The sequence below is a fragment of the Equus przewalskii genome, chromosome 10 (assembly GCF_037783145.1).
Source record: "Equus przewalskii isolate Varuska chromosome 10, EquPr2, whole genome shotgun sequence".
Lineage (NCBI taxonomy): Eukaryota > Metazoa > Chordata > Mammalia > Perissodactyla > Equidae > Equus > Equus przewalskii.
This window is the reverse complement of record NC_091840.1, coordinates 24,739,564-24,881,997: the sequence shown is the minus strand read 5'-3', so window position 1 is coordinate 24,881,997 and position 142,434 is coordinate 24,739,564. Positions and strand designations below refer to the sequence as shown.

The 142,434-nt window shown below is 46.0% G+C and overlaps 3 protein-coding genes and 2 long non-coding RNA genes across 32 annotated transcripts in view; 1 reads left to right on the top strand and 4 right to left on the bottom strand.

The window, feature by feature from the left end:
- Positions 1 to 67, bottom strand: part of ATP5MC1 (ATP synthase membrane subunit c locus 1) — a 3,310-nt gene extending 3,243 nt beyond the window's left edge. The window contains exon 1 of the mRNA XM_008532835.2: positions 1 to 67. This exon is cut by the window's left edge and continues 237 nt beyond it. The gene's annotated coding sequence lies outside the window, so the exon portion shown is untranslated.
- Positions 68 to 43,772: 43,705 nt separating this feature from the next.
- On the bottom strand, positions 43,773 to 67,396 carry CALCOCO2 (calcium binding and coiled-coil domain 2). Of its 12 annotated transcripts, none has more exons than XR_011523072.1 (16): positions 66,314 to 66,870; positions 63,781 to 63,890; positions 61,636 to 61,825; positions 57,253 to 57,355; positions 56,961 to 57,094; positions 55,804 to 55,929; positions 52,142 to 52,230; positions 51,680 to 51,749; positions 50,963 to 51,085; positions 50,546 to 50,632; positions 49,227 to 49,295; positions 48,512 to 48,591; positions 47,670 to 47,765; positions 46,435 to 46,570; positions 45,350 to 45,378; positions 43,773 to 44,831 (listed from the first exon to the last, which is right to left on the bottom strand). XR_011523072.1 is itself a non-coding variant. In XM_070560606.1 (14 exons), the coding sequence occupies exons 3-14, from the start codon at positions 61,813 to 61,815 to the stop codon at positions 44,655 to 44,657; spliced, it is 1,350 nt and encodes a 449-aa protein (XP_070416707.1). In that variant the 5' UTR covers positions 61,816 to 61,825; positions 63,781 to 63,890; positions 66,314 to 66,350; the 3' UTR covers positions 43,773 to 44,654. The 12 variants fall into 12 exon arrangements, 3 of the variants coding, with proteins under 3 accessions (XP_070416707.1, XP_008531053.1, XP_070416706.1); XR_011523067.1 differs by having other exon boundaries at positions 49,137 to 49,295; positions 66,314 to 66,865; XR_011523068.1 differs by having other exon boundaries at positions 49,137 to 49,295; positions 66,609 to 66,762.
- Positions 67,397 to 75,617: 8,221 nt separating this feature from the next.
- Positions 75,618 to 123,025, top strand: TTLL6 (tubulin tyrosine ligase like 6). Of its 11 annotated transcripts, none has more exons than XM_070560599.1 (16): positions 75,690 to 75,856; positions 83,654 to 83,876; positions 84,752 to 84,792; positions 86,270 to 86,388; positions 86,512 to 86,642; positions 88,121 to 88,277; positions 89,069 to 89,212; positions 89,832 to 89,917; positions 95,060 to 95,285; positions 96,416 to 96,591; positions 99,234 to 99,422; positions 100,281 to 100,458; positions 101,432 to 101,707; positions 113,105 to 113,468; positions 113,938 to 114,206; positions 121,780 to 123,025. In XM_070560599.1, the coding sequence occupies exons 4-15, from the start codon at positions 86,374 to 86,376 to the stop codon at positions 114,204 to 114,206; spliced, it is 2,211 nt and encodes a 736-aa protein (XP_070416700.1). In that variant the 5' UTR covers positions 75,690 to 75,856; positions 83,654 to 83,876; positions 84,752 to 84,792; positions 86,270 to 86,373; the 3' UTR covers positions 121,780 to 123,025. The 11 variants fall into 11 exon arrangements, 10 of the variants coding, with proteins under 10 accessions (XP_070416695.1, XP_070416699.1, XP_070416700.1 ...); XM_008532830.2 differs by lacking the exon at positions 121,780 to 123,025 and adding an exon at positions 117,875 to 118,596; XM_070560594.1 differs by lacking the exons at positions 83,654 to 83,876; positions 121,780 to 123,025 and adding an exon at positions 117,875 to 118,596 and having other exon boundaries at positions 75,618 to 75,856.
- LOC103559306 (uncharacterized) lies at positions 112,516 to 124,008 on the bottom strand. 7 transcript variants are annotated; one of them, XR_011523058.1, is made up of 6 exons: positions 123,786 to 123,983; positions 123,123 to 123,204; positions 119,012 to 119,132; positions 118,459 to 118,534; positions 118,172 to 118,302; positions 112,516 to 114,134 (listed from the first exon to the last, which is right to left on the bottom strand). It is a non-coding gene; the product is annotated as an uncharacterized lncRNA (long non-coding RNA). The 7 variants fall into 7 exon arrangements; XR_011523060.1 differs by having other exon boundaries at positions 123,641 to 123,934; XR_011523062.1 differs by lacking the exon at positions 123,123 to 123,204 and having other exon boundaries at positions 123,641 to 124,005.
- A 6,402-nt stretch (positions 124,009 to 130,410) lies between these two features.
- Positions 130,411 to 131,436, bottom strand: LOC139073907 (uncharacterized). The gene is made up of 3 exons (XR_011523064.1): positions 131,312 to 131,436; positions 130,816 to 130,931; positions 130,411 to 130,541 (listed from the first exon to the last, which is right to left on the bottom strand). It is a non-coding gene; the product is annotated as an uncharacterized lncRNA (long non-coding RNA).
- Between the last annotated feature and the right edge of the window lie 10,998 nt (positions 131,437 to 142,434).

Genomic DNA, 142,434 nt, shown 5'->3' with positions numbered 1-142,434 from the left:
GATCTCTGAAATGCTCGACCATAGAGTCGGTGGGACTCAGAGGTTCCATAAACTCCCGCACAAAATGGCGGCCAAGGTGGCAGCCGCAGAAAAGGCGGGGGAGAGATGACCGGACGGCTTACGCAGACAGACACATGACCTTGGCCCTGAGCCTTCATTCGGGCGCTCGGACCTTGAGGCGCTTTGCATGTTGGGATTTGTAGTCCGGTCGGAAGCCCCAAGGACGGCTGAGATCCCGCGAGACGTTCCTCCTCGGGCTGGGAGAGCCAACGCCTTTGCAGCAATTCCCGCCCTGGTGATTTGTGGAAAGCTTGCTTCCGCCGTGGAGCGTAAAGGCGGCCCGCTGGCCTTGAAAGTTCGCTAGTGGGCGAGCGCGCCTTTGTGGGTCTCTGCCGGTGTTCAGCAGTACTGGACCACCGACCGGATGCTTTCTAAAGTATTTCTTATATTGTGAAAACAACATTCTAAGGATAAAACACTTCCTACCTCGATAGAAAAACGGGCAAAGGATAGGAACAAGCAATTCATTAAAGAAAAAATATAAATTAAAGACTGTTTCATTAATCAAAGAACTAGAAGTTTAAACGCAACATTTCGCACTTATCGAAAGAGCAGTTTTTATTTATTTATTTATTTATGTGAGCCAGGCACTCCCCTAACCTGCTGGTCAGAGTATGAATTAGAAAGCCTTTCTTGAAAGCAATTGACGTTTATTTATTGAAAGGCCCAGAAGTTCTTGGGAAATTGAGAGCCTTTAAACTACATCCTCTTGGACCCACGAACATCACTTCTTCAGGAATCTATCCTGAATTAAAAGTCAGAAATGTAAAGATTCTCTTCAAAAGATGTACGTTGCAGAGTTTGTAGACATTGGAAACAAGTAAATGGTAAATGGTTAAATAAATTATATCTTCACTTGATGAAATAAGCTGATATTTAAAATCATGTTTCTGGCAAGTGTTTTACAGTGAGAAATTTTCATGATGAAAGGCATGAAAAATGCAAAACTGTATACCACTGTGAAAAAAATATGGAAAAAAGATTGGAAGAAAATTAAGTTTTAATAGTTCTGGACCATGTAACAAGGTTCATTTATATTTTTGTGAGGATGTATTAAATTTATAACAAAAATATTAAAAATTACACTAATCTGGGAAATCGGAACTCTGGACTCTTAGAAAAATATTTTAAGATTGAGGCCTAAGATAGCCTGCCAGCATAGTGTAATGGAACTAATGGAGTTTTGAAATCACACAGATTTGAGTTCCTATCATGGCTCTGCCATGTAAATGGATATGTGTATCTCTGAGCAGATTACAGAATCTCTCGTGGCTTTACTATTAGAAGCTATTGTTTATTGAGTCCTCCCCAGGTGGCAAAGCATTGTGTCAGGTGCTTTCACCTGTTATGTAATTTAATCCTTACAACAACCCTTTAAGCAGGAATTATTATCCCTGTTTTACAGATTTCCCCATTTTACAGAACATCTTTCTCCCGTTTGGCATATTTGGTAAGAGGTAAAGTCAATATTTGAACCCAGGTCTGTCTGGGTCCAAAGCACAAGCTCTTAACCATTAGCTCGTGGGCCTCCCTAAAATTGAAGAACCTGCAAAACAGGGTTAATGCTGTTTCCCTTACAGCAATCTGAGACAAAATAAATGTCAGGCCTAGGTTGTTGGTTGGTGAATATTCCCTTTCTGTGAGTGCTCTAGGACGACTTATATTTTCGTGTGGATCATCCCTGACTTTGGCTATATTTCTTAATTTTGTTTTCACATACAGATTTGTCACATAGCTGTACTCATAGCACACATTCAAAGTTGTCAAGTTTTTTCCTGTGACCTCCTGGAAATCAGGCAGTTAGGTGTCAGGTTTAGAACACAAATTTTGGAGTTTAGCAAGCTGGATTCAAGTCCTGGCGGTGCCACCTACTGCTGGATGATTTGGAGCACTGCTGGATGATTTGGAGCAAGTCTGTCTCTCTTTTTTTTCCTTTTTGAGGAAGATTAGCCCTGAGCCAACATCTGCTGCCAATCCTCCTCTGAGGAAGACTGGCCCTGAGCTAACATCCGTGCCCATCTTCCTCTACTTTATACGTGGGATGCCTGCCACAGCTTGAGGTGCCATGTCCGCACCTGGGATCCCAACCAGTGAACCCCGGGCCGCTGAAGCAGAACGTGCGCACTTAACCACTGCACCACTGGGGCGGCCCCTGGGGGGCAAGGCTCTTAACCTGTCTAAGACTCTGTCTTCATCTATAAAAGGGAGATACTCCTTTTTCAACAGGATTGTTATAAGGAGTAAGTGAGATAGTATATGTGGAGGTGATCTTTTAATTACTGAAGTAAAAAGTCCTGGTGAACCAGAAAGGCTGGGTGAAGTGGAAGGTAGTTGGGAAACCTCAAATCCAGAGCTGACATCTTGGGAGTTATACCAGCTGGCTTGGAGGAGGCCAGAAAACTTCTGTGGGAACTCCGAGAGAATTCCCGAGTTGGCAGAAATGCTTTTGATGAAGGCGGCAAAGGGCAAACTTGTGGATTATAAACCAGCAGCTTCCTCTTCCCAAGGTATTTCTGACTCTTCAAAACCCACCTCTTCCAGCTGGAGTCTCATCTCAGATCTTCTCTCTTCCTTCAAGCCCAGTCGTCACTCTCACTTTAGGAATTCAGTTCAGCAAACATTTTTGAGCACTTAACAGTTCCAAGCATGGCACTTGGTGCTGGGAATACACGGATAAATAGGGCCAGTTTCCACCCTAAAGAAACTCAGAATTAGCAGGAAAATAAATATGGAAATAATTAATTAAAACTGTTGTCTTAATGAGCACCACAAGAAAACTACCTGCAAAATACACAGAAGGGAGGGACGAACCCCATGTGGAGAGAACCAAGGAAGGTCTTTTAGGGAAAAAACATTTCTGGGCTGAGTTTTGAAGATAAATATAAGTTAGCTAGATATGTGAAGGGAGAGGGTGAGAATGGATGAGGCTGTTCCAGGCAGAGTGGACCACATGTATGAAAGCCCAGGAGAGTTGGCATATCCAGTCTTAGACCAATCAGCCGCGCCCAGGGGACAGCTCAAATATGATGCTGCACCTCCATTTCCGGCAATATGGCTGGACTAAATATTCTGAAAAGCCTCCTGCCACAACAGCTAAAAATGCTGCATAAAATATCACAAATATATTTTTAAATGCATAGCCTTTAATGCATAGCTGTTTTTGACAGCTAAAAGAAAATGTATTCTATATTATATCCAAATTACCAATTTCCCACAGTCCGAAAAAAGACTTCCTCTGCCAAATGACCCAACTGGTGATGATATATTCTGTAGCAACAATGGTAACACATATAAAAGGAGGGTTTTTTGGTGGGGGAAGGGCTGGCGGGAAGGGAAGAGATGATTCATGATGATAAATGCTAGCTTTTAAATGCATAGCTGAGCTCATAAGAAATAAGGAAAGTCCTTAGGGTCCCCAAACAGAGAGAGAACATATAACCAGAGCAGTAAACATGTAGCATTAAACTGGAGCCAGCATGGCTGGGAATACAGTGGGATAGAGAAAGGGCTGTTAGTCACAGAAATTGAAGTGGCTTGAGTTTTAATCCCTCATGGAGACAGAAGGGTTTGAGCCCTGTGTAAGATAGGGAGTTGGAATTGAAATTTCCAAATAAAGCTAAGATCTTCAAAAGGCTATAGGGCCAGCCCAGTGGCCTAGTGGTTAAGTTCGCACACTCCGCTTCGGCAGCCCAGGGTTCACAGGTTCACATCCTGGGTGGAGACCTAGCACCACTCATCAAGCCGTGCTGTGGCAGCGTCCCACATGAAATAGAGGGAGGTTGGCACAGATGTTAGCTCAGTGACAATCTTCCTCACACACACACACAAGGCTATACCCTTTGAAGGGTGGACTTAAAATAATCCATCCACAGGGAGGTAACAAGGAAGCTTGTCTGCCTATTCCAGGCTCTGGGTGGAAAAAACTTTCCCAAGAGTTTATAACTACAAGACTATACTTTATGTTGGCTTTGGATTCAAATCTATACCCTGTGGTCCAGGAATGTCCAGGCAAAGGAAGTGGCAATAAAAGTGATTCAGGGGGCTGGCCCCGAGGCTGAGTGGTTAAGTTCGCGTCCTCCGCTTCGGCAGCCAGGGGTTTTGCCAGTTCAGGTCCTGGGCACCGACATGGCACTGCTCATCAGGCCATGCTGAGGTGGCGTCCCACATGCCACAACTAGAAGGACCCACAACTAAAAATACACAACTATGTACTGGGGGGGCTTTGGGGAGAAAAAGGAAAAATAAAATCTTAAAAAAAAAAGTGATTCAGGACAGGGGATGTTCCTGGGCTGAAACAATGTAAAATGCCTCGGGACTGCCTAGACTCTAGTCCAGATGCTCGACTTACTATCCAGGCGATCTTGGGCGAGTCGATTAACTTCTCTCTGTCTCCATTTCCTTCTATAGGGTTGTTGTGAGGATGAAGTGAATTAATATTTATAAAGTACCTAGAACAGTGCTTGGCACATGGTGTCACAGATGTGTTTGTTATTACTTGAAAATAAGTATGTTTACAATGATCAAGGACATAAGGAATAAAAAACAAAAAAAAGAGAGAGATCAAGATGGTATAAAAAGGAACTTACAGATTTGAAAAAGGAATAAATGGAACTTCTAAAAATGAAAAATATAGGGCCGGCCCGGTGGCACAGCAGTTAAGTGTGCACATTCCGCTTTGGCAGCCTGGGGTTCACCAGTTCGGATCCCGGGTGTGGACATAGCACTGCTTGGCACGCCATGCTGTGGTAGGCATCCCACATATAAAGTAGAGGAAGATGGGCACGGATGTGAGCTCAGGGCCAGTCTTCCTCAGCAAAGAGAGGAGAAGTGGCAGGAAATGTTAGCTCAGGGCTAATCTTCCTCAAAAAAAAAAAAAACGAAAGGATGAAAGAAAGAAAAATATAGTAATTGAAATTAAGAAAAACCTTAATGGATAGGTTAAACAAGAGATTAATGACAGCTGAAGGAAAATTTAGCAAAATGGAAAATAGGTCTGAGGAAATTATTCAGAATGTAGCACAGAGAAACAAAAGATCAAAAATATAAAAAGGAGGGGCCAGCCCTGTGGGCGAGTAGTTAAGTTTGCAGGCTCTGCTTCAGTGGCCCAGGGTTTTGCCGGTTTGGATCCTGGGCACAGACATGGCACTGCTTGTCAGGCCATACTGAGGCGGTGTCCCATGTGTCACAACTAGAAGGATCCACAACTAAAATATACAATGTACTGGGGGGCTTTGGGGAGAAAAAGGAAAAATAAAATATTTAAAAAATATATAGAAAGGAGGTCAAGAGACACAGAGGGCAGAATGAGAGCTAACATCCATCTAATTAGACTATTTGAAGGAAGGAATAGAGAGAAAGGGAACGAGGCAATATTTGAAATTATAATGGCTTAGAAATTTCCAGACTGATGAAAGACATGAATCCTCTCCTTTAGGAATCTCAACAAATCCCAAATAAGACAACTATGAAAAAGAAAAATCAACACCTGTTCTCATTTTAGCAAAACTACAGATTGCTCTGCAAAGAAAAGATATTAAAAGCTACCACAGAGAAAAAACAATTTATGTACAATGGAAAATTTCACTGAGAAGGTAACATTTGAACAAAGACTTGAAGGAGGGGGAATAAGGAATGAGGCTATCTGGGGAGAAAGTGTTTCAGGCAGAAAGAACAGCAAGTGCAAAGGCCCTGTGGCAGAAGCATGATTAACACATTCTAGAAATGGCAAGGAGCCAGTTTGAATAGAGAGAAGGGAGCAAGAGAGAGAGTCATTAGAGATGAAGTTGGAGAGATGATGGTGGTGGTAGTGGGGTGGGAGAGGAGGCATTGTAAATGTTGACCTTATAAGAATTTTGGCTTTTACTCTGAGTGAAAAGGTGACCCCTTAGAGGGTTTTGAGTAGAGGAGCAACATAGTCTAACTTACGTTTTAAAAGGATAACTCAGAATAGAATATTGAGTTGGACATGGGGAGGCAAGGGAACAAGCAGGAACACCCGCTGGAGATTATTGTAATAATCTAGATAAGAGATGATGTGGCTTGGACCAAGATGGTATCAGTGGAAGCGGTAAGAAGTGATATGAGTCTGGTTTTATTTTAAAGGTAGAGGCCATAGAAATGCTATTAATGGATTATGAGGTTGAGAAAATGAGAGGAGTTAGAGATGACTCCAAGGTTTCTAGCCTGAACAACTGGAATAATAGAGTTCCCATTAACTGAGATAAGGTTTGATTGTGATTAGAGCAGGGTTGTTTTTGGAAAGTGGGGTTAAGACTGCAATCTTACCATATTAAGTTTGAGGTGACTGTTAGACATTCAAGAGAAGATGATAGTAGGCATTTGAATACATGAGTACAGGGTCCAGGAGGAGTCTGGGTTTGAAATCTATATTGGGGAGTCATCAGTAAATAGTTGGCATTTAACATTCTGAGACTGGATGAGATTATCAAAGAAAGAGTGTATCATACCTAGACCCATCATAGCCAAACTGTCAAAAGACAAAAGCAAAGAGAGAATCTTGAAAAGAGCAAGAGGGAAGTGACTCATCATGGACAAAGGATCCTCAATAAGATTAACCGCTGATTTCCAACCAGATACTATGGAAGCCAGAAAGCAGTGGGATGACATATTCAAGTGCCAAAAGAAAAGGATTGTCAGCCAAGAACTCCATATCTAGCAAACTATCCTTCAAAAATGATATGAGAAATTAAGACACTCCCAGACAAAAACTGAAAAAGTTGATCACTAGCAGAACTGTCCTACAAGAAATACTAAAGGGAGTCCTTCAGGTTGAAATGATAGGATATTAGACAACAAGTAGAGGCCACATGAAGAAATAAAGAGCACTAGCAAATGTAAATATATAGGTAAATATAAAAGGCAATATAAATGCTTTTTTATTTTTTGGTGAGGAAGATGAGCCCTGAGCCAACATCTGTTGCCAATTCTCCCCCTTTTGCTTGAGGAAGATTGTCGCTGAGCTAACATCTGTGCCAATTTTCCTCCACTTTGCATGTGGGATGCCACCACAGCATGGTTTGACGAGCGGTGAGTAGGTCTGCACTCGGGATCTGAACCCACGAACTCCAGGCTGAACTCAAAAAATACAGTAAAAGAAACGACAAGAGGAGGAGTGATGTCAGCATTATGGCAGAGTGAGTTGTTCCCTTAGTCTCTCCCCACTAAGTTACAACCAAATGGACATTCATTAACCAACAGTGGATTCCCTACAAAGCACAATAGGACATCTGAGAGATCCACACAGCCATACATCTGAAGGTGGGGGGTACTGGGTCCCCAGGAAGCAGTGGAAGGAGGAGAGCAGATCCTCTCCCCCTCCCCAGCAGCAGTGTCCTAGGTCATAGGTTGTCACATAGCAGCCTGTGCATGACTGTATGAGGAGGTGTGGGTGGCAGGCAAGCTTGCGCAAATGCTTTTACTTTCAGAATTACAGCCCAGCCCAGAGGAACACTCCATACCGAGTGGTGCAGCTCAGCCACTGCGTGGACGCCCCCACCAAACAAAGCAGCCCAGGCAAACCACTTGTGAGCACCGAGCAAGCTGGCATGTGCAAAATAAAGTGCCTTCTCCCTATGCCTAGTGCACCAGCTTGTCTGGTCCCTGGCCAAGGCAGCAGTTCCACACCAGAGTCCTGCTTGTGTGTGTGTGAACCACCAATTGGCTGTGGCCAGTGGGCAAATGCAGATGAGCCCTATGAGCACAAATTCCAGCAGATGCTGCAGGTTCAGACGCCGTCTCCAGAGGTGGCAGGTGGAATCTATGACCTGATACTACTACAAATGCCTCAGCAAAGGATAAGTTCATCACACACCATGAAAGCCTAAAGTAACACTTCAGAGCAGAAGGAAAATGACAAGTCTCCAGAAACCAATCCTGAAGTCACAGAAATTTAAATTGAAATGACAGAGACTTCAAAATAAATAGTTGTCATAAAGAAACTCAATGAGTTACAAGAAAACTCAGAAAAACAGTTCAATGAACTCAGGAATAAAAGTAATGATCAGAAGGAATACTTCACCAGAGATTGAAACTCTAAAACAAACAAACAAACAAACAAACAAACAAACAAACAAACAAAAACCCCAAAAACAGAAACTGTGGAGATGAAGAACACAATGAATGAGATAGAAAACAACCTAGAAACCTTAAAAAACAGATATGACATTATGGAGGACAGGATTAGTGATTAAGAGGACAGAAAAATAGAAATTCACCAGGTGGAAGAGGAGACAGAACTAAGACATAGAAAAATGAAGAAATTCTTTGAGAAATATTTGACTCAATTAGGAAATTCAATGTAAGGATTATAGGTGTTCCAGAGGGAGAAGAGGGGAGAAAGGAACAAAGAGCTTGTTCAAACAAATCGTAGCTGAGAACTTCCCAAACCTGGGAAAGAACTGGACTTACAAATATATGAAGCCAATAGAATTCCTACTTAGATCAATACAAAAAGACCTTTTTCAAGGCATATAATACTAAAATTGGCAAAAGCCAATGACAAAGAAAAATTATTAAGGGCATCAAGGCAGAGAGAATGATTTAAAAGGGAATCTTATCAGTCTTTCAGTGGATTTCTCAGAAGAAACCTTACAGGCTAGGAGACATTGGAGTGATATATTCAAAATACTAAAGACAAAAACTTTCAGCCAAGAATACTCTATCCAGTGAAACTATCCTTCAGATATGATGGAGAAAGAAAAGCTTTCACAAATAAACAAAAGCTGAGGGAGTTCATTGCCACTAGACTTCTCTTACAAGAAATGAGCAAGGATGCCCTCATACCTGAAACAAAAAGGCAAAGGTTTACAAAGCCTTGAGCAAAGAGATAAATAGATAGACAAAATCTGAAAATTGCAGCTCTCTATCAGAACAGGTTAGCAAACAATTATAACATAAAAGATAAAGGGAAGGAAAGCATCAAAAATAACTATAAATACTTCAATTTACTCACAAACTCAAAACACAAAACAGAATAATTTGTGACAACAATAACTTAGAAGTGGAAGAGGAAAAGGATGGAACTTGGTTAGGCTAATGGAGATAGGAGGCTATCAGAAAGTGGACTGTCTCATCTACAAGATCTTTTATACAAACCTCACAGTAACCATTAAACAAAAAATCAGAGCAGAGACACAAATCATAAAGAGAAAACCATCACAGAATACCACCAAACTGAAATGGCAGCCAGAAACACAAGGGAAGAGAAAAAATGGAAATATAGAACAACCAGAAAACAAGAGATAAAATGGCAGTATTAAGCCCTCATATATCAATAAACACTCTAAATGTAAATGGATTGAATTCTCCAATCAAAAGACACAGAGTGGCTGGATGGATTAAAAAACAAAACCCAGGGGCTGGCCCCAAGGCTGAGTGGTTGAGTTCATGTGCTCCACTTCGGTGGCCCAGGGTTGTGCCACTTCAGATGCTGGGCACGGATGTGTCGCTGCTCATCAAGCCATGCTGAGGTGGTGTCTCACATAGCACAACCAGAAGGACCTACAACTAGAATATACAACTATGTACTGGAGGGCTTTGAGGAGAAGAAGAAGAAAAAAATAACATTGGCAACAGATTTTAGCTCAGGTACCAATCTTTAAAAAAAAAACAAATCCAACAATATGCTCCCTTGAGGAAACACATCTCAGCTCTAAAGACAAACACAGACTCAGAGTGAGGGGATGGAAGATGATACTCTGAGCAAATGGCAAGCAAAAGAAAGCGGGTGTTGCCATACTTATATTAGACACAGGAGACTTCAAAAAAAAAAAAAGACAATGAGAGACAAAGGGGGGCCATATATAATGATAAAAGGGACATTCCACCAAGAAGACATAACACTTATGAACATATATGCACCTAACACAGGAGCACCAAAGTGTATAAAGCAAATATTAACAGACGTAAAGGGAGAAATTAACAGCAACACAATAATAGTGGGGAACCTCAACACCCCACTTACATCAATGGATAGATCATCCAGACAGAAAGTCAACAAAGAAATAGTGGACTTAAATGAAAAGCTAGACCAGATGGACTTAATAGATATATATAGAGAACATTCCATTCAAAAACAGCAGAATACGCATTCTTCTCAAGTGCGTATGGAACATTCTCAAAGATAGACCATGTGCTGGGAAACAAGACAAGCCTCAATAAATTTAAGAAGATTGAAATCACATCAAGCTTCTTTTCTGACCACAATGCTATGAAACTAGAAGTCAACTATAAGAAAAAGGCTGAGAAAGTCACAAATATGTGGAGACTAAACAACATGCTCCTGAACAACCATTGGATCAATGAAGAAATCAAAGGAGAAATTAAAAAATACCTGGAGACAAATGAAAATGAAAACACATCATGCCAACTCTTATGGGATCAGCAAAAGCAGTTCTAAGAGGGAAATTTATAGCAATACAGGGCCATCTCCACAAAGAAGAAAACTCTCCAACAAGTAATCTTAAACTATACGTAACAGAACTAGAAACATAATTTTTAAAAGCCCAAAGTCAGCATAAGGAGAGAAATAATAAAAAGTAGAGCAGACATGAATGAAATAGAGACTAAAAATACAGTAGAATTGATCAATGAAACTAAGAGCTGGTTCTTTGAGAAGATAAACAAAATTGACAAACCTTTAGCCAGACTCACCAAGAAAAAAAGAGAGAAGGCTCAAATAAAGAAAATTAGAAATGAAAGGGGAGAAATCACAACGGATACTACAGAAACACAAAGGATTATAAGAGAATACTATGAAAAACTGTATGCCAACAAATTGGATAACCTAGAAGAAGTGGATAAATTCTTAGACTCATACAACCTCCAAAAACTGAATCAATAAAAAATAGAGAATCTGAATAGATCAATCACAAGTAAAGAGATGTAAACAGTAATAAAAAAAAACTTCCCAAAAACAAAAGTCTAGGACCAGATGGCTTCTCTGGAGAATTCTACCAAACATTCAAAAAAGATTTAATACCCATCCTTCTCAAACTATTCCAAAACATTGAAGAGGATGGAACACTTCCTAATTCATTCTATGAGGCCAACATCACCCTGATACCAAAACTGGACAAGAACAACACAAAGAAGGAAAATTACAGGCCAGTATTGCTGGTGAACATAGATACAAAAATCCCCAACAAAATATTGGCAAACTGAATACAGCAATACATTAAAAGGATCATACACCATGATCAAGTGGGATTTATACCAAGAACACAGGAATGGTTCAACATCTGCAAATCAATTAATGCGATACACCACATTAACAAAATGAGGAATAAAAATCACACGATCACCTCAATATGTGCAGAGAAAGCATTTGACAAGATCCGGCACCCATTTATGACAAAAACTCTCAATAAAATGGATATAGAAGGAAAGTACCTCAACATAGTCAAGGCCACATATGACAAACCCACAGCCAACATCAAACTCAATGGTGAAAAATTGAAAGCCATCCCTCTGAGAACAGGAAGAAGACAAGGGTGCTCACTCTTACCACTCTTATTCAACATAGTGCTAGAGGTTTTGGCCAGAGCAATGAGGCAAGAAAAAGAAATAAAAGGCATCCAAATTGGCAAGGAAGAGCGAAACTCTTGCTGTTTGTGGACAACATGATCCTATATAAAGAAAGCCCTAAAGAATCCAGAAATCAGAAAACTATTAGAAATAATCAACAGCTACAGCACAGTTGCAGGGTACAAAATCAACTTACAAAAATCAGTTGCATTTCAGGGCTGGCCCCATGGCCGAGTGGTTAAGTTTGCATGCTCTGCTTCGGCAGCCCAGGGGTTCGCCTATTTGAATCCTGGGCGTGGACATGGTACCACTCATCAAGCCATGCTGAGGTGGCATCCCACATGCCACAACTAGAAGGACCCACAACTAAAACATACAACTATGTACCGGGGGGCTTTGGGAGAAGAAGCAAAAATAAAATCTTTAAAAAAAAATCAGTTGCATTTCTATACACTAGTAATGAACTAGCAGAAAGAGAAGTCAAGAATACATGGGGCCAGCCTGGCAGCATAGTGGTTAATTTCATGTCCTCCGCTTCAGCGGCCTGGCATTTGTGGGTTCAGATCCCGACACAGATCTAGCACCACTCGTCAAGCCATGCTATGGTGGCATTCCACCTAAAACGGAGGAAGATTGGCACAGATGTTAGCTCAGCAACAACCTTTCCCAAGCAGTAAGAGGAAGATTGGCAACAGATGCTAGTTCAGGGCCAATCTTCCTCACACACACACACACACACAAAAGAATACAAGCCCATTTACAATCCCAACAAAAAGAATAAAATGTCTAGGAATAAATTTAACCAAGGAGGTGAAAGACCTATACACTGAACACTATCAGACATTATTGAAAGAAATTGGAGATGACATAAAGAAATGGAAAGATATTCCATGCTTGTAGATTGGAAGAATAGACATAGTTAAAATGTCCATATCACCTAAAGCAATCTATAGATGCAATGCAATCCCAATCAGAATCCCAATGCCATTCTTCATGGAAACAGAACAAAGAATTCTAAAATTTATATGGAACAACAAAAGACCCCAAATAGCTAAAGCAATCCTGAGAAAAAAGAACACAGCTGGAGGCATTACAATCCCAGACTTCAAAATATACTACAAAGCTATAGTAATCAAATCAGTATTGTACTGACCCAAAGACGACACACAGATCAATGGAACAATTGAAAGCCCAGAAACAAAAACCATACATCTATGGACAGCTAATATTTGACAAAGGAGCCAGGAACATATAATGAAGAAAGGAAAGTCTCTTCAATAAATGGTGTTGGGAAAACTGGACAGCCCCATGCAAAAGAATGAAAGTAGACCTGTATCTTATACTATACACAAAAATTAACTCAAAATGGATTAAAGACTTGAACGTAAGACCTGAAACCATGAAACTTCCAGAAGGAAACATAGGTATTACCCTCTTTGACATCTGTCTTAGCAGCATCTTTTCAAATACATGTCTATTCAGGCATGGGAAACAAAAGAAAAAAATAAACAAATGGGACTACATCAGACTAAAGAGCTTCTGCAAGGCAAAGGAAACCAGGAACAAAATGAAAAGACAACCCACCAACTGGGAGAAAATATTTTCAAATCATATATCTGAGAAGGGGTTAATTTCCAAAAAATATCAAGAACTCATACAACTCAACAACAAAAAGCAAACCACCACCAAAAAATGGGCAGGTGGGGGCTGGCCCCATGGCTGAGTGGTTAAGTTCTTACACCCAGGGTTTCACCAATTCAAATCCTGGGCGTGGACATGGCATCACTCCTCAAGCCATGCTGAGGTGGTGTCCCACATGGCACAACCAGAGGGACGTACAACTAAAATACACAACTATGTACTGGGGGGCTTTGGGGAAAGGAAGAAGAAGAAAAAAAACGGAGATTAGCAACAGGTGTTAGCTCAGGTCCCAATCTTAAAAAAAATGGGCAGAGGATAGGAACAGACATTTTTCCAAAGATGATTTACAGATGGCCAACAGGCACATGAACAGATGTTAAACATCACTAATTATTAGGGAAATGCAAATCAAAACTGCAATGAGATATCACCTTATACCTGACAGAATGGCTATAATTACCAAGACAAAACTAACAAATTTTGGAGAGGATGTGGGAAAGAAAAAGAGGATGTGGGAGAGAAAAGGGAACTCTCATACACTGCTGGTGGGAATGCAAACTGGTGCAGCACATGGAAAATAGTATGGAGATTTCTCAAAAAATTAAAAATAGAGATAACATATGATCCACTACAAAGTATTTATCCAAAGAACTTAAAATCAACAATTCAAAGAGATTTATGCACCTCTATGTTCACTGCAGCATTATTCACAATAGTCAAGACATGGAAGCAACCCAAGTGCCCATCAACTGGTGAATGGATAAAGAAGATGTGGTACATGTATACAATGGAATACTACTCAGCCATAAAAAATAAAAATCATCCCATTTGCAACAACATGGATGGATCTTGAGGGTATTATGTTAAGTAAAATAAGCCAGACAGAGAAAAACAAACACTGCATGAGTTCACTGTTATGTGGAAGATAAACACAAGGATAAGGAGAACAGATTAGTCATTACCAGAGGAGAAGGGCGTTGGGGGTGGGTGATAGGTATAAAGGGGCACATATATATGGTGACAGATAAAAATTAGAATGAATGAAAATGAAAACACAATGTACCAAACCTTATAGGATGCAGCTAAAGCTGTTCTTAGAGGTAAATTTATAGCTGTAGAACACCTATATTAAGAAAGAAGGAGGGGGGCTGGCCCCGTGGCCGAGTGGTTAAGTTCACGTGCTCTGCTGCAGGCGGCCCAGTGTTTCGTTGGTTCGAATCCTGGGCGCGGACATGGCACTGCTCATCAAACCATGCTGAGGTGGCATCCCACATGCCGCAACTAGAAGGACCGACAACGAAGAATATACAACTATGTACCGGGGGGCTTTGGGGAGAAAAAGGAAAAAAATAACATCTTAAAAAAAAAAAAAAAGAAAGAAGGAGGGGCCAGCCCCATGACCGAGTGGTTAAGTTTGCATGCTCTGCTTCAGCAGCCCAGGGTTTTACTGGTTTGGATCCTGGGCATGGACATGGCAGCACTCATCAGGTCATGCTGAGGTGGCGTCCCACATAGCACAACCAGAAGGACCTGCAACTAGAATATACAACTATGTACTGGGGAGCTTTGGGGAGAAAAAGAAAAAGAAGAAGAAAAAAAGATAGGCAACAGATGTTAGCTCAGGTGCCAATCTTTTTTTTTCTGCTTTTTCTCCCCAAGTCTGCCCAGTACATAGTTGTGTATTTTTTAGTTTGGGTCCTTCTAGTTGTGGCATGTGGGATGCTCCTTCAGCATGACCTGGTGAGCAGTGCCATGTCTGCATCCAGTATGTGAACCAGCGAAACCCTGGGCCGCCAAAGTGGAGCATGTGAACTTAACCACTCGGCCACGGGGCCAGCCCCTAAGGTGCCAATCTTTAAAAAAAAACGAAGAAGGAAGATCTGAAATCAACAACCCTTCCACTTTAAGAAATCAACAATCTTCCACCTTAAGAAACTAGAAAGAGGGACTGCCCCGTGGGTGAGTGGTTAAGTTCGCATGCTCTGCTGCGGTGGCCCAGGGTTTTGCTGGTTCGGATCCTGGGTGTGGACATGGCACCGCTCATCAGGCCATGCTGAGGCAGTGTCCCACATGCCACAACTGGAAGGACCCACAACTAAAATATACAACTATGTACTGGAGGGATTTGGGGAGAAAAAGTAGAAAGAAAAAAAAAGAAACTAGAAAGAGAAGAGAAAACCGAACCCAGAACAAGCAGAAGTAAGGAAATAATAAAGATAGCATGGAAATAAATGAAATAGAGAATAGATCATAGAGAAAATCGACAAAACTAGAAGTTGATTCTTTGAAAAAATTAACAATATTGACAAATCTTGGTAGACTAACCAAGAAAAACAGAGAGAAGACTCAAATTAGTAAAATCAGGAGTGAAAGAGGAAATGTCACTAATGACCTTACAGAAATAAAATGAATTATAAGGGAATACTATGAACAAGTATATGCCAACAAATCAGATAATTAGATGACATGGAAAAATTCCTAGAAAGACACAAACTGTAGAAACTGACTCAAGAAGAACTAGAAAATCTCAACAGACCTATAAGAAGTAAAAAGACTGAATTAGTTGCAAAAAAAAAAATTCCAGAAAGAAAAGCCCAGGCCCAGATGGCTTCACCAGTGAATTCTTCCAAACATTTTTTTCTTTTTTTTTAAGATTGGCACCTGAGCTAGCATCTGTTGCCAATCTTTTCTTTTTTTTTCCTTCTTTTTCTTCTCCCCAAAGCACCCAGGTGCATAGTTGTATATTCTAGTTGTAGGTCCCTCTGGTTGTGCTGTGTAGGACGCTGCCTCAGCATGGCTTGATGAGTGGTACTAGGTCTGGGCCCAGGATCCGAACTGGCGAAACCCTGGGCAACCAAAGTGGAGTGCACCAGCTCCACCACTCGGCCACGGGGCTGGCCCCACTTCCAAACATTTAAAGAAGAATTAACATCAATCCTTCACAAACTCTTACAAAAGATAAAAGAGGAGGGAACACTTCTCACTCATTCTATGAGACCTGTATTACCCTGATACCAAAACCAGATAACAACATCACCAGAAAAGAAAATTACAGATCAATATCTGTTATGAATATGGATGCAAGGGCCCTCAGCAAAATACTAGCAAACCAAATCCAGCAACATATAAAGAAGATCATATGACATGACTGAATGGGATTTATTCCAGGCGTGCAAGGTTTGTCTAACATAAAAAAAATAATGCAGTGAAGCATATTAACAGAATGAAGAACAAAAACCACATGACCATCTCAACAGATACAGAAAAAGCATTTGACAAAACCCAACATCCTTTCATGATAAAAAGATTTGATAAACTAGGAATAGAAGGGAATTTTCTCAACTCGATAAATGCTATCTATGAAAAACCCGCAGCTAATATCATACTTAATGGTGAAAGACTGGACGCTTTCCCCTAAGGTCAGGAACAAGACAAAGATTTCTGCTCTCATCACTTCTATTCAACATTGTATGGGAGAGTTTAGCCAGGGAAATTAGGAATAAAAAAGAAATAAAAGACACTCGCATCAGAAAAGAAGCGGGGCCGGCCCGGTGCCTCAGTGGTTAAGTGCTCACTTTCCACTTTGGTGGCCTGGGGTCCGCCGGTTCGGATCCCAGGTGCGCACCTATGCGCTGCTTGGCAAGCCATGCTGTGGTAGGCATCCCACATATAAAGTAGAGGAAGATGGGCATGGATGTGAGCTCAGGGCCAATCTTCCTCAGCAAAAAGGGGAGGATTGGCGGCAGATGTTGGCTCAGGGCTAATCTTCCTCAAAAAAAAAAAAAAAGAAGTAAAACTATCTGTGTGTGCAGATGACATGATCTTGTATATGGAAATTCTTAAGGAATCCCCCAAACTCTCTTAGAACTAATAAACAGGCCAGCCAAGTGGTGTAGTGGTTAAGTTCGCACACTGTGCTTCGGTGGCTCAGGGTTGCCGGTTCTGATCCCAGGTGCGGACATGGCATTGCTTATTAAGCCATTCTGTGGCAGGTGTCCCACATATAAAGTAGAGGAAGATAGGCACAGATGTTAGCTCAGGGCTAATTTTCCTTAAAAGAAAAAAAAAAAAAAGAACTGATAAACAAGTTCAGCAATGTGGCAGAATACAAGATCAATATACAAAAATCAATTGTATTTCCATACACTAGCAATGAACAACCCAAAAATGAAATTAAGAAAACAATTCCAATTACAATAGCATTAAAAATAATAAAATTATCAGGAATAAATTCAACAAAATAATTATAAGATTTGTACACTGAAAAGTACAGAAAATATTGAAAAAAATTAAAGAAGACAAATAATAGAAAGACATCCCAGGTTCGAGGATTGGAAGACTTAGCAGTGTTAAGACGACAAGACTCCCGAAGTTGATCAATAGATGCAAAGCAATCCCTGCCAGAATCCCAGCTGGATTCTTTGCAGAAATTGAAGAGCTGATGCTAAAATTCATATGAACAGCAAAAACGATCTTGAAAGAGAAAGACAAAGTTGAAGGACTCACACTTCCCAGTTTCAAAACTTGCTACAAACTACAGTAATCAAGACAGTATTAGCGTAAGGATAGACGATAGACCAATGTAATAGAATTAAGCATCCAGAAATAAATCCTTAAATTTACAGCCAGTTCATTTTCAACAAGGGTTCTAAGACAACTCAATGTGGGGAAAGAATACCAGTATCAACAAATGGTGCTGGGAAAACTGAATGTCCACACGCAAAAGGATGAAGCTGGACCCCTATCTCACACCACATACAAAAGTCAATTCAAAAAGGAGGACAGACCTAACTGTGAGAGCTAAAACTATAACACTCTTAGAAGAAAAATAGATGTAAATCTTCATGACCCTGCATTAGGCTATATTTTCTTAGATATGATACCAAAAGCGCAAGTAACCAAAGAAAAAAATAGATATATTGGACATAATCAACATTAAAAACTTGTGTTTCAAAGGTTACCATCAAGAAAGTGAGAGGACTTATGAACCCAATAAAAAAAAAAAAGAAAGTGAGAGGACAACCCACAGAAGGCAAGAAAATTTTTCAAATCATGTATTTGATAAGGGACTCATATCTAGAATATATGAAGAACTCTTACAACTCATCAATAAAAAACAATCCAACTTAAAAATGGACAAAAGATCTGAAGAGACGTTTCTCCAAAAAGATATACAAATGGCCAATAAGCACATGGGAAGGTGCTCAGTCATTAGCCCTCAGGGAAATGTAAACCGAAACTGCAATGAGATAGCACTCCATACCCACTAGGATGGCCATGCTCAAAAAGACAGACAACAACAAGTGTGGGTGAAATGTAGGGAAATAGAACCCTCATGCACTGCCGGTAGGAATATAAAATGGTGCAGCCACTTTGGAAAATAATTTGACAGTTTCGCAAAATGTTAAACATAGAATTACCGTATGACCTAGCAATTCCACTTTAGGTATGTATCCAGAAAGAGACATGAAATGTATGTCCCTAGAAAAACTCGTACACAAATGTTCCTATCAGTTTTATTCATAATAGCCAAAAAATGGAAACAACCCAAGTTTCCATCAACTGATGAATGGATAGAATGTGGCATATCCATACAATGGACTATGATTTGGTCATAAAAAAAGAATGAAGTAAATTCTACAACATAGATGGAACTTGAAAAAATTATGCTTAGTGACAGAAGCCAGACACAAAAAGTCATATATTTTGTGATTCCATTTATCTGGAGTTTCTCCAGAATATGCAAATCTAGTCAGAAAATAGATTAGTGGTTGCCAGGGGCTGGGGGGAAGAGGGAGTGACTGCTAATGGGTATGGGGTTTCTTTTCTTTTCTTTTTTTTTTTTTTGAGGAAGATTAGCCCTGAGCTAACATATCCTGTCAATCCTCCTCTTTTTGCTGAGGAAGCCTGGCCCTGAGCATCCATGCCCATCTTCCTCTACTTTATATGTGGGACGCCTGCCACAGCATGGCTTGACAAGTGGTGTGTGGGTCCACACCTAGGATCCCAGCCTGAGAACCCTGGGGCCGCCAAAGCGGAACCTTTGAACTTAACTGCTGTGCTACCGGGCCACCAGGCGGGCCCTAGCAGCATGATTTTATGCTGATTGGAATAAACCAACAAAGATGGAAAAAATTGATGATAAAGGAGAGAAAGAGAGGACTTCCGGAGCAATGCTCTTAAGTAGCCAAGAGGAGCTGGCTTTCAATAACTGTATTAATATCAGGCACAATGTCCTTTAAAGCAAAAAGCACTACTACAGAAAAGAGGATCATGTATACATTAATAAAGGGTTCAATTCATGAAGAGAATATAATAATTCTAAGCTGTATGCGTTTAATTGACATTGACAGAAGTATAAGGAGAAATTTCAGAAATTCTCCATCATTGGTGAGAGATTTAACACATCTCTGCCGGTAATTAACAGATCCAGCAGACCGATAATTACCCAGAATGTAGAGGATTTGAACGACACAATTAACTACCTTCATTGATTGAACTTATACAGAACTCTGCACTCAGCAATCAGAGAGTATACATTCTTTTCAAGCACACATGGAACACTTATAAAAATTGACCACTTAGTAAGCCACAAAGCAAGCTTCAATAAATACCAAAGAATCAATATCACGCAGACTGTGTTCTCTGACCGCAATATAATCAAATAAGAAATCAAAACATTAAAAACCATGCATTTAGATATAAACAAAGGAAAAGCTTTCAAATGTAACTGTTGGAGTCCATACCAAGAATTGAGGCATGGTATCTAGCGTGGTGGAAGTGAAGGCTCATAGCCAGGCAGACACCCAAGAGGGCTCCACTACGTTGTAGGCCATGTTGCCTAGCACATGTGCGCATGCACACTGTACACATCCCTTCTCCCGATATAGTCTAAGATGACTCCACCAAGCATGACCCAACCGCCTCAACGACAACCACAACTCATCTTCTTCCCAAAGCTAAAAATCATCCATGTCCAGCTAGTATCCAGAAGCAACTTAACGAGGCAGCCGTTTGTGAAGTACATAGGATCCCACTGATGTCTAGCCTTCTAGTTCAGGCTCGATCTGGCCTTGGTGTGACTCCACATCTTCCTGTCATCTATGAACCAAACAATGAATATATTGCTCCCCCCTAGGCTCACTTGGGCTTCCTTCCATGCAGCAAAGTTCTCAGACGGTGCAAGGATCAGGACAGACTCATGGGCACTTGGTTCATTTACGCAGGTGTAGTGCCAAGACCTTTTTGACCACCTGGGTTTATTGTATTTCATTTTATCCACAACTTAGACCTTCAGCCTAAGGGTCTCAGTCACTATCTTTGCACAAAGTTCTTCCAAGTTCCAGCCTAATTCCTCCCTCTCTCTCTTATGATTTAAGAAATAAATGGTACCATCTATTTTTTAAATCAATTTTGCATCTCCCAGCATTTTGCTGATCAAGACATGTTCATCTAACTTTTTTCGAAAATTTTCTATTGTGTTAAAGTACACATAACATAAAATTGACCATCTTAATCATTTTTAAGTGTACAGTTCAGTGTATTAAATACCTTCACATTGTTGCACAGCCGTCATCAGTGTTCATCTAATTTTGTTGAATTTTTCCTGACACAAAATATTCCTAACTACCCGTGCTCCTGTTAGCATCAATTATAAGGTATATTTCCTTGTATATTACTGACCATAACAAAATCCCAACTTTAGTTCTGATTAGCAGTACCTACCGTTAATCACTACTTGTATATGATAGTGGGAAACGAAAAAAGAAAAAAAGGACAATTATAACACCTACCCTTAAGAAAAAGGTTTAACGGGGAGCCTCCATGAAAGCACCATACTTGGCCATTGGTCCAGAGGCTGTGCTGTATCTTGCTGAACAAGTCTGTGCAGGTACATGACAGAACCAGCAAATCTCATGGGCATCACTGTGTAACTCGCTCTCTAGGCAGTGGCTTGAGTTCCTCGGTCCCTAGGCTCTACCTGCTTGGAGGACCTCCCTTGCATATCCAGCATCCTTCAGGACTGCTCCACTCCTGTAGGGAGCTGTGCAGGTTGGCCATCGGCTTCCTACGGTTGCTGGTCTCCTTTTTATGTGGTCCGGACTGAGTCGTCCAGCAACATTGCTTGAAGAAAATCTCAGGCCTCTGTTCTCCACCATTACATATTTTTTTTCTGGTGCTACAATTCCCATAAAACCTTGATGGCCTGAGAATTTCATCTGGGGATCTCTGCTGTACAGCCCAAACCAGGAATCTTGTCTTTCTTGGATGATTCCCAGGCCTGGTAAAGATTCAGATCTGGGCATGCCTAGGGCGCTCTGCTCGTCTATATCAATTCCTCTCCAATTAAGGGTCTTAGCTGCAGGGTACGGATGGGGAATAATCAGGGTGTAGGTGTCTGATGGGAGCCTTTCCCCTCTAATCTGCCTTGGGAGGTTAACCCTGCACTCACCTTCCACCACTATCTGGAAGGTGTTTAAAAAGGGGAGGCAATTTCATATCTGTCCAGCAGAGGGGGCTCAATGGAAGATATTTTGGGGAGACCTAAGGTTTGGTGTTTGTTCTTTTTTTAAACAAAGCTGGCTTCTCTTACAGCCTACATTCAACCAGGAAATCATGCTGGTTCTGCCTTCAAACTCCATCCAGGATCTGACCACTTCTCTACACCTCCAGTGCTCTGGTCTAGCCCGAGCCTCCTTCATTTTCTCGTCTGGGTTACTGCAGAGACCTCCTGACACTTGCCCTGCATTCACTTGCTTCTTTGTCATTTGTCCCCATCCAACCAGCAGCCAGAGAGATCCTTTTAAGATATAAGAACACTACATCACTCCTCTGCTGAAAGTCCTGCAGTGGCTTCCCATTTCTCTCAGGGTAAAAACCGACCCCCCGAAACCCCGTCCCACTTGGTTCCCCACTCTCTGTCTGACCCCTCCTACAGCTCCCCCACACGCTCCCCTCCTGCCCCACGGCCTTTTGGCTGTTGCTTGAACGCCCAGGCATGTTCTTGCCCTTCCCCTTTAAGTCCACATAGCTCAATCCCTAGTTTTTCCATGTTTTTGCTCAAATCTTGCCTTTTGCATGAGGCCTGCCCTGACCTCGCTATTTAAAATCGCAACCACCACTTCCCTACTCTCTCCAAACTTCTTACCCTGCTCTATTATTTCCTCCATGGTATTTAGCACCTTCTAACATACCATTCTATTGTGCCTTTCACAAACAATTACTCTCACTGAAAAACAGTCACGGGGCCGGCCCAGTGGTGCAGCGCTTAAGTTCCCACGTTCCGCTTTTCGGCAGCCCAGGGTTCGCTGGTTCGGATCCTGGTGTGGACATGACACCACTTGGCACGCCATGCTGTGGTAGGCGTCCCACATATAAAGTAGAGGCAGATGGGCACGGATGTTAGCTCAGGGCCAGTCTTCCTCAACAAAAAGAGGAGGACTGGCAGTAGTTAGCTGAGGGCTAATCTTCCTCAAAAAAAAAAAAAAGCAGTCACAAAAAATGTAACTGTTTGTTACCTTTACTATTTATCATCTTTCTCTCTCCTACAATTTGAGCTCCCTGAGGTCAGGGATCTTCATCTGCTTTGCTCACTGTGCTGGAACAGTACCTGGCCCGGAGGAAGTGCTCCGTGACTATCTGTCCAATGGATGACTCGCCGCCCTCATTCCAGCAGCGAAGATCTTACGTTTTCTGATCAACGCTCTAACTTCCTTCTTGGCTGTGCGGAGGTGTAGAGAATCAGAGACGCCGACGCCGCAGTCCCGCAGGATTCAAGGCTGGTGCTTCATCTGACTGCAGCAATCTCAGTTAGTTCGCCCTGGGCGTCACCATCTTTTGTTAAAGTGGGCCGTTGCTGGACAGCAGCTTGTCTCTGGCTGCCCGTTACTGAAGTCCACAGACAACGACCAGCACGCTCTGTTGTGCTATCAAGTCACCTGAGGCCCTGGTCTTGGTGGACTTACGGGCTGAGTGCCATAAGACAACAGCAAAGAGCTGAACCAACCACTTCACTGCCATGTAGCAAGGACTGCTGGCTTCCCTTTTTGTGGTCACATATTCCTCCTTGCACCCCTCCGCCCGACTCAGCTGAGTCCAGTTTCTCTCAAGCTTTATTACATGAACTCTGCTCTGAATGCTCATTTCTACGTCAGTCAGGACTCTTTGGTTGCAAGTAACAGAATCCAAGTCAAGTTAGTTTATTGAAAAATTGGGAGGATTTATTATAAAGATACAGGGGCATTTTACAGGGGGCAAAAACTGGGGTTTTTGTTGTAAAGTCCCAAACTTTGCTCCTTATACAATGAGTGGCCCACAGGTGACGGGATTACTTCTTTCCCTCCCCCGAGAGTGTTACTTGCTACAGCGCCTCTGTTTGATTGGTTGCCCTATCAATAATCCTGTCTTTCTCTCCTTTTTCTTTCTTAGTCGTCCACTGGTTTGGGCCGGGTGTTCCTTCTCCACAGTGTCATATGTGTCAGCAGAAGGGCACTCCATCCTAGCTCCAGGGGCAGTACCTGAGGTGAATCATGGCAATTCCATTTCCCTTGCTGTCGCCTGGTTTAGCAACGGTCAGTGTCTTAGGTTAGGTTCACGGCCTGAGCCAGGGGTCCTTGTGCAAGTGGCTGATGGACAGGCTGCCTTCAGGAGAAGGCAGTGAGGAAAGCAGGGAAAAGGAAAGCAAGGCTGTGGTCTCGCTTGGTGATTAGCTTCAATCGGAGGCCCTGGGGGCTCCGGAGCATGAATTGCTCTGCACAGTTGCTCCCGCCTTGGAATGAGGGGCCAATCTTCTGTAGCCCGCTGTGAGTCAATCACTGGCTACAGGCTCCCCTGAGGAGGTGCAGGCCTGGCGGCGCCGTAGCCACCATAGCGAGGTGGCTCCGGTTCAGCTGAAGGCCACTCTTTGGAGTTGAAGACAGTTGTGAGTCATTAGTAGTCAACCCTCAGAGAAATCCCCAGCCCAGCAAGGGTGATGTGAGCAGGACACCAATGGTAGCCACTCCAGCATAGGACGAGTGTGACCAACTGGCCCAGTTTGTCTGGGACTGTCTGGTTTTAGCATGAAAGTCCTCCATCCAAGAAAACCCCTCAGTTCCAGGCAAGGCTGGATGGTTGGTCCCTCTATGTGAACATGTTTGACCGATGATATATGAGGGCAAGTCTGCCAGGGGGTTCCTAAGAAAGAGGTACAAGATGGATAAATTATCCTTTTTCAAGGGCCGGCCCGGTGGCGCAGCGGTTAAGTGTGCACATTCTGCTTTGGTGGCCCGGGGTTCACCGGCCTGGATCCCAGGTGCGGATATGGCACTGCTTGGCAAGCCATGCTGTGGCAGTTGTCCCACCTATAAAGTAGGGGAAGACGGGCACGGATGTTAGCTCAGGGCCAGTCTTCCTCAGAGAAAAAAGGAGGATTGGTAACAGTTAGCTCAGGGCTGATCTTCCTTAAAAAAAAAAAAAAGAGTTATCCTTTTTCTCACTCTGGACATTGTGGTCTGGATTTACGCCAGGAACTGCTGCGCTTGCCTAGCGGCCGTGACAGAAGAGAGTCCTCAGACAAAGCTGACACCATGAGGGGTGACTAGCAGTTACTGAAATACAGGTGGAGGGTAAACTGATGGCTTCCAGGCTATTGCAACAGAAGACCCTATAAAATGATGGGCCTGTCTTTCCTTCACCAAACACAAACGAGGCAACAATGAATGAAGGAGCTCAAAAGAGCAGTAGAGTATGGAGAAAAAAAGGCAGTAATTTTATCTTACAAGTCCCTTCAAACCGTACAAGGGGAGGGACTTCCCCTCCGGGGCCTCAGAAAGGAGGATGCTTAATGTGGATGCTCCCTCTCACCAGCTTTCTCTCTCCTCTCAATCGTCTCCATATAGCACATCCCAGCCCCTTCTGGGGAAACTTCACCCCTCGACAGAAGAAAAGGAGATTCAGTTCCTTTCAGGCCTCTGGCAGACGACGTCAGTGTCCCTCCTGTATGCCTTTGGCGTTCGTGGTTCCCCCGTTATGTCCCTTCCCTGAAGAGACGGCTGGTTCTCCACATCAAGCACCTGCGACTCTCCACCGGAGGCATGCTCTGCTGGGGCCAGCCAGCCCCAGGGCGGCTGTCAGGAGTTCACACTGGGGGTAGCCTTCCAGCAATGGTGGGGAGGAGTCGGTGGATAAATATCCTGGCTTTCTCACTCTCGGTTGGGACACTCCGAGGTGGGCTCCACACAGGATTGAGCCCACAGCAGTCATCTGCTCATTAACATACCACCGTGTTGGCTTCCTTCCTTCACTTCCTCTTTCCCCTCCCAGCCCATACTTCCTGGGATTGTCACCCAGTAGCACTGTTTGTCCTCAAAAACTGACCCAGGGTCTGCTTCTGGGGGAAGCCAAGTTAAGTCCGTTATTTTGTCCTAAAAACTCGAGCATCTCAGGATTTGGTCAGATAATTGCCAGTAAGATCCTCCTTTGTGCAGTCTTGGCTGAAATCAGAGGGATAGAAGGCATTCTGACAACACGAGTGGGAACAGGGCCGGGTTCTCCAATCCCCTTCACACCTCCGTAACTTCTACTACTGCTAGTATGAGTCTCCTGTTTGCAATTTTCCATTTATCGTTTTTCACAGCGAAGAACATTTTTTTCCAGTTAAAGTAACATGTGTACATAATTAAAAAGCAAATGGTACTAAAAGGTTGCGATGGAAAATATCAATTCCCTGCCTGACCCTTCCCCACCTCCAGTCCCACACTCCAGAGGCAACCACGTTTCCTCTGGCATTACCACCGTATTTGTAAATAATATGCTTATACTGTTAAATCCTAATTTCTCAACATTAGACATTATCTATTTTACTTATCATCATGGTAGATGAGCGTAGAGCTCCCTTCATTGCCACCCAACTTCTCCTCTTGCACACCTCCACACTCCACGTATCATAACTTCGTAACTTTCGGTTAATTCAATGTTAATGGCTACATTTTGTGACTATATAACTATGACCCCCAGCTGAGCCACATAGTGTACTATTATTACATTCCTTTCTTAAGCAAGTTTTTGGCTTGCCTGGAATTAATTGCCTCATTTTTTCATTGTTTAGTTTTCTTTGTAGCCACTTGTAATTCTTTCCTCTCCCTCCAATGGCTTTTCCATGTTTCTCCACAAGGTCAAGCCTGTCCTCCAAGAGCCCTTCATCCCCCTGCTCCATCTGGACTGGTCGCTCTCTAAGCCTGCAGTTCAGCTGTCATCGTCACATTCCCCTTTGTCACTCTCCTGTGTTGAATGCCCTGTTTCCCTTAATCACATTTGTGGTTGAGAATATTTCTCTTACACGAAAGGTAGCACTCTACACCTATACTCTTTTGTACCTTGCTTTTTTTTAGGAAGATTAGCCCTGAGCTAACTACTGCCAATCCTCCTCTTTTTGCTGAGGAAGACTGGCCCTGAGCTAACATCCGTGCCCATCTTCCTCCACTTTGTATGTGGGATGCCTACCACAGCATGGCTTTTGCCAAGCGGTGCTATGTCCACACCCGGGATCTGAACCGGTGAACCCCGGGCCGCAGAGAAGCAGAACAAGTGTGCTTAACCGCTGCTGCACCACCAGGCCGGCCCCTGTACCTTGCTTTTTTTTAGATTTTTTTTTTATTTTTCCTTTTTCTCCCCAAACCCCACGGGTACATAGTTGTGTATTTTTAGTTGTGGGTCCTTCTAGTTGTGGTATGTGGGACGCCGCCTCAGCATGGCTTAGATGAGCAGTGCCATGTCCGCGCCCAGGATCCGAACCCGGGAAACCCTGGGCCACCCAAGCGGAGTGCGCAAACTTAACCACTTGGCCATGGGGCCGGCCCCCTGTACCTTGCTTTTTTCACTTAACAATATATCCTGACCATGACTGTATATCAATTCAAAGCTAACTTCCTCATTCTTTTTTTTTTACATATATGTATAGCTGCATAATACTCCACTCCATGGATGTACCATAATTCCTTTAGCCAATCTTCTAGGTTTGGGCATTTAAGTTATTTCTAATACTTTGCTATTACAAATAATGCTGAAAAACTGTGTGTACACTTTTTCATATTGTTGGGAGGGTTATATTCAGAGTAAATTCTAGAACTGGGACTGCCAGATCAAAGGGTAAATGCCTACCTTGTTTGTTGGAGATTGCCAAACCCTCCTCCATAGGGGACACACGGTTTTGTACTCCCACCAGCTAAAGGAAAACTCTGTTTCTTTTCCTCACACCAACAACACTTCTGACGCCAAATGTGCGGGGTTTTTTCCCACACCAGCCAATTCTCCAACTCTCTAGACATCAACTGGGTGTCCTGCAATTCAATTAAATTCTGAAGCTAACCACCCAGCTGGTGCAGACACCACAGGATAAAGGCTCAGAAACTGCCCAGAAAACTGTCCCCCACTTCAAACGCCAGTCACGAGTCCAGGCCTCCCATCCTGACCAACCAGCTATAAATGCAGGGTTCCTATGACCTGGTCCCAGGATTTGATAATTTCCTAGAATGGCTCACAGGACTCAGGGAAACACATGACATTATTTCTAGTTTATTATGAAGGATACAAGTCAGGAATAGTCAAACAGAGGAGATGCATAGAGCAAGGTGTGTGGGGAGGATGGCAGAACTTCCACGCCTTCTCCAGGTGCTCAACCCACCCAGCACCCTCATGTGTTCACCCACCCGGAGGCTCCTGGAACCCCTTCCTTAGGAGTTTTTATGGAGATTCCATTATGCAGCCATGATTGATTGAATCATTGGCCATTGGTGATTAACTTAATCCCCAGACCTGCCCTCCCCAAAGGTGGGGTCATCGTGAGGATGGTTGGGGAGTGGGGCTGAAAGCGCCAACCCTCTGATGGTGGTTGGTTCCTCTGGCAACCAGCCCCATCCTCCACGAGTCATCTCATTAGCATAAGCTCAGGTAAGATTGGGAGGGGTTTATTGTGAATAACAAAATATGCTCCTCTCACCCCTACACTCAGGAAATCCCGAGGGTTTTAGGAGCTCTGTGTCGACAAAGATGACAATGATGCGGGGGGTTGGGGTGTGGGGGGTGGCAGAGATCCCAGGTTAATGTTTCTTCTTGTGTCACACCAACAGCACACCAGCAAATGAAAGTGCTTATTTCCCACACAGCCTCGCCAATGGAGTATGGTCAAGACTTTGAATTTCTGCCAATCTGATAAATGAGAAATAGTATTACAGTGTGGTTTTCATTTGCATTTCTCTTCTTTGTGAGTGAAATTGAGCATATTTTCATATATATAAAGGTCATTTGTACATCTTTTCTGTGTGTGAGTAAACTATCTCCTCATGCCTTTTGCCCACTTTTCTAACAGGGAAGGATTATTTTAGAAAAAGGTGCTGCATTCATCAAAGACACGCACTAAACTGCTGTAACAAAGGGCCCCGGAATCCTGTGGCTTAGGTAAGACAGACCGTTTCTGTCTCATGGAGCAGTGAGGGGTGTGTAGCCTGGGGTTTTCAGCATGTCTCTGCCATCTCAACATGTGGCTGCCGTCTCTGTGTCTAGGCCACTTCTCAGTCAGCAGGAAGGGGAACTGTGAAGAGCAAGCAACTTTTTTCCTTCTAAGGTGGGACCCAGAAGTTGCACACTTCACTACTGCTCATGTCCCATTGGCCAGAACGAAGCCACGTGGTCACAGCTCGCTGCAAGGAGGGCGATGAAATCTGGTCTCTGGCTGGGCCACCACTTACCTGCCAAGGCTTAAGGGTGGGGTTTCTATTTCTAACAGGAATAAAGGGAGAACGGGTAGAATGGGGTACTTCCGGGAATAATTGTACTTAATAGTACTCACCCGCCAAGACCTGCGTGAGTCACAATAGAGAGCACGTACTGAGTGGTTATTAGGTGGACGCGGCTACAAACACTCGGCATGTGTGAAGCTTTTAATCTGCACAATAATGTACGAAATGGGTACTATGCTATTATTACAGGAAAGGAAACTGGGGCAGAGAGAGGTCACCTAATTTGCCTAGAATCTCATAAGCAATAGGTCATGGAGCCAGGACAGTCTGAGTCCAGAACCCATACTCTTAGTCACTATTGTATTCCGTTTCTGAACCATATTTAGGTATTTTGAGATATCTGTGCTCTCTGGGACCAGACTTTCTTTCCTCTAACACATAAGCCAATTGCTCAACTTTCAGACATCACACTCTCATCCACTTTTGTAGGAATGTGTAATGTGTGCCACTGAAGGACTGCTTTCCCTGCAGCGGCCTTACAGCTCTGTGGACCGCTCAGTCACCTTCTGGTCACCCCATGGCCGGGCTGTTTGGTGGCTGAGACTCCTGTCCTCCTGACTTCCCCACGTGGCCTCATAACAAACCCCCGTTACATAAGTAACTTCAGCGTGGTTCAAGTCCTCGCTACTTGAAAGAGCCCCACACTCACCCCCTTGTATGTGAGACTGAGAGTCTGGCCTTTGTCTCGTGCACGTTGACTTGCCAATGAAGAGGTTTACGTACAGACAAGTCAGGAGCAGCCCCATGATTTAGAAACATCCTTAGGTAGCGATGTGGAAGACAGGTAGGAGGTGGAAGGGAGGAGAAACAAGGAGCCCAGTGCAAGACCTTAACCCAAGCCGGGGCAGTGGGAATGGAGAGAGGTTCCTCCCTCTTGTTTGGCACAGGGTCCTGGACAGTGCATCGCGTCCTTGTTTTTCCAATGGGAGCTTCCTCACTGTCTGGCCCCACCTGGCTCTCTGGATGGGTCTTGCACTATTCCATACTATGCACGCTCCAGCTCTATCACGCCTCTCACTGGTCCCCCAACAAGCCTGCACTTCTACTGTGCGCTCATTGCCTTTGCTCATGTGGTTCCCTCTGCCCAGAATGTCTTTCCTCCCCAGTTCTGCCTGTCAAACTCTTATTCATCCTTCAAGGCCCAAGTTAAATATCACCTCCCCTGTGATGCCTTCCTCTACTGCCCCAGACTGATTCCCATTCCCTCTGTGATCCCGTAGAATTTGATACACGCATCTATTACAGGGGTTACTGCACTGAATTGTAATCGTATGTTTACATGTTTGCAGTCGCCGCTACAAAATGGTGACCTCCCGGACGACAGGGATGAGCTTTACTCCTCTTTGTATTATCTTTTCTTCCCAGAACACGTACATGGAGCCTGGTATAGATCGGCGCTCAATAAATGTCACCGAGCTGGCGGTTGGGTTGACAGCCTAATACAAGGGGCTTCCCCCTGCACCTTCCTGGAGCAACCTCTAGAGGGCAGTCTCATACCACGAGCTGCCGCTCTAACCTCCACCCGTAAGCGCTTTTTCTACCCTAGGTAACTCGATAGATTAGATAGATGATAGATAGATAGATAGATGGATGGATGATAGGTATATAGATAGATGATAGATAGATGATTGGTAGATAGATGATAGATAGATCGGTCTGGTGGGCGTGGTCCAGATGGGGCTCTGGAGTTGACAAGCGCTGGGACCCCAGAATCTAACCAAGCCCGTTTCAGCACTGGAGGCACTGCCGGCCCATCCCTTAGACAGAGGCCTAGGGTCTACGGACTATGGTTGAAACATGGAAAAAAGTTATTGGTTTCAAAATGAAAAAAGAAAATTGCAAAATGGAAATTCATAAATATTTAAATAAATGGCTATAAAACAAAACGTCAACCAATCGCTGCACCTCCACTTGTACGTGGTTTACGTATACGTTACATTTCCTGTGGGTGTGAGCGCATCTTACTATTTTTGACATGATGTGAGCATGCCCCAATGGATGCCCTTGAAAAGGCCCTGGGAGGGAGAAAGCGGATGGAGCGTTAAGAGGACCCCAGACTCCCTGCCAGAGGGCTCAGGGCACTGCTCATTAGCTCAGCCTCCGCCTGAGGCAGAGGCTGCGGTGGTCCAGGTCCCCCTCTTCCTGCTGAGGGCTCTGGAGCCTAAGCCCACGAAGATAACAGCCGGTAACAAAGGCTACCCTCAACCACCATCTTCCTTGATCTCAAGGTAAGAGGGGAGAGGAGCGGTACTGCACTCACCTCAGTGCCTACACTGGGAACATATCGAATAGGAAGAGGCCTGTCCCCTGGGTCTTCTGGTTCAAGGGGTGGGGTGGACAGGAGACAAGAACAGAGTCTGTGACTCTGAATTCAAGTCAGAAGCGCTCAGGGACTCAAAAGCACTGGGTGGGACTCAGGAAGGCTTCTGGAAGACCTAGCATCTTGAGTGGGCTTGACAGGTGAGTCAGGGTCGCACGCGCAGTAGGTGGTGCAGCCCAAAAGAGCAGGAGACAGGCAGAGGGAACTACACGGCGCGTCCTTCAGGCCTTACAGAATTCCTGGGGTGCTGTTGTCTCCAGTTTACACAGGAAGGGACTGACGTTCAGGGAGTTAATCACAGTAGTAACAAGGGCCGCTTACTGAGCGCTTATTTCCGGCCAGACCCTGTGCTAAGCCCGTCGAGTATACTGTCTCATTTAATCCTCTCAATAGCCCTAATGAGAGGTGGATTCATTAGGTTCGGTTCACAGATAGGGAAACCGAGGTCAGAGAGGTTAAGTAAGTTGTCTAAAGTCAGGATCGGAGGGCAAGGCCGTCTGACTTCAAACCCGGTGCTCTTCATCACTCTGCCGTACCTCGTTCAAAGTGGCCTGCCCCGTTCCACGGGGCTGTTCACTGAGTGGCAGAGTGCAACATTTATTGAGCACTCACAGTCAGTGTGTCAGACACTGCTCTAAATGCTTTACACATTTTATCTCATCTAGCTGAAGTAGGGACTATAATTATCATTGTCATTTTGTTACCGAACCCAAAGTGGGCTTGCCTCCTGGCGAGCTAAATCAGACTCTCCACCAGAAGGAGTCGTCTCACAAAGTAAGGTAGATTTGCAACAAATAGGAGGCCACGAGGAATCATTTCCAGAGTCCTGGCGTCCCCCAACAAAGGAAGCAGGCACATTTATTTCGGATGGGGAATGAATATTCAAAAGGGGGAGGTGGGTATTCGTTTTTGCAGGCTCAGCTGGAAAGCACGCTTCCACATACACTGCAGTTTACGGCAATAAGGCCTGAGCTCCTCCGGGAGAGATCTTAGCATGAAAAATAAGGCAAAGGTCCTAGGTGGAGCTCTTGAGGGGAGGCTCGGTCTGGTTCACGGTGGTTGGTGATTGCGTCTCCTTAACATAACAAAAGGATAAAACAATTTGGAACAACAGTTAAATGCTTCCAAACCCGTCCTTGAGTTCCTTGGGGGCAACTAGTGGGTGACAATTTTACAAATGGGGAAACCAAGGCCAAAAGAGGCTGAGTAACTTGCCTAACGTTGCTGCCAGGCTGTCTGGTTCTGGAATCTGGGCTCCTTACCATGATGCTCTACTAGTCTGCCTACTCTGGAGGCGCAGCTACGGGGCTGTCAAAACCTGGGGCCAGTCACAGGCCCCGTGGGGTAGAGAATGGGAGGGGGGATGCAGTGGTGCATGAGGTACGCGAGGCGGGTGGGAGGAAGGGGAACCCAGCCACAGAAGACGGGAGATGTTCACAGTGTTTTTCTCTGCTGCTTCCTCAGGAGGAATTCAATGCTGAGTTCCTATCAAAACTACTGAGAACATAATGCCTCCCCAAATATCTGTCCCTGAAATGAATTTTGTTGAAGTGGTTTTTAATGAGCAAATACAGCTGCTTTGCAAATAGGGGTTCCTTTCTCCCTTGTGACCAGGGCCACTGGTCTGCCCGAGCTTTCCTGAATGCTAGTGCAGTCCTCCAGTCAGGGTTCAGAGAACTTTGTTGAGAAGGCTCTGAGCGAGACGGGGCTATATACGTGTAAAGGCCGGTGTGGACATGGTCAGGGTTTGAAATAAGTGATGGAAAGGAAAGCTTCCATGGCTCTGTCTCTAACCTAAGTCTACTCAGGGTCTTTGGGACCAGTTCTGGGTTTCCCGACTCAAAGGGAAATAATAAGGACAGGTTTATGGAAGTGAAATGATCCCATTTGGAGAAAAGAAAACTGTAGGGAGACACAGAGCTTAATTAATAATTAAGCACATGGGCTCTGAAGTTGAACCCCAACTCTGTTACTGTATGACCTTGGGTAATTTACTCAACGTCTCTAAGTCGCCGTGTCCCATCTCTAAAATGGGTATATTAATGATACCTTTTGATGTGGGCTTGGTGAGTCGAGGAGTCGAAAGAAAGATGTCTTGGTCTCTCAAGGTCCGGCAGTGGTGCTCTTTTATTCAGAGAATAGCATGGAGTAGCATGAGAACAGGACCCAGGGGCAGTGAGAGCTGCAGACATGGGGACAGGACCCGGGGGCAGTGAGAGCTGCAGGCATGGGGACAGGACCCAGGGGCAGTGAGAGCTGCAGGCATGGGGACAGGACCCAGGGGCAGTGAGAGCTGCAGGCATGGGGACAGGACCCAGGGGCAGTGAGAGCTGCAGGCATGGGGACAGGACCCAGGGGCAGTGAGAGCTGCAGGCATGGGGACAGGACCCAGGGGCAGTGAGAGCTGCAATGTGTTGAGGGTTAGAGCTAAACTTATAAAGCACAGGTATGTGAGTTATTTCTTTATAAGACAAAGGAAAGATCATGAAAAAAGTCATTAAAATGGTCTCAGTGCAGGTGGGGTCTGGTTATTGGGTGGTCCTGTAACTTTAGACAGGAATCAGATGTGATCAGGCCGGGCCGTCCTGTGCTTCCCAAGGACGGCATAGATCAGCACTAGGGAGGAGCCTTGGGCTTCTCCCTGGGGCAGGGGCAGCCTGGATCCTCATCACCTTTCACCATTAATTGTTCACGTGTTAATAATTAACAGTTTGTTGTGAGATTAAAATGGCCAAATACAAACAAAACGCTCGCCACTGTGCTTACCACACAAGCACACAATGCCTATTATTTTATCCAGATTAAAAGGAGATGTGATATAGCATACGGGGAACAGGAGAAAGAATCCTGTTCAGGATGTATTCACAGCGACTGAAGTTGGCTACAGGAAGACTCTCCTAACAACACAGGGTGTGAAGCCTGAGCACATTGTAAAAGCTCCCCCTCAGTTTCTTCCCAAGTGGGTGGTCATTCCTGGAGGCGGGGGCCTGGAGGAGACGCCTCGGTGATGGGCGGGTCTGTTTGGCTTCCTGAATCCATGACAGTTGATAACCAGATGTCTGTCTAGCATTGCCTGGGGTTTATAACCAGGAGATGGGGTGCCTGCATTGCCAAGACGCCCGTTTGTAGCTGTTTCCCAGACCGGAGTAAATTTGTGGGGGTTTTTTTGGTGAGGAAGATTTGCCCTGAACTAACACATGTGCCAATCTTCCTCTATTTTTTCTGTCTGGGATGCCTCCACAGCTTGGCTGACGAGTGGAGTAGGTCCGCGCTGGGGATCTGGCCGCGAACCTGGGCCTGGAACCCGGGCTGCAGAAGCAGAGGGCATGGAAGTAGAACCACTCGCCCACGGGGCCGGCCCCATAAATTTCTGTTTTCAAAGTACCTCTGGGCCCTTCCTAAATCTCCCCGCTGCTCACATCAACAATTGCTTCTCTTTGGCTGAGCAGGAGCTGAGCTGCAAAAACTCCCTGGAGGAAGAAGGAAGAAAGGGAGGAAGGGTGTGGTTGAGGGGGCGGCAGAGATGGGTCCCCGATGGGGGCTGGGCCTGGATGGGGGCCTGGCTGTCACTAGAGCCTCCTGAGGAGGATTTGTCCTGACTTGAAGGTAAGCTGAAAAGCCTGGCTATTTGCAAAGAGTTACTGCGTGTCCGCGGAGAGGATAGCAAGTGGTGAGGGAGGCGCTGGCAAGCAGTTCTCATCCTCGGGAAAGTTTCAGAGTCATTGTCACTTGCAGGGAATTTCCTGGACTCTGAACTTTATTGCAGAGACGACAGAATGGCTGGGTGAGAGGAAGCCAGCCTCAGGCTCCACACCCACCCCTCCCATTCCCCCTGCAGCAGGATTTACTGTTTCCCCCAAGAGTACAGTGTACAAACCCTGGTCCGGCCCAGCCTCCTGTGGCTGTGCAACCTTCCTCAAGGCCTTGCCTCTCTGAGCCTTGGCTCCTTTCTCTATAAAAGGGGATGGCAACAGCTCTTAAACACTCAACATATGCTGGATATGAATCATAGAATAAGTGATGGCTCCTGGGGTCAGAGATTCGACCTGAGGGGAAGGAATAGAGAAAAAAGTCTGTCCCTGTTCTTGGGAGCTGATCAGAGGAACAAAATAGGCATAAAGCAAAAGAAATGCAATTGGAAAATGCCTTTTCCAGATAATGGTGGGGAGCAAAAGCGCAAACATTGGTAACAATTTCTTGTTACTCTGCGGTATATTTTCTGACATTTCTGCATGGGTTTTCTCTTTCCTGTCTATTTTGAGATGCTGGTCAAATGAAGGTGTGTCCCCAGCGCTCCCACAGGCTGACAGCAGGAAGCGCAGCTGGCAATCCGGACGTGTGGTCAGAGCGTGCTCTGGGCCTCCTGGCAGACACAGGGGAAGTGACCATTTACATACAAACGCACAGAGGGGACCGGCAGGGACTGAAGATTAGGCAGGGCCACTGAATTCAACCTGAGGCAACAGCATTTACCCGGCACCTGTGTGTTTAGTAATCAGGGAAGGCTTCCAGATGGAGGGGGCTTCTCCCTGTAATTTGAGGGAGATTATTGGCTCTGGCAAAGTTTAGAGGATTTAAAAAGGAAAAGAGAATCAACACCAAGAAGCGCTGAGCTGGGGAAAGCACCTTGGCCCTGGGTGCGGGCAGAGAGCCTGTTTTGGAGGGAGAGACCATGAGGGGTCAGAGGTGTTAGGGCAGAGAGCAACCACACAGGGAGCAGATGTTGAAGATGGATTAGATTCTGGCAAGAGATGTGAAATATTGACCCAGGGAAGAGTGCCCGGTGTTTGTCCAGGCCAAACGGTGCAGGACGGGGCCCCAGGTCTGGAGGTCCGCATCCAGCACACTGTCCTGTGGCCCTCACCAAGGTCCAGAACTGTCTCCCTAGGTGGGGACAAATCCCCCAGGAGGGTTTGGAGAAGGATGCTTATGTTGGAAATCAAGGCAGACACCCACATGCATACGTGCACACACACAACAATAAATGGTCTTTTTTTTTTTTGAGGAAGATTAGCTCTGAGCTAACTGCTGCCAGTCCTCCTCTTTTTGCTGAGGAAGACTGGCCCTGAGCTAACATCCATGCCCATCTTCCTCTATTTATATGTGGGATGCCTACCACAGCATGGTGTGCCAAGCGGTGCCATGTCTGCACCCGGGATCCGAACCGGTGAACCCCGGGCTGCCGAGAAGCTGAATGTGAGAAGTTAACCACTGCACCACCAGGCCGGCCCTAAACAGTCTTGTTTTTTTAAAGCTCCTCTATGCATAGAAAAAATTGGATGGAAATGGTAATAGCAGTTGTGTTTGGTTGATGGAACTATGCTTGACTTTAATTTTCTTTCAATTTCAAATGTTCTTTGATGAGGATATAGTGGTTTTTAAAGAGAAAACAAACATCTGAACATCAACGTTAAGTTCCTAAAATCAAAGGTTTCTTCCCGGCCCTGCCCTACCAGTACTGACACTACTGAGCGAGCTCATCTTCAGAAGATGTTTTCTCGCTTGGCTTTTAGGCTGCCACTTCTCTCCTGGCTTTTCTTTTCTTCTCGGATGGCTTCCGGTCCTCTGCCTAACTGCTAAAGTTGATGTTACTCGAGCCTGTCCTCAAGTCACCCTTCCTATGTACTCTCTCCGGGTGAGCTCCTTCACTCCTGTGGCTTCAGCTATAGGGCCCGATGTCAATAACAGTTTGTGCTGCCAACCCAGCTCTTTGCTGAAACCTTTATCCAATCGCCTACTGACCAACCCTACAAGTTCTTCAATATGCTTGAAACTTAAACGCCCTCCCTGAGAGCTCTCTTCCTTCTGTAGTGTCTGCTTTGGCGGCCTGGGTCAGAGTCCGAGTAATCAGCTGTTCTTCCCCACCTCTCTGTAGGGGGTTGATGGTGACCCCCTAAAAAGACGTCCAGAACCTGTAAATATTACCTTATATGGCTAAAGAGTACTGCCTTACGTGACAAAAGATGTGATGAAGGATGTTGAGAGGAGTTTATTTTGGATTATCCAGGTGGGTCCTAAACCCACTGACAAGTGTCCTTAGGAGACACACAAATGAGAAGAGGAGGCATTGTGACCCTGGAGGCAGAGACTGGAGTGATGCCACAAGTCAAGAAATGCCAAAAGCCGCTGAAAGAACGGACTGTCCCATTAGCCTCGGGAGGGAATGCAGCCCTGCCAACACCTTGGTTTTGAACTTTTAAGAGCCGCCAGAATTCAGAACTGTGAGAGAATAACTTTCTGTTGCTTTAAGGCACCCAGTTTGTGGGCATTTGTTACGGCGGCCCTAGGAAACTCATACACCCTGATTCCTTGGCAGCTAATTGATCACAGAAATCCTGTTGATTTTAACTCCTAAATAGCTTGGGTTTTCCTCCCTTGTACATCTCCGCTGTCTGGTCCAGGCCCTTGCTGCTCTCTCTTGGACTCCTGCAATGGTCTCTAACCGGCCCCCCTTCCTCCAGGCTTCCGCTTCTGACCGCTAATTCATTCTCCATGGTGCTTCCACAACCTAGAAACAAGGGATCATTCTAGAATATAAATTTGATTATATCACTCCCCTAGTAAAAAAATCTCAAAAGCTCTCTATTACCTATAATAGGACCGAGTCCAGATTATTCCTCAGAATGGTACACAAGGCCCTTCCCAGACTGGCTTTAACCTTCTTTCCAGCCTTCTCTCACTGTGCCCACTAGGAACACTGCGCCCTGATCACACGGATGGCTGCGATTCCCGCATCTTGACATGCTCTTTGAAGCTCCTCTCTTTTAAATGAAACTTTTAATTTTGAGTTAATTATAGATTCACAGGCAGTTGTAAGCAATAGTACAGAGAGCTCCTCTGTACCCTCCAGGCATTTTGCCCCAATGGTAACATCTTGCAAAACTTTAGTGCAATATCACAACCAGGAGGTCAACAGTGATACAATCCACCAATCTAACTCAGATTTCCCATTTTACTGGTTCTCATTGTGTGTATTTAGTTCTCTGCAATTGTATCACATGTAGGTTGTCTATCCACCACCAGAGTCAGGATACAGAACAGTTCTGTCACCACCTAGCATAGTCCTTTAGACCACACCCACCTGCCTTCTCCCTCCCCTTGCCTCCACCTAACCCCTGGCAATCGCTAATCTATGTAATTTAAAATGCCTTTACAATTTAGCATCATTCCCTGGAGAATTCAGTCAAGTTATCACATGCACCAGGTTTGTTCCTTTTTATTGCTGAGTGGGATTCCATCCTGCGCCTTTTTACTCTGCCCTCCCCAATTTTCTCCACCTAAGGCCCATTCGTCTTTTAATATCAGATTCAAATCCCACGTTCCCACCCCCTGCATTTGGTAGATTTTTTTTTTTAGATCATAATAGTTTACATCGATGTGAGATTTCAGTTGTACATTATTTCTTGACTGTCACCACATAAGTGCTCCCCTTCACCCACTGTGCCCACCCCCCACCCCCCACCCCTCTTCCCCTGGTAACCACTGAAGTATTTTCTTTGTGCATGTATTTGTTTATATTCCACATATGAGTAAAATCATCTGGTGTTTGTCTTAGACTGGCTTATTTCACTTAATATAATACCCCCCAGGTCCTTTCATGTTATTGCAAATGGGATGAATTTGTCTTTTTTCTGGCTGAGTAGTATTCCATTGTATATACATATACCACATCTTCTTTATCCAATCATCAGTTGATGGGCATTTGGATTGTTTCCATGTCTTGGCTATTGTGAATAGTGCTGCAATGAACATAGGGGTGCAAATGTTACTTTGGATTGTTGATTTCAAATTGTTTGGGTAGATACCCAGTAGTGGGATAGCCAGGTCACATGGCAGTTCTATTTTCAGTTTTTTAAGGAATCTCCATACCGTTTTCCATAGTGGCTGCACCAGTTTGCACTCCCACCAGCATTGCGTAAGGGTGCATTTGTTACATATTATTGCAGTCATTCATTCTGTGCTCAGCTCGCACCTGTTCTCTGGTATCTTCCTTTCCCCATACCCAACCCTCCCCATCCTCACGGCAACTGGGAGCAGCCGTGTTGGTGCAAGGGGACCACACCCTCTGGCCACAGTTGATTGAACAAGGAGTGAGCACTGCACTGGTTCCCCCTAGCAGGGCCCCTGAGTCCCTCCCTCGGGGAAATAGAATTGGGCTAAAAGATTCCCATCCTTTCAAAACCTGTTTTGTTGTTATTGTTTGTTTAGCAGAGTAGCTTAAAAACCCAGAGCTATTGGCAGCAACCATTTTTTACATCATGTGGTCCAGGAGGCAGAGTCAGCTTAGAGTGAAAGAAGCTTTGAATCAGAGGCAGAGAAGCAGGATGAGATGGCAAGGGCTGATATCTGTGTTACCTGGAGCTCCGAGTGCTCAGAGTCCTGAAGCCTGGGACTCTGAGATGCTCCTGTACCCTAGAACCACCATCCTTCCCCACCCCCATTCCTGTCCCTTCTGAGCTCAGAGGAGCTTGTGTTAGGTGTGATTCAATTAGATTGTAGTGTCTTTCAGGACGGAAACCAGTTTCTTTTTTATATGCTAGTACTTCTGCTTAAAAGTCCTTTGCATTCTAGGCCAGCTTCTCCTTCTTCACTTCTCCCCCCGACTTTGTGGAGACCCTCAGGATATTCCCCATTTCTGTCTGCCATTTCTGTCCCCCACCCTCTTCCAAAGCAGACTGTCATAAAGACATCGTTATCTCAGGCTTTGGTCACACCTTAATTAACACTCAGGTCCCACAGCCCTTATGTCCTCAGTTTGCAAGATGACTTCCCTTAATAATCTTTGTGTCCTTAAATTGCTTTTGTGGGTGGTTCTCTCTTTCCCCGTCAGAGGAAGACCCTGGAAACCTGAGACTCTGTGCCCCCGCAGTTGAGAGCTCCCTGAAGGGGGGAGAATGTCTTCATTAATCTCGTCCATCTAAGGGAAGAGCTTGTCTTCTGTTTTTTTCAGTCCTGGCCCTACACTAGTTCTACACACTGTGGGTGCTCAATAAATGTTGATTGACCGAGTAAACAATAGACTTACTCCCCTTGAGTGTCGTATTCTTTTTACCCAGAGGGAGAAAGTAATAACATTAGACAGAGCAGGCTGGCTCCCTTAATATGATTACCTGGGAGTGTGGGCTCGTGACTTTTTCCCCCAACTTTATTGGGTACATTCATCTCCACAGAATAGATATTCCCAGAGATGACTAATGCTGCCGGCCAAATGGTGGGCTACCATTAATTGCCTGGACCCTTTTAATCACAACTGAAGCTGCTGCCTCCAGGCCAAGGTAGGGGGAGAACCCACAACTGTTGTGGCAGTGGGTTGTGCTCAGATAAGTGTACTCTAAGCAAGGTCAACACTGCTGAACGTGCTCTCTGTAAGACACGCTACAATGGATGACTGCAGCAAATTATTTTTTAATCTTTTATAGCAACTTGAGATATAATTCACATAGCATATCATTCACCCATTCTAAGTGTGTAATTCAATGGCTTTTAGTATATTCATAGAGTTGTGTGACTATCTCCACAATAAGTTTTAGAACATTTTCTTTACCCCAAAAAGAACCTCCATACCCCTTAGCAGTCCATGTCCCCCGACGTCCAGCCCCAGGAAAACACTAATCCACTTGTTTCTATAGAATATTTGCCTATTCTGGACATTTCATACAAATGGAATCATACAATATGTGGTCTTTGGTGACTGGCTTCTTTCACTCAGCATGTGTTCAAAGTTCATCCATATTGTGATGAGTATCGGGAGTTCGTTCCTTTTTATTGCCAAATATCCCATTGTATGGATAACCATCTTTTATTTACCCATTCTTCAATTGCTGGGCATCTAGGTTGCTTCTACTTTTAGCAGGTTATTTCTTCATGTTTTAATTTTCACATCTATAAAAATGGGAGTTAGGGGCTGGCCCGGTGGCTGAGTGGTTAAGTTCGCGCGCTCTGCTTCAGCAGCCCAGGGTTTCTCCAGTTTGGATCCTGGCTGCAGACATGGCACTGCTCATCACGCCATATTGAGGCGGCCGCCCCACATGCCACAACTAGAAGGACCCACAACTAAAAAAAATATACAGCTGTGTACTGGGGGAATTTGGGGATAAAAAGGAAAAACAAAAGAATGCCAACAGTTGTTAGCTCAGGTGCCAATCTTTAAAAAACAAAGGGGGAGTTAATCGACCAATGATTGGATAAAGAAGATGTGGTATATATATACAATGAAATACTCAGCCATAAAAAAAGCAAAATCGTTCCATTTGCAACCGTGGATGGACCTTGAGGGTATTATGTTAAGTGAAATAAGCCAGACTGAGAAAGACAAACACCATATGATTTCACTTATTTGTGGAACATAAACAAACTTACGGATAAAGAGAACAGTTGAATGGTTACCAGGGGGAAGGGGGTGGGGGATGGGCACAAAGGGTGAAGGGACACACATACGGTGTTTGACAAATAATAATGTACAACTGAAAATTTCACAAGGCTACAAACTATTATGACCACAATAAAAAAATAAATTAAATAAGTAAATAAAATAAAAATGGGAGTTAGCTGTCTGTTTCAAAGGATTGCTGAAAGTACACATGGAATATGTGAATATAGTTCTACTCTAAACTACAAAGCACTACATGCATGTAAAGACGTTATTTTAGTATTTGTATGAGATCAGCTAAGGAGAGCACTGGGCTAGCATCATTTCCCTGAGCTTGAGCGGCCTATTGTTGGTTAACTCAGGGGAATTAGATGAGTATCTCTTTGGGTTTGATCTCCGTGTTTAGTCCCATTTTGCTGTTTTCCTAGGTAATGGACTGCATCCCTCAAGCCCAGCCTGCCGTCTCATTAACGTTTGTTGCTAGGAGACCAGGTTGGAGTATGCTTAGCTCAGTGCAACCCATGGCCACTGTAGAAAACCACTCGAATCATAGGAGAATGATATTTAAACATCAAGGCAGCTTCATTTCATCCCAATTTTTAGGAAAACCTGGGAAAACAGCTGAAGCTACAGGTGTTCTTAGGGGGCCTAGGTTTACAATTTCTTGCCAACTCTCCCTTTGCTGATTTTAGGTAGCTTTCCTTCACCACTCGCACTCGCATGTGCCAGGGTGACTTCGCCACTGCTCATCAAGTCAGTGTGCTAAGGTAATGCAAAAATATTTTAATATTAGACCAAGAGAAAATGAATTAGGAAGGAAAACTTGTTGCCATAATAAGTACAAAGATTCTAAAATCCAATTTAGATACAAACACTATTTGCTCCCCTATCTTCCTGCTGGTTTTGCAGGTAGTTTACAGCTATAAAATGTGTGGGTGCAAGGGGTGTAAAGGGAAAGGCTGGGGTGAGGAGTGGATTATATAAGAATGATTGTTTCCTTTAGCACTAGTAGCCGCCTGGAGCATAATTTCCCCTTCAAAGCCTTGGTAAGAGCAGCTGGGGATAATGAACAGTGGTTAAAGATGCTTTGTTTTACATCCAGCAAAAAGGATCATTAACACCTCCGCTGTTTTTTTACCAAGCCTGTTGGAAGGGCTCCTGCTGCTGTTGATAATCGTGGTAACCCTCGGGGTAGCAGGGGCAAAGGGGCTGGTAATTCACCAGAAAATGGTATTCACTCATTTGCATTATGCGCACCCCTCCATTCATGTGCTTAATTAAGAGCTGACTAGTACAAAAAAATGGAACTGCAATGCTTCACTGGACCTATCTGGGGAGCAAGAGATTTCACAGGGAGGAAGGGTATCTGCCAGAACGCTGCTTTACCATCTCCCTGTTATATCCTATCCCAGAGTTACTCTCAATGTCACAGGGGCAAAAGGCTTATGAGTCCGAGAGACCTTTTACTGAAATGTGATAGAGGAGGAGGAGCCGTATAGTTTCATCTTTATTTTACCAAAGGAGAACTGAAGGCAAGAAGCTGTGACCAGGGCACTGTAGTCTGTCTAAGGACAACTCCAATGGCACCAGAGAAAATCCCAGCAGGAAGGCAGAGCCATCGTTGGCTCAACCTTATCCACGACGCCATGTTTCACATCATTCAAAAGTTTTTGTAAAAGTCTTTATAGGGGCCAGCTGGTTGACCGCCTGGGAGCCATTTCCATTTGTTCAGTCCCTTGGAGGGACAGAAAATGGAATTGCTTTCTCATAGTTCAATTAGGCAAACCTGGATGGAGAGAACTGAACTTAGTTAACAAAGGGCGCCTAAATCCACACTGCCCCCTTTCAAAAATGCAGGGAAAGTCAGAGCAGGAAGTCAGGGCTCCAATTTCTCAAACAAATGCTTCATCACCTCTCTCTCCACCTCAAGAAAACTACCAGGACATTTTCTTGACTAGTTAAGACAGGTGAAGAGAAATCACTGGTGGGACCTATAATTCCCACAATCCTTTTGATTACACTTTTCCCATAAGCTTAAAAATAAAAGACCATAAACTCAAGGTTTATTTTAAATTACCAAAGTCCCTGAAATAGAGGACTAGTTTATTTTTAGTATTAAAGAAGATTAACAATCGTTTTCATTCTTCTGACATCCATATTCAAACTCACCTGCTCAAAAGTTGCAAACCCATACAGTTTCTAACTCCTCCTACTAACCATTAAGAAAGGACTTACAACAATAAAAGTTATGTGCATAGGAAAGATCAAAGAGTAGAAAATGCCAATCAGTGGTATCCAGAGAGAAAGAAGGCTTTCTGTGATTGAAATAATATTTCGTGTCCATGGTTCAGGAATAAGCTGCTTCTATCGGGAGGTGAGAAATCAAGATGAGAAACCTTTGGTATCCAAGTTAGATTTCTGAGTTCTCTGTTGTGCCATTTTTGGCTAGTATAATGCAAGCAATTGGAGAAAGAGGCCTGAGGAGGAGGAAGAGGAAGGAATTCTCAACCTCCAGTCAATGTCCAGCTCTGGGGTTAGGCCTGACGTCTGAGAACAAATACGCTCCAAGCCCGATCTTGAAAGGCAGTGGAACAACTTGGAAACTTATTCACTTAGTACTCGGAGTCAGGCTTGTGAAGAGTCAGGTCAGTTCCATCCCAGGGCTCCTGTATTGGAGATCCTTAGAAGAAAGGGCACCACAGGTGACAGGCTGACACAGCTAGAGTTATGTGACTTAAAAGGTAGTAACTCACAAGGATGGAAGTAACAGCCCTTAACACTATCCTTCAGGTAACAAACATGACTCCATCTTTAGGGCAGTAGGACTGAGCGCCTCCCTAATAATTTCAGGTTAGGCAGGATCTTGGGTCATAACTCATAGTAGAAGCTACAGGTTCTACTCTATAAACTCTAGGTATAGTATCGATACAAGAGGCTGGGACACTTATAGAGTGTGGCAGAACACATGGTCTTCAAAGATCTGCTTCTCCTTTGCTGGGAAGACCTTGTCACAAATTGGACAATTCAGACAAAGGGACTGCATGTGCTGCTGCTCCAAGGTGGGATCAAAAATGTCATCAGCCAAGTCTGAATTGCAGGTGGGGCACTTCTTGATGGAGAGCTGGGAGGAAGAGCGAAGAGGTCAGCACAAATGTGAGCTACAGGTGGCACAGACCATGTCTATCTTATTTTCCACTACATCCTCAGCACCTACGACAACGCTTGGCACATGGTGAAAAATGTGAATAAATTCACATTTGGAGATAAACACTGGGGCTTTCTCTAACCCCAGGATTGAAAGGGCCTAATATCGCTGAAGCAGTTAAACAGCTTCCGGCCGGGAAGGGGCACTGGCCAGACCTTGCTTGGCTAGCTGCCTAGTTCCCATCTCCTCCCTGGTCCTGCCACCGAACTCCTCTCCCAGTGGCCATCTTGAGCAGAACGCTGGCGGATGAACTGTGCTTTCCTCTGCCACCCTCAGCGGGCTCGCTCAGCCTTGGGGACTGACCAAACTGATCCAGCTGACTTCCGGAGTTACCAAAATGGACCAGTCTCCCTACGCTTCTCCCATGGACTGGAGCAGGAAGGGGCATTTTCTCAAGGATCTGACGAGGGCAATCTCATGAATCCAATACTTACCTGGCCGGGGGCCGAACTTTCCTGGATACCTGAGGGTAATGAAAAAGATGTCATTCAATGAAAAAATATCATTGCTAGATTCTCCAGCAATTGGAGAAGCTGTAAACAGGTTACAGCTGTTTCATGTAACCGTCATTGTTCCCTTTCTCCCCACTGCCTCTGACTCTCTCTCTCATCTGTACCATTTACTTCTGCTGGAGGGGATCTAAGTCAACGATAAAGGACAAAGAGGACAAAATAAGAAAGTCGCATTTTCCACAGCCATGTATACGTTATATAACCAAAAAACCCCAATAAACCTATTTTAAGTGTGGGGAAAATGAGCTTTTACTAAAAACAGTAACAATTTACCAAGAAATAGTCTGAGAATAGATTTTAAGACTGAATCCAAGCAGTTGTTTCCCAAATGCTTAAAAATATTTTTAAAGAAAAAAACAAACTTGCATCCCTGCCGGTTACAAAGATCCGATTCAGCTTCTTAAGAGAACATGCCTGCTTTTAAACTGTCCAAAAAAAAGCACATGAGGTTTCAGACTGCTTTTGGAGACAAAAGAGGAAAGAGCATTGTTTGACGAGGACATCCGACCACCAGTCCTTGAGAGCTAAGACTGGTGTTTACCCCCACTTTCTGGCCTCCTAGCCACCCAGGGCTCTCTGTGGAGCACACGCCTGCTACCCTTGGGCAGGCCATCAGGGTGGCTGCTGGAACTGCCCATTCCGGGGCGGCATGACCCGCCTCCCGTGCTTCCATTTCCAAAACCTAATTAGCTTTCTCAGCTTTGGATGTGTATATCTTCTACATAGAGACATTTCTCTGATTTATCTATTTGGAATATAGCCACGGGACTCAATTTGTGTCTGCTGCCTCTAGGCGAATGATCTGATTTGCGTCTTCCAGATTCAGATTTATTTCTCAATTAACACTTCTTGCCTGGCAATCTTTCTATTGGGTCCTCAGCTTCTGCCCAGCAAGTCTTAACAATGGGACTGGTCTTAATTAGCATCTCAGACACACACACAAAACTTGTGAGGGGAAAAGGGATGCAGGCAGGGGCCTTCCAGCTCGAACGGCAAAGCTGTCTTACCAGAATATGGATTTCCATAGACAAGTCTGGGGTTTTGTCCTGCACCTCCTTGATCTGAAGTAGGCGCTTGATACGGCAAAGAGTCAAAATCCAGACCCATGTAACTCAGCAATCTGCTGTTCTCCCTCTTCAAAAGCTAAGGACAGAATATTTATAGAGATGTTGAAAGGTAACAGCAACGAACGGCCACGAGGAACTGGCTAGGGGATGCACATTGCAGGTACTTTTCAATTAACTGTGGCACTGGAGAGGCCCAAGAAAAGAGAAACCATAATTCCTCAAGAGGGGAAGCAGCAGCCTCAACTCCAAAGATCTAACTTCTTAATAACTGAATTTAAATATATACTGAGTTTTGTTTAGATTAATGCAAAAAATAATTTTAAATCTCTAAATATATTCCAACTGAAGGGAGGGGCACAAAAGTTGTGTGGCTATATGAGGGTGGCAGGAGCTATATTAAGGTTGGAACTGTTGTACATTATTGAGAGCAGAATGCTTCTTTTAGTCTCCTGCCTAGAACACCTTCTTTTTTAAAGATTTTATTTTTCCTTTTTCTCCCCAAAGCCCCCCAGTACATAGTTGTGTATTTTTAGTTGTGGGTCCTTCTAGTTGTGGCATGTGGGATGCCACCTCAGCATGGCTTGATGAGCAGCGCCATGTCCGCGCTCAGGATTCGAACCAGCAAAACCCTGGGCCACCGAAGCAGAGCATGCAGAAAAGAAATACTGGTTGGATGAATGAATGAATGAATGGATGGATGGATGGACTGAGGAATAAGTCAATGCATAGCATGTATTTAGGGGCCTACCATGGGTCCAGCACTGGTACAGACTACCACTTCTGCTCCTGGGTTGGCAGCAGAGAAAAAGGAAAAAGTTGGCTGAAGAAAAGGGTTCCTCAGCTAGCATAAAAGTGATGTAGGATATTACTTCCCAAAGACAGTACTTACAATGGCTGTGAAATTAAAAGCAAAAATACTAAGTCAGATTTTCATCAAAGCTCTTCCTTTCAAGTTGACTACTGCCATGCCAAACAAGTTTTAGGTAAAGAACAAAGAGAGGGATTTGCGGTAGATTAGGAAACCAGATTAAATTTACTCTTTGTTTAAGAGCAACTGTCTCACCCACTGTCCCAGAAAGAGCTCTTTTGTTTCTCTTTTTATCACCACATCTCTGGGTCACCCTGCTCCTTCCCCTTAAAACCTTGGGGTTTTCTACCCTCTTTTACACACTTACATCATTTTCTCTTTCCATGTTCTCCTTCTCTCTCTGCAGAACATCATATATAATCTTGTTTTCACTCAGTCTTTTTGACAGGTCAAAGTTCTGGTCCTGTCAATAATAAAAGAATTCAGATTAGGATCACATATTGTAATCTGGATCCAAGGTGGGGTAAAACGCGGGGATCAGAGCAGAGCTGGCTTTCCAAAGTGGTGGGACTGAGGTGGGGAGAAGGCACTGGGGCAGCGAGGAGCGGCAGATGCTGCCTTGCAGAAAAGTGACTTAACAAAATGCCTGAAGGCCTGAGCTGGCATCAAGATGCCAGTTTCTTTTGGTTTAGCTGGGAGTTTAAGCAACCCAAGAGAGAACAAGTAAGTTTGGGGGAAACCTCAAGACTGCCTTATCAGAATTAGGGATGTTGCCTTGTTTAACCTCACCCAAAAATGGAAAGAATCGTCTTTGTCTTGAATAAACATCTCACCCAACACAGCATGAAGCACTCAGGGTTAGTTGGTTTGACTCCCCCCATGTGAGGACAGGCACCTGGATTCAAGTTACACTGAGGAAGAAGGAAGCCTGGAAGGCATTTATCCAAGGCTACAAGGAACCCGGAAGGGGTCTTGGGCTTCCCAGTAGGATGGGCTGACCTGATTAGTTTCATGAACACAAAACTCACAGGCAGGCTTCACTGCTTCCGTCTCCTACCTACATACATACACGTGCGCATACCTCACGAAAACACTTAAGCTAATCCTACTAGTTGTGGTTTTTTTCCAAGGTTTTTTATTTGAATGCTGGTGCTCAAACTGCTGTGCGCTTCTAGCCGACCCTGAGGTAGTAATGCAAGAGGGGGCTACCCGATGACAGTGCTGACTGCAGGCTCCTGGCTCCCCATCCCCATTGGCTCCTGCTGGGTCTTCTGGTCCTGCTTCACTTCCTCAAAAGGCAGAAATAAGAAAGGACTATCTGAGTCTGCACAGAAACCTGCTCAATGGTTACCAAAACCTTCCCCGGGACCCATGGCTGAGCTGGGGCCCATATTCTCAGGGATTCCCCAGGCTGGTTTCTGGCCGCACACTCCATCCCTCCTCTTTTTATTTTTTTAATTTTTAATTTTTTTTTTTGAGGAAGATTAGCCCTGAGCTAACATCTGCCGCCAATCCTCCTCTTTTTGCTGAGGAAGACTGGCCCTGAGCTAACATCCGTGCCCATCTTCCTCCACTTTATATGTGGGACACCTACCACAGCATGGCTTGCCAAGTGGTGTCATGTCCACACCCGGGATCCGAACCAGCGAACCCTGGGCCACCGAAGTGGAACATGCGGACTTAACCACTGAGCCACCAGGCCAGCCCCACATCCCTCCTCTTTTTAGCAGAGAGATAAACTTCTCTCCTTAACAAGGGTGTACAGTGCTGTGGTCTTGGTCAGGACCATAAACCTTCCTAGCCCTTGCTTCTGGGCCCCTCATCTGTCACCTACCAGCGCAGCAGCCCTGAGCTGCCTGATCTGTTTGTGGAGCCGTTGACACTCTTTGTACTTCTCTAAGAAACAGGCTTTCCCGGTCTCTACCTTTGCCTTTAGGCGTTCCACCTCTTGTACTAACTGCTCTTCCACTGCTGTTTTCTTGTTCCTAGGCTCCTGAAGTATAAGATACATAGTCCTCATTGTTAGGGGCCTTTCAGATGCATGAGGAATGAAGACTTGCTATCGGAAAGCTGGGGAGCCCCGGGGTCTTGAAAAGACATTCCATGAAAACCAAAGAAACCCATACCTGCTATAAGGAGGCTCAACCCTTTGAATGGCTCTAGATTATTTAAATCCATAATTTCTTTGCTACATCAGAGGTCATAAACTCAAATGTGCTAATAGGGGCCAGGGAAGTAATGCAATTGAATGAAGGAGTTGACTGCAATGAAACAGCGAAGACTGCAGCCAAATGGAGTGAACAGGACCCGTCTAAAGGCTGCAGCAGCTCCTCAGCCCCAGCCCCAGCTCCAGCTGCTGGGGACATGCGGGCTCCAGGCTGCCAGAGCCGCTAAGTTGTCAAGAAGCTGGAAATACAAAATTCTTTAATGGGAAATGTTCCCATATTTAGTTGCTGGTAAACAATTCAATTTTTTAAAAAAACACCTAGGCCAAATAAAACATTTCTGTGGGCTAAACTTAACCCATGAGCTGTGGATTTTCAAACTTTGTTCTACTCTTTACTATATCATGCTAAAACATACAGTATCTTTATATAGTAGTATAGTACTGTATCTTATATATCCCATATATATGGATATGATATGAGTTCCAATCTCAATAGTTTGATATCCTCTAGACATCAGATTTCTCATGTCCTTGCATCAACTCAGAAAATGGGGCTTCTAGGCACCTATCATCACCATGAGGCCTCTTTTCCAACAATATAGTATGGAAAATTATTAGTCAATTAGCCTTTCATTAGTATATTACTATAGCTCAGAAGAATTTATAATGATGATAATGGCTATTATTAATTATAACAAAATTTGTTTTGACCACTGTAGTATCTTCCAATTGTAGAACTCAACATTATAACCATTAATTTGTCTGCCCCCACGATAACTCTTTAAGGAGGCAGGGGCTATTCTGTGTGAGTCCGAGCCCAAGGCTCTGTTTGCTACAACTTATCATAAACTTCAACTTTCAATATTCCTTTATCACTCATCACACCTTAGAAATGCCCACCTCTCCTAAACATTTGGTAAATGGCAGATTCTCTGTCCTTTTGGGTAGAGAGCAAAATGTCCAGAGGTAAATGCTATCTAATCTATCTTATTTACCCTTTCCATCACCTGAAAGTAGACCCTATCCCTTCCTTTCTTTCGGCTCCCTCCCACATAGCCATCCAAAGACAGACATGCCATTAACTCCTGTTGTTTCTTCATTGCAGTAGTTTCTTTCTGCTTCATCTCCTCCACTGTCTGCTGGAGCTTCTTCTGGTGCTCCTTCTGCACAAAAACAGATTATCAGTACCACTGCTGGGAAAACACATGCACACATACACACACATGCACACGTGCACACGCACGCACGCACACATGCACACGCACACACTGGGCAAGAGCCTGCTGAGCTAATGAGCAAGCAGGATGAGGAGAGAGAAGCGAGTCTTCTCTTATTAGTTTCTGAGAAAGCCATGAGATACCTCATTTCAGATGGCTTCCTCTGAGACCTTTCCCAGAGCCAGTGATATCCAGGTATATGACAGAGTAAAGAAAGAACAACGTATATGTTTTCTTGCAAATACCTAAAAGTGTTGATTTCTTCCATGACTCTACCTGTTCAGTTAAACTGAGAAAGAGCTGGCCATTTTCCTTTTTCAGATGCTCCAACTGCTCTGTCTTATCTTGATCTCCCTGAACAAGCTTCTCCATTTCTTTCTCTTGAGTTGATAGTTGGGCCTAAAGCAGAAATAGTGAATATAACCAAGATATGAAAGAAGGAAAACTAAACAGGAACAATGCGTTTTAGTGTACAGCAACATAAAGAGATGTGTGTTCCCAGCACCTCCCAGCTGCCAAATACCCCTTAGAACTTCCTTACTTTTCTGCTTCTGGACCTTACACTAAGAATCTGAGACTCAACCAAGTAAAATGCAACAAATCACTCTTTAAAGCACAGCTTCCTAAAAATGACAGCGCTTCTGCAGCTCTCTGCTTTACGTTCCAGGTTTTTGAGTAAGATTTTGCTCGAAAAGATTTTGTAGTTAAAAGAAAAAAGTTCAAAAATCTTGGTACAGATGACAGTCATCCCTCTTGAGAGCTCATGATAAATAAAAACTGAACATATTATTCACTTCCTTGTGGACTGTGACTATAAAAAAAAAAAGGGTGTGGAGGGTCAAGAATAGAAAACACAGGCTCTGAAACTTTAGCCCGATGCTTTGAAAGGTTCACAGTTAGGCATCACAACAATGAAACACAACTTTTCAGGCCACCAGAGAAGAGTGGTGGCAAGACTAAGAAAACACTTTGGCGAAGGGTGGCGTTACCTACCTGAAGCTGATCCACTCTGACTCCCATCTTCTCATTTTCTGAGGCCATCTTCTGGTTTTGTTCTTTCAGTCTGCGGACGTGGAGACGACTATGTGAAAAACATGCTGATTCCAGGTCAGCCCCCCCAGGCCTTCAATGATTTAAGGCTGCCTTGACCCTAAGCCTACGGAGTTATTTAAAAGTCCACTACCCTCTTCTTCAGTCCTGTTTTGGCTTCCTGACTTCAAACTACAAGTATTCAATACTTAATGTTAATACTTGAATTTACCTCATTTCTTCTCATCATTCTGATACTAATTCTCTAACCTAGAATCAAAGAGCTCATGATTCAAAGGGGGAGAATCATATCTATCATTGTCATAACAGGAAGACTGTTTTCTAACAAATTCTAGCAATCTAACCTGACCCCATCTAAGGGCGTCCGTAACACAGCAGCGCCTCCCATCGGAGAATTACACTCACTGAAGCAGTTCTGTCTCCCAATGGTCCTTCTGCTCCTTCACTTTCTCTTCCAACTTCTTATTGATGCTCTTTAGGGTTTCTAGCTCCTCCTGTAGATTGAAACATCAAAGGCACAGATCACTTCTAAGACAGTTTTTAGTATCTCAGGCATCCAAACATTTATTCAACATTTATTTAATTATAAGTCAAGCAGAGTATGACACAGCAGTGAATGAAATATCCAAGTAAAGGGACTTCCATATAAAATGTTCTTAATATGTCCTTTCCATATTAAAAATGCATCTACCTTAATCTCTCCTCCACTGGAGCTTATATTGGTCCATTAATTCATTAAACAAATATTTAACGAGTGCCTATTACACACCAGACACTGTTCTGGCACTATAAACACAGCAGTGGACAAAATAAAGTTGCTTTTCTCCTAGAAAAGTGCTATCCGATAAATTCACGAAAGCCACATATATAATTAAAAAATTTTAGTAGCTACATTAAAAAAAAGTAAAAAGAAACAGATGAAATTAAGTTCACTAAGAGCATATATTTAACCCAATATACCTAAAATATCTTTTCAATATGTAAACAATGAAAAGGAAATATTTTACATTTTTTTCATACTAAGTCTTCAAAATCCAGTATACATTTTTTTCTGCTTCTTCTCCCCAAATCCCCCCAGTATATAGTTGCATATTTTATTTTATTTTATTTTTTATTTGTTTATTGAGGAAGATTAGCCCTGAGCTAACATCTGCCGCCAATCCTCCTCTTTTTGCTGAGGAAGACTGGCCCTGAGCTAACATCCGTGCCCATCTTCCTCTACTTTATATGTGGGACACCTACCACAGCATGGCTTGCCAAGCGGTGCCATGTCCCCACCCAGGATCCGAACTGGCGAACCCTGGGCCGCCGAAGCAGAATGTGCGCACTTAACCGCTGCGCCACCGGGCCGGCCCCAACAGTTGCATATTTTAGTTGTGGGTCCTTCTACTTGTGGCATGTAGGATGCCACCTCAGCAGGGCCTGATGATAGGTGCCATGTCTACACCCAGGATTCGAACCAGTGAAACCCTGGGTTGCTAAAGAGGAGCACGCGAACTTAACCACTCGGCCAGGGGGCTGGCCCCCCGGGTATACATTTTATGCTACAGTATATCACAATACACCACATTTCAAATGTTCAATAGCCACATGTGGTTAGTGGCCACCATACTGGTCTTCGATATTTGTTTCTCCTTCCCCAATTTCATTCTGCACAGAAGCCAATTTTGTGCATCAATAACAATTCCCTGCTTTTGGCTCTAAGATTTAAAAATTTTTAGTTTAGGGACTGGCCCTATGGCCGAGTGGTTAAATTTGCACACTATGCTTCAGTGGCCGGGGTTTTCACCGGTTCAGATCCTGGGCGCAGACATGGCACTGCTCATCAGGCTGTGCTGAGGTGGCATCCCACATAGCACAACCAGAGGCACACACAACTAGAATATACAACTATGTACTGGGGGGTTTTAGGGAGAAGAGGAAGAAAAAAAAGATTGGCAATAGATGTTAGCTCAGGTGCCAATTTTTTTTAAAAAAAATTTTAGTTTATAGTCTTTTTTAAATCATTTTTTATTTTTAAAAAATTATAGTAAAACATACATAACATAAAATTTATCACCTTAACCACTTTTAAGCATACACTTCAGTGGCATTATGTATATTCACATCGTTGGGCAACCGCCACCATATCCACCCACAGGACTCTTTTTCACCTTGCAGAACGGAAGCTCTGCACCTATTCAACACTAACGCCCCAGCCCCCACCCCCAGCTCCTGACAACCACCCTTTTAGTTTCTGTCTCTATGAAGGTGACTATTCTAGGTACCTCATGTAAGTGGAAGCACATGGCATTTGTCACTCTGTCTGACCCATTTTACCCAGCATAATGTCCTCAAGGTTCATCTGTGTGGCAGTATGTGTCAGAATTTCCTTTCCTTTTAAAACTGAACGATATTTCATTGTATGCCCGCACCACACCATGTCTATGGATCCATCCGTCACTGGACACCTGGGCTGCCTCTCCCCTTTGGCCATGGTGAGAAATGCTGCCACGGACATGAGTGTACTAGTATCTCTTTGAGGAAACAGGTATTATCAATCCCCTTTCTACAGAAAGGGAAACTGAGGCTCAAAGATGCTAAGAAATTTCTCTCAGTTCATCAAATAAATGGGAGAGCCAGTCTGCGTGACTCCAAAGACAAGGTCCCTAACCACCGTATGATCTGGCCTCTAAAAAGCATGGATTTTTTTTTTAAAGGTTTTATATTTTTTTCCTTTTTCTCCCCAAAGCCCCCAGGTACGTAGTTGTACATTCTTCGTTGTGGGTCCTTCTAGTTGTGGCATGTGGGATGCTGCCTCAGCGTGGTTTGATGAGCAGTGCCATGTCCGCGCCCAGGATTCGAACCAACGAAACACTGGGCCGCCTGCAGCGGAGCGCGCGAACTTAACCACTTGGCCACGGGGCCAGCCCCCAAAAGCATGGATTTTAACAACAAAATACCAGAGTTCAAATCCCAGCTTGTTCCAAAGCCACGAAGTGACTATGGAATTGAACAAGTTACTTAAACTCTGAGCTGCAGGGCTGTTGTAAGGATTAAGTGAAGAGATGTGCTTCATTAGAGTGCCTGGCACATAGTAGGTACTGAATAAACAGTGACTTTTGTTATCATTATAATAACTGGTAGCAAGTATGTGGGAGAGCTAACCCGAGAACTCAGACCCTCTGATTCCTTGGCTGGAACCTGGCAGGTGGGCTGTAGGGCTCCTGACCACACACTGGTTCTTGACAGCCAGATTGTGAGTTACGCCTATGCCACCTTTGTTATCTCACTGCCTGGGACAGGCCAGGTCTGCAGGCTGGATCTGCCACCTACACTTATATACCAGTCCAGGGCTGAGGACATCACAGGCACTTGTGTGACAGCAAAGTGTAAAGAACAGAGCACTGTCTGGGAGTCAAGAGAAGTGGGTCCTAACCCAGTGTCATCACTAAACAGACCTCTTCTCCTCTCCTCTGGGCCTCAGTTTCCTCACCTGCAGATCAAGGCTTTACAGGTGGTAACTGCCAAGGTCTGTGTGTTCTGGAAACTTCTAAGCTTTGACCTTGGTGTAATCAATTTAAAGTCTTTAGAGAAAACACTCCTCTTTAGCTTCTAGCATTATCAACTCTCATTCACCACCTGCTGATTTAAAGGATGATTCAAAAGAGAAGTAGCAAAGAATTTGGATAACCCACGACCTTACTTTAATACTCTCTTGTCTCTCTTGATGTCCACATTCCAGCTAATTGGAGTAAATATTTCAAATTATTAATAGACAATGGAAAGAAGCAGTCAGACTGCCTGGGTTTGAATCCTGGCCCTACCACTGATCAGCTGTATAAGAGATCACTTAACCCCTTTCAGCCTCAGGATACTCAACTATAAAACTGGGATGACAGTAGTACCTAGTGCAAAGGTTTGCCACGAAGTTTAAATAACCCATATAAAACTTTTAACACTGTGCCTATTCAAAGATATGTATAAGGGAGTGACATCACAAGCAAAACAGAAGACAGTGCTGGATAAGAGGCACCGTCCAACTCTGATCTCCATACTCCAAGTTCACCTTTAACCAGCATCCATACCTGGTTCTTTTGCAGCTCAGCCTGCATGTCTGAGTTCTGCTTCTCGAGGCTGACACAGCTGTCCTTCAGCTTCTGGTTTTCTTTGCAAAGCTCCTTGTTGTGCTGCTCAATCTCTTCCACTTCACCCTATGAAAGAGAATTCTACGAATTCACACTTGACCCTTTATAGCTCAACAGATATTCTAGTCTCTGTAGGGGATGGTGGGGGTCTGGCTGAGTCCCACCCACTGTAGTGACATCTGTGTACCCCAAATGGGTGCAGCTCCTCAGCATGTAGGGAAGGGAGTAACAGAGGTATGTCTGTACAATTGCAGCATCGAGTCTGCCATTACCAAGAAAGAAAGGTAAAGAAAATTAAGGCCATAAAAAGTTAAAAGGGAGAATGGAAGAAGAATATAGATTCTTCTCGCACACACTTAGTATTCTTTGTCTCTCTTACTGGACTTAGCTCCTTGAGGCCCAGGGACAGTGTTTTAATCGATTCTTCACTGTATTCCTAGTGCCTACTATAACGCCTACCTGGTTTTGGATGGAAAGGAGGCATCCTGTTAAACGATCGAGTGAGTGCATAAATCTTAATACTCTTGTATGACAGGCTCTGAGTCAGAACTGAGAGATACAAAGAATATTTGGTGCTTCTCTCCCCAGAAGACCTTATCTTTACTGAGGTAATAAGCTGTGCAGATGACAAAAATTAAGCAACTGGAAAAGTTACGGGAATAAATGAATGCCAACTGAGTTACAGAAGTTTTAGAGAAGGGAGAAATCATTTATTGTTATGATTCCTGCTAATGATACTAAGTCATTCCGGAGTGGGTTTGAGTGAGTACTGGGTAAATTTTTCCTAACCGTATCTGTTCGACATTCAATAAAGGCTTCGCGAGTCAAATTCCACCCTATTCTGGAAGTGCTACTCTTTTTTTTGCTAAGGAAGATTCACCCTGCACTAACATCTGTGCCAATCTTCCTCTGTTTTTTAGTATGTGGGCCACCAGCACAGCATGACCACTAACAGAGGGGTGTGGTGCACGCCCAGGAACCAAAACCCGGGCCTCTGAAGCGGAGTGCCCTGAACTTAACCACTAGGCCACTGGGGCTGGCCCATGGAATTGCTACTCTTAGTGCCAAGAAGGCATCAAAGTGACATGTTTACAGACCTGAGTGGTAACAACCAGGATGTCCTCCTCATTTTCTGGACGGAACTGGAAAGGGATGCTCGCCCCCCGGACCACACCATCCTGATCCACATAGCAGAACTGGTAATACTCATCATCCTTGGGCAGGTAATAAGCTGAAAACACAACATGATTTTTAATCCAAAATAAGGTCTATTCAGAAAACTAAAAATCTGGAAGTCTTTTATCTGCCTCAGAAAGCTCAAATTCAAGAGAATTAATTAATCTTAGCTGCTAACTGTCTTCAACACCTTTGATCCAGTATTTTCCTCACCTTTGAATTGGACTTCCTGCTGTTTGGCTGAGTCGCTGTTTACGTCAACGGGCAAAGTAACCCACATGAAGGTGTAATACTCACGAGTTGTCTTCCATCCCACCTGCAATGACAAGAGGCTCGCATTCAGCACCTGACAGTGCTCGGGGGAGATCCTCATGCGGCCATGTCTTCTTAAAACGCACTTACCTTTTATTTGTTTATGTTGAAAATACAATAGAATGAGTTCATTATGACAAGATCCACTCACGATGGATCAAGTCTTGTTTTTTCACTTATAATGACAATATACGGTAAAATGTCCAATGCACTTAAAAACTGGCAGGCATACACAGTCCAAAATACCCATCTTAGAAAGAAATGAACACTGGCCACTCAACACCCAGGACAAGAGTTCCAAAAATTTTTTCTCCAAGTCAGACATAGAACTGAGAGTGTGGGCCCAGCCCGGTGGTGCAGCCGTTAAGTTCACACATTCTGCTTTGGCACCTGGGGTTCACCGGTTCGGATTCCGGGTGCGGACCCACACACCGCTTGGCAAGCCATGCTGTGGCAGGTGTCCCACATAGAAAGCCGAGGAAGATGGGCATGGATGTTAGCTCAGGGCCAGTCTTTTTCAGCAAAAAGAGGAGGATTGGCGACAGATATTAGCTCAGGGCTAACCTTCCTCAAAAAAAAAAAAAGAGAGAGAACTGAGAGTGTTTGGGGAAAAAGTTCTGGGAGTGCGAACCTTGATCCTGCTATCTTCTTACAACAGTGTCCTTGGAACTTCTTAATCAGAAAGCACCCTGATCTGCCCTCTCCATTGGTTTGTCCTCTCCTCTGTCCAATTCAGTCTTGTCCCCTATACCAACCTGATTATACCACTGCATTTAAAAAATGTATGTTTTGAATAATGTGTGTGTTGGGGGTGGAGGGGCAAGAGAGTTCTTAGATTATAAGACACCAGATAACTGAGTCCAGTCTACACAGCTTTCTCTCTTCAGTGTTCTTCTTAATGCATGTTTAATGAAGCCTTTTTGGGGATAAAGATGGTAACAATCTCTTCCAGGTACTGAATGCAATCAGTCATAAGCTACAAGGATACCGTACAGTGTGCCTCAGAGCAGAAAGGTGGCTAAGTGGAAAATATTCTCACTAAATGCGAACAGGGTAAAAGATGGCTCAAATCGGATCTGGAAGGTAAGAGCACACCAGAGAATAGAAAGAGAGCCGTTGTGTCTTCAAGGCGAGAACACTCAGAGAGAGGCAAAATTACATTTATTGCCATATTTTGACCCTGCCTGAGCCCAGTGGGAAGAAGGACTAAAAATAAGTTCCATTTTTATATATTAAGGAGCCAGGGCAGGGTTGAAAGGCTACACTGAAAGCTCGTCAGCAGATCCTAGGGCATGTTTTAGTGTCTCATTAACACACACCCCATTGCTGCAAGCATCTCAGAGCCGCTGCAGCCGGCGGTGGGCCAGGAAGCAGGAATTTTATGGAGCCTTCATTCACATCCTGGAGTTTCCTAATGCACTGTGACCAAAATAGCACCTGGGAAGGCCGAAGAATTACTGCTGCCTTGGAACAAGGAAGCAACTTTTAGCCACCTGCAATTTCTGTCCTGGGCTCCCGGACCTGAGTAGTCCTGGTCCCAGCCTGCCTCTCACGGCCTGCTGTCGCTCCTCTCGGAAAGCGGGGAAACATTTAAATGCCCAGGTAAAGGAGAGCATGGAGCACAGGACTTTCACGGAGGGAAGGAAAGCTGCCTCCACCAACTTCAGGCTCCACTGAAGGCGGTAGCCTTTGCTGCATTGAGAAGCCGTAGCAGAGCGCACAGCAAACCCATTCCACCAGTGCCTACTGGGTGCCAGGAAGCACCAGTGTTAGACTTGATAAGGAGCTGAGGCATATGATTAAGACTACAGCGAGAGAACACCAGGAGAGCTTTAGAAGTGAGATATGCAGGACAAAACTTCAGTCACCTCTTAATTCTCCAATTTACCATCTGTCGTTTAAAGGAATTTAGCAGAACAGAGGAGAAAAAGTAGAGGTTTGGGAGTCAAACTTGCTTTACCATCCACTCACTGGGAGACCCTGGGAAAGTCACCATCTCGAGCATATTCATTGTATTCATCCGTGCACAAGAGAGAGCACCACTAAGCTGAGGGAGCTGCCATGCCGAGAGCATTAAATCAGAAAACACACACACACACATCCCCTCACCGTGGACCCAGCACACTGTATGTTCTCAAGAAGTTTGTTTTCTCTCTGTTAGTCTTAAAACTTTCTTCTAGGCTTCAAAGTGGTTGCTCAAATCAGTAACGTTATGGACAACGAACACTAGAGGCCATTCTTTAGGTTAGCCACGATTTCTTTACTGAGGTATGGCAATCCCACTGAAATGCATGAAGCATTCCAAATATGCAGGCAGCTTTCTTCTTTTTTTAATGTTTTTAAACATTTGTTTTTAAAAAGCATAAGCTTTTCACTTGGTTTCCGGAAGTGACTGAGTACTCGGGGCATACAATCAGCCTAAGCAAAACAGAAATAAAACTGTCACAACGAAAAGTGACAGAATACATTTCAAAGCCTACTAAGTAATTGTGAATCATCCTCTGTTATTTTTGTCTACACTTGCACTGCCCAATATGATAGCCACTAGCCATGAGGCTATTTAAATTCAAATTAATTCAAATTAAATAAAATTTAAAAGCCAGTTACTCAGTCAGATTAGTCACATTTTAAGTGCTCAGGAGCCACACGTGGCTAGAGGCTTCTGTACTGGACAGTGAAGGTATGTCTACTGTACAAAGCTCTACTGGGCAGTGTTGATCGCAAAGCTCTACTGGACAGCTTTGTTACACATAGGGAAGAAAAAACAACTACTGTCTTCTTTCCAAAACAGAAAACACTAGTGTGTCAGTTTTCTATGTTAGAACATCTTTTGGTCTTATGATTCAATATCCTGAAGTCTCGGGAGCTGTCATGATACCTGCCAGCGTCCTTCTCGTTGTCTACTCTCCCACCCTTTAAACACTAGCATCCATGGCTCCATCGGTAGCTCGGAATTCCAAACAATTAAGGAAAAATCACTCAATGAGGGATGTGAATAAGCACCAGCTCCTTCACACTACAGTGAAGAAGAATGTCTGATTTCAGGATGAACAACATTGGCAGACACACACATGACATACTGAGATGTCAAAACAAAGGTCACTGACGTTGGGACTCAGCAGTGTAAATTACTTCAATTTGACCTTTATCTCCTGTCTCTGGAAATAGGAAGATTTGTCATTATGGGGTGTGTGTGTGTGATGTTAGAGACACAGATTGGGCAGAAGGGAGGCAGACAGTAAGCTGACTATAATAAAAAAGTACCTTTTTTTTTTTTGAGGAAGATTAGCCCTGAGCTAACTGCTGCCAATCCTCCTCTTTTTGCTGAGGAAGACTGGCCCTGAGCTAACATCCATGCCCAACTTCCTCTACTTTCTATGTGGGACGCCTACCACAGCATGGCTTGCCAAGCGGTGCCATGTCCTCACCCCGGATCTGAACCGGCGAACCCCAGGCCGCCGAATCGAATGCGCGAACTTAACTGCTGAGCTACTGGGCTGGCCCAAAAAGTACCATTTCTGTACTTGAACCAATTGACTGATTAGACACTGGAAGAGGTCACTGAGAAAGCTCATAAACCTTCAGTCCTTGGGAATCTTTACAAAAAAGTAAGACACTTATTCAGGAACAAACTCCTTGGATGCAGGATGTCGAACCAGGTAACTTCTCAACATCCTTTCCAGATTTGTAATACTCATTAAAACAAAGTACAGGGGCCAACCTGGTGGCGTAGTGGTTAAGTTCTCACGTTCTGCTTCAGTGGCCTGGGGTTCACAGGTTTGGATCCTGAGTGCAGACCTATAGACCCACTCATCAAGTCACGCTGTGGCAGCATCCCATATACAAAATAGAGGAAGATTGGCAGAGATATCAGCTCAGGGCCAATCTTCCTCACCAAAACACAAACAAATTAAACACTCTACTAAGAAAGAAATATGTTTCAAGTCAGAGAAATTATATAAGGGGCCACCCATCCCAGTCAAGTTATAGATGAATATTTTAAAGTAGGATAATTTTCAATTTACATTTGGTCTTTGCAAGCATAATAAAACTTGGAGATTGTATGATAGGCCATCTTATTTTAGCTTGCAGCTGAAATTAAAACTTGAGTCCCACAGCACATGTTGGTTTAGGAAAGGGGAAGTGCTAGGGAGCTTAGTGCAAGATTTAAAAATTGATCAGACATAATATGCAGAATGCTTATAATACACAGATGGTCACACACTCAGGTAATGAAGATTCATCTCTAATTTCCAGTCACTTGATAGGAAACTAACCACTTACCCTAAAGATGCCAATCCAGTCCTTCCGACGGGGAAGGAAATGCTGGGTGAGGGTGTAGTAGCATGTGACGTCCCCTCCAGGGACGTAGAACTTCTCCACGCTGTTAAAGATGACCTGAGAGAAATGACAATGATCCAGCAAGATGGCTGATGTGGGGGGGTCTTCTGTGATCTCTTCCATGGTAGGGGTCCTGTTATGAGATACGAGATAGAATAAGGCTCTGAAATGGTTGTCTGAAATGCTGGAGATTTCTGGGCTCTCACCCAGGGAACATTCCGTTCCAAGCAAGACAGGAAAAGCGACAGCCTGACAAGTATTGAGATCATACAACTTGCTTTCTCTTTCACTTTGAGCCAGTTTGCATTCATAACTTTCTAAACTATAAGACTTTTCTGAGAAGATCTTTGACTTCTTCACCCACAGACACCACCACCCTCACATACCCTTATTCTCTGCTTGTAGCTAGTTTGTTCCCTTTCTAAATGTCTTAAATAAGTGAGGTAGCCTAAAGGAAAATAACCTGAGCTGAGAATTTTAAGACTTAGATTCTAGATTTTTCATTCCAGCAAGCCCCATGACTTTTCGAATGTCGATTTCTCTAGATTTCAGCTTTTCCATTCAATTCCATTTTCCCCATAATTATTGGGCCCTTCCATATATTAAGACACTCTGCTGGAAGCTGGGCATAGGTGCAAGAAGGAAGATGAGAAAAGGAGATTATTATTTGACCTGCAGTGGTGACAAGCATGGGTTCTGAAATCAGAATGGCGGAGCTCAAATTCTAGCTTCACCACCTATTAAATGCATGAGCTTGGGGAATTTAGTTAATCCACTGGGCTGTATGCTTGTTTCCTCATCTGTAAAATGGGGCTAATAACAAAACGCTAGTGGGTTCAAGAGGGAGAGAGGCAACTGGCTAGAAAAACCAAGAAGAGCTTCGGGGAGTGAGTAGAATCTTAGATAAGCCCTCTAGGAAAATTAGGATTTTGACAAGTGGGCTTGGGGGTAAGGAAATTCCAGGTGAAAGAAACAGCATGCACAAAAGCAAAGGAAAAGAAAAATGCAGCCCATGGAAGACAGCAAGCAAGGCTGAATCTCTGTTTATAGAATAGGGATAATAACCCGTATTTCACTTTCCAGGTCAAAGGACAGATAAAATGTGATCATGGATGGGAAACTGTTTGGGAGGTAAAAACAATACATAAAAGAAGCAAAGTCTTTTGAACTGTTGAGACCTGATACTTCCTGCCTCCCAGAGTCACATGCTCCATCTTCCACGGGCCTCCCTACTCTAACATTTAGTGAGTCCAGGATTCTGAAGCCAGGCTTTTACCAGGAAATGAAAACAACACTGCAGCTCCACACAGCAGACGAGGAGCTGTACATATGCAAATGCGCAAAAGCCCGGCCCCGCCCAACTTATTTCCTGGTTTCATTTTGAACTTTGAGCAACCAGGCCTCTTCGTCCAACTCGTCCAAAAGTTACTTTTTTCACAGAGAAGACAAGGCACTTTGGGGCACTGAGCTGTCTCTTCTGGGGATTGAGTGAAGGAACTAAGAAATAGACTGGCTTTCTGGTTTGTGACAGTTTAGCCACATCCTTAACCTCAAACCTCAGATCAGTTTTTCTAAAGGGAGAGGTCACATTCCAGTCTAGCTCGGGCCTTGTTCCTCCCGATAAGCTGCTGCCTGTGTGATCTCTTGGATGCTATAGGAGGGTGGGGCAGGGGGGCTTCTCAGCTTGCAGAGCCCTATCTTTCCTAGTGGTTTCCAGTCATAGCAGGCCAGCATATCCTCTCTGTCCTAAGCCTGGAGCACCATTTCTCTGAGCAGGTAAAATGACTTATCTGTCCTCTGTCGAAGGATCGTGAAGAAAGCACAGGTAACAGGGACTTCAAGGCTTGTCTCTCAATTGACCCAACTACCATATTCCCTGTATTTTCCTTCATAATGCTATCACCACAGTATATACAACATAATGCCTAGCCCATAGTAATTGCTGATTAAGTATTCATTGAATAAATGAATAAGATATGCATGTAATTCATCAAAAAAAATGAAAGGAAGGGGCTTTGTAGGTAAACAACGGTGTGAATGCCGGTGGGGCTAATTCTTTTTTTGCCCTGTTCTTAATTTGTTGGGTACCTTTGGAGAAGCTGCTGTTTCGCAGTGTTCTCTTTTCTAAAACAGAGTGAGGAGATGATAATCTTCAAGTGCTATGTCAATTCTTGGTATGGCTGGTTCAGCTGGCAAAGCTGGTTCAAGTGGCATGGTGCCAAAAAACAAAAGGCACAGATTTGATTTCCTTAAGGGCCCATAAAATTCATACTCCATTACCCACCTTCTACACACTCAAACTCTGGTGAGCTGTTTTGCACATGGATGCTTCTCTGAAAGGCAAGACCAGCTATAAGAATGGGGGCTTGGTACAGCCTCTCTCTTTTTTTTTTTGAGGAAGATTAGTCCTGAGCTAACTGCTGCCAATCCTCCTCTTTTTGCTGAGGAAGACTGGCCCGGAGCTAACATCCATGCCCATCTTCCTCCACTTTATATGTGGGACGCCTACCACAGCATGGCTTGCCAAGCGGTGCCATGTCCGCACCCGGGATCCGAACCAGCGAACCCTGGGCCACCAAATTGGAACATGTGCACTTATCCGCTGTGCCACTGGGCTGGCCCGGCAATGTATTTTAAAATGAGTCCCCTGAACCGACTCCTAAGAAAATCTGACACATTTTCATCGAATGAGCTTTTCAAACCTAATATGCTCCTCCCAGGACTGTCCGTGAGGGCAGATCCTCTTATGTTTTCCTGAAGAAAAGGAACAACGGCCACTTCCACTTCCACTCTTTCCGTGTGAATCTGTACATTACACCGATACGCTTTTTAGCAGAAAAGTTTTAAAAATATCGAAAGCTTCCTGGTTCAGATTCTAACAATGCAAATGTTCAACCAAATCAACTCACCAATTTTCCAAAGCCACAAAGAGACCTTATTAAAAATAACTAAAATTTGGGGCTGGCCCAGTGGCCAAGTGGTTAAGTTTGCGCGCTCCGCTGCAGGCGGCCCAGTGTTTCGTCGGTTCGAATCCTGGGCGCGGACATGGCACTGCTCGTCAGACCACGCTGAGGCAGCGTCCCACATGCCACAACTAGAGGAACCCACAACGAAGAATACACAACTATGTACCGGGGGGCTTTGGGGAGAAAAAGGAAAAAATAAAATCTTAAAAAAAAAAAAAAAAGATAACTTCATCAAAAAAAAAAACTAAAATTTTACCTTAAAGAATGCTCAACATTTTTACATTAGCCTTTTATACCAGTGGGCATATATTTTTAAGAGAAATGAAGGTTATATGTAGTTTCTCTGGATTCGTTCACAGAAGGAAAGCAAAAGCTTCCACAGCCAAGAGAGAAATGCAAATCGATTCTTCATGTGGGAACAGTAAAAACAAAGACGAGTAAAAACCAAACTCACATTTAATCTAATTCCCTCATCTTTGTGCCCACTTAACTTTCTAAACCATTAGCAATTAGTAAAATGGATGCAGTGATTTGACTCCCAGGCCACCTTGGTCCTGGAAGAGATGCTTACACAGAACTACCCTGAGAGAACACTGACGGTGGAGATGGCCTGAGACAGGGAGCAGAAGTAAAGACACACAGTCACTTGTCCTCATGTTAATGGGCCACTTGCTCTAACCCAAATTTTCCAAGTTCCTTACCTAAAATCTTTCAGAGTGCTTCAGAAAAATTTTATACCCCCCAGGAGACTTTTAACACTACTCATTACCAACTGTTTGTACTGGCTGCCCAGCTTGTTCTAAGCAGGCCCTCATCCCACATCCCACAGCACCACAGTGCCAGCAGTACGAGGGAAGAACAGAAAAATAGTTCTGGGACATGAATGCAGGCAACCAGAAGAAACTGTGTGAAAAGGTCAAAGCTATGTATTAAATCTCCATTTTACTGAGATTATCCACTTTGCTTTTTTTTTTTTTGGAGGAAGATTAGCCCTGAGCTAACATCCGCTGCCAATCCTCCTGTTTTTGCTGAGGAAGATTGGCCCTGAGCTAACATCATCTGTGTCCATCTTCCTCTATTTTATATGTGGGACACTGCCACAGCATGGCTTGATAAGTGGTACGTAGGTCAGCACCTGGGCTCTGAACCGGCGAACCCCAGGCCACTGAAGCAGAGCATGAGAACTTAACTGCTGTGCCACAGGGCTGGCCCCAGATTATGCACTTTTTGCTTGAAAGGGGTGACTATGCTAACCCCTGAAGTGATACAGTGATACACCCCTGAAGTGTTTGTAGTGGAAAGGGGACTAGGATAGGAGCCAAGGGACCTGGGTTCATGTCTTTGTTCTGCTCCTAACCAGCTCTGAGACCCTGGCCAAGTCACACGCCCTCCCCTTTTAGGCCTCAGTTTCCTCATCAGTAAACTGCATGCCTCAGGCTAGAATATCTCTAAGAAACTTCCCAGCTATAATGATGACCCTAAGTGAAAGAAAAAGGAAGTGAAAGAGTTCATTTTAACTCTCTCTCTTTTCATCCCCAAAATTAAGAACGGTATTTTATCAATAAGCACAGTCGAGAATTTTAAAGCGTCCTAGATGTACCATCTGACTTGAAAGACAACACGGACTTCAGTGCTGGGTAACTCTTACTGACTACCTTTCTGAGCGTCCTTTCCACACCACAGCTGTCATGTCTGTTAAAGAATTTCAGGTCGAGGTCCTCTGAAACTACCTGTGAAAGTGAGTCACCTGGATATTCCTTAACCACGTGCACCACATTATTTACAAAGACCTACTGCTTGAAAAGTCCTGCCCTTTAAACGGTCTTTGTTAACAGTGGAGAGAAGTCATAACATGCAGCATCTGCATTATTCTATTCAGCTGCAACCACGGCCACTTGTTGGCTTGCACCAGAGGCAAAGAATCCAAGTGATAGAAAAAAGTCAACATGCCCTGGGAGGGGTCGAGATCCTACTGTGAGTAGTGGGCTGATGGTGGCGGTGGGGAAGGGCTATGGGAGATGAGCTGTAAAGACGCAGGTCACTTCTCTCCAGCTGCTTTTTCTTCTAGGCTGCGTAGAACATCTCCAATTGCAGAAGGCCTGATCTGAAGGAAAGGGGTATCAGGGATCAAGCCTGCTCGTAGACGGGGAAACTGAGGCCCAAAGAGAAAGTAACTGCCCTCGGGTGACTGGGCAAGGCCCCGCCTCGGCCTGGAAGCAAACGGCGATGACGTCAAGGACAGGGATTAAGGAACCGCCACAACCTCGGCCGGCGGGAGGGGGCATGACGCAGTGACGTCAAGACCCTCACTCCCGTCAGAGGGGTCCCTTCTGCCCAAGGAGCCTGCCACGCGGCCCAGAAGGCCTTCACAAGCACTGAAGTCCTGCCCTCTTCGGGAGAAAACTGCCTCCACCCCTCCGAGGCCGCGGACGGGGCTCCAGGACTTCCAGGACGCCGCTCCCACTTACTGTCACCCCAAGAAGATGGAAGGAGGTGAAAACCGAAACTGGCCGCACCTTCACCGGCCCAAGACCCTTTCTCAGGACTACAAGTCTGAATCGGGAACCCGAGGGCCCAACTGCCCCTAATTACCCTCCTTCACTCCAGGGACTCACCGGGGCCTGCAGCCGACGGCGGCGCAACAGCAACAGGGCAGGGAAGGGGTCAGGGGCGGGGCTAAAAACCCTAGGGAAAGCTGATCCCGTCTGGCCCCGCCCACAACGTCATAACGGCCAGCAAGCCCCTCCCTCACTCCGATGCTTGCCGGGACTTGTAGTGCGCCGGTGACTTGGCTCCAGGGGCTGCTCCGCTGTGCTTTATGGCTTTCCCTAGTCCCACACAGCTATCTTATCCCAAGGAGCCTATTTTATCCCCTAGAACGAGCCGTTTACTTAACTTTGGAAAAAACCAAACTTTATTTCTTTCATTCCTGAACGAGAAGGAGCTCCACACCTTTGAAGAGCCTTTGAGAGGTCATCCTCATCCTTCTCCTGCGGCCACTTAACACTTCACTAAGAGTCTTATACATAAGACTCTCTTTGGCATTTAATCATGCCTCCCACCTGCCCCTAGGAGACCCAGAAATCTTCGTGGGTGCCCAGTTTCTGTGTTTCATCATTCTCTTTCTATAAAGAAATTATTCTTCAGCGTTAACTCTGCCGAGGTAGTGCTCTTCCTACGTGCGATGAGAATAAACTCAGCAAGAATCCCGCTAAGTCGGTTTAGGGAGAATTCCATACCCTTGATACCTGATCAATTCCCGGCCTGCCTTCAGCAAGAATCCTGTTAAGTGGGTTTAGCAAGAATCCTCCTACCCTGATGTCTCCTCCTAGTAGTTTTCTATCCCTTGTTTCCTCCCTCTGCTCCTTGGCTGTAAATCCCCACTTGTCCTTATTGTATTTGGAGTTGAGCCCGTTCTCTCTCCCCTATGGTAATATCCCTGTCCCAATAGTCCTGAATAAAGTCTCTCTTACCATTTTAACAAGTGTCTGAACAATTATTTCTTTAACATCTAGAAGATGCTAGTTAAACACGGCATGTGCTATCTATGGAAGGTTAAATTCAGAAGTGCCCCTTTTCCAAGGAGTGGCAATCGTCTAAATGTGGAAAGAAACTTTTCTATGTCATCTAACCAGGGAAATTATGCCCCTGAAGCCACTTTAGGTGTCAGGCAGGAGAATGAGCATTCTTAATTCTGCCTTCTCACAAAGGTGGGCATTCAACTGAGATGAATGGATGGTGGAAAATGATGAGTAAACCAGACAGTGGGGCTTCTGTCGAAAGTTCCAATCACCTTGAGTTGCCAAAATACTACTTTTCCATTTTGAGCTCTATCTACAGGGATAAGAGCCCTCAGTATCCTGGATCCATTTCCCTTAATTTTACTTATTAGCTTTTTAAAAAGCATTGAGAACTGAAACTCCCACACGCAATAGCTTACTGTCTGCATTAACATGACAACTATTTCATGCAGTCTTGCTTGGAAGTTAAAAATGCAAATAAATCCACTGTTCATTTTAGGAGCTTCCTGAAAGAACCATCGACTCTTCAATAGAAAGCATCACATGACAATTTTGTACACTCCAAGACTCTTGGAACCCCTGGCCTCAAAATCCTCGCCTTGCTGTGTCCACCAATCCTAAACTCTTATATCATGATCTTTACCTAAACCCAATCAACTCCTGCCCACTGTATTGAAAAACCACCTCCCTTAAAGCAGACTTCAAAGTCTCAATAATACCACTACTTTGTCCTGCCCTACTCGGAGCTGCTCCTGGAGCTCTGTCAGAGTAGTGTCTTTCCCGACTGCAGTAAGAATAAACTCAGCTTTGTCCCATCAAAAGGTTGTTTTGCTGATCTTTTGGGGGAGACAAATTTGAAAGTACAGAATTAAAAACAACTAATGAGTCTGATTTATTTCCAATAGAAGTGTCAAGGGAAGGCTGCAAGTGCCACCCTTTATGACTGGATGCTGAAGGAATGGGAATTGACATTCGGACCTACAGAGAAAATCTTCCACTCCTATCTTCAACTGTTGGGTATGAAGGCAAACAAAGACCGGGGGTGACGATAGTGATTCTGTGCCTGATGCAGTGGATTAGCTCATTAACTCTTACAGGGAAATACTTCTATCATCCCCATTTTACAGATGAGAAAATTGAGGCTTAGAGACAAAGGTACTTGCCCCAGCTCACAGCTAGGAAGTGCCATCAGAAGGCTTTGAACCCAGCATTCTGATCCAAGTGACTACACTCTTAATCACTACACTCACTGTACTTCTTACGAGAGTTCAGTAACCTATAAGGGAAGACAAATGCGTAAATGAGTATAACACCACCGGATATTGGCTTTAGAAGAGGAATTTACACAGTGCTAAGATAGCATAGAATTAATTTTTCCTAGGGGTAAGAAGCAAGGCTTCATCAAGGAGGTGTCAAAGAAAAAAATATGCTGAAGCCTGTTCAAACAGTAAGGAAGACTTTATTCAGGCCGATTGCAATGGGGACATTATAACAGGGAAGAGAGAATGGGCTCAACTCCTAATACAATAAGGACAAGTGGGGATTTATAGCGAATGAGCAGAGTGATGGGGGTCAGTGGACGGAAAATTACTAAGAGGAGACATCAAGCGTGGGGGATTCTTGCCAAACCGATTTAATAGGATTATTGCTGAAGGTAGGCCAGGGGTTGATCACATGTCAGGGGTCAGGGAATCTCTCTAAATTGACTTAGGATTTTTGCTAAAAGTGGACTCAGCAAGGACAGAAACAAAAGCCCCAGGTCAAGGTATAGTCGAGAAAAGGGCTCAGAAGAACCTAACTAAAGTTTGGTCAAAGAGAGAGTCTTTGTCAGAGGTGACATTTGATTTATGTGAGTAACAAGCCTGGCAAGTGGGAAAAAAGGATGGGAAAGAAATTTGAGACGGAGAGAGTGAGTGGTCATCCACAGCAGTGCTGTCTAGTAGAATTTTTTTCCACCATGGAAATGTTCCATATCTGCACTATTGGGTCCTATAACCACTGCCACATGTGGCTACTGAGCACATGAAAAGTGGCTACTGTGACTGAGGGACTGAATTTTAATTTAATTTTAATGCCATATATGGCTTGTGCTCACTGTCCTGGCTAGTGCCCGTCTACAGCATCTGGGTGACAGGCATGTAGACTGTGGTAAGCAGGAGATGCAGGAAGCAGCCTAGGAGAAGGTGCCAAGCAGCAGCTGCTCCTTCCTTTCACCCCTGCCCTCCGCTCCGGCCCTGCCCAGTCCCGCCCAGTAGCAATGTTTATGGCCACTGGACTCTCAGCTCCATGGAAAAAGAGGGTGAGAGGAATTTTATCCCTGAAGCTTGCTGTCTCCGGAACCACCTAGGACTCTGCAATTGGATGACCTACAAAGTACAGATAGTTCCTATGCCCAGGTTTGAGGAAGAGAAGGACTGAGTAATCAATGGAAGAGGGAGACTGCTAATTAGGTTGGGCTACCACTGGGCGCGCACCTCCACGGAGGGAAATTATGGTGTTTTATAAACTTCAGGAGAATCGGGAGCCAGGTACGCCTCACATTAACCATGTGTTTCTAAAATGTGCTGGGACACCAAATCACCTGTGAAACACCTCAGGGAATGTTAATATTTAAAGATACTTTGCAACACTCCCTTAAAAAATTTGAGAGAGATGTCTTTGTTTTAAAAAACTACATTAAGTAAACTAAACAAAATTCCATAATCCCACTCATGTTTTCAAGACTGTCATCTACAGAGGAAAATTTGTCTGTTGGACATCCTTCCCTGAATTAGCTGATTCGAGTTGACTATGGGAATTATTTTACAACGGTGTAAATTGTAGGTAATTGGTAGGCAAGCAATTTCTGTCTGATCTAACAGAGATTTGATTGTTTCCACCTCTTTTCTTTGTGGAAAAAACCAGTTTTGCCTCCATTTTCAATTCCTGTCAACATTCCTTTTCTCAGACAAATTGTGCTGCTGCTTTTTTGAACCAGCTGAACCATCTGACTGACTGGTTCCCTCATTGCATGAGTTAAATAAAATCCTTAATACTGTTTTCTATCTGTATGAGAGTTGGGGCTTTAACCTTGTTTTTGAAAATTCTCTTAACATTTCTTTCAGTTTTTTATGTATATAAATACATGTTTGACATAATTATAGTCATAGCCTTTACAAAATTTTTTTCACTTAGTGCTATTAGGTAAAAAACTTTTATATCACTATAAAACTTCCTAATTATTGGTTTATTTTTTGTTACAATGGTGATTCTACCATAATTTACTTACTATCCGAATAAACAGTCATTAACAAGCAAAGATTCGGCATGTATTAACTGGCTTGGAAGGCCAGATTTGACTAAATATTATTATTTTTACCACACAAAATGATACCAATGTGTAAGTAAGAGGACTCCGTACTGTGTACCCATTTCACACATACATATCGTTTGACCAAAAATAAGTGTTAACGGGAGGTGGATGCTCCAAGTACTCTGAAGAAAAATTAAAGGAGAACTTTGAGCACAGAGGATCCTTGGCTACACGTAGGGTGTGTATTCGTGCATGTGCTTCTGTGTCTCCCACGGCACCCAACAATCTGCTTTGTGTGCCTCATGTTTCTCCTGCAGTCAGGGCACTTTCTATGGAACTCGTTTCCAAGAGCCATCCCCATCAAGAAAAGGATGCCTAGAAACAACCATGAAGAGCTCCTTTCAGGGAAAGCCATTTTCCCCAGAAGGTAGAGGGAAGACGAAGAAGGACAAGATAAAAAACAGCAGCCTGGAAGCTCCATGGCTCCTGGCCAAGCAGCCCCAGTGCCAGGGGCTCTCTCGGCTCCCTCACCTGCGCCTCAAACCGGGAGAACTCAAAAGAGGTGCTGGGCAGCAATTTCTGTTTCTATTCCACCAATAACAGTAATAAGAGGGTGTGAAGGAAGGAGAAGTGGGCTCTAGGAAGCCACTGCAAGGCCTTGGCCAAGCTGTCACATTTGTCTGGGTCTCAACTTCTTCTGAAAACAAGAGAAATACTAGGGGGTCTCTAAGATCTCCTCTGATTTGACAAGAATCCTGATTCTGTGATTGCACACACTTCTGCAACATTCCCTCGTAGACTACAGACTTAAAGACAAAAAAAAAAACAATCCGAGTTATGCACAAGAATTAAAAAAAAGATCTTCTAAGCATCTTTGCCTCATTTCACTCCTTACCCCACGCCTGGTACATATTTTGACTGGCACAGGAAGAAAGGGCTTCTAGGTGTCAGTGCAAATAATCTATAACCAATGTATAAATCAAAATTGGGGTGAGATTATTATGAGCTAGATCTGAGGACTAGCCCGGGGCCTTTCTTCCCCAAAGAAGGAAGGGCACCAAGGAAGTGGGGTGTACAGAGTGGTTATATACTGTCTTAGAACAAAGAGCAGACATCACATATGATAGGAATGTCCCTTTTACAACCATCATGAGATTGCCTAGCTGGCACAGCAGGGTAGCAGGTGTGCTGTCTCAAGCTGGGTGGTCACAGGTGAGCACAGCAATTATCCCCAGCCTAGGGAGAGATGCTTATCCTTAAGGAAAGGCCAATGTGGGGGAAGTTGCAGCTTTATCTTAAGGGCATTTGTTCTTCTTGTCTTTGGGACACAGTAAATGCTTAAAGCAGATGTACAACGCGTGCTCAACGGCCATGTCAGGCCCTTTTGGAAAAACAAGGTCAGGCCAAATTAGCTTTACACCAAATGGCTTCCTCATATACTCCAATATATCCTATTGTTTATATTTATTTATCACAGGAGGGACCTTGGTTCAGGCGGGCAGAAGGAGGACTCTTTTTTTCATTAACTACTTAAGAGTCCCAAACTGAGACACAGAGTCTGCGTGTCAACTGTAGAGCCAACAACCTTCAGAGGGATTTATTTAGTCAAGTGGTGCCTTAGGAACAGAAAGGCACTGAAAACAGCAGCTTCAGATCTGCCTTTTTTGCACACTCTTGCCTCTGAGTTGGAGCTCAGAGGAGGGGACCCAGTCTAAGTTTTTTGATGACTGGAAGGACGCTCCAACACATTGCTTCAACCTTTCACACCAGGCTCAGAAAAACCCTCAGTGTTTGCTATGTGGATGTTTGTTTCTGGTTTGCCTGGCACAAATCACAAATCACGGATGCTCTCTGACTTCCTGGCTGTTGCTCTCTGGCCCTGGAGGGGATGTCTGATGGGGTCAAATCCGCCTTTGCTCTTCAGTGGGATAGCTCTACTGTTCACCCTGCGTTTGTTCCTGTGATCATCCCTGAATGGACAGCAGTGCCAGGCTCTGGCCTATTAGCTCCCACTGCAGCCAGCCCTTTCATAAATAACTGATTGTCAGGGATTTTAATGGAAACCCTGTGGAAGCTGTAAATCTTTGCTGCTCGCTCCTGCATCCTCTCCCTCATTTCCATCACAATATCACTCCAGAGGGATGTGAGACCAAAGCGGGAGCGTGGCAGAGCAGATTGGTAGGACACTGGGGAAAGAAAGAGGCGGGATGGGGGAGGGGAACAGAGCTGGGGCAGTTGGTCTTAGGGAAGCATCTGCTGGGTGGCCAGTTGATGATGGTCACCTGGGTCCCTAGAGCCCTGGAGAGGGGGAGTGGCAAGATAGCCCAGGGCCACCTGGAGGGAAGAGGGAAGACAACAGGATGGCAGAAAGGTTTCTAGAAGAGCGGCAATGGGCTGCTGGTTCCCCCTCGGGCCCTCCAGGGTGAGCAGGTTTTCAATGTCTGCTTGGGGCTAAGCTATGCCTTTGCCTCTAGCCTCCTGCCTGCGCAGATCAGCAGGTGAAGGGACAGTGTCCTGTGTTGGGAGGAAAACTCTTCCTCTACCAACTTAGGTGCAAAAGGTAACAAAGTATATTCACATATATATGAGAGCACTCAGGAGTGAGTAACTCTTCAAACAGGTAGAGATAAACGTTTATACATCAGCTTAAAAAGGGAGGTTTAGGGCTTCAAAGGATGGAAGACCCTGATGAGACCTGTTAACACAATTTTTTTGGAATGTCCATGTGTCCAAGGACAGAGCCTGCCTGCCTGGCAATTTTCCTGGAGGATGAGGGAGGCAGTTGTGGCAGGTGACTCTCATAAAGCTCTGCTTTATTTAGATAAGAGAAATTCAGATAAGACATCTTTCTGCATCTGCTGTAGCTCAAATGTTTTCATTTCAAGTGAAAACTATGCTGGAGGGTTTTTTCAGTCCCTTCACCTGCCTTTTCTCCAGCATCCTATCAGAGCACAGCATGAAGACTGGGCACTCTCATCGGATGTAATGCTCCCAATGAATCTGCTAAAAGCTCACATCCTCTGGGAAACTCTCCTGGACCAGCTCCAACAGGCTTCACATGAAAGATGTGGATCTGGCCTCCTCCATTAGTTCTTTTGACTATAGGTTTTCAAAGAAGGGCCTGCTTCTCCTCCTCACACGTCTTCCAAGAGCCCTCAGTAGAGAGGAATGACCCATAGTCTTCCAGAAGTGTAAGAATAAACAATTCTTTTTCACAGGAGCAGCTGCATTTCAGTGGCACCAAGTCAAGCATCTGGAAAATCCTCAAGAATGAAGAGGGGTGGACATAGGCAACAAGAATCCTTGGATCAATCCACAAGGGAGTTTCCTAAAATCATTAGGGTTCAGGAACTTAAAATCGATCCTTTGCTCTTTCACCCATCCTGAATTAACCCAGGCAGAAACAGCTCTACTGACTGCCGATCCTTCGCAGGCAGGAGTCTGGGCTTAGACAGGTGGAAACCGAAGGAAACCACAATTAATTTGAATCCGTTCTCTACTCTCATTCCCAATCTGTCCGAGGACAGTCAAGACGTTGTTATGAGAAGCCAAGACCCCCGAGCTCCAGGCAGCCCTCTCTTATCGGCCAGTTCAGTAGAGGGGCCACGACCCTCCTACACACTCTGAGTAGACGGATGATTTACTAAGTCTGAGCGGTTCATTATAGGTTTTCAATACCCATTTTACTTTAAAGAAGCTAAGCTTCCAAGAGATAATGTCAACTGCCCGAGGTTACACAAGCAGTAATATGCCTGAGATCTTGACTTGGGTCTCAATCCAACGCTCTCCGCACGGCGCCTCCTGCCCCTAGTTGTGGATATTTATCTCCCTGGAGGCCTAAGGATGTACAGGCACCCCTCGCTCAGCGCAGCCCGGCGCAGCCGGGCGAGGGAGCCAGACCCCCGGATCCGCGCCCACCCCGATGTTCCGGCCGCGCCTGCGCAAGGCGCCCCGACCGCGCTGGCCGGGGTGGCCGCGGACCCGGGCTGGGGCGCGTGGTGGGACTGGGTGGGAGGGCTGGGGAGGGCAGGGACCCGCGCAGGACGAGCGGTGGTCGGCCCCGGGCGCCGCCGGCTCGGCCCAGCATCCTCGGCGTCTCCCGGGACAACCTGGAGCGCTTTTCTCTCCGAGCGCCAGGCGGTTAATTGGGTTCGGAAGGGGGCGGGGCACGGCAGCCTACCGCAGGGGCCAATCGAAGGCCTAGAAAGCCCCATATGCAAATGTGAGGGCCAGGAGGACCCCAAGTTAGGAGGAGCGCGGGTGGTGGTTAGGGCTCGTCTGGCGGCCAGTGGGAGCACGTCTCCTTAATCCTTCGAGGAGGGGCCCGCGAGTGTGGTTGGAGCGGTACAGCGCAGCGGGGCGAGACCGGGGAGTGGGAAACGCGGGTAAGAGCGCCCCAAAGCCAGGGGCTAGCCCCAGATCGCGGCCTCCTAGTGCCTTCCCAGTGAAAACCCGATGTCCCCCACGGTGCCAGTTCCCCAGGGCTACCCCTCTGCCTTCCCTGGTGACGTTCTACAGCACAAGCCACTCACCCTCACGGCCCCTGCTCCCCCTCGGCTCCGTACCTCAGCTCTCCTCCCCAGGTCTTGGTAAGGCGCGCCCTCTTCCCGGCTCCTTACTCGAGTTTCCGCTAAAATACCCTCACGCCCTTTTCTCATCCTCAAGACCCCAAGGCCAGGACCTTGCCCACACATCGACCCTTCTTTTCCCAGCTCCATTCTTCCTGTCCTCACGTCCCTCCTAAACCCGGGTCGCCCTCCGAGTGCACCCTCACTTGCTGCCTTCCCTCCATTTACCAACCCTGGTGCCCCCAGGGAGCTGTCCTTATACCAGAGAGCCCTGGGAATGCACAGATCTCTTCCTCTCCTCCTTCCCCATCTCTGGATCTTTCTCTTGATCACGTTTCTTCCTTTGTCTGGAGAAACCTCCCAGAAACACACTTCTGTTTTTCATGGCAGCACAGCCTCTGCAAATACCCCTATCCTTTTTCCAGTCTTTTTCTTTCACTTCCAGTTTTTATGTCTCACCCTCCTGAAGGAAAACTCTTCCAGGCTTGAGGAAAGTTCTCCTGTGGGATTTGGATCCTAGCAAAAATGTAACTTACAACTGGGGATGACAAGGGAAGGGAGCTAACGTGTACTAAGCACCGGTATGTGCCAGGCATTTCAATAAGTCATTTAATATGTACACCAATCCTACCATTATATTTTCATTTTACAATAAAGCCCTTATTTTGAACCAAACACTGCTTTAAGAGCAATAGGAATATTAACCCATTTAATCCTTAAAACGACTCTATAAGATGAACATTATTACGCTCATTTTACTTGTGAGGAAACTGAGGTACAAAGAGGCTCAGTTACTCCCCCACAGTCACCCTTCTAGTAAGTGGTAGAGCTTGGATTTGGATCCAGAGCCATCTGTCTTTGCTAGTAACACACTGAATATTGTGGAGAAAATGGCTGGGCATAAGCCTGCCCTGAAAATTGCATCTTCCAATCTTGCAGAATTCCCCAGTTTCCAGCAGAATAAAAGATGGCATCTGAGTCAGCAAGAAGTTTTTTTTTAAAGATTGGCACCTGAGCTAACAACTATTGCCAATCGTTTTTTATTATTATTCTTTCTTCTCCCCAAAGCCCCCCAGTACATAGTTGTGTATTCTAGTTGTGAGCGCCTCTGGTTGTGCTATGTGGGGATGCCCCCTCAGCGTGCCTTGATGAGCAGTGCCATGTCCACGACCAGGACCCAAACCGGTGAAACCCTGGGCCGATAGAGCAGAGCACAGGAACTTAACCAACTTAACCACTCGGCCACAGGGCCGGCCCCCAGCAAGATTCTTATTGTCCCAGTGAATGTGGCACGTCATTCTCAGCCCTTCTTATTGGCAAACCCCTTGAGCAGTTGAGTACCCACACCCCTCCCTTGTTAGTCCGTGTGATGCTAAAGACCCCTTCAGGCCCTGTGCTGAAATTCAAAGGGTGGCTAGAATGAAAAGCCAAAAGGCCATAAAAGGCATGTTATTTTATCCTGCCTGCATCAAAGCTCAAAGCACTTTTCTAGATATGAAGCTTTTATCTTCCTGGTGATCCTGTCATCACAGAGAAGAAAGGGAATGAGGAAGGAAGGAGATAATCGCTTGGCTTCTTATGATATGCTATGTCAAAGAGGCAAAGCTGAAAGCAAGATCCAGAGGTCTTCCCTCCACGTCTCCCCACACCCATCCACTTGGTCCTTTCCAAGAGCTAGCCACTGGAAGCCTTCAGAGGGATGCTTCGAGTAGGGGAATGAGGACCAAAGGATGAAAAGGGGAGAGGGGCGCAGGAAAACCTATTATTTGGAGGAAGAGAAGGAAGTCACAGGCAGACATCATGGGAGAGCTCTTCAGTGCTATATGTGTTCCTACAGACTGAAGAAAAGCCTAGGCTGTGAAGGTCAGGATGAAAAAATTTGGTTAAAAGTTGGAACATGTTCCAATCTTTCTTAACTGCCAAATGGTTCTTTCCACCCATTTAGAGGACACCCGTATTAATTCAGCTTTACAAAAGAAAGCACTAAACATTTTCCACCCTTCTGCAACACCTTCAGGGGAAGAAAGAGTAGTCAACATGTACAGTCCTTCAGAAGTGGACGTGAGACGTGGTCCCTGTGAAATGTCCCCAGTAACCAGCAATGTGTTTGCATGGAGCCATCCCAGTGCTCATCCCCTCCCCCTGGTGGCCAATAAAGGTCATTTTCATGCTGTCTAAACAGGATTTGACAGCCTCTGGCTTGGAAGATCCCAAGGTCAAACCCCATACTAAAATGGAAGGAAACATCAAAGTTTTTCACTGTCTTGACTATACTATTTGGAAAGGTGAACGGAATGTGTCTTGTGTCATTAAGAAAAACTGAAGAGGTATTTACTATGTTTGCTACATTTGTAGCACAACTTAGTCTTCTTGTTTAACCTCCCCAAAGCACTTAGGCCGCATTGCCTGCCCTCTAACCTGGCATAATGGAAAGGTACACAGTGGGGCAGGAAGCCAGGGCTTCGGTCCTGCTCTGCTGACTTGCTCTCTGACTTTGTGCAAGTCTCTTTCCCTAGCTGGGCAGGGGGATTTCAAAACCTCTAAAAAACAAACAGGTTGAACCAGACACTCTCTAATGTCCCTTCCGGCTGTAATATTCAGGAATTCCATAAGAGCTTAGAAAATGTTCTAATTACACCCCAAATAAGAGCCCAGGTACAACGTGGACATTGGTGAAAAGAAGGGAAAGAAAGTGAAAATAAATACAAAGTAGAAACAATGGAGCTGTTCCCAGGTTATGGCAAATCTGGGGAGATCCAGGCCCCTTCCTGGAGGTGGGAATTTAGAAGCAGTGGCTTTAGGGAAAATGATGTGGAACTAACTGATTCTTAAGGGACTGAAGTCACCAAGGCTGCTTCTGGGAGCTCGGAGATCAGTTGCTTCCCTTTACGGCCCACCGTTAGTGAGTGATCAGCAGAGAGGGAAAGGCAGCGGGTGGAATGTGGAGGAGAGACAGGCTGTGGGGTCAAACGGACACGGCTTCTCATCCCAACTCTGCCTCTACCTTAGCCTTTCCGGGCCTCGGTCTCCTCATCTGTAATGGAGAGAAGATCATATCTGTGATATGATATTATGAGGATGAGATAGTATGTGTGTAAAGTGCTTTAGTATGATGCCTGTTACTTGCTAAGTAGCTTGTAAATAGTAGCTACTGTTATAAGTGAATGAAACTAAGTGTTTTAAGTGTCTGCTATATGGAAGTATTAAATAAATGTTATTTATTTAATGCTCACCGCAAGACTTCTATTACATAGATGAGGAAAATGAGCCTTAGGTGAAATTAGTTCATGCATTTATCCGTTCTTCCAGTCTGTTCATTCAGGAAGCATATGAACCTCTGCTATGTGCCGGACACCGTGGGAGGGGCTGAGAATTCCCAGACACAGCCTCTTCCATCAGGGAGTTCATAGTCCAGGGCCGAACAGCTGAGAATGATAGATAGCATTTAGTGAGCACCTCCTGTGTGCCGGGCACTCTTCTAAGCGCGTTGTATTAACTCAAATGAATTAACTCATTTAATTCCCATAACTGGGTGAACCATTTTACAGATGAGGAAACTAGGGCAGATGGAGGTTAAGTAAATTGCCCGAGGTTACACAACTAGGAAGGGTAAAGCTGGGATTTAAATCCAGGCAGACAGAGTCCAGAATCTGAGTTCTTCGCCACTTCACCACAGCTGCCTTAGCAAGTCGTTTGGAGTCACCTCTCTGACTGCAGAGGCCCTTACACCGGGATGTATGTATATCCCGGGAAGCCAGCAGCAGCCCCCTTCACTCTTTTGTGTTCTCCTTGGGCCTTGTCCTTGGAATCGATTGCCTGGCCTCCTTTCATTCCTCAAGGCTACGAGCGTACTTGGGTGGGAACCCTCAGGTTGGCAGAGAGTGGTTGCTGAGACTGGGAAAGAGAAGTCTGGAAGAGCCCAATAAGGCCCACATCTGAAAAGACCGAGAGGGTTCTGGCTCCAGCAAGGTCAGAGCTAATTCTTGTTCTGAAAATGAGCGCATTATAATGCTTTGTGTCCCGCCCTGGGGAAAGCAGCTTTGTTCTAACTGGTTGCTGCTGAGAGGCCAGAGATAGCCTAGAGGAGTAAATTCAGATGTAGATGGGTAAATTCAGATGTAGTGTACCCTAGGAAAATGTTCCTTCCCGAACTCTTAATACTACTATAAGGAAACTAATAGCATAAGGACAGCTGTCACTTGGCTCCTGTATCAGGGAGACAATAGGGAATGTTAGGGACTGGGGCAGACTGGAAAATATCTAAGGAGGGAGCTGTTACTCAGCTCCGGTTGATTGCTGGCATGAAGCAATGGGGACCTACTTTTCCAAAAGGAATGGAAATCTGGATTTTTATGAGAAATCTACATTTTCTAGTTATTGGCAACTACCTCTGTTTAGCAACTGTAACAACAACACATTACTGTGGGCCGAGTAAACGTTTCTGCAGGCCAGATCTAGGAAGCAAGCCGCTGGTAGGCAACCTTGGAGTGAGATATTCTCTTTCAGGAGCTTTCGGAGAGAAGCCAGCAGGATTTAGTCTTGGGGATGAAATAGGAAGGAGAGGACTCGGGGGAGAGAAAGCCAGGGGACCAAAGACAAAGCAAAAATAGTCACTGGTGGCAATGCCAGTTGTCTGCCATCTTGCACCTGTCTCAGGTGCCATCCAGTGGCGCTCGTGTCATAGGTAGCCTAGACTACAGGGGAAGGAGGCGGGAATGCCATGATGAACACCGGCTCCGTTCCTTGCTCCATGTGCCCGAGGCCCTCTTGTGCAAGCGTACCAGAATTTGACTGTTTTTCTGTTCTTTTTGAGGCAGACAAATATAAGCAGCCATGGTTTGTTCTCATCACTTGGGCAAGGACTCAAAAAAGGGTAGAGACAACCCGCAACTCCAGAGGCCAAATTCAGGGTCAGTTTTCTCTCCTCCAGTTAACATTAACCTTTAGGTAAACGGAGCCACTCCTCCTCGAGGGCTTGGTAAACAGGAGCTGCTGCGGAGGGCTGGGGGAGTGGAGCTGGCTGTTTACCTGGAAGGAAGGGAACAGCCCAAGGTCAAGATTTCATGTAGCTTAGTCCTCTTGAACTTCGCCAAGAATGTGCCTGTTCACTGGGAGAAACGGACTCGCCTTGCCCAAGTCTCATTGCTCCATAGCACTGAGCACACTCTTTCTCCCCCTGCTCAGGTGTCACCATAAAGGGACTTGGGTGTAAGCCCTCTTCAGGAAGAGAGAGAAACAAGCGGCAATCCCTGGCTGGCTTAATAATTCTGCCCTCCCTCTCCGGGGCGTGGTTGTGAGCAGTCAGTGAGATGGTGTAGGTGACAATTCTTTGGAAAGCTTAAAAAACTATACCCACATAAGGGCTTATGATTACATTATTCATAGGTAGCCTCCAAGTTAGAGCACTGCCCACCACCAATTTTGGTTTGGGAAAGGGGCGGAGAGACGTGGAAGGGCGTAGAAACGTTAGAAACATGGCCGGAAGGTATAAAAGTTGTCTGGAATTAGCAACTTTGGGTACAGAGGGAAGGGATTCCCAAGAGATCATGTGACTGGTGAGCCTGCTATAATTGCATATTGCTGGTGGTAGTCCAAATTGTTGGAATCCCTCTGGGCAATAATATGGTGACATAAATAAATAACTTAATAACTAGATAAGTAAAACCAGAAGCTATAGGATTTTCATATTCATTAACCTAGTAATCCTGGTTCTGGATATATATCTTAAGAAAATAATTCTAAAGTAAAGGCCTTTTACTTAAAGCCCTTTTATACTTGAAAGTGTTCATTTTAGAGCTGTTTATATAATAGCAAAATTGGAAGCAACTTACATTGCCAACAATAGGATGACGGTTGGTTAAATTCAAACACATTCCTTCAGTGGGACATTATTACACAACCATTAAAAACCAGAAACATGTAAACTCTGCCACAACCCAAAAGATGTTTAGATATGATATTAAGTGGGCAAAAAGCAGATACAAAATTGTTTATATATTATGGTTACAGTTATATAAGAATAATTATGCTTGGAAATGAAGAATAAAAGAGACTACACAAAGAGGCTAAAGTTGCTATGCTAAGGTAGAAAAGCTATGAGGATTTCCCACCCTACCCTTTTTCTAAGCTTCCTTTAAAGATTTTATTTTTTCCTTCTCCCCAAAGCCCTCCGGTACATAGTTGTATATATTTTCAGTTGTGGGTCTTTCTAGTTGTAGCATGTGGGATGCTGCCTCAGCATGGCTTGATGAGTGGTGGTAGGTCTGCATCCAGGATCTGAACCTGCAAAACCCTGGGCTGCCGAAGCAGAGCACGCAAACTTCACCACTCAGCCACAGGACCGGCCCCTAAGCTTCCTTTAATGTTACAGTATTCCAATAATAATAATAATAATAAATTAGAATTAATTTTACTACATATTATTATTATTATTATCTGCTGAGGAAGATTCACCCTGAGCTCACATCTGTGCCAATCTTCCTCTTTTTTTGTGTGTGGGTCAACACCACAGCATGGCTACCAGTGAGTGGTGTAGGTCTGCACCCAGGAACCGAACCCGGGCCCCTGAAGCAGAGCATGCAAAACTTAACCACTAAGGCCACAGGGCCAGCCCCTGTAATAAAGATATTATTAATATCTTTTTTAAAAAGCCAAAGAGTTTGTGAGGGAAGAAAAGGTTAGTAAGTCGCACGAGGACTCGGCCATCAAAGGAGAGGGCTTGAAATGATGAGCAGGTTGGCAGGGTTTTTGATGGTGAGAGAGGAGGGGCGAACACCACAAAATTGGCTTTATGCTCATAGAAGCCTTGGATGTGAAGGGGATAGGAATCAGTTAATTGGAACTGAGCGGTTCTGGCTTACCTAAAGGCAAACTAAGCACATTCCTAAGCATTAGTGAAGCAGGGGCATTAGAAATCTTTCCAAAAAAATCTGGTAGTTGAAATTTCAAGCACACATCAGAGAAGTCATCATGAAAGTGGGGGGATGAGAACTTCGCTGGACTTCCTTGGAGGTGTGTTATGAATTGGTCCTGTTTCTATTTTGATTCGGGTGGTCGGGGAGACATTATAGCCTCTTCTGTCGCTGGGCTCTCTGGAGGTCTGCATCTGGCCCTGGGCTGGAATCTCATCCAATCAGCTACGAGTCGGTCCTGCATTCCGTGGCTCTCTGGCCAGCAGGTTCGTGCAGTGCTGAAACAGTTAACAGGACTCCTCGAAGCACCTCATCCGCACCCGCTGGGACTAACTCACTCAGCTGAGAAGGCTTAGGGCTTGGTTCTGAGGCTGTCTCCAGACACCCAACTCACTTTAATAATAAGATTGTTTACCAGCTGGCACCACACATAGCAAGCATGTCGGCCATCTCCTGAAAACCCCAGGAGGGAAAAACCAAGACCAGGGTTGGCTGACGGAGTCCCCAAGGTCATAGTCGCTGGCGAAAGGTGGAGTCGGCTCCCTCCTGGAGTTTGCACCAACTGTAGACGTGGGGTGGAGTTTTATAAACTGCAACCTGTTGCTTGGTCTCAGAGGGCTGGTCCACCACCCACATGAGCGAGGGAGGGGGTCCCCCTGCAGGTGGATCCAAGTAACTGCCGCTCCCTCTGCCCTCTCTCCAGGGGGGGGCCAGTATTTCCCCAGGGTCTCCTCCCTGGCTGGGGAGATGCTCCAGTGCCTGCCTTTGGAAGGCGAGGAAGGGACGGACTCAGAAGAGAGGGAGGACAGTACCATAGAAGATCCGAAAGAAATCGTCACCCTCGCTTTTGTCAGACAGAACACTGGGATGCAAAAGGGGCTTCAGAATGCCCAGCAGGAAGGCAAGAAGAAGAGGAAGAAAAAGAGGTTAGGATTGAAAGATGGGGAATGGGGATCCATGTTGGCGAGAGCAGGAGGGACCTGGAGGGAAGGAGGCCTAAGCTGCTAATAGGAGGGTCAAGGAGAAACCGTGCGCTGACTGTCAAAATCACACCTCGTTCGGTTCGTATAAAAAGAACCACTTTTGATGATCTGTTTTGTAGAATCAAATACTGATATGTATAATCTAAAACTACACCTTGTCCTCATCTTCATTTTGCTTGTGTTTATAATGCCTCCTTTTTTTTAATTGTGTGGGGAGAGACGATGTCCTTGTTTTAGGAAGTGCTTATTATCGCGGGAATTCAATATACTGTAAATATAACAGGACTATGCGACTTCTTAGGATCTGACTGCAGCTTCTACATTCCAGTTCTTATTTAATATTTTTCTATACCTTGCTCCGTTTTTGGGGGAAATGAATCACTCCTCAGACTGATGGATGTCTGAAAGCTTGTCTACTTTCTAACTCACAGATTCCCTTAATGGGGTGGCAAGAGGAGGGAGACCATTAAGTATTTTCCCCAAAAAGACGTTCACTTCCTGTTTTTGAGGGGCCACTGGAGTAAAAGGATTGAGGAGGCGATGACGTTAACGTGAAGCTGCAAGCAAAATTAGCTGCAACAGCAAGACGGAATTTCTACCTCACGGGCAGAGTAATAGTACTCTGAGCCCACGTTTTCTGCCGCTTGGCAACCCTTTGAATCTGTGTCCTCAGTGTCAGGGACCGTCAGACCAGGCGGAAGTGAGGCTGGTTAGGTTCCATGCAGCTCCACCTGGGACAGGGTGTTCCCGTGTGCAGTCACCTGTCCCGGCAAGTGTGTCTGCCTCTGTCTTTCTGCTTTCTTTTTTCTCTTTTCCAGATGATTGGTGATCAATCTATCCAGCTGCCGATATGAGAGTGGTGAGCATCTGCATTTGAGGAATCCATCATGGGGCCCCACTGGATTCCCCCAAAGAGTTGGGAAGAGTCACTTTTATATATTTTTGAGGATGAAAAGGCGTGTCTCCAAATCCTGTTCTCAGCTTCTCCCAGCTCAATTAACTATTTGAGGAAGTTGGGAATCTCGTTCAGAAAAAATATGGGTTTTGACCACACTGGTGTGTGCTTCAGCTGTCTGTTGTTCTTGTGTGTGGCTATGTGGGGAATCCAATGGTAGAGAAGGCAGCTGTTGCTGCAATCAGTGGCTCTTTTTTAGAGCACAAGTTACAAACTGGCAGTCTATGGGCTGAAGATGACCTACAGACCTACTTTGTTATTATTATCATTATTATTTGAAAGATTGGCACCTGAGCTAACAACCGTTGCCAATCTTCTTTTTTTTTTCTGCTTTTTCTCCCCAAATCCCTCAAGTACACAGTTGTATATTTTAGTTGTGGGTCCTTCCAGTTGTGGTATGTGGGACACCGCCTCAACGTGGCCCAATGAGCAGTGCCATGCCCGCACCCAGGATCCAAACCGGTGAAACCCTGGGCCACCGAAGCAGAGCATGCGAACTTAACCACTCGGCTACGGGGTCGGCTCCCTAGTTATTATTATTTTAATTTCAAATTTGGATGCTTTAGGCTGGTCCTGACTCTCCAGATCACTGCAAGCACTTCTTTCTTTTTTTTCTTTTTGAGGAAGATTAGCCCTGAGCTAACATCCACCGCCAATCCTCCTCTTTTTTGCTGAGGAAGACTGGCCCTGAGCTAACATCTGTGCCCATCTTCCTCTACTTTATATGTGGGACGCCTGCCAAAGCATGGCTTGATAAGTGGTACGTGAGATCTACACTCAGGATACAAACTGGTGAACCCCAGGCCGCTGAAGCGGAGTTTGGGAACTTAACTGCTGCACCACTGGACTGGCCCCTGGCACTTCTTCCTTTCCAGGCTCTTGAAGGTGTTTGAATTTGTGTTGGAGTCAGCTCCTAGTTGTTAGACAGTAGAAGAAAGATGTGATAGCCTATATGTGGCTTTGAAATACATTGTATACTTTTTTTCTGTAAATTTGCCTTACTAATTAAGCTTGGCTCTGGTGATGTTAATGATAATTTTATATTCCCTGAACATTCATTGCTTAGTGTTTGGAGGAAAGTCAGAGGCCTACTTCCTGGCAAGAGGAAGCCAGGGTAGGTAGAACATTTTGCAGGCAGGTAGATACCCTCCTGTGGGGATCAATGGGCATAGGCTGTGTTCTTCAATAGCTTTCAACTCTCTGTGTTCCTTTCTTGGCAATGGTGTGTCCACACGGAGCAAGATGGCTTCCCGTCCCAAGGAGCCAAGGTGTCTCGCTTCAGTGCTTGGTCTGGGAGCACCTAGAAATGGCTCCTCTTCACCCCATGCTCCTCCTCTGCTTCCTGGGCTAACAGGCCTTTCTTTCTCCAACTCCATGGCAGTGCGCAGGGCTGCTCAACAGTACGGGCTTCGAGAGGGAGCAGAAAATGAGGACTGGACTCTCTGCTGGACAGACTACTCCGTGTCGCTACAGCAAGTGACGGAAATGAAAAGTTATCAGGTATCTGGATCAGAGCTGATCCTCAGGATGAATGGGGCCCCCACTTTTATGACTGTCCCCCAAGGGGATCTCGTGGGTACTCCCATGTCCCCCATTGTTCCTCAACTCCGGCTTCCTTTGCAGAAAATCAATCACTTCCCGGGCATGAGTGAAATCTGTCGCAAGGACTTGCTGGCCCGGAACATGAGCCGCATGTTAAAGATGTTCCCCAAAGATTTCCACTTTTTCCCTAGGACCTGGTGTCTTCCTGCTGAGTAAGTGCCTGCCTGTGGCCCCTTCTCCACTACTCTCTGAGTTTACACCTCCCTCTTGCCCCTGATTTCCCCGTTGCTACTTTCCGTTTCCATAGGCTCTCCCATCTCTCTCTCCTCTTCAGGAAGAGAAGGGATGAAGGGTGTGTCCAAGGTTGGAAAACATAAGACTCTGACTATAAAACTGGATGACATTTAGGGGTGGGTCCTTGGAGCCTGTGCCTGAGCATTTGTTCTGACCCTGAAAGCCGTTGATCTTGAACTTGTTCCAACCTTTTAACTGTGCACTTTCTGATTTGTTAAGGACCACGAGCACTTTTGGAGGGAGTGACGTAGTGCTTAGCACCCAGGCTAGGAGCAGGGAGGGACGTCTGACCTTTGTCCCATGGCAGTGCCATGGATGGCGGTCAGCCTTTCCCCTTCTCTGGTCTCACTTTATCCATCTTGCTGGACATCCATTCCTGGTTCATGAAATACTCTGGACCACACCACCAAGAAACAGGAGAAGTGTGAGATGACCTGAACATGACCTGGTACAAACTGGCGTTTGAGATGAGGTGGAGGGGGGCAGAGAAGTGTCACCATCAGATTTATGCTTACAAGGCAAGGGCCCCAGAGGAATTCCACTCTCCCCTCCCCACCTAGTGCTTTCCAGAACCAACAGGTTCCTGGACCAAGAGGTCCAGGGTTGCTCACTTTTCCTATTTGTCTGGAATAACTTTCGGGGCTTAGCAGCAACTTAAAAGGAAATGTGTTTACCCTCAGGTCAACAGGCACCTCCAGATTTCATGGCCACCAAAGAACTTTGCAGATAAATGACTTCTCCAGTGGTCACAAGTTTCCTTTGAGCAAAATGAGAAGTATAGCAAGACTGAGATTTATAATCCGTTAAGTTGGTTTCTTTCTTTCTTCTGAATATACTTTCTTCAAAGTACATTCAAAGATAGTATTTGCCCTCTCACACTCTGGCTGGAGTAGAGGTGTTACAGAGGAAGAGCTGAAGCCCAGAGTGAGGGAAGAGAGACTGACCCAAGGTCACATCATTTGTCAGAGCTTGAGCCAGATCGAGAACCCCAAATCTATCTGCAAACTCAGACCGCCAAACTACTCAGATCACGGCCACCTTTATGGGGTGTGCAGCCATGTGGCAGCGCCTTGCCTGCATTAGGGGTCGTTATCCTCATTGTGTAGATGATGGAATTGAGGCTTAGAGAGTTTAAATCCTTGCAAAGAGTTACACAGCTGGTAAGTGGTGTTGCCTGGGTTTAAATCCAGCTCTGAATTCTCTCAAAAGCCCACCCTCCCTCCACTGTGTGTGCTCTCCTGTCTCTCCCATAATGACACCTCTGGGCATCTGTCTGTCAACTCCAGGGCTTTTGTCACATTAGATAGCTTTATATATATATAGAGAGAGAGAGCTAGCCTTCCTTTTCACGGCTCCTCAGCTAAAGGTGTATCTTGTTCCCTCCCTGCTCTGGTAGCTGGGGAGATTTGCAGAATTACAGCAGGTCAAGAAAAAATAGGACATACATTTGTAAGCCGGATTCGGGCTGCCAAGGGAGAGGTATATTCATCACCCGGACGGTGAAAGAAATCAAACCAGGGGAGGATATGATCTGTCAGCTCTATATTTCAAAGGTACTTGCTCATTGTGATTATTTATTTATTGCCCATGGCAACTTCAGGCTGCAGCTCCACTGGACCTAACGTGAAATGAGGGAATGGAGGGTGGGGTGGGGGTGAAGCCGGGGGCTGTCTCCTGCTGTAACTTTGTCAGACCAAGCCTTCTGACCAAGGATGTGATACGTGCCTGGGCAAGAGCATCCCTTGCTCTTACATCCTTGTCAGTTGGTATAGCCCTACCAGGCTGGCCCCTTCCCTGTAACAGACGACAGCTGGGAGGGCACCTTTGGTCTGTGGAGGATCTACCTCCTTGGGGAGACGGGAGTGATCCTGGAGAGACGATGGTAACCAGTTTCACTCCATGACTAGAGGTCAGAGGTCACAGTGGTATAGCCTACTGCAGGGAGGGAGCCCTCTAGACGTGTGCATGGAGGGGAAGGACTGGCCAGCCGCGCATGTCAGCACTGCAAGGAGAACTCTTGCAGCAGTGCAGCAATAACATAGCTCCAGATGGCGACAACAGGTCCTTCATCACAGGACTTTTTAATGCTATTTTGTTTAGTTGCCAGGACATCTCTTGGAGGTGGATACTGGTGCCATTTGACAAGAAACTGAGGCACAGCGTGGTTTAGTGACTTCCACAAGGTCACGTAGCAGGTCACAGAGCCCAAATCCCCTTGTACCCCTCCCCAACTGTGGCCAAGCGTGCACTTGGTAACACCAGGCAATGTTGGGCTGGCCCCAGGAAAACAAGATGGGGCACTGATGATCTTGATGCTTCGGTGACTTCCGCTCTCTCCTCCCAGCCCTTCATCATTGATGGCTTCAAGTTTGACCTACGGATTTATGTGCTGATGACGTCCTGTGACCCCCTCAGAATTTTTGCGTACAATGAAGGACTGGCCCGCTTCGCCACGACCTCTTACTCCCTCCCTTGCACAGACAACCTGGTGAGCTCAGGGGACATGCCACCTCCCCCTCCTCCCTTAGCATGATAAAAAATCCCAGTTAAATCTGCATTCTCAAGCCCTTGTGGATGTGACTGTCATTTGCTACACACGTACTCTGTGCCAGGTTGCATACGTTCTTTTGTTCAGCCCTCCCAGGAGCCCTCAGCAATAGGGATTGTCATCTCCACTTTACAGATGAGGAAATTAAAACCCAGAGAGTTTAAGGCACTTGTCCAAGGTCACAGAACTAGGAAGAGGTGAGGCTGGGACTTGTGGCCAGGTCTGCCTGGCTGCCAAGCCAGTGCCATAATTCTGTGGTAGGAGAGAAGGCAGTGGGCGAGTGCCCAGCCCTCTCCCCACACCCCCAGCCCCCAGGACTCCTGAAGTGTCCCTCAGGCAGGACACCACGGAGGAGAGTCAATCTCCGGAGAAGGTAGAGGCTGTTCTACTCCAAGCTGTACGATACCTCTTCTTATTTCCTGTTTGGCCAGTTTAAGTAAGCCCTCAGACTTCCCCTTTCTTTCCCATCTCTAAGCCCCAGAGGCAGTGGGAGGGCACAGAGAGGAAGTGGGAGGCCTGCCCTTCCTCCTGACTACACAGACTTGTGTTTCTTTCCCAGGACGATGTCTGCATGCACCTGACTAATTATTCCATCAACAAGCACAGTTCCAATTTCATTCGAGATGCTCACTCTGGCAGCAAGAGGTGAGGAAGTGGCTCCACTTTTCTTTCCTCTCCCTGCTGGTCTCAGAGCTGCTCTCCAGGATTCTACTCAGGCCCTGTCCGTCCCCATCAGTGTTTCCATCTTGGGTCACATGGTCTCAGAAAATATTTCTTTGCCTCTAAACCCAGAACAGACTGCTTAGTCTCTCCCCTCTGGCTGTTAATCATTAAAAGAAGGCCACATTGTAAACCCTAGGAGGTTAGGAGGAGGAGCGATAAACATGCGCTGTTTCCCCAGCAGGATACACACACACACCAAAACATACGCCGATTTCAGTTGACCCTTCCGACATTTCCAAACCAGCAGATAGTTATTGATTGCTAGCCTCCCACGGGAGGAGGACGTGCCAGGCAATTGGTCCTTGGACTGTGGTTCCCCAGGGTGTTGCTTCAACAGAGATTCTCAAATGATGTGTCACGATGCCCTGGTGTGACATGACATGTGGCTAGCTGCCTTTAAGATTCCCCAGAAGAGGGGAAAGCGAGAGGATCACATGAGTATCTTCCCAAGTGGTTTCTACATTCGTGTTGTTGTCTAATCCTGTCTCATTTGAGTTTTAAGACAAAAAGGGACTGAAGAATGTGAACACGATCAGGCCAAAGGGGAAAGGGACAGGAAGTATTTGTGGAGGCCTCCTGGGTGTGGGGGCCCGTGATGGGTGCTTTGTGTGCATTTTTTTTTTTCATCGAATTTTGACGACACTGTGGCACAGGCATTGTAATCTACTCTCTGTGGATGGAGAAATATGAGTTAAGTGCCATGTCCATTTCACAGATGAGAAAACCGAGCGTCTGAGAGGTTAAGTTGCCCAAGGTCACACGGCTATAAATGCTAGAGCAGGAAGAGAAGGGAGGTCTGCAGATTCTAAGGCGCATGCTCCTTCTCCTGCACTGGGCTTCAAAGAACTGATAAATAGGCAATCTGTTTGGCTTCAGAGCATCAGAGAGGCACGTGAAATTTCCTGACTTCCTCGGTGGCAGAGCTCCAAAAAGCAAATGGAAAATCACTAGGTCAAGGCTGTTTGAGGGGGACTTGTTGGGCTGGGAGGAGACTATCTCCCTTTTCTCAGAGGGTGCCAGCCACCTGTCTGGCATGAAGCTCTCCCACCTCCTCTTCTCCCCACCTGGACTGCAGGCTCCAACTGAGCCTCCTGCCGTGTCGCCAGTTGAGTGTCGGTGCTCAGCGAGGCCTGGCTTCTAGTCCCAGCTCTGACTCCTGCCAGCTGAGTAGACTTGGGCAAGTCCCTCCACCTCTCCGAACCTCCATGTCTTGGCCTGTAAAATGAGGACAATGAGACACCCTGCCCTGCCCTGTCCAGCCATGCCCTCATGCCATGCCCTCACGTCATAGGGTCACAGGGAGGCTCAAATGACCTAAGATAGCCGCACGGACAGTGCTTGTCGTCACTGTTATTTTTCCTTAGTTTAAGGACATGCAATCAAAGGGGCCTCATTTCTCTCCTCTTATGAGAACTGACACCCCAATAACAGGCTTTGGCCCCTCATGCCATGATAGAGAGATGCTATGAGGTGCCAGGACTAAGGTGAGGGTGTGGAGTATTGTTCGGCCACGCTCCATCCCCCCCTTCTTCCTCTTCCTTCTCGCCTCTCTCTCACCCCAGGTCTGGCCTCACCCCTCTGCTCTTCTCCACCCCCCTCTCTGCTGGTGCAGTCTTCTGCTCCCCAGCCTCCACCCTGCCCTCGCCTGGCTCAGCCTCTCTCCCCTGAGCTCCAGACCCATTTCTCTTGAGCTGCACCTGCACATCTCCTTGTTGCCTTCAACTCAGCATTTCCCACCATGGATGTGTTCTCTCTCTTTGCTTCCACTCCAGCATTCCAAACTTAGACCCCTGCCTGACTTCCCCATCTCTACCTTCTAATCTGCAGGATCAGAGTTTGGTGTCATCTTGGGTGTTTACTTTTCCACTGAGTCATTGAATCCTGAAGGTTCCTTCTTCAAGTGTCCCTGTGTCTCTTCCCTTCCACCAGGTCCAGCCCTCACTTCAGCCTCAGACCCAATGGTTGCATTGGCCTCCTCTCTCTACTCTCTAGCTCCAGGCATCTCTGCTTAACCTCTCTGTACCCCCATTTTCTCATCTCTGAAATGACACGGTAAAAATATGAATACTGGCTGGCAGCCTCACAGATAGGCCGTAAGGACCTATTGAGATGATGTGTAGAATGGGCTTCAAAAGCAATAACCCCCATGCAAGTGGATGCTGTTATTATTACACCTTCTGTATTCTCATTACTTCCACTCTCAGGTAGCCAGTGTGCCTCGCAGGTGCCTGGAGCGTCAAGTTCAAACTCTTCTGCTCAATCTACCATAATTTGACCAGACCCCACTTTCCACTGTAGTTACTGCTACACTAACAGCCAATATTTTATTTGTTGAGCACATGCTATGTGCCAGGCTCTGCCCTAAGAAATTTACATATCTCCACCCATTTAATCCTCACAACAACAATGTAAAGTAGGCATTATTATTATCATCCCGATTTCATATATTAGGAAACAGGTGTAAAAGGTTAAGTAACTTGCTCGAGGTCACACAGCTAGGAAGTGGTAGGGCTGGAATTAAAACTCCCGAGTCCATGCCCTCAACCCCTAGGCCATACTGCCTGTGCTATTCACTCGCTGGTCTTCTACCGGGACACTTTTGCTCACATCCCATATACGGGCCTTGCTCATTCCCACCTCTCTGTCTTTGCTCAGCTTCCGTGGAAAACATGGGAGAGCATCCTTGAAGGCCCGTCTGTCTACTAAGCTTCCGCGTTCCCCTCTCTATCTGGTTCTAGGTTCTGGTCCAGCCACATAACCACTGCGATGTGGGTGAGACCCATCTCCTCTGTGGGCCTCTGTCTCCTCACCTGTCAGATGAGAGGATTGGCTCCCATCTCTAAGGGCCAGCCTGTGGAATCTGAGTCTGACCACCCACAGTAACCTTTCCATTTCTGGGCTGCCACCACCCTTACAGTCAACATCAGCCATAACCCATAACTGTTCTTTGCTTGGTGCACGTGTTTGTCCTGTGTCCCCAACTGTACTTAAGTTCCTTGAGGGTTAGAATGGTACCCTGGCCTTCTGGGTACTTTCCATGTTGCCAGGCAGAGCCCTCTTCCTCTCCTCCCTTTTCCTTTCACCTTTCCTCTTCTTCTGCTTCCCTGTCTTTTGAGACAATCTGCTTTTCATACTGACTGCCTCACCTGTCCTCAACTTCCCCCAACTTGAGGTCAACTTCCCCCCGCAGTAAATCCCCCACCAGACTTCAAACTCAGTAGGACCAGTGGAGGAGAAGACAGAAAAACTGGAAACCTGTCCTGCCTCTGGGGCAGAGACCAGGTCCCCTTCATCTTTCAGGGTGCCTGGCACATAGCTGGTGTGTTAAATTGAACTGACTAACCGCTGGGTGTTACAAAATCACACAATAATGGATCTTCATTGTGACGTGCCTGAGTCATCAAGAAGAGGTTACATTATAATTGGTAACATCTGTTATAAGAAGGCAGGGAAGTGTTTAATCTATTTCGGGAAAATTTATTTCCCAATTAGACAAATTAAATACATTTTTTTTTGCACTTGAAAGGACTGGCTTCATACAATCTGGAAAATTCATTTATGTGCCACACTCCATTCCCCAGTAATGGCAGGTAGACAAGGTGGGCCTCTTCACTGAGTGGCCTTTGCTTATCTGTCTTTATATAAACGCATCCCTGGTTGTTTCATATGTGTGTTGACTCCCCAAATGGTCCTCAGGTTTCCCGTGACAGAGGTGGCAGTTTCTTGGGATCCCATCATTGCATCAGCTTTGCATGCTTGCACAGCAGGCCCTTAGCAAATGTGCGCTGGCTGGCTGACCCTGATTCCTCCTTTATGGCTCCATTGGCTGGGGTCCAGGGAGCTCTCTTTTTTGTTTGTTTTTTGGTGTTTTTGCTGAGGAAGATTCGCCCTGAGCTAATATCTGTTGCCAATCTTCCTCTTTTTTTTTTTTTTTCACTTGAGGAAGATTAGCCCTGAGCTAACATCTGTGCCGATCTTCCTCTATTTTGTACGTGGGTCGCCACCACAGCATGGCTGATGAGTGGGGTAGGTCCATGCCCAGGATCTGAACCCGCAAACCTGGGCTGCCAGAGCAGAGTGCACTGATCTTTATCACTATGCCACCGGGCCGGCCCCTCCAGTGAGCTCTTTGAACTGCCTGGATAAGCCATGTCACTTGTCTTCTCATTAGCCTCTTTGCTCTTCACTCCCCTGCGTCTCCTCCTCCTGTATTTCTACTTCCCACCTTGGCTATCTGTGCTCATGGATGTGTGTCTGAGAGGGTGTGTGTCTGTCTCACGTGCCCTCTTGGGCCTGTCAGATTCACCCTCTCTCTCTGTTCTGCCCAGCTTGGAGCTGCCCGGAGCATCCCCTCAGTTGTTTCCTCATGCACCTCTCCACATGGGGTAGACATCCTCTGATCTCTGTGATCTGGTGACCAGGCTGTGACCGAGGGGTTTCCTGGGATGTGGGACTTTCACTTCTAAAATCAGGGCTGTCCCAGTTTGCCTGGGACAGCTGGTAACTCTATTTGCAGAAATGCCCTGGGGCTGCCTTTTCCCTGTGGGCAGCCCTAAAAACAGAATTTCTCTGTCTTTAGTGTCCCCAGAATCCCCTTGGATGGCTGAGGTGGGACCCCAGTACTGGTGTTCTTAAAAGGCTCCCTAAGTGCTTCTAATGAACACCACAGGCTGAGAAACCATTGCCACCAAAGCAAAAGCATGATGGAAGGTGTTGAATTTTTACTCTTTTATGCACCCGTTAAGCTTTCCACCTGGGATAGCAAATAGCTGCCCCAGGTCTGGGGTGTTTTGTGGGTCACAGTGAGAGGGCCCCAGCCAGGGCTGACATGTCATTATATCTGCACCCACTCCAGGGCTGTGGAGGCTTGAGGAGTGTGGCCCTGCAGCTCTTGCAGGTCCTTCCTGAGATGACACAGCCCTGGTGTCACCCTGACTCCTGGGTGTCCATCCCCACTGGCTCTGGGGCGTTATCTTCTCCAGAAGTTTCTGGTTTCCAGTATGTCATGGCCTTAGATGACCAAAGGGGAGCTGCCCTGCGTCATGGTCTGTGGTTCCCTTCCAGGAAGCTCTCCACCTTCAACCTGTACATGGAGAGCCATGGCCACAACGTGCAGCAGATATGGAGAGATATTGAGGACGTCATCATCAAGACGATCATCTCGGCCCACCCCATCATCAAGCATAACTACCAAACGTGCTTCCCCAACCACACCCTCAACAGCGCCTGCTTTGAAATCCTGGGCTTTGACATTTTGTTGGACCACAAACTCAAGCCCTGGCTGCTGGAGGTAAGGAGGTTGCAGCGAGTCGGGAACACTGGGCCCTGTTACTGAGGTCAGCCAGCTTCGGGCTCATCCCTCCACCCTCCCGGCTCAGCTAGAGCCTTTTAATCAACTTCCTGTGCCAGTTCCTCCCACCGTGCCTGCTGCCTGGGGCTTCTCCCTTAGCTGAAAAGTGGCCACCAGAGGGGGGTAGATGGCCAGGAATTAGAGAATTCCTTGTGCCTTCTGGAGGTCCACCCAGACTTGAAAACTCTGATCTCAGGCACAGAGTGATTCTAAAGAATCAGCTCTACATTTTGTAACGGAGTCGTCTCCTGGAATGCGGTCATTGGTGGTTGCCTCTCTTCACAATTGGTCTTGTGCTCAGCAGCCCTCTCAAGTGGCTGTTCAGTATGCACACAGAGAGCGCAGGTGCCGGGTGGGGCTGTGAGGCACAAGTCAGAGGTGCTAGCGACAGCTGCCCTGACACAGTCAGCCTTCAGATCAGAGAAACCAGAATTATAGATCAGACTCCGGGGGCCCTGCCTCTCCTCCATTCCCAGCCCTCGTTCCCAGGTGTAGGTGGGAAGGAGAATATGGCTGTTTGGAGCTCTCACCCAAAGAGCAGAATAAGCCCATCAGGAGCAAGCCTTCAGAAACTGCTAGAAATCTTCAAATGTCACACAGTGCCTCTGAACAATAAGGGCTTTTCTGTGAGCGGGAATGAGTCCTTTCTCTCCTCCCAGCTGCCTCCCCCTCAACCCTGGTCAGGATTCGAAACGCATCACTCCTTTCTACTCCCTCCCTCCCTCCCAGCCCGGCCCTTCGGCCTGCCCCATTCCATCTGCTCTGTGGAATGCGCAGTGCACATGAGAGAACATGCACACCAGATGGAGGGCAAACCAAAGACAGGGTACCCTCTGATGCTTCTCAAGAAGAAAGGACTGGAATGAAAGCTGGTTAAACTAGAGGGGTTTCCACTTCCTCCTTTCCTCACTGTGGCTCCAGAACAGACCTTCTCTCCCTCTCCCTTCCACTCATCTTGGTAGCCAGGGCCCCAAGGTGGGCTGAGGTGACTCCCTGGAGGTGGCATTTTTGCCTCACTCTCTGCCTTCACTCTGGACAGCCCAGTCCCAGCTGCCTTCTTGCCCTCACAGGTCAACCACTCCCCAAGCTTCTCCACCGACTCCCGCTTGGACAGAGAGGTGAAGGACAGTCTGCTGTATGACACCTTGGTTCTGATCAACTTGGGAAGCTGTGACAAAAAGAAAGTCTTGGAGGAGGAGAGACAACGGGGGCGGTTCCTGCAGCAATGTCGTTCTCGGGAGACCAGGTACAGTAGCACCTCCATACCCCGGGGACCCCATTCTTTATGACTTCCCTCCCCCCAGTAAGACTGGCTTGTCCTGGTTCAAGTTATGACTTGACAGCCTACTAGTTATGTGGTCTTTATGTCACTTCTCTGAGCCTCAGTGTTCCTTCTGTGGAATGGAGCTAATGAGACATAAGGCTGTTGGAAGATTATGTATAAAATTTGTATAAAATGTGTGTATAAATGTGTATAATGTATATAAATGTGTAAAAATGTGTATAAAAAACTTAGCCTAGTGCTTGGTGCTATAATTTGTGTTAGAGACTATTAAGAATCTTGCCTAGGGGCTGGCCCAGTGGCGTAGTGGTTAAGTGCGCACATTCTGCTTTGGCAGCCCGGGGTTTGCCGGTTCAGATCCCGGGTGTGGACATGGCACTGCTTGGAATGCCATGCTGTCGTAGGCGTCCCACATATAAAGTAGAGGAAGATGGGCACAGATGTTAGCTCAGGGCCAGTCTTCCTCAGCAAAAAGAGGAGGATTTGCGGCAGATGTTAGTTCAGGGCTAATCTTCCTCAAAAAGAAAAAAAAGGAATCTTGCCTGGTGTGAAAAAAGGCATTATTCATAATTAAACTAGGACTACAGGACAGAATGGGGACACATGATTACCCTACTTAAACTATGACATCAAACCTAAACTAGCCCAAAGAAACATTTTTGCACTTCTGCATGTTCGAGAAGAAACAAATGTACTACTAGGCTTTCTGTTTACTTCATTAAGCAGTAACAAATATGACATTACTGTCTTAGCTATTTTATGTTCAGAGTATCATTTCAAGTCAAAGCGTTTAAAAGATACTTTTTTTGTAAATTTCTTTTGTGTCTTAGGTTTTTTTGGTAGGTGTTTGGATTTTTCGTAAAAGTATAGACAATTTTTGCTTTCCATTTAAAACTACCTTTTAATAGGTTCAGTTAATTTAAAGTGTTTGGAACTTGAACAGTCTTTTTGTTTTCTTGTACCAGTAGAAGGAGTGGTATGTTTGAAAAATATTGGTAAAATATATGCTTAGAAGTCTATCTTATAAAACTAAAACTCTAGCGTCCTTTGTATGCCTTTAACGTAATCTGAATAAAATCCTGCCAAGTAATGTTTCCAGCTGTGACATTCACCTTATGGGTGAAGGGCAACGAAAGGTTTGAACAAAGACAAGCTGAAACCATGCAAACTGTTGTTCTGTTGGATGTTTGACTGTTACATTTCTCTCAATAAAGTTTACCACTTTCTCTAAAGGGAAAAAAATGAATCTTGCCTGGAGTTGGTGAGGAGGGGATCAGTTCTAACAAGTGATTATCACCATCCTACTTTGAAAATTAGTTTATATTTGCAGAATGTGGACAACTTCACTGTGACTATTCCTTTGTTCCTAAAAATAGGAGATGAAGTTATAGACATAACTATATATAATGGATATGAGTTGATTAATATCATATGAAGATTCAGGAATTATCAATATAAAAATAAAAGCCCTTCTTCTTCTTCTTTTTTTTTTACAAAAAGAAAGATTTGTCTGTCCTGCCCTGTGTTACTGTGTTGGAGGCACCGACGTCTCCTGTTTCCCGCTGGGCAGCACTTGCCTTTTAACAGGGGCTTTGGTTCCGAGGGTGATTCTAGTGCCAGAAGACTCTGAAGTTGGTCAAGGAGATGGCTTGTTGCTTTTCAGATCCCACTGCAGCCCCGTGCCCTCCTCATGAGCAGAGCCAGCCTGATCCTTCGGGATTGAGCTCCTGGAACTGGGACAATAGCATCTGTCTTCGGATGGCTCTGTGTTTCTCAGAGCGCTTTCGTGGGTACTGTCTTCCCTGTAAGGAGGGTGGTAGGCGGGTAGCATGGGGTACTGTATGGTTCTGTTCTTGGAGCCAAGGAGACCAAAGCTCTGAAAGGGAAACTGACTTATACAAGGTCACCTCTCCGGTAAGTGGCAGGTCTGGACCCAGAGCCCAGTGGGTGTGCCGCCTGGGATTCCAGGATGCCTTCCACTGTGCCAGCTTTCTCTCAACCCCTCGAGGAGGAGGCAGCGTCAGTGAAGGAGCAGCCAGGGTGCTCCTCTGACTCAGTCTCCTCATCAGGCCCTGGCCCGGGATAGCTCAGCAGCTCTTGGTTTCCCTGCTGTAAGAGGGGCTTATCACTCCTCCCTTCCTGACCTCCAGCTCCCCAGGGGGCTGTGAGGAAGAGTGAGATCAGCACAGCTCATAAACCTCCTCAAGCTCCTCAAGCTCATCCAAGAAGCCCTCAGATTTAGAAAAACACAAGCTGCTCTTCTCCGGAGAAGGGCAAGAGGTGCTGTGATGGGGAAAGCGGCGACAGTCTGCCTGGGCAGAACTAAGCCGAGAGGGAAATGGGCGTTACTTGTAACAGGAGAGAACCTGTGCTGTCAGAAAAGACTCTTCTAACGAGCTCCTAGTACATTATGACACTCGCTGTCCCGGCAGGACTAGAGTCTCCTTTCAGGGAGACATTCATGTGTTGATTTAGGAAATACTGACTGACCATTGTCGTGTGCAAGGCCTCCGTCTGGCCCTAGATGACATGCAACTCGGCCAAGTGCCTTCCAAGCTTTGTCCCAAGGAAAGCTAACTGCAGCGCTGTGTTCTGCTCCTCAACAGGATCGAGGAAGTCAAGGGTTTTCAGGCCTTGCGTCTAGAGAAAACTGAGAAATATGAGAAGGCAAACTGTGGAGGGTTCCGCCTGATTTACCCCAGTCCGAATTCGGAGAAGTACGAGAAGTTTTTCCAGGACAACAGCTCCCTCTTCCAGAACACTGTCGCCTCGAGGGCTCGGGAGCTGTACGCCCGGTAGGAAGGCTCCCAGGGTGAGGTGGGTGGGCTGGCTGGGGGGATTGTGCTTGACCTGCTGGGTGACTGGCCTGGGGCGCTGGGGAGGGTCTCAGCTTCAGTCCCCAACCTTGAAGTTGCCACGGGAACATTTGCCTCAGTCTCACAAGGACCAGGAATCATGGGCTTCCCTGGCATGGGGTGTCATTAAGTAGATGTGTGGCTGTGTCCAGAAACTCGTGCCTGAGACAGGCATCCCCGTTACACTCCGGAATGTCCAGCCCCTCAGAGCTGCCTCCTGGAGTCACAGAGGGGTGACGTCGAAGAGCTGGAAGGGACTCATCCGCCCCAGTCTGATCGCCCCACCTCATTTTATGGAAGGGACAGTCAGAGCAGAGAAGGGATCTGAGAGCCATAACGACAGAAGAGGGACTAGAAGCCCTGTCTCCGGACTCAGGCCACTGCGTTAATACAGCTACGCCATTGCCCAGAGAGGCCTAGCATATGAAGCAGTCCAACACGGGAGCCCCTGCCTTTGCTCTGCTACTCAGATCCTCTCCCCAGCCCCTGCCGTGTGCGGGATCGGGCCTCCTGCGAAGTGGAGAGGGAGAGGGGTGTGGTGGGGTGGGGTGTAGCCCCCTTTCTGCACATCTCTCCTCGGATGCTATTCCCCAGGCTGAGAATGCGCATGGCTGGAGGGATGACTTTCCCTTCCACATCCCGCCCTGTGACCTTCAATCATTTATGCAGACTGGACGCTTGGGGAGGGAACGCGGAGAACTTGCCTTTTTGCCCAGTCTTGTCCTCCCCTCAAGGAAAATACCCGCTTTCGCAGCCCATCTCTAACCCACGTGACACTCACTGTTCCTCCGTGAGCAGGCAGCTGATCCAGGAGCTGAGACTAAAAGAGGAGAAAAAATCCCTCCAAACGAAAGAGAAGACAGCAGAGATGCAGGGGGAATCATCAGGCGAGCCAGCGAGAGGCAAGAGCGGGAGGAACTGGCCACAGAAACAACAGCAGAAATGCAAAGCCGCCACAACCCACGCCTCCAAACAAGTAAACGTGGAAGGGAGGGGAGCACACATGCCCGGCACCCTTCCCCGGCTGGGGCCAATCCGTGGGGGGCTGCTGAGGAGACCCTTGCTCAGAGCCCAGACACACTGAAGAAATGGGGCTGCACGGAGGGCTGGGCCCCAGGAGGGGAAAGCCCCAAGGAGTCTGGTGTCCTTCAGAGCATCCTTCTATTCGGGCAGAGAGGACTGTCACTGGTCTGTCATTCTTGCTTCCTCTCGCAGGAGTAAAAGCAGCTGGGAGGCCCAGCACGATCCCCATGTAGGGACCAGGCTCCGGGACCGCATGAACTCATGGTCCCCAACTCCAGTTTGGGTTAGAATGCCCTCCTCTAACAGGTCAGGGACATAGCTGAGAGAGGAGGCCACAGGGAAGAGCTTCTGGGAGGCAGGACCTTTAGGACCTTACGTGGGGTGATTGACCACAGCTGGGTCCTTCCAGCCTGCTCTCTGCTCAAGTGTGGACCAGCCCAAGGCTGTGGGCCAGCTGTTCAGTTGTCTTACGATCTGAATCTTTGCGTTCTCCTCTCTGCCTAGCTCTCTCTTCCAGCTCCGTGGAAAGATTCAGTTGACTTTTCAGTCCATCTCCTCTTTCTCAAACACTCACCTAAAGGGACAGGATTAGAGCAGATTAGTTTTTGTTTTGTTTTTTTATAACTTTGTTAGGGCCATAGACCTTTTGAGAATCTCATAAAAGCTATGGGATCTCTTGCCATATAGTACAGAAAGATATACTTTTAAAACTGCAGTTTCAAGTGGCTCCAAGACCCCATCAAACCATCCATGAGCCTTTTAGGGGTCCATGAACCCCAAGTTAAGAGCCCCGGATTAGAGAGACTTTGATACCAATTGCTTTCCTTCTCCTCATCTCCTTTGCACCTACCCTTGGGTGCAGATGAATCTGGAAGTGGACGGAGCTCGGTTCCTACAGACTTTGTGTTTGGTTTCCTCCTTCTTAGTACCTCCAGCCATTGACAGTAGTGTCCTGCACGCCTGACTTGCTCTTGACTGTCAGGGATGCAAAGAAAAATGAGACAGACAGCAGCCTTGACCAGCAGGCCCCCAAGAAGGAGGCTGACACTGTTCCCCACAAGCCTACCTCTGTGAGGCCTTACAGCTCTGCACCCGACCTGAGCAATGCAAGCCTCGTCAGCTGCTCCAGGCTGGAGCTCAGTGAACCCATCTCCACAGTTAAGGAAGCCAAGTCTGCAGTGAACATATTCACGGTCACCGGGGTAAGTAGAGCCATCTACCTTCCCAGAGGGCTGAGCTCAGGAGGCAGTGGGGGGAGCCTTGCTTTATGGTCCCTTCTCTGCCCATGACTTGCTATGGCCTGTTGAGTAAGCCACTTAACCTCCCTGGGCCTCGATTTCCCGCCTTGTGAAGCCCAAGTTGTAGAGTGTCTTTCCTGCTAGGAGTACAGACCTATCCTTTGAGGGCTCTTAGAAGGGCCACCTCATGCATCCCCTCTTTTTAGGCAGGTTACCACCTGTTGTATTAGTTTTCTAAGGCTGCTGTCACAAGTCACCACAAACTTGGTGGCTTAAAACACAAATTTATTCTCTCACAGTTCTGGAGGTTAGAAGTCTGCAAACAAGGTGTCTGCAGGGCCAGGCTCCATCTGAAGACTCTCGAGGAAGGAGCCTTCCTTGCTTCTTGCTAGATTCTGGTAGTTGCTGACAAAATCCTTGGCGTTCCTTGGCTCGAGGCAGCCTAACCCCACTCTCTGCCCCCATGTCCATGGACTTCATCCTTGTGTTTCTTCTCTGAGTGTTCACACGACCTTCTCATAAGGACACTAGTCACTGGATTTAGGGCTCATGCTAATCCAGTATGACCTCATTTTAACTTGAATAGTTATATCTGGAAAGACCTTCTTTCCAAATAAGGTCACATTCTGAGACTGTAGGTGTACATGAATTTGCATGGGGGACACTATTGAACCCAGTCCAGCACCTAAACAGTGTTTCTCAAACTCCATTGATGTATGGACACCTTGTGAAGGAAAGAAAACTCTTTCCGATCCCCACTGTAGACTTAAATTATTTTTATAAATATATGCAAGCATAAAATCTTTATACTTATGGGTCTTATGCAGCTACAAAACTAAACCAAAACAAAACATGCCAATAAAATTCACATAAAAAATTACTTTAATGTGACAGTTAATTTTCTGTTTTTGCAGAAAGGAAGTCACCACATGAATGTGGTACTGACAGTCCTAGCACGGGTTCTTTTGTGTCATACAGTTGGGCCCACCACGGGCTATGCGATGACTCTACTGTAACTCCTGGAATGTCTTCAACATTGTCGGGCCTTTGCTTGGTCCACTTGCAGGATAGAGTGGTGGAGTGTTTTTCAAATTTCTGACCATAGCCCACAGTAGAAGTCCATTTCATTTCACAATCCATCACATACACACACAACTGGAGAAAAGTTTCTAAAGCAGCGCTTAGCCATACGACATCTGGTGACTCATCTGATATTTTCTATTCTGTGCTATTGTGTTCTATTCTATTGTTTAAAAAATACCAGTTACAACCCACTAGATTAATTTCGTGACCTACTAATAGGTTTACAACCTGTAGTTTGATGAACACCTTTAAGAGAGTGTGCTTTGGAGCGTCATGACATTGGATGTGGCCATGATATCTTGGATAGGACGCCAAAAGCACAGGCGACAAAAACAAAAATAGATAAGTGGGACTCCATCAAACTTAAACAATCCACAGAGTGAAAAGGCGACCTGTGGACCAGGAGGAAATATTTGCAAACCGTATATCCGATAAGGGCTTAATATCCAGAATATAGGAAGAACTTTTACAGCTTAAGAAAAAACCCCAAATAACCCAGTTAAAAAATGGGCAAAAGACTTAAATGGATGTTTTTTCAAAGTCAAATAAGCCAGTCATGCAAAGACAAATACTGCGTGATTTCACTTAGATGAGGTAACTAGAGTAGTCAAACTCTTAGGAATAGAAAGTAGAATGGTGCTTGCCAGGGCCTGTGGGGAGGCGAAAAAGGGAACTGTTTAAGGGGTATAGAGTTTCAGTTTTGCATGTTAAAAAGGTTCTAGAGATCTGTTGCACAACAATGTGCATATCGTTAACACGACTGTACTATACGTTTAAAAATGGTTAAGATGGTAGCTTGATTTTATCCTTTTTTTTTTTTTTTTAACCATATATACACACACAAAGAGTAAAGAGTACACTTTGGGGATCTGGCTGCCTCTGTTTGGATCCTGGAGTCTCCTTTTATTATATATATGACTTTCATCAAGTCACTCTAATCTCCTTGAGGCTCAGTTTCTCCATCTAAAAAAATGGACTTTTAATAACAGTATCAACCAGTGGATTGCTGTGAGGATTAAGTGGAAGGATCCATGAAAATGCTGAGTGGTGTTAGACATACAGGACTCAGAAAGCATCAGTTATTATTTTAATATTACTGCTACTTCCTTTTTTCGGTGAGGAAGATTGTCCCTGAGCTAAGATCCATGCCAATCTTCCTCATGCTCATCATGGCATGGCTTGATGGGCAGTGTGTGCGTCTGCCCCCGGGATCCAGGCCAGCGAACCCCGGGCCACCCAAGCGGAGTGTGCAAACTTAACCACTAGCAGCCAGTAAGGACTGGCCATTACTGCTACTTCTTTAGACTACCTTTGTTCTTTTCTCATTAACCTAAGACTTAAAGCAGTGCTACTTAACTCTAAAGAGATTTTTAAGAATAAGGTAGCAACATTTTATTATTATTGTTGTTACTGTTTTGGGTTTCATGTGCAGAAGATTGATTTAATCAAAATCCTTGGTTCAGGACACTGTATCACGCCTGGTTCATTCAAGGCCTTTGCCTGTCTTATTTATTTACTTTGCCCTCTATCCCCGTCCTCACCTCCCATTGTCCTATCCACCATCTTCTGTTTTTGTTTTATTTTTTTAACTAAAAAAAATTTTTTTTAAAGATTGACACATGAACTAACACCTGTTGCCAATCTTTCTCCTCCTCCTCCTCCTCCTCCTCCTCTCCCTCCCTCCTCCCCTCTCCCTCCCCCTCCCTCACCTCCTCCTCCTCCCCAAAGCCCTGCACTACACAGTTATATATTCTAGTTGCAGATCCTTCTAGTTGTGCTGTGTGGGACGCCGCCTCAGCATGGCTCAATGAGCAGTGCTAGGTCTGTGCCCAGGATCCAAATGGGTGAAACCCTGGGCCACTGAAGTGGAATGCACAAACTTAACCACCTGGTCGTGGGCCAACCCCCCACCATCTCTTGTTAGTATGTTTCCTTGCAAAGTAGGGATTTTTTAAATGCATACATTTAAAATTTATTTAAATATGATTGAATTATCTCATTCTATGTCCTATTTTTTTCTTATTGAGCCTTGTTTGTTCTTTTCATTTTAAGATTCAATTTATATGTATTAAAATGCTAAAGTCTTTTTTTTAAACTCACTGTTTTATTTTATTGTTTGGTTTTGGTTTAAGTTTTGTTTTTTAATAGAAAAAGAAAGTACAATTTGATATGTAGTGACAAAATCAATATTTAAAAAGTTATGCTGAGAGATAATTGAAAAGTTTTTTGCCACCTGAATTAACTTCTATCTCCTAATGATTCTTGGTCCAAGATGACTGAATGGACATCTTTGGAGTTACAGGGCATCTACAAATTCAGAAACACTTAGCGTTAAAAAACAAAATGAATGAATAAAATACTCAAATCTTAACTGTACAATTCTGGCAAATAAATACACTCATGTAACCCATAGCCCTATCATGGTATAGAACCTTCTGATATCTTCAAAGTGTTCCCTCCCGTCCTTTCCCAGGCAATTGCCCCCGCCCCCTGCATCCTTCTCTGAGGCATTCACTCTCCTGACTCTGACTTTTTTCAGCTTAGTTTTGCCTATTCCAGAATTTTATGTAAATGGAATAATATAGTATATATTCTTTTGTGTCTGGCTTCTTTAGCTCAGTATTATATCTGTGAGATTCATTCATGTTGTTGGGTATACCAATAGTTTGTCTTTATTGCTGAATTGCATTCCTCTGTACAAATATACTAGTTTGTTTATCATTCTCCTGTACATAGTATATAGTATCACCTAAATATTCTATAGGTGATATACTATATAGTATGGACTATACTATATAATATTGACATTTGGATTTTTTCCTAGTATTATTGTTTTATTGCTATTGTGATTAAAGCTCCTATGAACATTCCCGTGCAATTTTTTTTTATGGACATATGTTTAAATTTCTCTTATAGCTACCTAGGAAAAGGATTTCTAGGTCAAAGGGTAGATCTATGTATAACTTTAGAAGAAACTCCAAACTCTTTATTTAAAGTGATTGTATCATTGTGCATTTCAGCCAACTGTAAATGAGAATTCCAGTTGCTCCATCTTTGCTGATATTTGGTGTTATCTGTGCTTGAAATTTTAGCCACTCTAATGGCTATGTTGTGATTTCACATTGTGGGTTTCATTTGCATTTCTCTGATGATTAACCATGTTGAGTACGTTGTCAAGTGCTTATTGGCCATTCATATATCTTTCTTTGTGGAGAGTCTGTTCAAGTTTTTGCCTCCTTCCCTTTTATAAAATAGGATTATTGCTCTTTTTACTATTGAGTTATATCCTGAAACTTGCCTATTCTTTTTTTTAATAGTGTCTTTTGATTAGTGAAAAGTTTTAATATTGATGAAATTTACTAATTTTTCTTTTATGGTTATTGCTTTCTGTGTTCTATCTGAGAAATTTTCATGCACCCCCAGGTCACAAAGATGCCTAGGTTTTTTCTTTTTCTTTTTCTATTCTTTTTATTTTCTTTTTCTTCTCCCCAAAGCCCTCCAGCACATAGTTGTATATTCTAGTTGTAGGTCCCTCTGGTTGTGCTGTGTGGGACGCTGCCTCGGCATGACTTGATGAATGGTGCCTTGTCCACGCCCAGGATCCGAACCAGCAAAACTCTGGGCCGCTGAAGCAGAGCGCTCGAACTTAACCACTCGGCCATGGGGCAGCCCCCTAGGTTTTCTCTAAAAGCTTTCTTCCTTTAGCTTTGTGTATAGGTCCATGATCCATTTCACATTAATTTTTGAGTATGCTAGGTGATGGGAACCAGGGTTTGTTTTTCCCATATGTATATCTATTCCCAGCACTATTTATTGGAAAGACTTTCCTTTCTCATTGAATTGCTTCTGTGCCTTATAATTCCAGTAAGTATTTGTTGTTGTTATAGATTCTTTAGGGTTTTCATCATAAACAGTTATGTCATCTTCAAATAAAGACAGTTTTACTTCTTTCTTTCCAATTTTTATGCCTTTTATTTCTTTTTCTCACCTTATTGCACTGTCTAGGATTTCTAGTGCAATGTTGAATAGGGCTGGAGAGAGTAGACATCCTTGCCCTGTTTCCAGTCTTAGAGGGGCAACATTCAGTCTTTCACCATTTAGTATGGTGTTAGCTGTAGGGTTTTTGTAGACGTCCTTTATCAGGTTGAAGAAGTTCACTTCTATTGCTAGTTTGCTGAGAGTTGTTTTAAATCATGAATGAATATTGAATTTTGTCAAGTGTTTTTTTTTGTATCAATTGATAGGATCATATGGTTTTTCTACTTTAGCTTGTTAATATGGTGGATTACACTGATTGATTTTTAAATACTAAGGCAGCCTTGCATTCCTGGAATAAACCCACTTAGCAATGGTATAGTATCCTTTTTACACATTGCTGGCCTCAATTTACTAAGGTTTTATTGAGGATTTTTATGTCTGTGTTCATAAGAGATATTGCCCTATAGTTTTTTTTTATCTACTTTCTTTGTCTGTCTTTAATATCAGGATAATGTTGGCTCCATAAAATAAATTGAGAAGTGTTCCCTTGCCTTCTGTTTTCTGGAAGAGATGGTGTAGAATTGTCATTACTTCTTGTTTAAATGTTTGGCTTGAGTTCTCCAGTGAAAGTGTCTGGGCCTGGAGATTTCTTTTTTGGAATTTTTAAAGTACAAATTTAATTTCTTTAACAGTTATGTATTTTATTTTGAGTGAGTTTTGGTGGTTTGTGGTTTTTGAGGAATTGGTCCACTTTATCTAAGTTGTTGGATTTATATATAAAGAGTTGTTTCTCGTAGTCCCCTATTAGCCTTTTAATATCTGCAGAGTCCCTCTGCAGACCCTCGCTTTCATTCCTGATATTAATATTTTGTTCATTCTTTCACTCCTTTTGTTTTCTTTGTAAGTGTTGCTAGGAGTTTTTCAATTTATTGATCTTTTCAAAGAACTGGGTTTTGGTTTCATTGTTTTTTCTCTTTTTCTCTTTTGGATTTCATTGATTTCTGCTCTTATTATTACTTTCCTTCTGCTTGCTTTTGATTGTTTTGCTTTTCTTTTTCTAGTTTCTTAAGGAGGAGGCTTAGATTATTGCTTAAGACCTTCTTTTCTAATATAAAAATTTAATGTTAAATTTCTCTCTAAGCACAGCTTTCGCTATATACCACAAATTTTGATATACAGACATGGGTTACTTAACGACAGGGATATGTTCTGAGAAATGCATCATTAGGCAATTTTGTCATTGTGCAAACATCATAGCGTGCACTTACACAAACCCAGGTGGTCTAGCCTACTGCACATCTAGGCTATATGGTACTAATTTCATGGGACTACTGTTGTATACGCGGTCCATTGTTGGCTAAAGTGTTATTTTGTGGTACACGACTGTATTGTATTTTCATTTTCATTTAGTCTAAAATATTTTCTAATTTCACTTGAGACTTCCTTTATGATTTACGGATTATTTAGAAGTGTGTTTAAGTTTCAATTGTTTAGAGATTTTCCAGTTACTGGTTTCTACTTTAATTCCATGTAGTCAGAGAACACACTTTATATGATTTCAGTTCTTTTAGATTTGCTAAAGTTTACGTTATGACCCAGGATATGGTCTCTTTTGGAGAATGTTCCATGTGCCTGTCAAAAGAATTTGTATTTTGCTGTTGTTGGGTAGTGGGTCAATCAGATCTATTTGGTTGATGATGTCGTTCAGTTCTTCTACAACTTTGCTAATTTCCTGTGTACTAGTCCTATCAGTTACTGAGAGAGGAAAGTTGAACTCAAACTATAATTGTGAATTTGTCTATTTCTCTTTTCATTTCTGGTAGCTTTTCCTTCACGTATTTTGAAGCTTTGTCATTAGTTACGTATACACTTAGGATTGTTATGTCTTGGCCAATTGACCCTTTTATTGTCATGTGATGTCTCTTTCTCTCTCTTACTTGTAATTCTTTGCTCTGCGGTCTACCTTGTCTGATACTCACAGAGTCACTGCATCTTTCCTTTGACTAGTGTTTGCATGGCAGATCTTTTCCATGGGTGATCTGTCCCTTAGTCCAGTTCTCAAAGTCTTTGGTAAGCTGTCTAGGGTCAGAGTTGCACATGGCTAGCTCTGGGGTGAGCCCAGGAATCCATAAGCCACTTTGTTGAGTCACTTTCCAAAGTTCCTTCCTCTCCACAATCTCCCTCGTATCATCTTTTCTGATTCTGATTTTTTTTTTTTTTTTTTGAGGCTTCTGGCCTGAAGCCTGGAGCTTTAGTTACCCTGCTCTGTGGCACACTTCCTGTGACTATGCCTACTTCCAGGGCCAAGTGGCAGGAGATCACAGAGAGAAAAAAGTATTAGGGGGTCACTCCACCCTCTTGGGACCGCAGCTCTTCCACTTGGAGAGGAAGGTTCCTCTCCCTCAGAGCTTCAGGTTCTTTCAGGCCGGCTGGTGATTCTGTTGCTGCCACTGCTGCCACTACGTCAGGATTTCATGGAGGTGGGGGCTCAAGAGAGTGGAGCAAAGAAAAGAAGAAAAAAAGGTCTTTGAACCAAAACTGTAGGGTTTCTCCTAGAGATCTCTCTGTCTACTCCCCAGTACCCACTTCTGAGTTTTGAGTTGCCTTGAGTTCAGGTCAGGGGACGCGGGAAGGAAGACAGTCAACTCATTGCTGCCTTGCTGGTACTTTGAATTCTCATCTTTCCCAATATGCCTGCTACTGCTTACTTTTCAAAATTTTCAAAGAGCTACTTTATGCATGCATTCCGTGCAGGTTTTATAGGTACAATCGGTGGGAGAGACAGGATATAACATACTTAATCCATCTTACCTAGAACAAGAACCAAACTGCTACTTCTTCTGGTCACTTAAGATTTTCCCGTTATCCTTTTGATGTCTTCAGGATCCATAGTGATATGCTCCGTCATGGCTGATAAAAGTAATTTGTGTTTCCTCTTTCTTTATCTTGATCTTACAACAAGTGTATCAATTTTATTAATTAAAGAACCAATGCTAGGCTTTGTTGATTTTCTCTACAGTTTACCTTCCATTTCATTGATTTTCAGTATTATCTTTATTATTTTCTTCTCTCTACCAGCTTTTAGTTTAATTCAATCACCTTCTTATAGCCTCTTAAAGTGGAAAATTAGATTATTTATTTTAAGCCTTTCTTCCTTTCTAATATAAGTGTTTAGCACTATAAATTTCTCTGTAAACACTAGTTTATCTGCATACCATAAATTTTGGTGTGTTACATTTTTATTATCATTCAGTTTAAAATGTTTTCTAATTTCCTTTTTGTCCCATGGGTTATCTAGAAGTGTATTGTTTAAGTTTTAAATATTTAGGAATTTTCTAGATAGCTTATTGTTACTAGTTTCTAATTTAATTCTTTTGTGGTTAGTGTACATACTTTGTAAAATTTCAGTGTTTTTAAAATTTATCAAGGCTTATTTTATGGCCTAGCAAATGGTTTATCTCAATGGATGTACCCTGTTCACTTGAAAAGAATGTGTATTATACGGTTGTTGAGTATGTGTTGTACGTGTCAGTTAGATCACTGTGGTTGATAATTGTTCAGATTTTCCGTATTCAGACTAATTTGGTGTCTCCTTTTTGTGTTAATTTCTGAGAAAGGGATGTTAACATCTCAACCCACAATTGTGGATTTGTTTATTTCTATATTTTGTTCTGTCAGTTTTTATTTCATGTATTTTAAAGCTCTTTTATTAGGTATACTTTTTAAATCATTTTATCTTTTTGATAGTGACCTTTTATCACCATGAAATAAAATCTTCTTTATCCTGGATAATATTCCTTATCTTAGAATCTATTTTGTTTGATATTAATATAACCACTCCTGCTGGTTGTGACTAGTGCATGCATGATATATCTTTGTTTTTAAATCCTTTTACTTTCTTTTTTTTTTTTTAAGATTTCACTTTTCCTTCTTCTCCTCCCCAAAGTCCCTCCAGTACATAGTTGTATATTTTAGTTGTGGGTCCTTCTAGTCGTGGTATGTGGGATGCTGCCTCAGCATGACCTGATGAGTGGCGCCAGGTCCGCGCCCAGGATTTGAACCAGCACAGCCCTGGGCCACTTAAGCACAGCGTGAAAACTTAGGGCCACGGGCCTGCCTCTAAATCTTTTTACTTTCAACTCATTTTTCTCATTGTATTTAAAGGACATCTCTTATAGACAGACCTAAGACACCCAGTATGACAGCCTCTGCCTTCTGATTGGAGTGTTTACTCTATTTTCATTTAATACAATTATTAATATGATTGAATTTAGGGTTGAAATTTTATTTGTTTTGTGGGTTTTTTTGAGGAAGATTAACCCTGAGCTAACATTCATCACCAATCCTCCTCTTTTTTTTTTGCTGAGGAAGATTGGCCCTGAGCTAACATCTGTGCCCATCTTCCTCCACTTTGTATGTGGGATCCTGCAACAGCATGGCCCAATAAGCGGTGCATAGGTCTGCATCCAGCATGTTGTTTTTCTATTCATCTCTTCTGTTTTTGCCTTTTTTCCTGTGTTCCTCCTTTTCTGCCCTCTTTTGGGTTAACTGAAAATTGGATATTTGTTAGTTTTAATTCCTCTGTTTTCTTTTATTTAGAACTTTTTGCATTTTCTTTTTTAGTATTCTAGGGCTTGCAATATGCATCTTCAGCTTTCAGAATCTACTTAGAGGTAAAGTTGTACTTAATTTTAAATATAGGAAACTTATTCCTTCTTTTGAACTAACATATTATTAGTATTTATTGTAGTGCATGTCTATCTGCTGGTGATGAATTTTCTGTTTTTGTTTATCTGAAAGTGTCTTTAGTCTTCACTTTTCAGGATATATTAGTTGGACCTAGAATTCTGGATGATATTTTTTTTTCTTGCAGCATTTAAAAAATGTTCTGGGGGCTGGCCTGGTGATGTAGTGGTTAAATTCATGTACTCCACTTCGGTGGCCCAGGGTTGGCTGGTTTGGATCCCAGGCACGGGCCTACACACTGCTTATCAAGCCATGCTGTGGCAGGCGTCCCACATATAAAGTAGAAGAAGATGGGCACAGATATTTGCTCAGGGCCAATCTTCCTCAGCAAAAAGAGAGGAGGATTGGCAGTGGATGTTAACTCAAGGCTAATCTTCCTCAAAAAAAAAAAAAGTTCTTTTTCTTTTTAAATGAGAAGTCAACTGTATTCATAACATTTCCCCCTATATGTAATGTGTCATTTTTCTCTGGTTGCTGTCTTTAATCCCTGGATTTTAGCAATTTGAAATGCAATATGATGTGTCTGGATTTAGTTTTATTTGTATTTATTCTATTTAGGATTCTTGAGCTTGTTGGCTTTGCAAATTAATGTCTTTCACCAAATTTGAGAATTTTATGGCCATTATTTCTTCAAATATTTTTTCTGCCTTACGTTGTTCCTCTCTCTTTTGTTTTCTGCCTTTATGACTACTATAGGTACCTCATATAAGTAGAATTATACAATATTTCTACTTTTGTATCTGGCGTATTTCACTTAACATAAGGTTTTCAAAGTTCATCCAGGGGCCCACCCCGTGGCCGAGTGGTTAAGTTCATGTGCTCTGCTTCGGTGGCACTCACAACTAGAATATACAACTATGTACTGGGGGTGCTTCGGAGAGAAGAAGAAGGAAAAAAAATTCATTCATGTTGTAGCATGTATCAGAATGTCTTTCCTTTTTGAGGCTGAATAATATTCCATTGTATATATCTACCACATTTCGTTTATCGATTCTTTATCTGTTGGTGGACATTTGGGTTGTATTCACCTTTCACCTATTGTGGATAATGTTTCCAGGAACATTAATGTACATACTTTTTTTAAAGGAGCTATCTAATAACTTATTTAGTATGTATACCTAGGAGCGGAATTGCTGGGTCACAGGATATTTGTAATCCCATTTTACCAAGTATTTCTAGATGGCTCATCAGAATGGCTGTACCAGTCTACCTTTCATCAGCAGTGCACGAGAATCCCTATACCCAGACATCCCACCAACACTGATTGCTTTCTAATTTTTGCCAGTCTAAGAGCTGTGAAATAATACCTATTTTTCTGAATACAAGATACTGTTTGAAACCTCTCTCATGTTTAAAGACCTCCAGAGGAGGCTCTGTGGGCATTCCCCATCATCTTCTGCCCTAACCTTTAACCAATTCATTATTAGGAAACTATTCTAACCTAAATCTTTCCTGCTGCCAATGAACTCAGCTCTTACTCTGTTTTATCAAGAATGGCATAGGAAGGAGCCCTTTGCTTTCTGCAATCTCATTTTGGACTGTTTTCTCTTCCAGCCTCTAACCTCAGTAGAAACCTCCCCAGAATCCACTACCCAGGTCTCAGACTCTCCTGAGTCTCTGCCAAGCGTGACCGTGACAACAAGCTCTGAATGCAGTAGCCCAGAGATGGACAGGCTGGTCTCCTTTAAGTACAAGCAGCATCAAATCTCCCAGCACCTCATTCAGGGGAAAATATCAAAAATTTCTCTGCCTACAAAATCCCAGAGCTCCTTGGAGAGTCTGAACCCAACCTGGACTTTGCTAAAGAATACCATGAAGAAGGAGCATCTGATGTCAGAGCTGTGCACCAAGATGCGACTGAGGGAGAAGCTCTCCTTGCTCCCAGCTCACCACAGTCCAAAGCTGAGTAACCAGTCACGTGAGTACCGGTGTGTACAGGGATGTGCCAAGAGCTTAGGGGATGGAGTAACCAATAGGACCAGTCCTCATCTTAAGGGAGCACTCAGCCTGAGGGGGGCGCTGCAGTCCCTGCCCTCAGAGGGACCCCAGTCTGATGGTGGAGACTAGTCCCTGTCCTTAGGGAGTCTCTAGTCTTATTGATAAGATAAGAAAAATAAAAATAGAGTGCTATGTTTCAGTACCCTCTTCAACATTTCCTGGTTCTCATTCGGTTGAGGCCCAGTCAGCTCAGCCTGTGCCACTTGGGGGCATTCAGTATGAAAAATCAGGGAGAGAAACTATTTGGAAGAAAGGAGTAATGGCTAATTCTGATTTGAGAGCTTCCACTAGTTTTAGGTCAGGGGACCCTGGTGGGAGGTGGCCTTTGCCAGGAATCTGTCTGAGGCCAGCAGCACAACTTGATGATGTCAATGACTTTGCCGTTCCAGAACACCCCTCCCTCACCCAGGAGTGCTACTTCCACAGGCGAAGCTCTGGCAAAAAGAGGCAGCTGGACGTCTCCTCCCTCCTCCTGTTGCAGAGTTCTCACGGCCAAGATGTTTCTCCGAATGATCTGCTGGTGGTGGCCACTCCAGCCCGCCTGGATCCAAGGCCCGGCCGAAGCCATACAGGTGCTATGAGGGACCTGTGTAGACAGAATCAGGAAGCATACCGTCACTGCCTGATCTCTGGCCAAAAAGGATGTGAGAGGAAGTAGGTAGGCCCACCCACATTCCCTTAATGTTTCGGGTGCCTTGGCAGGCGCTATGTGTATATATTTATGGAATGTTGGGTAGGCACATGGATGGATGGATCGATGACAACATAAAGGTAAGTAGACGGTTAGGACTAACCTCAGTCAAGACGTGACCCCTTTGCAATGTCTATTTCTGCTGTGACTGATCTGTCCCCACTGCTTAAGTGCACTCTGCCTTGTCTTCCACTGATGGCTAAAATTAAGACAGTCATAACTGATGATCCCAGAAGTAGAACCATGTCAACCATGAGGGATTGATTTCCACACCTTTCATGCTGTGCCCGCCTGGCCTAGGTCCAGGTCGCTTGTCCCCAAAGCTGGCCCTGTCAAGGTGTATACTGAGGGGGCAGAACAACAGGACAGTGGAGGCTGAGAAGATTTGGAAACAAAGGACTTGAAGCTTTGACTCCACTCTGTGAAAGGCCCAAAGAGATAGCAAGGAGCCCTCTGTCAGAACTTGAGTGCTTCTGAGGAAGGTGGGTGTAAAATTTAGGAGAGCTCTACATGTAGCCTCATGTATAGTAGAGGGATTTGTGATGTTTAGCTGCCTAAAGAAGAAGGCTATACATTTTAACCATCTCCCTTGCTCCTGCCACCTAAAGCAGACTGTGACCAGACAGTCTGACCTGGCCCCCTCAAGAGCAGTGGCTCACACCGCAGGAGGGCCAGCGAGGAAACATCAGCCCATAGGTACCACTTTGGGTGATGAATGCATATTCAGCATAAAAATGCATATTCCAAGGCCTGCGCCCAGAAATTCCCATTCCATAGGCCTGCGGCGGGTGGGGCAGGAATCTGCATTTTAAGAAGCTCCTCTAGGTGATTCTGATGGTCTTCTCACCACCCTTAGAGAAAAACTGGGCCTGGTGTTTCCCAAACTTCCCTGATGGTATAAATCATGTGGGGGCCCTTGTTAAGCCTTTGGTTTCCTAGGCCACACCCCTGGAAATTCTGACACAAGAGGTTTGGGATGGAGCCCTGGGAATTTGTCTTTTGCGTAAGTCTCTCCAGTGTGGTAGCGAGCACTGCCCTCCGTCGCCACTCAGGCCTGGGCAGAGGGATCTGTGACAGCCAGGCCTGGCCTGTGGGCCTGTTTTTGGAACAAAACTCCCCGATCTTTACGGAGCTCAAACCCACTCGCACTATCTTTGGTTCATTATTTTCCAGTACTGGAATTTTAAGTAAAGATAGGGTTACCTAATTATTTCTATTTATGCTCGTACTGTTAAAAGAAGGGAGGTCATGTAGCAGCTTACAGTGACAATTTGGATTCAGTATGACTGTTAAAATGAAGTTGTAATGATCAGAAGCCACACGGAGAAAGGGAGGAGATAATTATGTTAAGAGGGTGTGATCGAGTGCTTCCTGCATTGACCACTGAATTTGGCTCTGAACCTCTTAGCAGAAAGGGCCAAACACAGCATTCTGTTTTGATCTTTTTTGTCTCCCCAGTCAGAACAGAAACTCCCTAAGGACACAGACTATGTCTCCACCATCAAACTAGGGTCTCCATGGAGTCAGGGCCTTCATTCCTGCCCCTTCCCCCAACTCCCAACCCGGACCAGGCACTCCTCAAAGATTGGGACTGGTTCTGTTGGTTACTCCATCCCCTGAGCTCTCGGCACATCCCTGTATGTGCTTGCACTCGTGAGTGGCTACTCAGCACCAGCTTTGGGTTGTAGCGAGCTGGGAGTGAGGAGAGCTTCTCCCTCAGATGCATCTTGGTCTGACATGAGACGCCTCTTCTTTGTGTCATTGTTTAGCAAAGTCCACTTTAGATTCAGACTCCCTGAGAAACTCTGGGATTTTTGTAGGCAGAGTTTTTGATATTTCCTCCTAAAGGAGTAAAGATAAGTTTACTCACCTAGCAAATACATAGGTCTTTAGGACGTACTTCTTTCCCTGGCTCTAATTTCTAAGAGGGGTTTGTCATGTGGTCATTATAGACTTTTACTACCATAGCGGACAATGACTGAAGGCGCTGACATGTTTTTTTTATGAATTTTAACGAAGGTAATAATTATACTTTTTTGGTAGCCTACCACATAGGTGCCAGCACTCTTCTCGATATGTGTTTTATTTAATTTCCTTCCAATCACAATTGTGCACTTTAGAAAAGAAAAAACCTAAGGACCAAAGAGCATAAGGCTTAACATTCAGGAGGTCCCACGGCTTTCAAGTGGGGGAGCAAAGATCTGAGTCAGATGTTTCTGATTCCCAAGCCCCAAGCTCTTAAAGCCACACTATCTTTCTTTCAAATGGCATTTTTAATACTAGTCTTCAGTTAGAGCTGAGGGCATAATAAATGGCTCTTTGCTGAAGGCATTTCCGCAGGTAGCAGAGATGGCCAAGACTAAGCAGGGCCTCCTAGATTTTCCTGTGGAGCCACCAGATCTCAGAGCAGGCCCTCTGCTTTTAGGTAAAATAATGGCTTCTAAAAATTCCCGACTAATCAGACCATAATGGACTACACATACAAGGCAAACTAGCCAAAGTCTAATTATGTGCAGCTGAATGCCTGTCTATTAACACACTGATTTACAAATGTGGCGTGGGAATAGGGCTTCTGCATAATACGTAGTGTTTGAATGAAACAAGGAAAGAGCAGAGCAGAGGTCCAAATTACTTGGGAGGTGTAATAATAACGCCTTCCATGCATCAAGTTTACGTACCATATCTCTTGTAATCCTCAGGTCCACGCTGTGAGGTTGGCAGGGCAGATATTATTATCTTATCATCAGTTTGCAGGTGAAGAGAATCAAGGTTTGGGGACAGTAGATGACTGGTACAACCTCACACGAGTAATGGGCTCTGGACAAAGAGCCCGATGTTTCTTCCTCTGTTCCACTCTGCCATGAACTTAGAGCCTGTCCTGACCCATGTGAGGAATGGAGCCCTGACAAATTCCTGCATCTTCCTGCTTAAATCACTATAATCTCATCATCTTTCCTCTGGGTCTACTTTCACAGTGGGTCGGTCACTGAGACCAGGGTTTCAGATCCGTGAAAAGTTAGGTTTAAGGGATAAATGGCCCATTTTGTAGGAATTTAGTGATAATTAAAAACTTGCTAAAATGGGCTGCCTGGCACCTTACTGAATAAGTGGTAGCTGCAGTGATATGACGATGATGGTGATGATAATGATGGTGATGATGATAATAATACTGTGCTGATGGTGATGAGCCCAGCATGGACTGGACAAGACACACTTGCTTTCTGTGTACTAAAAGCTTTGCATACATTATATCAATCCTCAAAGCAACTCTTTGTGGTGAGTACCTTTGTTATTCTCTTTTTTCAAATGAGGAGACCAAGATTTAGAGAGGTTAAGTAACTTGCCCAAGGGCACACAGACAGTGAGAGCTCCTAAGCCTGTGCTCTTAACCACTACCACTTATCTCCAGCCAGCCATGTTGGCAACTCTTAAATGATCCCTATCAATTTGGGGGCTGTAAGGATACAGGAAGATGATGTTGTGTAGGTAAACTGGGTTTCTGGTGCTATGGATGTGAGTCACCTGAGTAATTCCTGACCCTCTAGATGGGAATGGTAATGATGAGTTCATTGACGTGAATATTCTAGTGGCCATTTTAAAGGAAAATCTAAGAAAAATCTTTTTCTTTTTTCCAGAATCAGACTGGATCTCTGCCATTTTTTCCCTTTCCACTTCTTACTCCCAGGAAATGATTTATCTTTTCCTACAGTGTCTATAATGTCCATAGAATTAACTGAAAGTTTTATTTCCTCAGCTAGATATCCTGATCTTGTAATGACCTCCCCTTAGCCCCACTGAGGCCAACAGCCTTGCCTTTTGTGTCTTCCCAGTTAGCTTACAGCGCTGTAGGACCATGACTTCTGGGAGTTACTGGTGCTGCCCCAGGACACACCCCATTTGCCCCACTAGTGGCATTCCTATGGGTCACTCACGTGGCACCAGCATCCAGAACTCTCCCCCAGATACAGCAATGTGAGGGGAGGAGCGTTCAGAGAAGGACTCAAAATTTCCAGGAGTTCAAAGCCCTCCGTCCACCAATAGGCTTGTGTCAGCTGGTCTTCAACTGCAAAGAGAAAAGAGAGAAAGGGCTAGGCATGATGGAGAACTCTGGGCCCTGAGTAAGGGAGTTGGGGCAGTTGTAACTTCACCAGGTAAAGACCACACCTTCTCCCAGCCCAGCCACCTCAGTGCCCAAACGTCATCCTGCTGCCTCCCTTACCAGCCCAACTCAATCCCGCCAGCGAAGACAGAGGAGAGGTGAGAGTGTCTAGCCTGCAGGTGATTCTTCCGTCGACCTGCAGAAATGATGCATTTTCCCTTCAAGTGTACATTAATAAAATAAATTGCCATGCTCAATGCCGGGACAAGGAGCCTGATCCAGAGTGAGAATGGGACGGGGAGGGGAAGAGACAGTTCTCCCGAGATCCCCTCGTTAAGAAAGCTCCAAATCCACTGAAAATGTGTCAGGAGCCTTTGAAGAATTTCTTTGGATGAATGGTTTACAGTGAGCCCTACCCTCTTGCTGGGAGCCCAGAGCCTCAGGTGGCCCTTTAGGGGGCGCTGTGGCTGCCGTGTCTCTGCCCAGCATGGACCCTGGCTAGCCTCCAGGCATGACATCTCACTTTTTCTGCCAGTTCAATCTCCCCCCTCTCCAGGAATGTAACCCAAGATTTTTGCCTCACTTGACCTTCCTGAGTCAGATCCCTGGACAGAGCGTTGGAGGAGGAGTATGGGGAAGGGGTGGAAGAAGGGTGAGGTCTGTAGTCAAGCACCTGCTTCACAATGGTGACCCAGCTTTGCCTTATGGATTCCCAGAGGAATGAATTTCTGGCCTCAAGGATGTCAGGGGATTCTGGGATGCTTGAAGATTACAGTACCCCTCAGGCGAAAGACCTGCAGTATGTAAGATATTGAATGGAGAAGTTGGACTCAAGCCATTTGTGTCCAACTGTAAAGCACACACGTGTACACAACACCTTCTGCTCCACCTAGGCCTGGTTTTCAAGGGCTGCTAGTGTAGGGTTCTTTTTAGTAATTAAGTCAAGGCCCACCTGGATGGCAGAAGAAGGAAGCCCTGGTTATCACTGGGCAGACTAGTAAAAGCTTAACTGTCACCTCAAGTCGTCCCCCGCTACCCCTTCACTAGCCCATTCTCGATGCCATTTAGAAGGCTCAAAATAGACTGATCTGAGGCCGGTTCTCCCATTGTCACTATCAGGTTGTCATGCATCATAACCCGGCCCAGGCAGAAGATGTAAGACTTGCTAAATGGGGCTTCCCAGAAGCTCTACAGCTCTGCCTTTTCCTCCCTAGTCACCAGCTCCAGGCAGCCAAGGTTCCTGATGATAAAAAGGAAGTCTCTTAATAAGGTGAAGTCAGAGTTATTTGTCTTCCCAAGGGACAGTTTGGTACCAGCACCTTTGATCCTAGAAACAGGTCAGCTTCATGGACATGCAATCTATGCGGTCACCAGGGCCCTATACTTAGAAGGGCCCTGCACTTGGTTTAATGCTCTGTTTAATGCTCTTGAAATTGTGAATAATTTTTGAACAAGGCACCCTGCATTTTCATTGTGCACTGGGCCTGCCAAATGATGTAGCCCGTCCTGCCTGGAGACTAACAGCTCTGGATTATCCAGGGAAAAGGCAAAACGGCAGGCGGCCTTCCTAGGCCCCCCCACCTCCTGCCTCTTCACCCACAGGGCTCTGCAGAGCAACTCTCTACTGAATGCTTGTGGGGGACAAAAAATGCTTTTGGCAGTCCTTGCCCCCGTGGAGTGTGCAGTGCAGTAAGACAGGTCCACGAAGAACAATCCTGAGTTAAGTGCGACTAAAAAAGTGTCAGTAGATGAGAAGGAAATGCCCTCACACACCCAGCTGGGAGGATGTAGTCCACTTCATTGGAGAAGGCGATATTTGAGGTGGCAGGAAAAATAAATAGGATTTTAAAAAGTGGACATGAAGTGTGGGACTGAGGTATGGAGGCCTGGAAGAAAATAACAACCCTGAACATGATCAGGAAGTAGTCTAGTCCAATTTGGTTGGACCAGAAAGGAAAATTGGGAGATGACAGGGGAAAGATAGCTTAAGAGACCATATTGGTGACCCCAGGGCCCTTTGTTTAAATTGCCATTACTGCACTCCTCATGATGGTGGACTCGTTTGCATGGCTGTCTCCCCACTGGACCGTACCACGTCTTTACATCTTTATATCTCCCGAGTTTAGCCTAGTGCCTCGGACATAACAGGAATTCATTAAATATTTACTGAATGAGTTAATATTGTGGAGGGTCTAAAATGTTATCCTGGGAAGTGTTTGCCTTGTTCAAGTGAGCAATGGGAAACCACTGAAGGTTTTTGAATGGGAGAGAGATTTCAGTGTTAGAAAGATGAATCTGGTAGTAGATGGTAGGATGGATGATTGGCAAGGCAAGAGACTGAAGGTGGGAGAGCATTAGGAGGCTCGGATGATGGCCCAGGGTCAAGCCCTTGCAGCCCCTGTTAGGATGGCTGACTGTGGGGAGGAAAAGCAGGAGGCAGGTGAGAGAAACACTGTAGAGCTGGGACGTGGCAGCTGGACAAATGGAGGGGAGAACAGAAAGGGAGCAAGAAAGATGGCTTCAAAAGAACGGAGTCCCCTGAGAGAAAATAGAAACACTGGGAAGAGGAGCTTTTGGAGGATGGAGATCCGGGTTCTGTTTCATAAAGCTGCTGTATGAATTCCTGTCCCCAGATGGATTTAAAAGAGCAATACTGAAGGAAAGGTTTCCAAACACAAAAATGATTTTCCTAAAGACCAAGTTGTTAAAAATAGCCATCTTGATTGGGCAGGCTTTCTTGGTCCCCAGGTTCAGAACTACCTGGGCAGCTCAAACGACATGTGGCCCCCACCCCCCGGCCCAAATTAGTCAGGGGTGGGGGTGTTGACCTGTATTTAGAAAGCTCTCTCAGAGGGTTCTGATGCATAGCTCTGTTTGGGAGCCACTTCTGGCTCACCCCACACTGGACAGCCCCTAACACACCTGGAACAGGCCAGGGAACTCTCCCCCAGCCTTAAAAGGCGATTTCAGATTCCAGTTTTCCTTCTACTCTGGCAGGGAAGGCGAGTCAGGCAGATTGGCAGCTGTTCCAAGCGTTGTCCCCGACCCATCCTGGGTTATTACATGAGCTGAATGTAATCATTCACAACTCCTGTCTTTACAGCTGGCATGTCACTTAGCTTAATTACAGCACACAGTGGCATTTCAACTCAAGGAATCTAAAAAAGCAATAAAACGGGTTTTGCAAATTGTTAGGAAGGCAATGAAGACCTTGGAACTGCAATTTATGAAGCATTGCTTTAAATTATTTTGCATTCTCCTGCCATGACTCTTAAGTTATTAACCAGCAGCGTCAGAAAGCCAAGCAGGCCACGTGTCACATAGAGGGTGTTACATGTTTCCGAGCATACACGGTGTGCTGGGGAGGTGGCTGGAGGCTCCAGGAGCTGCCTTGGGGTGGGAGGGGTTGTCTTTGTTCTGAGCATGTGTTCTTCCCATCAGGCACCTGCCAATCACGCTTCCACCATAACTCTCCCAAACCATGGGCTCTGACTGGTCTGGGGTGACCTTCAGCAAGGACCCCCTTCCTCTTTACTCCCGGACATCCACTGTTCCAAAAAGGCACAAGGAAAGAAACGTGGAAGAGCAAAACAAGTCCTTTTATATCCAGGATTGGTGCCTGGCTTCTCTGGCTCATTGAGTTCTTTTCCTGGTTTATTTCCTGGTTCCTCTTAATCTTTGAGAATGTACTTCTTGGGCAGCCATTTAAAGGAAAAGACTGTGACTGTGGTGTCTCTCCACCACCCTGCTTTCTCAAGCCTAGGAGTCTTAGGAATGATAATAAAAAGGGACCCTGTCCGTCTGAGAAGGGGGCAGAAGCAGCAGGAAGTGGAGCAGGCAGCGCTGAGACAGATCCCTTTTGCTGTGAGCAACATTGGTCAGCACGATAATTGGGAGCAGAATGCCAGCTGCCTCAGCAGCCATGCCAGGCGGGAGAGCAAACACCGAAATCCTGTTGGCAAACCCAGCAGGGCCGTCGCAACATGGCCAAAGCAAATAGGGGCTGAGGCCGGCCCACTGCAATGGACTCTCACTTCCCCCTTGGATCCGGCAGAGAGAGAGACTGAGCCAGCTAAGCCCACGTATAGGGAATCAAGTAGCCATGGGGATGCTCATACCCATCCCTGGGCTGGGGTCCGAGCTGGACCCTTGCTCTCCTTGCCATGGTCTTTCATTTGGCACAGACTGAGGAGAGTCTGATAATGATACAGCATTTTCACGGCTATTCCTTTGTTTATTCTTCAGCAGTCCTGTGAGATCAGTATTATCCCCATCTTCCAGATGAGAAAACTGAGGCCAGGGGAGATCAAAGACACAGAGCCAGGACTTAGTCTCGGGGCCTCTGCCTCACTGTCTGCTGCACTTCTCATTCCCTCCCCCCATGTCAATTCCCACAGTCCCTTCCTGGCAGAGCTCCCACAGTCTAAAGGGGACTTGAGTTCTTTCCATTTCATAGCTGAGAAGCAGAGGCTCAAAGGTGGGTTGGGGGGGCGTATTTTTGTTTTTAGACCAAGACACAGCAGTTGACATCCGTGATTCTGTCTGCCACACCCACCAGCACAACCGGAGGCCCAGTGAGATTAATATATTTACGAATAGTTTCAATTCTTTGGATATTTCAACAGACTTTTTTCCTCCCTTTTTTAAACAAGAAAGATCTGAATAAATATCTCTGGTTTTCATGTAATAACGTGGTTGTATGTGGACACGGCCTTGTTAGACCCTCTTATGACCTGCAGCCTCTTGATGTCTCTAGGATCCGAGGTACCTATGAAAATTCATACCCTTGCCGCCTCGTTGGAAAATTTATATTTCGTGGAGAGATGCACAGTAGCTATATTCATATCCGATAGAAGGACTGGGCTCCTATTGAGAGAAGAAAAGCCAGCTGTTGGATTGGCTGTTCCCTTCTGGGTCCCCATTCCTCCACAGATTTCCTGGTTATTTGAAATTTCCTGATTATTCTCCAACGTGCCTTTTTGAGGGGAGGGAAGGACAGGAGAAGGAAAGAGGAGTCGTTTACTGGATTCGGATCCTATAACCAATCCTTTTTCTCCTAGCGTTTTCATTTGCTCTGCTTCTGGGGACTTTGCCGGGAAATACCACTTGTCAGAAGGAGCCCGGGAAAGTGGAGGTGGAGGGCGTGACTGGAGCAAGTCCTCTATTCCCCGTCTCTGGAGGGAAAACTTAGAGGGCAGGTGGGGCTGGGGGTCCCCAGGAGAGAGCGAGGCCTGTGCGGGACTAGTTTGGAGATTCTGCTGGAGAAGGTGCGCGTGGGAAAGGCGCAGCCGGGCGAACTTGCCGGGAATTGGAGATTAGGACGCGGGGAGAAGAACACCTCGCTCCCCACGACACAGGCCCGTGTTGCTGTTCTGAGTACGGCTGACCCGGGGCGCTGAGCCCCGCGCTCTTCGGCGGAGAGGAATCCCGGGTCGACCGTTACTCACTGCGTGCTTCGCCGACACCCTCACACGCGCTGTCCCGCCCGAGCGCCTCCCGGCACCACCGGCGCCCGGACCGGGAACTCGGCCCTGCAGCTGCCGGCTGCGCGGGGCCCAAGGGCTCCCGGCAGGAGAAGCCGGGCCTTCGCGCCAGCGAGGTCTGCGGAGGATCCGCCCCGGCCGGGAGAAGCAGGACGGAGGCGCGGGGAGCTGCGCCTGCGCGCGCAGTGGAAACGCTCAGCGCGGGGCCGCCACCCGCCGCTTCCCTGTCGCTCTCCTCCCAAAGCCGCCGAGGTGGAGTCGGCTCCCCAGGAGGAGGGAAATCGGCTTCCTCCGGTATCCACTTAAGAATTCGTGTCACTGGGGTTTATTTAGCGCGTATTATGTGCCAAGCGCCGGGGCAAAGCACTTTACGAGCTTTATTATCCCCCCAACCACCCGATGAGGGGGCTACGATGCCCATTTACAGATGAGAAAACTGGGTCCGAGAGGCGCAGTAAACCAATATGTGTCGGAGACAAGACAGAACACTGCGGTGCCTCCAAGGCCACGCGGGACCTCGGTGCGGCCCTTCTGGGACCACGGTTGCTTGAACTTGAACCGTGTGCTCGGAATTAGTTTCCAGTATGAACATCAGTTTAAAGCCACGCAGGGGAACAGAGCCTTCCAATGGGGTCACCTCCCTCCTGTCGCTGCTCCCATAAGAACTCTAGAGGAAGACAGGCTAGGAACGTCAGTTACCCCGGTTTCACAGAGTAGGAAACACGCTCAGCAAATCCGGCTCACAGCTAGTCCGGAGATGAGCTCCAAGAAGCTCTTCTGATGTCCTAAACCCAGGAAGAGCTTTCAGCCAGGTCCCTCTCCTGAGTTATTTTTGTCTTCCATGTAAATGGGGTGCTGAAAACACAGGCTGCTGGGAGTGTCTCTGCCCACAGTAGCTACAAATTGCTACATCTGCCCCTTCTCAGAGTCGTTAGATCTCTTGGTGGAGGGCTGTCTCCTGGACGTTAGAGAAAAGGCAACTGAGCTCCTGAGCTCTCTCCCTCTCTCCCTCCCTCCCTCCCTCCCTCTCTTCCTTCTGCTCAGGGGGCTGTGGAGAAGAGTGGAGTTGGGTGTTTCTTCTTTGATTCGCTTCTCAGTCACTCTAGTCACTTGGCTGCGACTGGGCAGAGGGCATGAGGCAGAAGGTTTCTCTGGGACGTGTGCAATGGAAGCCTTGGCAAGGTCTGAGAGGAAGCTGAGGCTAGCGGGACACTATTGCAGCCGCTGAGAGCTGGGTTATGCTGTGCTAGGTGCGTCCCTGTGTTGATTTGACTCCAGCATCTCCTCTGTAGCTGTAGGATTATCTCCCTTTTACAGGCGAGGAGACTGTGCTCAGGCAGATGAAGACACTTGCTGGGACCCGAAGCTGATGGGAAGTGGGATCCGGGCTTATGCTGGATCTGTCTGACCTCACAGTTTCTCTCTCCTGGGCTTATGGCCCAAGAATGGCTTCGAATTGGGAGTCAAACAGGTTCCCTCCACACCTTCTTCAACATTAAAAATGATAGCCATAGTAATCAGGTTCATAAAGTTTAGTGACCAAGTCCTTCCTAAGGAGTGAAGATTTCCACTCTTGTCCTGCATGCACCCTCAGCCCTTCACGGATTCCCAGTCTCCCCTCGGAGGGATGTCCTTCAGGTGATTCTGAGGGGTTGGGAATCAGGCTGGTAGCTCCCAGCCCTTATCTGCTCCCCCCATCCCCCAAGCTTGGGACCATTTCCAAAGTTGCTTGAGAGGCCCCAGTGAACTTTATCTTTATCTGGGACGAGAGAAACAACGCCCCAAGGGATGTTCCTTCCTTGGCCTGGAGTGGGCAGAGTGGCTGCCCCCAAGGAAGGCCACCGCTGGATTCCTAGCAGGAGAGAGCAAGAGGGTTTCAGAACTTCCCTCCTCTCGGCCCCACTCCTTTCCTCCCTCCCTCTCCTGGCTACCCCCTCGCCTTGCTAGTCCCACCAGTTTCCAACGTGCAGAGGATGTTTACCCTCCGGAGCAAGGCCAGGATGGCACTGAGGTCAGAAACCTGCTTCACCGCAGGAAGATACCTGAGGCGGGACCCCACCCACTCGCTCCGAGCGTGGCCAAGGGTGCGGAGATGGAGGCTGGGAAACTTCACCCCACCCGACCAGTAAACGCCTCCGTGACTCCCCAGCCTGCCAGGCATCCCTCCCGAGATCCGAGACCCAGCCCTCCTTCCCCTAGCACTGGCCAGGCCCGGACGCACGCTGAACCGCGGGAGACCGCTGAGGGGGCTCTGGGTGTCCCCACCCCACAGTGGCTGTCGGGATTGAGGTTCAGGGCTGTGGAGAGGGGGTTCCCATAAACCGCTTCAGCTCACCCCCTGTTCACTTTAAGACTTGTGCCCTGCCTGAGGCATCCCCTGCCAAACGGAAGGAGATTTCTGATCTCCTCCCCCCACCCCCCAACCGGGCTGAGCGACTCCTCTTCTCTCTTGGGGAGGAGGAGCCAGGAGGCAGAGGAAACCTGAGAACTTGCACCGTTCCACCGCCCAGGGGTTGGGGGTTCGGAGGGTTGGGAAGTGAATCCCAGTTTGCGGGGAAGAAGGGGTGGCAGCCTCCTCCCTCTCCTTCTCCAGGTCCTCCAAGGACTGATTCCCCGCCCTCAGAACCCAGAAGGGGTTAATATTTCACCAGCTACCCCCTTCCTGCCACCTGGAGGCTCCGGAAAGGCCCGTCCCCGAGCCCAGCCGCCAACTGGTCCCAGGTTGGGTCAGGCAGCCCCCAGGGTGGCCCCTCCTCACCTGCGCAGGCCCCCACCCCACGCGTCTGCCTGAGCACGTCGCCTCGGCCCCCGCCTGACCCCAGCACACTGATAAGCCCCCAGACGGCCAAACATCGTTAACTTCTTTGCTTTTCTAGATTTCTCTGCCTGTCCTTTCCCCGACCCAGAGCTGAGGGGTCGCCAGGGTGTGTGTCTGTATTTCTCCCAGGGGCTGGCCTTCGGAGCACCACACATCAGGCCTTTTGCCACACATGCTCTCCCCCAGCCTCATGCTTCTGGACTGGAACCAACTTTCTGTGAGACCCAGTTGGCCTAAAATAGTGTTCCTTCACCCTCTACCCCATCACAACTCTCCTTGCCGGTGTAGACTCTGCCTCAGAAGAGCTCCAGGAAACAGTAAAAATTAAGAGAGAGAAAGGGGAAGTTGATGTCAGAGAATGTCAACAGCAATTTCAGAAACTGAAGCTTAAAATCCTTCTCAGCTCAACCCTGAGTATGGGGGGAGGGAGAAGTGCTGGATTGTCCACTGGGACTGTGTAACCGAATAATGTTCTCAGTTTCTTATTTCCCTTTGCTTTCTTAGACTTTGCTCAAAAAAAAAAAAAAACCTCATATTGATAGGAGACAGTGTCTACACCAAAACAAGCTGTTGCTGGGAAACTTGAGGATGATGGTGTTTTTCCCCTGGTATCACGAAGCGTGGACAAAGGCCGTGTGGGTCACAGCCCCAGGTTCACAGACCATCTGTCCAGGGTGGAGGGAGCCACCCATAGAAAGCTGGTCATTCTCACAGCAGCTGCTTGCTTCATGCGCCCCCACTGCCGCCAGTGACACCAGTTCTGCCCTCGAATTCTCCCCTACCTCTCTTCTCCTCACTCCTTCTCCCAAGGAGAGGGCCCCTGGAAAAGATCCTTGGGAGACCGGCTCAGACCAAGGAGGCAGGATGGGGGCAGGGGGAAGTGGCATCCACAGGGAAGGGCAGAAGGGTCCCTGGGGGGGGGGGGGCGGGGGGCAAGGGGAGCTCTTCCTTCTCCCAGGGGCCACCTCCCTTTCTATGCAGGAGCTGAGCTGTTAAGCCCAAATGTTCAGTTTACACTAATTCAAGCAATTATTTAGACCAATTGGAACATTTTCTCACCTGAAATAATGCAATAATGGGACCAAAAAGTGAAATGTCGTTTGGTCGGAAATTAAGTAAGAAAGACCCTTAAGTGTCTCCTGGGAGAGGTTTTTTGACAAAAAAAGAAATAGATAATGTCATTATCTGAATAACGTTAAAAAGAAAACTTGAAAATTTGAGTTACCAAATCCATAACTCACTTCCAACAATTCTGAAGGGATAAAACTCCATGACAAATCTTGGGGAAAGTGTATCTCGTGTTCAAACCTGAGACACTGCGGTGAGGCGTTTTACCACGTCGACGTGCCCGCACCTTCGAAGTTGTTACCAAGTCCCGGCTGCGGGGACGACTCGGTAAACGTTAGCGGTGTCCTCGCCTCGCTAGGGTGGACCTGGCTCCTCACGGTGGAACTCTGCAGGGCCCGAGTGTCTCTTGACCTTTCCTCTAAAGATCTGCCTACGTTTTTGCCCAGTTTCCTGACTGGTATTTCAGGTACGATGAATGCACGCAAAACATTTTGTCTTCCAAAGAATTCCGGACAGTGGTGGAAATTCAGAACTGGAGAATAGGCTCCCAGCAGAACACGGGCGATGGCTTCTGGGCACGCCACGGGGAAACCTGGAGCGACTGAAAAGGGCTGCGTTTGCGACCCAGCCGGGACCGCGGAGCCAGCCTGCAGTTTTGAGGGGCAGCTGGCTGAGCGCCGGGATCCTGAAGGTGACGGGCGCCACTGGGGAGAGCCGGACGCGGCCTCGATGGTTCCTCGGGTCCTTCCAACTCTTCGCTTGCTTTCCTCACTCCCGACTCCAGCCCCGCCGACCCCAGCCCCGCCGACCCTCCCGCCCCCAGCCAGTCCTAGCTGTCCCACTCCTCTGTACCCTGGATCTCTGAGGACATAAGTGCATGGCGATCACTAGGTCCCGGATGGCCAAGGGCACTGGCTGCTTTCTCTCAGTTCACCAGGAACTGGAGGCCGAGACACAGACCGTCAACCTCTGCAAGGGTGGAAGGACGTTATCTCCAAAAGCCCAAGTGCCAGGTGCCTGGAAGGCTCATGTCTTAGACCTCGCCCCGATTGATTTTCTAGAGTATTGTGTGCTCCTGGGTGAAAGTCTGGTGACCTGCGGAGCGGTTTGCCCCGGGCTGAGACCTAGAGGGAAGGAGATGGCGCGGCGCCGCCGGGCCAGAGGTCTTAGTTCTGCGGCGCTCCCCGCCATGCCCTTCCCACCACAGTCCAAGGCCAGCCTTTTCGGGTCTTCTAATCTTAAGGGAGTCAGAGAAGATGAGGAAATGATTGAGAAAAAACAAATCTCTCCCCATTTTCCAATAAAGAGAGAATTCTGCAGGAGAAAAATCCAAGTGAGAATAATCTACACCCCATTCCATCCATTCTGTCCACCTCCGGGAAAAAGTTTTCGGGAAAACTCCAACACTATAAATAGAGAGAGAGATTTTAAATACTCCTCACACGCATAACTCCATTGACAAAATAAAGCCACAATCTCGCGTTTCAGTAAGATATCATAAAAGCAAATTAGTAAGAAACTAGATGAACAAAAAGCAACAAAGTGAGATGACGTGAACAGAGTTTTCTGAAAAAAGGACATACAAATTGCTCCAACACTATGAAAATAGGTTCAACTTCTAGGGACATTAAAAAATGCACAAGGACTTTGAAATGGCCTATTTCTAAGAATATATCACACAGATATACTTGCATATCCTCACAGAACAGCGTATATTGTGTGCAAATGCAGCAACAAAGGAAGAGAAAATTGGAAACAATCTAAATATCTGTTAATAGTTACCTGATTAAATAAGTTATGGCACATCCATACAACGAAATGAAGCCATTGAAAAGAAAAAGGCATTAGTAAAGATACAGAACCATCTTTAACACGTCTTTTTTAAAAAATAATAATAATAAAAGGCAACATACAGAGCCTTGTGCGTGGAAAGGTGCCATTTGTGTTAAACGCTATAGTCATAAGAAAACAGCTGACTGAACACAGCGGTTGCTTCTGGAAGGAGAAATGAGGTAAGAGGTGCAAGGAAGAACTACTTTTCAATGTATGTCCTTTTGTATACATTACTTTTTTTTTTTAACTTTGTATACATTACCTTTTGTATACATTACTTAGTTTTCAAAAGGTAGATTAAAACCTGGAAATTGTTATTTTAAGCTTTTTAACTATATGGGTAATATTTTTAACTATATGGGTAATAAAAGCCTATTATGGAAAGATGGAAAACATAAAAAAATTAAAAACTAATTACCCTTCCATTTATTCGGTTCTGATCTACACAACCTTTATAACAACTAAAATGTAGTCTTTTCCTAGATAATTAGAACTAATAAAAATCAGACCACTGACAATTCGTTTTAAATAATAAAAAGAGATTTTTTAATGAAGCAAGTTTGGGGAGTTGAACTCAACAAGAACCATTCGAAAGCAGTTCCTACCAGCTGGTAGTGCGAGTATAAGATTTATTGGGGGCGGGGGGGGGGGGGGAATGGAAACTAACTCTTTTGGCTCCCGGACCAGGTCTATAATTCAGAGATCTCCGACTGAAGACGAAAAGGGGAAATTAACTGCACCCTTCAGACGAAAAATTAAAGCCAAACTCTAACCGTTCATTTTCAAGTTGAAACATATGTACTGCTGCGGGGCTTCCCGACTTTTCCAGGTCGGCTCGGCTCCGTCGATCTTGCGTGCCTTTTCGCCGGAGACCCGAGGCGCCCGCTCTAGGAGATGCTGTTTCGGCGGCGACCCGGCCGGGAGTCGGCAGACGCAGGCGGGGCTGCCCGAGGGTGGGCGCCTCCGGAGGAACCAGGACCATCTGAGAATGGAGGCCGGGCCTGAAAGCACGCGCGCACCCCTGATGGGAAGGAATGTTCCTGGAGGGGCATGCCTCCCTCTGGGCCCCTCTGCGGCCTCCCCTCACCCCCAGGTGAGAGATGAGGGCCGGGACCAAAGAGCCCTTCGCTCCGCAGACCCATCTCGACCGCGGGGCCGGCTTCGGGCAATCCTACGGGGATGGACTGGCTCCTACGCATTAGTCAAAAGAAAGTCGACCCCTTGGCCGGTTATCCGAGGAGATGGTGAGGAAGGCAGCGGGTCTGAGGTTCTCACCTGGGGCGAGAGCGGGGCGGCCTCTGGGTCCTCTGCTTCCACCCGTTTCGGTTGGGGGGGCGTCTCTCGGCATTTGCTCTCGGCATCCCCGGACCGAGCAGCGACCGACGCCAACCCTTGCAGGAGAAACACGGGTCTGGGGTCAAACCCCTTCCCTACAACTTTACCCAAATCCTCCCCTTTTCTGCCTAGACCGGTGTCTCAGCTATCTTCTGAGTCTCTCTCGCTAAAAATTTAGGGAAACTGAGGCATAGAAAGATGAATGAGATTTGCTGGAATGGGGTCACGAAAGAGATCTTGGGGATGGTTTCTTGGTCAGCAGGATCCTTGGCAAACCTGGAGGATGCATTGTGTGAGGGGGAACAGACAGATAAGCGTGGCCCAATTTGGGGGTGGGGAACATCTGGGCTGGGGGAGGGAATGCTGGAGGACAGGGAGATCCCACCGCCCCGGATCCCCCACAAAGAGCTCCGGGGAGAAGGACCAGCAAGCCAACCTCCCAGGCTCCTTCTGTCTCCTCAAAGAGCCGCCTCTCAGAGACTGAAATGATCCAAACAGCACAGGAATTATAAACGGACTCGATTTGCCCCCAAACCAGCAATTTCCTCCCTTTCCTCCTTTCTCTCCCTTCCTGGGGATTCCACTACCCATTGTCAATCCCCTCCAAAGAAATTGCAGAATGAAGGAAAGATCAGAGTGAGCCCAGCAGGGCCCTCGGAATCTCGTTCCTCTGTCACCCTTCCTTCATTTGACTGGTATGGCTAAAAATGGGGGGAGGGGAGGGAGTTGGAATTGAGCTTTTCCCCAAATGTTCCAGCTTTCTTTATGTAAATGTGACTGTGGTTCTGTCACGTCAAGCAAGAGGAGATGACCAAGACTAAGACTAATAATAAAATAATGAAAATAAAGACTCTTTGGCTTTTGGGGACTTGAAAATTGTGGGTGCCCTCTGGTCCCGCTTCTAGTCTGTAACGTGATCAAGGAGATAAGATTAGAGTTGATAAAATTTCAGCATCTCTCAGGGCACTTTGTTGATAAGCAACAAACCAAAACACTTTCTTTCCAATATTCAATCAGTAGAGGGGAGAGGTCGGGGAGGGAGGGGGTGTCTACTCCTAGTTAAGGGCAAAAGGAGCCCACCCACTCTCTGCAGGAGTTAACAACTTAGGGAAAGTGAAAATTCCAGCCATTCAACTGTTGTTTGGCCGAAGAAAAGCCAAACAGTGGCTCTGGCTCATTTTTCTTGGAATTGGCTGAAGTGGCTGATTATTTTGGCATATTAGAAGGCCAACCTAGTGGGTGCTAAGCTGGGTGATCTGTATCTGTGTCAACATGGATTTTGGAGGTTCCCAGCCCCCGCTGCCCTCCTCCCAGTTCACTAGGATTTTCCCTCTGCTATGTGTGCACCGAAATTCCCCAATTTCTTAACTTCTATTTCCATCCCTCTTTGTCTATACATGCTTCGATTGGTTCATTTTTTCACAGACTGCATCCGTTTCTCTAAGGGGGCTCCTCTGGATTCAGTCTCTCAGGTCTGATCAAAGAATTAACCAGTCATGTGTTAATTGGCTCTTTCAAGTGCTGGGTCAGCGTATCTGTGTGTGAGGACATGGCTTCCTTCCGTGGTTCTGTCCCTCTGTCTTTTTGCAGGCAGTGCTTGTGGGCACTGTTCTGGAGGTCTTATGGAGTAGACAAATTTGTCTTCATGGGGAGGGTGGCCCGCCACTGCCTGTTTATTGCATTCCCACACACTTTGGAATGACATCAAATTTCTTTCCTTCTGAAACTGCAAATTTGAGTAAACCAGAGAGGGAAGAAGATTTTATTTTGTTTCAGTTTGAAGTCTCCAAGGCCCGGACATGAGTGAAAAAACCCCTCCAGGCTGAGACACAGACTTTACCCCCCATTCGGAAGGACCCGGGGGAATTTGAGGATGAGTCAGAACAGAGTTCTGGGGTCCAGAGGGACCTGAGGGGTGCCTGGAATCAGCCTCCCTTTTACTGAAATAATAATAATAGTATAATAATAATAACAGTAATAAAGTCTGGCATCCAAATCAAGGACGGAAATTAAAGAAGGCAAAAGGGAAAAGAAAACCAGGAAGAAAAAAAGCTGGAGGAGGCCTTTCTTAGTTCAGAACCGGCTCAGGGTAGGGCCCCTGGCGGAGCCTTCCACACCCAACTCTGGGGCCAAAGACTAAGAGAAAACAAGCTGTCCTACTGTTCTTCCTTAAGTTTCCCCTTCCTTTCTTTCACCCGAAGACCCACATTCTTCTCTGGGGCAGGAACCCAGACACAGTGCCAGAGTCTTGCACCCCTTCTCTGGTAGACCTCTGGGTGGGGGGCTCAAGTTGGCCTTGGATCCCAGCCTCTCTCCCACCGTCCCACCCAAACCCCCACTCTGCACTGCCTTGGTTTGGGGAAGGAGGCTGGCAAACAGGTGTCCCCACCATGAGTACCCAGGCTGCCCTCCCGCGGTACCTCCAGGTTCTCTTTCAATGGACATCTCCAGCTCCCCACCCCACCATCTCAAGAAGATTTTAAAACTGTAGACCCCCTGATGCTGTGGCCCAGCCCTGCAGCGCTAATGGCTCTACAGGGATCCGGCACTCATTCCAAGAAGGAGCCTGCTTTGTAGACGTGGGTCTGGAGTGAAGAGCTTTTAAAGTTAGACAGAAAGAGTATAAATCCCAGACGAGGGTAATTCCACGTTGCACAGCAGAGACCTTGTAGTGTGAGGCAAACAGGAATTGTGGGGATAAAGGCCGAATTTCAGAGGCCTCAGCATTAGGAGCAGCTGCCAGGTCAGCTGAAGCAAAATTCTAAATGTCTGTTTTGCAATGAGATGGCTTCACATGTCCTTTGCAGATATTGCAAAGTGATGAAAATAAATAGATATATATTTATAAATGTTAAACAAGTGACTAATATATATAGATGTGTGTGTGTGTGTGTGTATGTAAAACACCAGATTTTCTAAGAAAAGACCCCTGTCAAATCAGTGGTTGGGAAAACAAAATGCAGTCTCTTTGTACCCCTGGCTAGCTGAGTGAGCTCCCTTTAAGCTACAGCCACACTTATATTTCACCTCAAAACCTTCAAAGGATAAATATAAGTTTCATGAAAGTCTCTGGAGAGGGCCACAAGCAGCCCAGTACTCAGGATGGATTATCTGAGATTCAGTTTACGAGGGCAAATTGTGTTTCACACATGAGTCACCCTGAATAACCAAATAATTAATTAAAACCATATCCTGCAGGGGAGAATTTATTACATTCACTGGCTTTTTATGAGCTAGGTGTAGTTTGGAAATGAAAAACATTAGGACTCCTCAATGAGGTCTACACTGCATTCTGCGATGGCTCTCGGAGACTCTCTCACCAGGTCACAGAGAGCAAAGTCGTGGCGTAGGGGAGGACTTTGGCTTTGGAAGAGTAGAGTCAACTTATCGCCGTCAAGCTGGACCTCCTTCGGCTTCTGTATGCAGGGCCGGGCCAGGGTTTCCTGGAGTTCCTCTTGGAGACAAGTCGGAGCTTTGGGATGGTTGACTGCACCAAAGCCGGGACCCTGGGAAGAGGGAAGGGCTATGGGCACTGGGGAGGGGGTTCAGGGATGAGACAAAACTCTGTCTCCAGGATCCTTGGCAGTTCCTGGAAAAGAAGAGTGGGCGTCCTGGTACTCTTCTCCATGCCAGGAGGTCACGGCTTCTCTGTCTGGGCACCACCAAGCGGTGGGTACGGGGCGGGGGTGTAGGGGGGGTTCTCCATAGACATGAGGCCAGAACAAGGTTGTAGGCTAGTTCCTCCTCCCCCAGCAGAAATCCTCACCTGCTCCTCAGACACCAACTACGAGAGAAATGACCAATTAGTTACATAGAGTTGTACTCTTTACAGAATCTTCACTTCCCTCATCTTTGTTTGTCTCCAAGTAGCCCTGCATGGAAGGTTGGAGAGAGACAATCACTTCCATTTTACAGGTGAGAAGACCGAGGGTCAGAAACAGGACATGGCCAGCCCGAGGACACACGGCTGGCAACATGTGTCAAGGCAGGGACAGAAGTTTGAGCTCCCCACATCAGTGATGCCCTCGGGGCAGGAAGGAGTAAGAGATTCCAAAGAGTCTGGCTACTCCACCTCAGAAACAGACCACACTCTTGGTTCCCTTGGGAAGCATGGAGGCCTCTGGGGGCATCACCAAGGGAGGAATTGGACGCTCCTGCCCCAATGGCAGCAATCTTGCCTCTAGAGCTGGAGGTGTGTATTCGGTCTTTGACACTCTCTGAAACCCAGATAATCTAAAGACTCGTCAAAGGATCCCATCCTCGGCTGCCTGGGATTGGGAGAGGGAGGGAGGTGCCCCATTCCAAGAGCAACAGAGGAAGCTAAGGGAGTGAGGACGCTGGTCCACAGCTGGCTGCTGTGGACAGCGGGGCAGGAACCTGTAAGAATAAGTTATTTGGTTCAACATAGGGCAGTAATCTTTTTTGACGACGACCAGTACCTTTGAGAATTGGGCTGACCCAGGTTTTTAAATAAATAAATGGCATGAAAAAAGGGGAGGAGGAAACTTATAGGTTATAAGAAAGTTAAGAGACACAGTGACCAAATGTAATGTGTGGACTTTGTTTAGATCATGATTTGAACAAATTGTAAAAAGACAATTTTGAAACAACTGAGGATAGTATTAAGGGATTATTGTTAATTTTGTTACGTGCGATAATCACAGGGAGGTTCTGTAAAAAAGAAAGAAAAGAAAAAGAAAGAATTCCTTCCCTGTTAAAGATTCAAACTGAAGAATTTTTGGGTGAAAAATGTCTGCGATTTGCATTAAAATACTCCAGAAAAAAATTGAAATAAGATTGGCTATGAGATGATAATTCTTGAGGCTGAATGATGGGTATAAGGCGTTATGATACCCTTCTGTATATTGGAAATTTACTTTTTTTTTTCTTTTTACTGTTTACATTTCTGTAGATGTAACATTTGCCCCTAGAAAACAAATCAATAAAGCGGTTGATCCACGTCCAAAAAAACCACACACCCAAAATTTCACCCTCAATTTCAAGGAGTGAGCCTCTGAGAAGCCTCTTGGAATCAAGTTCAGAGTCTTCAGGCTCACTAAACACCCATTTGTCCCCAGGGAGAGGACAGAACTGGAAAGTGTGTTGGCACCAGAGCACTGTGTTTTGCTTCTCCGCGGCGCTGCGTGTGTGAGCAGCAGGGCTGTGAGTCACTGAGACCTTTGGGGCTCAGGCAATTCAGCTGAAATTTCCAGGTGATTAGGTGAAAATTTCTGAAGCTGAGCAAGGCTCAGCTCCCTTGTTGCTCATATGGACTCAGCTCTGAAGGGAAACAGAGCGGCAGGAGTGGGGTGTGGGTAAGGAGCTGAGCTCAGACCCCAACTTTGTAGTTTCATAAGTCATGGGGGTCACTGGTCAAAAATTACTGTTAAAGGGTTCCTTTATTTTGGAGTCAATATTTTATTTTCCCCAAATCCTTTTATATTTCCCTTTAATAACTTCCCAAATAGCTTGTCTATTTTTAGCATCAGTTTGTACTTTTTAATGAGATTCATTTCCATTTAAAAAATTGGAAACGACTTGGTGTTTGCATAGGGAAGAGAAAGTGAAATGGCCAGAGCCTAGATTCGTGTCAGAAAGACCTGTCTGGGAGTCCAGGCTTCATCATCCATTAGCTTCTAGAAGTTGGGCAAATTTATCTCCTAAACGTCAGTTTTCTTATCGACAAAATGGGGGTAACAATTGCCTCCTACCCAGTTCTATTGCTGTGAGGATTAAGCCAAAGGTGCTTACATCCCCAGCACATACGGTTACAACGATGAGGATTCTGAAGGGCCACTCCAGAAAGCCCGAGGGGCCAGGGGCGAGGATGTGGGGGGGTCTGTGTGCTCAAGGCGCTGGGCAAAGTGGCGTCCAGGAAGCGCCGCGTGGTAAAGCGGGTCAGGCAGGCTGCAGCGCGCCGCCCTCCTGCGCCCTAAGCGGGTTTTGGTCCAGGAGGAACTTCTGCCTTGAGGTAGAACCTTCGTCTTAGGATGAGGGATCCGTGGAGAGCACGGGGCACCTATGGCCTAGAGGAGGTCTCTGGGTGGGTGGAAGGAAGGTCTGGAAGGAGGCTCCCTCGCTCTCCAGCTGCGCACGCAGTCTGAGGTTAGAGACCTCATCCGCGGCAGATCCGCTTTGCTGTCCAAGAGAAACGAGGGCTAAACCTCGCCGGTCGCGCTGTATTCCATTGCATATGGAAAAATCTGCCTGACCAGATGTTTATACACTCGGAAGGAAGGGAAGTAAGGAAGAATCTTGGACAAAAGGGGGAATGTCCTTAGGCCACCCCTCGTCTTGATGGAAAGTTGTTGGGTTCCCTTTGATTCCTAGGAATTCTCCTACCTGGAGGGAGCCGCCTAGGCCGCCTAACACACACGGATCTCAGGCCACCAAGGGCCCTGGGATGAGGGGCTGGTCCACAGTCCATCTGTGCCTCCTCTGGTCCAAGGCGTGGGCTGTCCCCCTGGGACAGGTGATTCCAGAGTCTAGAAAAACCATGCAGGGGATAAATGAGGCAGCACCCCAAGGTAGGCTGATGTGGCAGGTTCCAATCCAAGGCCAGAGAGCAGCCCCCAGCCTCTGTCTGCATCATCCGGAAACACACACACCAGCAGCTGGAGATCTGGGCTGGGCGTGCGCTGGATCCCAGGGGCTACTGAGGACTTGGAGGAGATGGAGGGATGGAGTCTGCTTCCCATGGCTCCTCTCCAGGCCTCCATCTGGGCCTCTGGGACCAAGCTGCACTCCTAGAGAAAGTTTCCAGGTGGCCCTTAGGCATAAGAAACTGGGTGCCCTGGCCTTGCCTAGTGGAGCTGGAACAGCCAGACCAGCAGTCCTTCAGCCTGAGAGGGAGCGACCTAGTGACCAAGCTTTGGCTCCGGAGGACCTGGTGGACGTGGAGCTGAGCTTGTGGAGCTTCCACACACTCATTTCTTATTCTGCCTGACCATGGGGACTCCTCTGGGGCAGGCATGCAGAAGGACAGTCAGGGCATCCCTGGAAGTTCCGACATTGCTTCTAGCTGCCGTCGCTGTCTACTTCCTGTTCGTCGTTCTTCCTCCTGCTCCCACTGCAGCATCTCAGAGCTGCCGGGAACCACGGAACTGGCCATTAGTCTCCTGAGGTCAATGCATTAGGACTTGAGCAAGATGGCTTCCTTCCCTCGGCTTCTGGCACCCAGCCACTAGAGCACAGCACCGGCTGGAATGGAATGATCTCCAAGGATCCTCCCAACCCCAAATGCCAACTGACTCGTTTGGGTAACCAGGGGACTTGGGGCTTCCTGTTCTTCAAAAGAAGAAAGGAGAAAAGGAGAGCCCCACATCTCCTCCACACAGAGACAGCTCTAATTCATGATGTCAACAGAGAAAGGTTTTCAATCCTTCTCAGCTTCCAGATCCTTAGTCCTGGTGTTAGTTTCTACACAGTAGCCGCCAAAATGGGACTCTCCTCCCAAGGCCTACCCCGGCCATATAAGCAACATGAGGGAGAGCAAAGACCTTCATTTCTCTGGGGAAGGGTTTCTGGCATCCGGGGCCAGTAGCAGCTACAGTCCTCTCCAATCATGGACAAAGCTATAGACCCTACCGAGACCAAATATTAAATTTTTCTTGGTGGGCGATTTTCCAATTTAAACTGAAGGGCATTAGAAGTACTCTTAGAAAACCTCTGAAGGAGGCTCAAGGGGAAAAGCACTATTTTAGGCCTAAGGATCCACAGCCAAGACAAATTATAAGCCCGGAGCTCTGCTCTAATCCCAAATCTCACTCTGATGAAGGGATCCATGTGTATGGCCCATTATCAGCTCTGAACAGTTAGGGTCAGTGTAGACAGGCCACAGAACATCGGCCAGACTCCTCGAGCCTCATAAGGTATCCGGTTCTGGGGTAAATGGCTGGCCTAGAACCTTAGGGGCCTGGCTAAAATGGACTTTCCTCCAGGTCAGAGTCCTCAAGTAGTAACCAGGAGCTACCCAAAGTTCATCTCAGGCTGGGGCTGAGATTCAGAAAGGCAGATGGTGTGTGTGTGTGCACAGCCGACATTTGTTGGCAAGAGGGTTATTTTCAAGCCATTACTGAGTCCTAAGGAGGTAGTCCTTTATGGCACCTCTCCCTCCCATCTTGGATATGCTCCTTCAAAGACAGGAACCTATGAGCACCATGGACAGGACAGGCCTCAGTAGGCATGGATTATGGGCCATTTTTCCTTGTTCCATCGTGTGTGTGTGTATGTGTGTGTGTGTGTATGAAATGTCTACCTTTCTCCCCTCTGGACTTTGTTTCTTGGAACAGATAGCTTAGTGGGAAGAGAAGAAAAAACCTTTGGCTATGGGGGTGGGGGAGAGACAGAGAAGAGGGCGATGATGCCACAAGACGGTCCAGTTCTGGGCCATTAGAAGGGTCTCAGGTGTTTCAGCAAGGGAAATTGGGGAATCAGAGCAAGAAATCAAGTCTCTTAAACTGTACTCTCCCCTCAGCCTCAAATCTACCACTCTGCTTCCGTCCAAACAGGTAGGTTTGGGACTGAGGGGCCAGGGCCTTGGCGCTGACGTTTCTCTTGATTTCAGTGAAAATGCAGTCTTTGTCTCTAGTAGGGTCTGTAGGCCAGCAGCCCTGAGTGTAGCCAGCATTTATCCTGATGATTATTACCTACATCCACATTCCCTGAGGGAAAACACAAAGTGGAGATGGGGGAGGGGAGAGTTCTAAGCAACTCATATTGCTTTCTTGAATTTGCAAGTAGGATTTTTGATGTAGTCCCCCAATCTTGAGTTCCATCCAGGATCCTAGGGGCTGGAACAAAGGAAGACAAGTCTCCTAGGACCCTAGAAGATGCTGCAAACCCCAAAGATGATGGTTGTGTGTCCCCATTTGAGGATCCCACCACTGTTACTCCACTTCCAAGTGTGTGTATTGCCGGGAGAGGCTGGAGGGCTCCTCAGGGAATTACAGGGTGAGGGTAGACAAGGTGATCTCCACCACCAGTTTGGTGGGGCTGACCATCCCAACTGAGTCAACCCCTGACAGTTGCCTCACAAGGCCAGGTCGCAGGGCTGGGCTCCCTCAAAGACCTAATAACTGCGCCCCGCCCTAGATCCACATGGAATACTCAGTGGCGAGGCTAGTGGCCTCTTTGTGGCTCCCTCCACAGTTTTCCTCCGCACTAACGCCCTTAACCTCCAGCAATGCTCCCTTCCCTGCTCCTGCCTGCCCACTACCCTTCCTTCCAAAGTGAACACCAATGCAGACATAAAGAGCAGCTGGTCCAGCCCTTCCCTCCTGACACAGTGCAGATTAGAAAACAGAGGTGCAGAAAGGGGAAATGACTTTGCCCACCACCCACGCTGGAACAAAGCCTTGCCTAAGACTTGCACTCTGCCATACAGCGCGGTACTTTAGGCCCAGAATTCCTAATAGTTGGGGCCAGATCAAGGTTGGGCCTCTCTGAGTTGGGTGCTGGGGGTGGGTGACTGAGGTTGGCCTCCTCAGCAAAGCCCAGGGTGGGTAGAGGGGCCTGGGGACTCTGGGACCAGGGGCCCTTCCAGCTCAGCACAAGGCATACGTGGCATGCAAGGAGCAGACGGCTTGCCTGCCCAGAGCTGCAAGACTAGAGGCCGGAGCTCTTGGTCTTTGTTCAGCGACCCTGAATTTTGGCTCCCCATTCCTCCTTCCCTCCCCCACCCCTGCGCTCTGCTCAGACCCCACTCACGGATCCTGGGCTTGGCTAAGTGCTCCTCTGCTTTCCAGGTGCCATCAGGGTGGTGGCAGTGCGTGGTGTGTTTGGAGCTGGGCTCTCCTTTTAGCAGACCATCTTTTGATTGAGTCTCAGATCCACTTGTTCCGTGGTTGAGGCCACCATCAGCTCTAATTTCTTAGCTGGCTCCCTCAGCCTTGGCCTCTGAAACCAGGCTGGCTTCAGTTTGGTTGGCTTGGGTTTGTCCTGAGAGGGTCCTAATGCCAAGAACGTCGCAAGGCTGCCCTGGTGGGGAGGGACTCGAGAGGTAATAGTGGCCTCCTCCTGACACGCCGGTGCCTCCACTCTCTGGCTCTTGTAGCTCCGGGACCCCGCCATCAATTTGTCCAAAAGATTTTCCTCTAAGGCCAGGAGAAGCCCCACCCGACTTCATTTCAGGGAGAAGGGCCCAGGTTGCCTCTCACCCCAAATCGTGCCTCCCCGTTCTGGTCACCGGCAGGGCCCCCAGCCAAGTGCAGGCTCTCGGCCGACCACGGAGAGCTGCGGCCCAGCAGGCCCTTTCCAGACTTCTGAGAAGAACAATGGAAAATTGAGAGGGCCAGAAAGGAAAAACGAGTGTGTGTTGGAGGAAAGAGGGTGGAGATAAGAGAGAAAAAATAGAAAAAATTAAGAAATAGATGAGAGGAAAGACAGAAGAGGAGAAAAAAAGAAAGAAAAAGAGAAAATGAAAGAAAGATGAGAGGATGAAAAAGCAAACAAAGAAAAAATAGTGTAAGTGACAGAGAGGGAGAAAGGAGAGAAAGGAAAAATAAAGGTGGGGGAGGGGGTGGGGAGCAGGAAGAAAGCAATAAAGAAAAAAAAGAACGCATAAAAAAAGTAAGGTAACTAAAATTGAAGGAAAGACGGGTAGAAAGAAAAATACAAATACAAAAAGAAAAGAAAGATACCAAGAGACCAAAGACAGACGAGAGAACATACAGATGGAAAGACAGGATGGAAGAAAAGAGAAAAGAGAGAAAAGGGTGCACCTCAATTAGGCCATTTTCCTGAAACCGAGAGAAGGGAGCGACGCCAAACAGTTTAGCCAGCCCCGCGCAGTGCGGCGGGGCAGCAGAGCCCGGATCCTTTCAGAAAAAGAAGCGTGGCCGCTGCCGATAAATTCTCCTGATTCATCACGACCGAGCTGCGGGCCGCCGCGGTCGCCGCTACCACCACGAACCGTGTTCCAGTTGGGAAAACGAAGGAGGCACCGGCCGCTCACTTTGTTTTACAAAAAATATAATTTAGCAAATGCCCCAAAGGGGACAGGGGGGCGCCTCTCGCCCCCTCCTCCTCGTTGGCGGTCCCCAGCCCTGGCGGGGCGGGAGCTGACATGGAGGTGCCAAGTCCCCGCGGCCGGAACCCTCGGGGGGCGCGGCGGCGGCGCTCAAAGGCCCGCTGTAAAGGTCAGAGGCGGTCTGTGGGGCCGAGCTGAATGGGCTCCCGGAGGTAAACAGACTCTTAACTTTCAACTTGGCCTTGACCTTCCTGGAGGTGTCTGGCGGGTATGTAAAGGCGCTGCTGAGGCTTTCAGTGCGTTTGACGGGGTCGATCAAGGGGGCTGGGTGGGGGGAGGCTCAGGGGTCCCGGAAGATCTGCCGGGAGGCTCCCAGCAGGACACAAAGGAGTCTGTGGGGCTGGCGGAAGGACGGGTTCAGTCTAGGCCCCCTGGCCTATCCTGAGACTTCAGCCCTGAACTCATGTGGAGTCTCGGGGAGGATTTGGATGCTCTGAGCCTCAGTTTCTCCATGTGGGAGCCTCAGGCTCACTCAGGGCTGAAAGAAGGGAGTGAGAAGTGACCGGGACACTTTAGGGCAACTGTCCTTT

Bases quoted from the DNA above. Each gene is read 5' to 3' on its own strand.
- CALCOCO2 (XM_008532831.2), bottom strand. From the start codon at position 61,815: ATGGAAGAGATCACAGAAGACCCCCCCACATCAGCCATCTTGCTGGAT. The intron at 57,356-61,635 runs GTAAGTGGTTAG...TTGTCATTGCAG, and splicing joins ACTGGATTGGCATCTTTAGG to GTGGGATGGAAGACAACTCG. The intron at 50,633-50,962 runs GTAGAGTCATGG...GTTTTTGTGCAG, and splicing joins TTCTCAGTTTAACTGAACAG to AAGGAGCACCAGAAGAAGCT.
- TTLL6 (XM_070560599.1), top strand. The intron at 95,286-96,415 runs GTAAGGAGGTTG...TTGCCCTCACAG, and splicing joins TCAAGCCCTGGCTGCTGGAG to GTCAACCACTCCCCAAGCTT. The intron at 99,423-100,280 runs GTAGGAAGGCTC...CTCCGTGAGCAG, and splicing joins GCTCGGGAGCTGTACGCCCG to GCAGCTGATCCAGGAGCTGA.